The following is a 142,714-nucleotide window of genomic DNA, read 5'->3' as shown; positions in this document are numbered from 1 at the left end:
TTAATTACCTCCATTTTATACCTCGCAACCCTTGTTACCCACTGCTGTTTAAGAGCTAGTCAAATTATGTTTGCAGTAACACTGTGTATCCAAATAGCACCGTGCTCCTTCCTGACTTCCTTGTGCCCGTAACTGCTTCCATTTCATTCAATTAAACTTCTCCTGCATCACACCATTAGTTTTGAAAGAAGTGCTGGATCCTAACTAGTAGTAAGGTGAAGTGGTTAAAGAGGTGATTGCTATTGTTCTGAAGCAATCACTGTGTTCTTATTGAGTACTCGTGGCCAACAAACTTTGTGTGTATTCTGCTTCGAAGCACATTCACAAAGTGCTTTTTAGCAATAACTTTTCCAACTGGGAGCACCATTGCATCTGCATTCATTCACATGCACTGGTTTTCCAGTGTTGCAAATGGTTTGGGGACCTGCAAAAATATTTCCTGATGTACCCTGTAAGTGTTCATCGACAGCACTCGGAAACTTGTGGTTTGAGAGCTCAACCAGATAGGAAAAGGATAGTCAAAAGCATTGAACAGGCAGTATGCTCAGCTTCCTGAACAGAGAGCACCTAAACAGAAGCTGGGTGCTTGTTTTTCTTTAGGGATTTGAGCCTTAGTGCCGATTTTGAAGAGTTGTTCCAGTAAACCAGTGGCATAAGTGAAAGGAAAAGCAGGTCTACTGCAGGACTGACTTGCTGCAAGTGTTTGCTTTTTGTAGCTCCGTTGTGCAGGAACTACAAAGATAAATTGTGAAAATGAAAACAGCTTTAGAAGACAGGTGTCAAAATGGAATTTTCTGTGCTTTCCTTTACTTCTCCCTTCGGTGAAGGGTGGTGAGTTATATAGAAAACGATACTTGGAAGACTCTTTCATACACTTCTTATTTAGATACCCTAGTCTCTTGCTGTGCACTCTTTCACACGTGTAAGAGAAGCCATTAAGTTTTGCAGTCACACTTCCAGTGCTTTCATTACGTTCATTACTAATGATTGCACTTTCTGGACACACTGGTGTTTGTATCTCTATTCTTTAATGTTTTATTACTTTTGTGTTGTGCTTCCCATATGTTTCCGGGGAGAATTCCCTTCTTTCTTTTACTAGTCTTGTTTCTGCTTGCTTTCTGTGTATGCCAATTAATAATGAAGGCTATGCGTGTGCTTCCCCTCCCTATGGCACAATGTGGTTTTCTCTAGCTCTCACTTTTTGTGAAAAGTAGGCCATCTACTGTTGCTTTCTAGTATGTATTATAGATCGCCCAGTACATGTCCACATTTTGCATGCAGCTTCAAAAGTGTGCTGCACAAGTGGAAAGCATATTCTCCTGTGTATATGCAGCTATTATTTTCGTATTATTTTCCAGAAGTATTGTGATGCAAAAGTCTCCATAGCAAACTGAATTACTTATTTATCTATTTATCTATTTATTTAGTGGTAACCAATACATTTGGGTTATGTGTTCAACTGTCATAATCTTCCAGTTTTTTATTTTTGTAAAGTAGTGATTTTATTTTATTATTATTATTTTTAATCTAAGAGTTTTCCCTGAATAGATGTTTTCCAGAATCACACATTAAGCACTCTTCCCCTTTCTAACCCTCACCCCTCACTGAAGTTAAATGCCAGGAGATGACCAGCTAATTTAGACAGTATTAGTGACAGTTTTTGTCAGTTTTGCACGTTTTTGTTGTTTGGTTTTGTGTTCTTTTTTTTTTTTTTTTTTTTTTTTTTTTAGTGTGGTTCTGAACAGAAAAGTGACTTTAAAAATTGAATCTTGCTAGTACACATATCTATTCTCCATATGTCTTCTGAGTCATATCTGGATAGTATATTGACGAAAACAAGCTCTAGTGTTGTCAGCACTGTCAAGCACAAAGAGCTGTGAAGAGGGAGCTGGACCATCATCTGCCTGTTGTACCACAAGGTCAGCAGTTGGGTTCTGATTTCTCGGTTATTTTTGGAGATGCTACAGAAACTGAGCATTGAGAGTGCTTAACTTCTCGGAGGTGAACTTGCTTTGGGTGCAATTGTTTGGACTTCAGTTTGATGGGGATATGACTGCTAGATAAAGATCAGATATAGCCATATACAGCTTTTCTGGTCCATACATTTAGGTCAAAGGTGGATATTTTTTCCTTTTCTTCCTGTGAGAACTGGCTAAGGGAGTTGTCATGCAACATTATTATTGGAAAAAAATTTCCTTTACTTAGTCACCTATTAGTCTTAAGTCTGTAATAAAATATTTACTACTTTGTTCATTAAGAATAAAGCATGAGTGTACTAACTTCATTGTGCTGAGTTCATTTTTTGTTCACTTTCAATCATATATTATTTTTTAGTGTCTTGCCTGTCTGTATGTTTTCACATGGAACTCTCACTAAAATTCCAGTTTCAGGTACAATGCAGTTTTCAGGGATATTCCCCTTTTCAGTGAGAAGGACAGGATGACGGTAGTTCCTCTGCAGCGCAATTTTTTTAACACACCTACTTTACATAAGCAAACATTACAATTCCATCTTCTTGAGAATCTGATTCTTTTTAAACTGGTCACTATGAGAAGGCAGCCTTGCACTGGGTGCAATTGCTGTGGAAAATAAAAGGAGGAAGAAAGGAGGCAAAACCTTTTGTAGCTCTGACAATGCTAAAATGAGGTGGATCCTTAGTGCTTAGTGGGTAGAAATACGGCAAGTAGAGGCAACTCACTTTTCTTAAACGAGACAATTAAGGCACCAGCTAAATTGCTGGGAGGTGCATATGAATAAGTAAAGCATCCCTCCTTATTGATCTATAACTTGTCAGATGTTGCTTTAACTCAATGAAGAGCCCAATGTCTGCTTATACCCCCACACTCTGCACAAATAAAACTGGATAGTAGGATGGCTGTTAGGGTGAGGTACCAGAAATCAGCTGTGGCAACACACCAACTAAGTGCCACTATAGACCCATGACAAATGACTTCTTGAAAGGCATGTTATAACTGTATGATTATACAGGAAGAGGCAGGAATTAACCTCAGATGTCCTAAATTTCAGTGTGGTAGGCTAACATACATACACACACACATTCTCTCCTCTGGTACCAGCATCTTCCAGAGATCCAGAATGAAGCTGAAGGCATTTACCCTGGCTCAGAAGAAATGTGCCTCTGGAGGAATCTGGACAGAACCAAGAAACATTTTGAATGTAAATGATGAAGTAGTAAACAATGACAATGTTTAAATGGTCAGTCCCTAGTTTTCAGGCTTGGTCAAATAAGTGTTCTGAGCTGATTTCACTGCTTAGAGCTGCTGTAAGGATGTTTTAAACATTGGCAGAAATCTCATACCAGTTCATACTTCACAGGTTCCTTTGATTGTGCAGCTGTGAGGGATAAAAACATTCAACTGAAGTAGATACATATTACATGTATTTTTACATTTTGTACTACTAGAGGTTCCTTCTGTTGGAAAATCATGTGATTTTTTGACTTCAGATACCTTTGGGCCTTGCAATGTTGCTGTTTCTGTTTAAATGTGCAATTGCAGGCGCTCCTGATAATACCTCAGCATTTTCTGTGGAAACAGGCTGATGATTTTGCTGAGACAAATTTTCATGTGATTTTGCAGATACTGTTCACCTTTGCTCCTCATCTTAAATTCCAATCTAAATCTAAATGGTTCCGAGACAACTGGACATTGTCATAATATAGTCTGTACAACCTCTGTCTTGTACAAATAGATGGATGAACAGACAGATGAGAGTTTTTTCAAGCATCCATCACTGAGAAGGCAAGTGCTTCCCTGTGAAGTCTGTTTTATTTAGCTGACATAACAGGAGCTGATCTGTACGTAACTGTGCCAAGGAAGGATCATCTTGTCTGCACATTTCTTCCAGTCTCTGCCTTTGCTTGAGGATATTGAAGGCTGGTGATAAAGCGGTAGAAATTATATCTTGCCAAAAAAGCTTTGAAACCTTGCCCTATAAACCATGGTCATTTTTTTTTTCTTTTTTTTTCTTTTTTTTTTTTTTTATAATAGTTCCTCTGGAATTCCCCAGTAAGAAAACATACTCTTAACCTTTCCAGTGACATTTTAGTTGTACTTGGCAATCACACAGTTCATAAGTATTTTGGCTAATATTCTAGCCCAACTGGCTATTTCTCTCTCTCTAGTGCAGAATGATTGACATCCACTGTTCTGGCCTTCCTCAGACAAAGCTGGCATTATCAGAAAATCACCCTTTCTGTACCGCCTTACTCATATGTCAGAATTCAGAGAGTCTCTGGCATTTTTTTTTATGTGTTCCAGTCTACTATGGAAATAGTGGTGTTTGTTTTTTTTTTTTTTTTTTTCCCATCAGGTTCTAAAAGCCTCAGGGCCTTCCTGTCTTCTGTTCTCAGTTTCCTCTCCAGGTTTTAGGGATTACCCTTACCCTATAGAGGAATACAAATTTTCCTTGTAATTTGTGACTCACTACTGTTCAAGAAGGCATGGTATTTTGAGATTTTGTTCTCTACCTCATTGGGTTTTGGTCAGGCAAATGTAGTTTTGTTTGTTTTGACTTTCCCAAAGAACAATGGCCTGTAGATTTCCCTGACCTTGTGGTGGCCTTACTTTCTTCCACAGAATAAATATATTTAGATTTTTGTTTCTGTAACTGGGTGACATGCTGGGATATCCATTATTATGAACACTTTTTGTAGGACAATGTCATGCCTGACTTCGGAGTATATTACTCCAATAGCTTACTGGTAGAAATGTTGTGTAAGGAACTAGTAATGGAAACTTTACATGATTTCATATCAAAGAGGAAATAAAGAGGACTGTTCTACTCTTACGTGGAAAAGAGCAACACCAAGAATACTTTTTGTTTTACAGGAAATATCTTTAAGGCATTTGGTTACAGAAACACCATTCTCTCATAGGGTGTTGGAAAAGACCCATCACTCTGTGTTCCTTTTCTATTTGATATAGATGAGCTGACTGCAGAGAATGACCTCAGGGTTGCTGTAGGCAACAGTGAAACTCACAAGAGATTCATTTGTAGAATATGTGTCTTCATCTGGTCTCATTTCACAGGAGAGCAGCATGAAATGCACTAGCTACTTCCTTTTGCAGGCGGAAGATATTCTCCCCTTGCAGTTATCTCCTGCTCTCTCTGAATTAGTAATGGTGATGTAGGCCCTTGTTCAAGGAAACGCTTCTGCACTTACTAACCTTAAGGAAACACTCAAACCTTCATGACCTCCTTTAATCACGCATTTCAGATTGGTACTCAGTACAGAAGTACAGAGGGCTCAGGCCTTCCCAAATTAGCTTCTTGTGCCAAAAAGTGGGGAAATAATGCCAGTACCAAAGATTAACTTCAAAATTTAAAATATTGGCCAAATGGAGAAGTAGGACAATAATTTTGAGAATTTGCAAGCAGGAAGGCCTACCCAAGTCCACTTGTGATACCATATCTTGGGGAAACATATCTATCTGCATGATGGCTTTGGGAGGGTGGTTACCTGAATGCACTGCATTCCTTCCAGGATTTTGCCAGTTTGACTTTGGTCTACCTGTATGCTGTGTTGCTTCATCCTGCAGGAGCTGTTACTGTGACGCCGGGATCTCTGGGCTAGTTCTTCCAGACATTGTCAATAAATAATGTCTGGTGCTTTGCATTGCAGCTGCCAGAGCATTGCTACCTCTAGAGCATTTTGTCCTTGCCTCACGTTTTGAAAGACACACGTTCTTCCAACGCTCCCTTTGAACTTCTGTAGCAGTTGTGTTGTCATGACGGCGCAGCTCAACTAATTGTTACCCTGTGGCCTTCCCATATGATGGATCCTAATGAACAGGATGTGCGTTGTCCCCTCTAAAGTGCCTGTTCAAGGCTGGTTCCCCCCCTACCTATCTAGGGCAATGCTGGTGAATTTTAGCTTGGATAGTAATGAAGATCCTTGTATACTAGCTCTGGCAACAGAAACTAATTTTAACTGTTTAAAGCTCATATACTTACCATGGATTTGGAAGTCCACTTTCCAGGCTTCATCAGCTACTAACACAAGTAATAGACCCTAAGAAAAATGTTCTGCATGCTCCTCCTTAGTGCCTTTTGTTTGGCACACAACTGAAAAATGACCTTTCCTCTGGCATTTCCTACATTTTGCATTTCTAGCACATCTATGATAAAGATCAGACTTTAGGTACTACCTACTGCTTTGATTATATATGGTTGCTATGCTTTTCTGTGTCCTGTCATTTGTTGGAAATACTTTTTAAAGTCTGTATCAAATATTTTGCTAAATGCCTGACATTTCTTAGGGTCATATCAGTGGTGTTCTTTAGGATGCCAATGGTGTATGACTAGAAAGCCATCCATCAAACGTTTTCAGAAATAACAATTACCAGGTTGTCTCAACTTTAATTGTTCTTACAGAGTTACATCTTGGCAAATACTTCACAGCCTTCCTTTGGCTGCACTACCACTTTTTAGAGCTTTATTTGGACATAAAAATAAATTCAGTTCAGTACAATTCAGTTTCCTAAGGCTTTCAAGGCTTTCATCATTTTTTTTTAATTTTTTTTTTCCCTCCTTGATTAGGAAAACTGTGATCAGTAAAGCAGTGCTCTCCATTTACTACCCTGTTGCAAACTAAGGGATTTCTCCTTTACCTTTAACTGTCCTTGTGTTAAAACTTGGTAGTCACGTGAGAATTCCTTCCAGTCTTGCTATTCGGCAACTGTCAGCATTTTAGTGCTTTGAAGTGTTAACACCAGACTTAGGTTTTTGTCTTTACAGAGATAAAGTTAAAATTGTTTAGCTTGAAATCACACTGGAAAGCACATTAGTGAAAACAGTGCAAAACACAGTATGAAAGCTATTAATATTGTTCAGTGTGACTCATATTAATTTAGCTTAACTATCCATTTTGGATAGTTAAATAATGCATAAAATAATGCATATGCATAAAATGCATATGAATTGCACATGGTTTGAACTGATTTTACTACATCAGCTTAACTGAAAATGTAGTTTTAAGACTATATAACTTTTAATGTAGAGAACCCTTACTGGTGATACATAAATAATATTATTTACAATTAAAACTATATTTGAAATTTATCATTATTTACTTTTACATTCACTTCTTCATATTCTGAGCTAGTAAAAACTACAAGCCAAATTATTGGAGAAGGTGCAAGATACAGAGATAAGAAGTAGCTGACTTCAGTGTTTGTAGATCAGTTGCCTCATTTCTGTACTGAGGTTTGAGCATACAAACTGCAATTTAAAAAGCTCTCTTAAACTTTTGTGTGGCAGTTTCTGAGGTGGTGGGTGAGGATATGTAAAAAATCATGGAGAGGAGGTAAAGTTTTAAGTGGGGTAAGAAACAGGTTGTTAGAAGCGATAGAAAAATATGTGTACATATGAATATGTGTAAGTACATACATCGGTTTAGACAGACAAAATTGAGACTCAGATGTCAGCCTGAATTTAGTTCTCAGTTCTTTAACAGGCTGCCTTCATGATGTCATATGTCTGCTTCTGTTTATAGCAGAGTCAAAAGGATTTTTCTAGTAATCTAAATGAGAGAAGAACAAAGCCCAGAATATAAAGCATGAAGCTCCGTCCTACATGGGATGACCTCAGTAGCAATAGCCAGCAGCAATTTACACAGGTACAACTTCCTCAGGTGCTCAAGTGTTCTCCTGGAGTTGCTAAGATCACTTGTGGGGCTAAGAGTTTAAGTGAAGAGGATTGCATGCTGCCATGGACCCACTGCATGACGCAAAGCACATCATCTAGCTTAAGCATGTCCAGCTTTTGGACTGTTACAAGTGGTAATAACTTTTCCATTCCTTAGAGGACGTTGCAAAAGTTAGTCCAGTAATGTTCATAAGAGTCACTAAAATGATCGTGATATAAATCAAATGGAAAGTTACTGAAGCAAAAAGCTCTCTGAGAGATATCTTTCTTTTAGAACAGTTTCTCCTGCTCCACTTCCTTCTTTCCACACAGGTCAGCAGGGGCAGACACAGCTGTATTGACTCTACACATTTTATTAAATAGTAGCTAGGCAATTTTCTAAAAGGGGAGCAATATTTATGCCTTTTTTTAAAGCCTTCTACATCTTTGGCCTGAGAAAGTTCAGCTTGGGTTTTTATATCAGATATTTAGGTCTGTTTCTTCCTGGAAGACAATGCAACATGGAGGATAATGGTATCAGTGTCACCCATACAAGTGAGACCCAATTAAATAAGGTGGGACTTTTTTTTTTAATCTTAATTTTTCCAAAGTTTATTTTCCATAACACTTAATCACCACAAATGCCTAGACTATTTGTGAGAAAAACTTCCTTGTTCATTTTTAATATTCTTATCCTTCTTCTGAGGCTTGAGAGAGCTCAAAACGCAAGGAGGATTGCTAACAAGGGAAGGTCTGATCTATAAAAGCAGGAAGAAAACAAAGCAAGCAAAAATTTGCATGAAGTATATGTTCCTTTAAAACAGCAGGGAGAAACATACCATGCCATATTTTTTTATTCTTACAGAACATGTTGTACAGCAATACTCAGAGCCTTTGTTACAAATGATAATAGCAACAATATTAACATGGGTCCTTATCTGAGACCTACTGAAGTCAGTTAAGGACTTCCATTGATTGCAGTGGATACTAGATCAGGCCCTTTCAGAACACATTCTGGTCAACTCTTGTCCAACCGTTATTTCATATGAGAGAAATGGGTTTTATCTCCTTTGTGCACTCTGGGCTTCTATCAGCAGAGTGACATCCAAGCGAGCGATCCATGCCCAGGAGAAGCCCAGGCTGTTGCGCTAGTGAAGTGAGGAGGGAGTGGCAGCTTTTAGGGAGCATCAACATGACACGCGAGGGAGAAAGGGAGGGGAGACAGAAAGAGTGAGGGAAAATAAATCACAGAGGGAGACTGGAAGGTGAGGAGGTAGAGAGGTATGAAGGCAGTTCTTCAGTTTTTCTAAAACAAAAATAGTCCAGTCATGTTAAGACCTGAGCAGGTGGGAAAGTACAGCTTCACAGCTTTAACATTTTATATTGTTATTCAGCTGTAACACAAAGGAGAGTTTGAAAAAAGTGAAAAATGTTCCAGCAAGTTTCAGAACAGGAAGGAGGCCATGCCAAATTACTGCTGATGTTCAGCCTTTACAGGTGTGCTGTCTTCCTCACCTTGATGGGAAATCCCCACGTTTAATCTCATAAAAAGTGGCAGAGTGATTGCAAGCAACTTCCTACCTGGTGTCTTTTTCTGCTGCATCCCAAGCTGCAGTGAGGACACAGGAGTGAAGACCCTGCAGGTTGCAGAAGACAGATTAAGTCCTCTTGCCTCACTCAGCAACAGTGGCAGCACGTGCAAGGGGCACTGAGTGGGGCAGGGGCCAGCGTAAGCTGCTCTCTGTGGCTTGGTCTTGCCCTGAATACTTTTTCCCATTTCTCTCTTTAGCAGGGAAGTGTTGACTGTAAGAGGAATGGGCAATTGCATGGTATTATATTGGAGTGAATATGCTTCACAGGGAAAAAATACTTTAAACTCTATCCTTGCTTGTCCTTTCTCCATTATACAAGAGGAACTACATATTAGTACCTCCAATTGCGTATTTTGTTGCCCCAAAACCAAAAAGGACAAAAAAAAAGTATTGGAAAGGACAAACTAGAGCAAAATACATCACTTCCTAAGGATCATAAGATCCTAATTATTGGATTTCTTCAAAATACTAGCACATTTTTATCAGACAATACCATTCTGCTGTAAAAATACAAATATTTTAGAAAGTATTTTATTTATTTAATAGTTTGAACCTTACTGGCAGTATCAGCTTCTGTATGTTATTTCAGTTTTCTTGTGCTATTTCATTTTTACTTCACTCATTTTATATACATATATATTAAATTTGCATTAGCACTAATATGCTGTCTGTATTGTGTTTAACAATAAAAGAAAGAATAATAACACATATTGTCAAACTGACATCACATAGCAGAAACACTCTAATATTTAGAGTTTCAGTATAGTTGTTTTGGTGTTTATACAGAAACCTTTTGGAATTTGCTTTCTACAACAAACCTCAATATTTTGACTATTAGCCCCAGATCTGTAAATGCAATTTCTTTTTATCTGGCAATAAGATGCTAATCAGCACCATTTTCTTCTCAATTTTCATGGGGTGCATATGAGATCAGACATACTTCTTGTCTCATTTTCATTCCTCTTACCCACTCATTTCCATCCTAATGCTACAGCTGTAAAACCAAGACCAGCCCAAGCCTCTTCCCTGTGCAGTTGCTCAGCAGTCTGGGATGAGAGTAGAAACTCTTCTCCTTCAGTTTCTCCTTCTGTAGAAGCTTAGATGCCAGGATTCTGATAAAAAACCTAGATAGTTGAAGCAAACCAAGGCCACATCTTACTGATATAATTTGGGTGAGATGGTATCTTATTTATTTATTTTTATGACATATTAGTATGAGGGAAAGAATGGGAGATGAATAACTCGATGAGCTCTTGTAGTAATTATGCAAACATACCACAAGAAAATGTACGCTTCACAATAGTTGGTAGCAATGCACATATACATGCATGTATATTTCATTGCATATACTCCTGTATATGCAATGAAAACATACAACATGTTTCTCTAGCACTGTCACTGGAAAATGTGAGTTGTTGAAGAGCTTTTTCTAAATACAGAGAAAATTTTTAATTTATTTTTTATTATTGTTTTTCACTGGTTTTGCACAGAGTAAATAGAGTATTACAAATGAAGTGTTTGACTAAAATGAACTAAACAACAAGTTAGAACAGGCCTTGAGAAAAAAAATCTATTAATTATTTTTGAATAATTTATATCTCTTGAGATTTTTACTGTGATGAAAGATGTAATTATTTTTTCACCAAGGGTCTGATTCAAGGCTTGTGAAAGGTTATAGGTGATATCACAGTTTCATTAAAACTAATTGGCAAGACTCCTCCATCAGGAACAGATTTTGAACATGTAACTTGCTTGAGTTTTGAAAATTCAAGCCTTATATTTTGAGATTGAAATTCCTGTTCATGCAAGTACAGCTTGTAAAAAATAATGAATGGAAAGTTGGGTGGAAATCTTGTAGTGCTTGTAGTTCAATTAAATCAAACTGTTTTCAAATTAAATTTTCCTCCTGTTGGAGGAACAGCAAAATGTTGGCATCTCAGAGCCTCATGGGAGTGACATCACGAAGATGCACATTGATGTCCCACTTTCTTTAGTCATATGTCTGGCTTGCCAACAAGTTGTCTCGCTGAACCCAATCAAAATTTTACTATTGAGTGAAATAGGGGGATAGCTAGGAACTTTATTTTCTTTTACTTTTGATTAAACACAAACCTTTCTTAGCTGTTCTTTTTACCTCACCATTTCCCTTCCCTGTGCATCTCCACGGACATCTTGTGTTTTATACAGCCACGGCCTTTTCATACTCGATTGACCATGTGCCACATGGAGATCAAATTTTCTCACTCCAGGCAAAGGCCGCCTTATTGTGATGTCTTCTGGGCTGCCATCTCTCTGTGATCAAAAAACATCCCTGTTATGTGAATGTAAGCTGATTCTGACCAGCCAGGAGGAAGGACAAAAGAGGAAGGATGCTAGTGTGGTTATGGTGTTAGCCAGAGCCTCTGGGGATGAAGGTGTATTTCCTGCTTCTGCCACAAATGGCTGTAGTGGCCTCGGATAAATTATTTAATATGCTGTATAAGCCCCTAAAATGGTAATTAGGCAACAGAGAACACTTTAAAAAACAAGGCCCTGAAACCCTTGCTTTAGCTGGTTGTGGTCTGAAATTCATCAGGCCCCTAAATTTTTGTTCCTATCTGCTTGTGTAAAAAAATAGTGCAGTGTGGACATGACCGAACAGCTCAGTGCCTGGCTCATGCCTGAGCCTGCCTGGCCAAAAAAGCCTTGGCACTTCTCCACCCATCTCCCGCTGGGGACGCGGTCTGCTTGGCAGGCTCACCTGTCGCCAGCCCACCAGGCTGAGTCCCCCATGAGGAGAGCCTGCTGCAGCTCTGAAGGGCTTCAGGTGGCACCCCCACAGCTGAGGTGCTGCTCCAGCCTTTGGGAAGATGAAGTGTGAGGCCCTTTCCTGGGTGTCTCCCCCCATCACCCAGCCCCATGTCCTCTGCTCCTGTTTGTGCTGCAGAGTGTCCCAGGAGTGCACGAGCAGGGTTTTTCCTTCCAGGTGGAAGTAACCTGGGTGTGTGCAGTAGGAGCACACCTAATGCACTGCTGTGCTGAGGAGCTTTCTGTGCGTAGTGCCAGCCTACAACTGCTCTCGATTAAGTCCTCCTGAAACACTCACCGGATGGACATGGGGTCCCCACCTCCAACCATTCCATGCAGTTAATTCATTCCCGTTGAGCTGCTCTGCTTGCTAATGTCGACATAGGGTTAGGTGCTTAGATGCTCAGCTATGTCCCTTTTTTGTACCCAGCCTTAGAGTGCTCCGTATCTCAGCTCTCCATCTAGAAAAGAGGATGACTGTACATTTTTATCTTTCCGGTGTGTAATTACTGGATTTCACCAGTGTTTGCTTGAGAAAAGATTTCATGAAAATAAAAAATATTTTTTTCTCTTACAAAGATAAATGTTAGGTCAATTCTGTGCTTATTTAAATACAAAGAGCAACCAAGACCTTGGAGTTCTTTTCCTCTACTTAGACCTTTGCAAAGAGTCAGAAAACCCGTTGTTTTTTCCCTGATTTCCTTTAGTAAAAGGCAGGCAACTGTCCTGTTTTTGTTTTTTTGTTTTTTTGTTTTTTTTTTCCAAGACTATGGCTAAGGAAGGATGGGAACTCCACAATCTGTTTTCAGTGTTTTGTGGACTTTTACATTTCCCCAGTGTTTCTTAAGTGAACTATTCTCCACACCTCCTTTTTCACAGGTGTAATTAACTGATGTACATTTGACCTCCTTGCTTATCTCTCTTTGCACTTTGCCACTATCAGGTGGTTAGTCTAACTTCTCCAAAACTGTCTTTCTGTCTGTATCATTAAAATCTTTTATTTTCATATCCTGAATCTCCTAGTAATAACATAAAAAAGAAAAAAAAAAAAAAAAAGAAACAGCCTTTTTTATATTAAAAAAGGGATACATTTCAACCCATGCTAATTAATCTTTGATAAAATCTTGAGGAAGACAAGACAATTGGAGTGTTTAAGCCCTTTTAGCCAGTGAGGAAGAGCTAGGGATTTTAACAGAACTGTAAATACAAAAACAGTTTAAGATGTTTTGAGTATTTAAATCTTATGAAGTAAGTTTTTGACAGAGATTAAAGCTGAGGTAGAAGTCTGGCATCAGAACACTTGAATGACTGGTATCCAAGTGACTCTGGCTTGCTACATATTTTTAAGCTCCAGAAAGTCCAAGAAAATTCAGAAGAAAGAGATAGGTACACTTCCTAGATACCAGTCAAAATGATTACAGTAGGTTCCTTGGGCACTTGTTTACTGCCAGAGAAAGCTTAAAGATTGTACTTTCCTTGGTTTCAGGATTGTAGCATAGATCATGAATGAACTGGATTAAAAACAGAATTCACTTTTTTTGTGTGTATCTATTCCTTTTTAGAGAAGACAAGGTCTGTATATTAAGTAACTAGGCAGGTGCATAGAAAAGCAATATATAGTTTCAATATGAAAATGACCATCTCTCTGCAGCAGCACCCTGTAATATATGCTTTATATAACATGATCCGGAATATGTTGTGATTGTCACTTCCAGAGTCTTCAGAGTCATACCAGCCTACTGTGCCCTAACAGTAAATTTTGGATCAGGCCCTTGGTTTCCTTTTCTGAACTAAGAACTGTCTCACTTAAAATCCTTGAACAAGGCACTTGGGGAAATCTTTTCTAAAAAGTCCCCCACATTTTGGGTTCTTCTTTTTTTAGACAGCCCAATTTAGACACCTGCTGGTAAGTGCTTAAAGCCAGACAACCGTAAACAGAGGCATGCAAAGTCAGTGAATACTTTTGAGCCCTTTCAGCCTTATCTCTATATGGCTGATTAATTTCTGCTATGATTTGGGAGGCCCAGATGAGTTACATCAGGGCTGAATTGTAAAATACAAGTTAACAATTAAAAAAAATATATTGATTTTTTTTTTTTCCAAACTGGTCAAGATTTTTAAACTGTAAGGACTACAGGTAAATCTTCAAATCTATCTGCCTATTAAATATGGCCTGCTTGGATGGGGTTCTTTGTCTCTGTTGACCAGAGATGAACAAGACACATATATTAGCTTCCATAATTTTAGGCACATTAGTTAAAGACTGAAGTGAACCAATCACTTCTGACCGTTATTACCAACAAGAAGTCCTGAATTGCGACTTAAATTGAAATTACCAGGGATGATATAATGAGAAGAAAGCATATTTGATTGTTACTGATTTTCAGTGCTAAGCTCATCATTGTCATGTGGAATTAAAAGCATAATCAAGAAATAAAATATTGAAAACAGAAATCCACAAGAAAAAGAATCTGACTCATAAAAGGGATGCCCTTACTTTCCCTATTGGTAAAAATGAATCACCTCTATGTGTGAGCTAGGTGAAAAAAAAAAGATCAACTGTAAATATTGCTTTCTTTTTCCTCCCTTTTATCCTGTTCTTGCACATACAAGCTGTGGTTGCTATGAAAAATAAATGACATTTGCTGAAGTGACATCCACAGAGGCAGAGTCCCAGTGATACTCAGCCAGCTAACATGGAATTTAATCTACCTTCCCTTATTCTGTTCAGTCATGGGCCGGATAGCATGAGACTAATTTTTAAGATTCAGTTGATCTATATTTTAATTTAAAGACGGTACCTTGCTATTTGGGAAGGTTTGTACTTGGCTAGGATGTAGGTGTGTTTTGCCTGAGCAGGCTTTTGAGTCTTTGATGCAGAAACTTTGTGCTTACCATTTGAGTTTACTATGTTTGATCAATCTTTATGGCACCTTGGTGTCCATAAATAAGCCTAGTCTTTTTCTGTGTAATCTGTAAGAGTAAAATAAAGAGATTCAGAACTAAATGTAATTTGACTGTGAAGCTGACAAAAAACATGGGTATGATTCAGTACTTAATGGAGATCCTGCCCCTCAGCTTGACTTCAGTGGATGCTGGCCTATGATATAAAGCCTAAGAATGGGATGTGTACCAATGTTTGGTAAAAAAACAAAAACAAAACCAACTCTACTGATTAATTTTTTCTTTTCTTTTCTTTTCTTTTCTTTTCTTTTCTTTTCTTTTCTTTTCTTTTCTTTTCTTTTCTTTTCTTTTCTTTTCTTTTCTTTTCTTTTCTTTTTAATTTTACTTTTTTGACAAAAGATGACAAGATGACATATAAAATAGAAATGTATATTTCTCTCTCTCTCTCTTTTTTTTTTTTTTTTTTTTTTAGAGACAATAAAACTCAAAAATGCTCCAAATAGAATAGCACCAACAATTCTGACTAACAATACTCATGTACTACTGGCTGTCATATTAGCATTTGAACAGTTGGGGCCAGACCACAAAACAGCTTATAAATCTAGCAAACTTATTTTTTCCAGGCAGAGTTATAGACAGCTTTCACTCTCTGAGCATCTGGACTACTGTTTCTAAATTAACATTAAATGAATGGTGGAAGCGTGGTGCCATCCCCAAAAGACTATTGTCATTGAAGTAGAAACAAGTGTAATTGTCAGATTATTGTCCAACCTGCTCTTGAAATACACCCATCACTCTGGCAGTGAAGTGACTAAAGTCTTCTGCAATATGTCCAGAAGACTTTAACACCCATCTTCATACCAGCACATAATCACTTGTATTAACTGAAGTGGCCTTTAAGTCAGATCTGTAACATTTGTCAACTTCACAGTATTCCTCACGAAACCCCTCCAGCACAGGCAATATCCTTCAACCTCTTACATGTATTTAGCAGAAGAACCAGGATGGCTACCAGGATTTGCAGGAGGACTGAGACACAGAATACATCCACTATGCACTCTGGATGTGAGTAGCATACTTTTGGGAGCTCATAATACAAGCACATATAGGGCACTGTCAGAAATCTCCCTAGCAGAGAGTAAACCAAGATTTGCTTTCTGTCCTAGCCATGTGATGTTGTCTCTCCTCCAGTTTCTGGTCTGCCACACTGCCAAGATAGTTCCTCCTTTTGTGTTTGTGGTGTTTTGCTTCTGTGTAGCATTGGGCAGGTTTCTTGTTTGAATTTTGGTTCACTAAATTTTCACCATTCTTCCCATTTAAAAAGGCTAGCGTGAACTGTGATCCTACTTGTGGCTGCCCACAAGTTTCTTTAAGTTGGATTTCCCTTGTACTGTGCAAGTCATTATTGAAATATTAAATACATCTAGAGTTGGAAGAACCATGGCAGAATCCACTTGAGATACTTTCTTTTTTTGTTGGGGAATTGCTGGTAACTGGATTTGAAACTAATTTTTCAGCCAATCTTATCTACCTGATGGTCACTGTATCTAGATTCTGCTTCCATATGAAAACACCACATAGACAATGACAAAACTACTGTGGTTGAGATACAGCGTATCTTCTCCTTCTCCCCTGTATGCTAGGTCTGTTAACCTATCAAAGAAATAATTTACTTTGGTTTGAAGTGAGCTGTTCTTGACACACCCTTGTTGCCTGTTTTTATCACTTTATTATCTTCAAGGCACTTGACATGGATTGTTTAGTAATTTGTTCCAGGATTTTTATAGACTGATTAGTTCATAATGCCTGGTATCTTCACATCTTCCTTTTCCCTTCTTTAAAAGGTGTATGCCCTTTCTCATTTTCAGGAGACTCCTTTGTCCTCCCCAAGTTCTCAAAGAAAATCACTCATATCTGGGAAAGTGTCTCTGTTAGTTCCAATTTCAGCTAGCTTGGCTACTTCCAAGTTTTGCTAGTTTTCTTCTAGAGTAATTTTCATCTTGCTCTGCCAGCTAGAATGCAAGTCACTTATCTAAATCTTCCTTAGAAAGAATACACTTGCTCTTTCTGTGCTCTGCCCAGTATTTTTCTGTCCTTGTTAAAATGCATTTTCAGACAAATGTCTTGATTTGATTGCAACTTATTTCTGTGTTTGTGGTGTGAAGGCACATTTACTTTCCTCTTACATAAAGCAACGGATCTATGCATTTTTTCCCTCTTTTTCTAATACATTTGCAGCTACCTTTTTTTTTTTCTTGCCTTTTATGTTTCATGATAATTTAAATCTCTATTTCATCTGAGGTTTTCTGTTGTTTTTTTTTTTCCCCCCCCACGAATATGTTTAGTAAATATATTTGTAAAATAATATGCCTCTCAAGACTGCTTGCTGTAACTGTGGAAATCCTAACCTGAAGGCCAGGAAATACAAGTTTAAGTACTACTTACCTTGCAAAATAAAGCTTCAAAATCAATGAGAATGAAAGTGAATAAGAAACAGACTACAATCACTGTTCAAAAAAAAGTGACCTCTTCATCTGACTCGAAGCCGAAAAACAGTAACTATGTGTTATATGGCATTATGAACTAACTCAAAGATATTATATACACACACACACACACACACATATATATATATTTTTGCCTGTGTCTTCTAATATAAGGAAATTCTAAAAAAAATAGTGACTGATACTATTAGGAAGATTGTGCTAAGTGTATAGTGGGTATACATATATATATATATATATATGTATATGAGCTATTGTTTTTTCTGTAGAAGATCATATTGTAGATTTGACAGGGGAATACCATAGCTATATTATGAGATGGGTTGTACTGATCATGTAACTGACCTAAAATGTTTGGAAAATATCATATATACTTCACAAATAGCTTCTGTGAATACTTATTGTCCCTTGCATGATCATGCACCTTTCTCTCTTGTCTTTAGAAGTCTGTGTTTTTCTAAAGAGGATGTGTTTTCTTTTAAAAGCTGCTGTGATATGCCTTTGAGCATGTTTCATTTGCTGTTTTGACTGGCTTGACTTCTCACTTCAACAATGCAGCTGAACTACAAGTCTTGCATTAATTTTAATTCATCCTTTTGATAACATTAATAAAAAAGAAGTCACTCTTATCAGGGGTGAGGATCAAGGAGGATTAAGAAGCTGAAGCTTATGGAATAGAATAGTGTGTGAATCAGGTTTGCCAGATGGGAAATGAAAAGATGAAGAAAGAGGAGTAGGGGAAGGCTCATGAAATGGAGGAGGAGGAGGAAATTGGGAGTAGAGTGTTACTGTGAAACTTCAGGCTTTGTGGGAATTGACGGTTATCAGACTTGCCTTCAAATATCCCAGAATTTTCTTAGGAGCACTATGATTATAGACAGTACAGTTCTGACATTGATTGCAACAGAGGAAGGTGGCTAGCCTCATTATTGTACTGCATGAAGATGGGAGCGGGTCACATGCGGCTGCTGTGGTGAGATCATGCGATATGAGTCTGTGCAGGGGTGTGAATCGCTAAGTACTTCAGGATGCCTAGAGTAAAAGGCAGAGAAGGTTCAGATGCAGGCTGCCCAATGACCCAGCTCCAAGCCCTTTCCCACCCATTTCAGAAGGCAGTGGTGGGGCATCTGAAGGAAAAGTTGCTTTACCTCTCACCTGTCATCACATCCTCCCCCAGTATCCCTCTGCCTTGTCTCTGGAGATACATACTGAGTTTTCTTGCTCTTGGCCACACTCGGATTATTTTAAGTCACCTGAAGGAGCAAGGAAATTGACTGCAATGGATGGGTATCAAGAAAGCCAGGGAGCAGACTGGTTATGAATTAATGAACACAATTGTGGCCACATTAATTTAAAATAGAGACAGAGTTATTAGCATGTTACTATTCATAAGGGAATTTGCAAAACACTGAAGGGCAGTTTGTGCCTACTCTGCGGTGAAAGTCAATGATGGCTAGACACCTGACTCTCTTCCTTCTGAATCACTTATAAGGGCTGAGAGAAAATAAAATTAGGGAAGAGGTAGCCTAAGGAGTGTTGCAGGGGTGAGTGGAAATGAAAAGGGAAAGAAAAGGAACAACAAAACTTACCCACATTTTGGGCTTAAAGGAGTAATATCTTGACAGGGAATGGCAATTGGCAATGGGTAGTATGTGAGGCAGAAAAATACATCTGCATGCATCTGCAGAGAGAAGTATTTTTATTTTTATTTTTATTTTTATTTTTATTTTTATTTTTATTTTTATTTTTATTTTTAACAAAAGAGTATTCCATGTAATTGCAGATTTCATGTTAAAATAAGTTGATGCTTCATTAGAGCATTTGCAGTGTGGCTGGTCAATTTGTAGATATATATAGACATCCTCTGGAGTCCAAGAACCTTTTCTCTGACTTCCAGTGCTATGTTTAAAATAGCACTATGCCTGTTACTACAACACAGCGTTATCATGTGCACTATTCAAGTCTGCCAAAATAAATGGGGATGCAAAGGGAAGAGGGACAGTGGCTGACTGAGTAATGTTCAAACTGTCAAATTCCTCATGAACAAATTAGCTGATCCTAATCTAGTTGACAATGGGAAACTGTCCAGGATTTTTTTTTATTATTATTATTATTATTTTTTGATATAAGATGATGTTTTATTGGAACTGAAACAACTGCTTCATTGACTTTGATTACATCCTTCCTCATCAGAGTGCTTGGAATGGCTATCAGAGAGAAGTCTTATTCCTTGCCTTACACATCTTGCATGTACATCAGTACAACAGGTTGGGGAAGGGGAGAAGGCGAACATCTTTACTGAAGGCAGCCTGGAGAGGAAAGCCTACAGTAGTAGAAGTGAAAATGCCAAGGGGTTGCTAGAAGGCTAAGCCAGAACGGAGCCGTTCCGCCATACAATACCAAGCAAGACTTTGTCCTGGTCTTTCTCAAATGGGGCCTTTCCTTATCCATCAGCTTGGAATAGTTATGTACTCATATTTTTTTCTCCTTGAGCCTGTTGGAATCAAACCTGACAACAAATGCAAAGACATGAAAGACTTCTGTTGTTGAGTTATGTGAGTGAACTGTGCCAGTTTTCTTGGGAAATCTCTCGGTGTGCATATGATGTGCTTAAATATGGTGCTTGGGAAAGCTCTTCAGAAGTCTGTTCTTCAAGTTTTGTTCCAGTTCCAGCAGGCTGGTCCACAAGCTCAGCTTTCTGCTTGAAGAATGAACAATTTGTTACTTCAAATACCTTTGGGTTATAGATTAAAAGTGAGGTTTGGCTAAGTATCAGTGGATGTTTGCTGGATGCTGGGGAACTAAAAGGCCACAACCAGAGGGAAGAGAAGGAATCTCACGTCTTCTGTTCAGAGACAAAGACAGAGGAAAAGAAAACCCTTGAAAGGGGAAAATTAAGAGTTACAGCAACCACATATTAGAGCTAATTGCCCGGACACTTTACGAAATTTGATTTCAGTGTGGGGGGAACTTAATTTGCTCTTGGCAACAGGGTAGAATGCTTAATTCAACTTAACAAAAATACGTTTTTTGAAAGAGGAAACAAGACTGACAGAATTTTGGCATGTCAACAAAAGGCAAGAATACAAAAAGAAAAGGATTAGTGAAAATGAAGATCAAGAAAGGATCAAAAATATATTGGCTAGAGTCCAGGAAACATTTGTTACATTTTATAAGCAGCGCTATTCTTCCCAAGTGTGTAGAACAGAGGAACTAGCTGATCTTTACCTAAAGCGATATTGGCCACCCTGCGTGCTAATGAACAGATGTCCCCATAGGAATCAGAAAAGCATTGATCTCCATACTGTAACTGAAATGGAATAAACTGCCAGGTCCACATGCATTAAAAACAAATGGCAAATTCAGAAGGGACTTGCACAATTATATTGATTAATAAGTAAATATTAATGTCTAATACATTAAATATGACACAATAAACTGGTTTTACACTTCATAAAAGCTTTTCTTGACTTTTATTTCTACTTCTTACAATACGAGGACTAGAGTCACTCTGTAAAATTATCTGTAGAATTATCAGGCAACAGGTTTAAGTGAAGGAGCATATTTTTTCCAGGTGATGCCCAAGTGCCATAGGATACCAAGATGTCCAAAGTATAGATGACTTAAAAGAGATCAGATAAATCCGTATAGAATGTGTCCCTCAGGAGGTTTCAGCTTTCACCAAAACTGCTCATTGCTGATAAATACCAGCATTACTCAGTACTTGGCCTTGTTCCTTATGTTCTCTCCTTAGCATTTTTGCTGGTGGCTGACACACAGGTCCAATACGGAACTAGATCAGTCTTAGGTCTGATCCAATATGAATATTCTTACAGTCTACAGTCTAGACTTGCATTCCTATGCCCTGATCATATTTCTGCCCTATTTTTCTAACAAACAATTTAGGAAAAATTGACACCCAGCTGAGATTCCCAAGTGAGACTTGGTAACTAATACGTAAGCACTCCTTTAAGATGTTGAGTGGATTAGCTCAAATGAGGCTGAGAGTGGTTCAGTTAGCCTCTCTGAAATGGACTAGGAGTATTCACATGGTGAGAAATGATGTCTCAGTGCAGTGCTCAATGAATAACCCAAGACCAGCTTTTATTTCATGTGGTTGCAATCACTGATGTATGCCTTGGAGTAGAACGAAAATTTGGAGCAGAATTACTGGAAGAATTATCTGACTATTGATGTTTCCCATCCCAAATTTTCATATTTCTTCTGTGTAATAAGATGCAATGGAATGAATAGACTGGAGAAATTCTTCCTGTGGTCTCAGCTAGGAAGTGTGTTGTTTATTTTATTCAAATAATTTATCTGCAAAGCAGATTTAACTTGAATGACTTTCTGAAACTATTCAAAGTTATTCCAAAACTGTATAATGTCAATTTTCAAACCTCTTGCCTGCAAAATTTGTCTGGATACTGTGAGACTGCTGGGACACTTTTTACCATGCCTAAATTCCAATCAAGAGAGGAAAGAAAAGGTTTAGGACAGAATACTGTGAGGACTGTCTGAAGGACTAGTAATAATAGAGCTGAGTCTGTCACTGCTAAACCCTGTCTAAATGGACTTTGCTGACTTACTTTGATTTAGCTAGTCTCAAACAACCCACAACCGTCTTTTTCTGATATGGAAAAACTTTTTTTTTTTTTTTTTTCAGTTTATGTTATGTCATTTGGAAAGGGATTCATGCTTGACTAGAAGAAACGTTCTCATACCTGACAGAACGTCCATGGTTCTATTTTTATCTGCGCAATGATACTGGTGTAAGCAAGTGATTAAACATTCCTGCATAAGCAAGGTATGAGTCACTGGCTTAAACAGAGGCCATGTTAGCAACCAAAAGATAGAATCAGATGGCATTCCAGTGGTCTCTGACCATGAGCCCTATTCCCAGTTCCTAGGAAATGACCATGACCACCAGAAGTAAAAGTAATTTATAGTTGGAGTTGGAGCAGTCAAGTTCTAAATGTACCACACTAGAAATGGCCTTCCAAGAGACGAGGAACAAGAAATGCAAGCAATCTTAACCTAATAAAACACTAATATGCTTGTTTTGGGGCTTACAAAGAAGATGCAGGCTTGTGACATGAAAAGCTGTCCAAGCCATTTGTTTGAAAAAACGTTTTTGGAAACAACTAGAGATTGTTATCAGAGTTTTTTAAAAATGGCAATGAATCATCAGAAGTCATTTGCAATGACTCATAATGTGGTCAGAGTTTTCATATGTCAAGCAGGTATTTTTCTTAAAGAATACCTTTTGGTGTTTCTTTTTATTTTCAGTTATTCAGGATATTACTTAGTATTTAATCTTCTGCAGAAGTTCATACTATTAGGACATTTGGCTCAGACTGCCAGACTAGCTCATCGTGCAACGCTACCTTCTGTACCCCTTTCAGTTCAACTCTTACATGCTTCAATTGTCAAAACAAAGAGAGTTGAACTCACCTTTGGGTTCCATTAATTTGAGAGAGAAATCTACGGGTAGGTACTCAAGATTGCAAACTGCCACAAGATGGGTTTCATGGGCTTCTTCTCTTCCAAGGCCAGCTTTTGTGCAATTGGGGCCTAATCCAAAGCCCACTGAAAGCCCACTCATGTTTGACTTCACTGAGCTTTGAATCTGGATTCTCGCTTAGAGCTAGCAGCAATATTGTTCATCGACGTTACTGCCTGTCACATTGCCAGGACGATTTAGCTGTCTGCTGGAGCAGTGCTTAAAACTCTCAAGGCAGAGGGATGCAGTTGAGCTCCAGACTTCCTTCTTAACTTCTGTCTTGTTAAGCACCTGTGCAATAACAGTTCTTAGAGGTTCAACAGCAGCTAGGTGGGTAGGATTTCATTTTCCTGTAATGCATGATTTAGTGTGGTACCATACTACTTCCTTCAGGATACTAGCCTAAAACCACTCCACCCCAATTTCAATAACACCTGTTAATTATTTGGTAGAATTTTTTATTTTGACTGTACTCAGTCTCTGGGGAAGATTTGTGCTGATGATTTTAAAGGTAATTTTCCATTTGGCTTGTTATTTAGTCTTCTTTTCTCTATTGTAGGTGACATACATTGGAATTTTTCATCATTTTAGCAATTAGTGCAGAACTGTAGCTTATAATTATCATCTATAAATGTTATTGCTTGTACCTGCAGTCACATCAGAAAGATGTAAAAAATGTAATAAAAGTACTAGAGAGTTTCCCCACATTTATTTCTTCAGAAGTCAAAATAAAAACAAATGCACATATAAAATCTCTGTACGTATTTTTAAAGACATCTATTGTGTGTTAATTTTTAGGTAATTACTTCATTTTAGAGTGGTTTGTTGATCTGGGCAGAAATATTCTTCACCAGTAAAATATATTCTTATATATAGGGATGGATTCTTAATGCAGGTTCAAATTAAAATCAGTGAGATTAAAGCTGTAATGCAGTTTTGCCAGTAGTAGCCCCCACACTTCTCCCTCCTGGCATTCTTGGAGTGAAATCCAAGGGTTTGCTGTAGGTGGAATAAGAACATCTTGGGGAACAGTTCCTGGGACACCAATACATCTCTGCTGGGCAGAGCAGCTGGGATCATGGGATAATCTGCAGCAGTATCCAAGCTGACTCCCCACTGCTCTTGTTAATGCTAATCTCGTTTGCAGACAGTTTTGCCCTTTTGTCCGACTCACCAAGGCTTGCACTGAGTGGCACATGGATGGATTTGATGAAGAAGTCATTTTGATTCTCCTCTTCTGGCATACTCGAATAAAGCTGTGGAGGCATGTATGAAGTAGTGTGGTCTACAAATGTGTTATCTCCTTTCTGTTGTTTGACAGACTTTTGATCCCCTGCTGACTCATAAAAAGGCGAGTTGGCAGAGAAGCCACGGTGGGCCATGTGCCCCACTGGTGATAGCAATAAAAAAACAATGTCTTGGACTGGAAGTTTTTTCAGCCTTTGTTTCAGAAGATATTTTTCATTATCAGCCTTTGCTTTGAAACATATATTCTTTCAATTAATTATATTCAGTTTTGGTCTTGTAACAGTTTTGAAAGTGTTGCTTTGGCAAATAAATAAATGTATATACAGCATACGAAAATACTTTGGGATAGTTACTATTTTTTAATTTGACTTGAGATTTTTGTCACTAGTCTTTGGAGAAAATTGATAGTGTTAATCAAACTGAAATAATAATCAAATTTTCTGGGTGCCTATATTACAACAGCTGTAATTGTACATTGTATTTGTATATTCAAGTAAGCATTTGAATATATAGAACTGATGCATAAACATATAAAAATATTCCTCAGCTATTTTGTACACATATTTAATGGCATTTAAAGATGCATTTGGGGTACATCTTCATGAATATGCTTATTGAAAAGCCTACTGCATACTGAATAATTCTGGTGATTGCAAAGATTTTTTGTATGGTTAATTAATAGGTGGTTCTATCAGCAGAGGAATTGCTGGCTTTTTACAGATTTGAATCCTTTGTTCCTTAACCCTTTCCACCACAATAGTCCCTTCTCTACAATAATTCACTCAGGACCTCAAGAGGGAAAGAGATGTTGATACTGTGGTTGACTTGGAGGTAATACTTGGAGGTATTGTAGTATATCAGTGGCCAGACACTGTGAGTGAGTACATTGGCCAGTAAGGCAAATATTTTTTGTAACTGCCAAGTTCTCCTTCCCTGTGCTCTCTTGCAGTATATATGTAGAATGCTATTCCACCTAGAAGCTGAATTCCATGAAACACTGAAAATCATAATTATCATTAAGATGCTTACCACACTTATAAGTTTGTAGAAACTGGTCAACGAAATCAGAAGATATTGGGCAGGAGGCATACAAAAGAAGGGACAGAAAGACCTCTGGACAGATAGCACAGTCAAATCCTCATTACATTAGGAAACCAAGCTAAAAAAAATGAAGCCAAGCTAAATAAACTGAAAAATTAGGGCATCTGACTCATCTGAGTATTTTCCCCAACTCTTCATTAATTCTAGGAGTGAGTTTGCCACAGACAACTCTATAGTTGTCCTGAAACTAAGTTTTCACTGAAAAAGTACAAAAGCTAAAACAGCAACAACAAAGTGTTGCATGGTCTTAGTGTTGGAAGCACAGTCTTCCAAAGAAACATGAGTAAATAAAGCTTTTCCTACTTTGTTCCATAAAGTCTGGAGTCGGGAAATAGGGTAGGGAAATTGTACAACACATGAAGATAAGGGCTATGAATACAATGTTCTCGCACAGTATTTCCTCTGGTCTAGCTAGAATGACCCATAATTCTCTTGGTTTGGGTTCTTTTTATCTCAAAAACAATTGTCAAAACTTTTGGTGCTTTTGCATCCTCTTGGCCTAACTTTAGTCTTTCTTTCTTTCTTTCTTTTTTTTTCTTTTTTTTTTTTTTTTCTTGCTTCTAGTCTTCAAGGTCTCTCAGCACCTGTTGACTGTCTCATTTCCCACACTTTGTGTCATCATGTGATAACACCAGCTGAAGGGCTTCTTCTAAAACAACAACCACAGAGGCAGTCTGTGGTTTTGAGAAAGGCACATCTTGCAGAGGGTGATATCCAACACTGTTGTGATGCCACCTGCATCTATGTTTGAGGTAGTCTCAAAAGTAATGTGAATCATGTGTGACTGTATGAGTTCCAGAGGTCCAGTGTAGGACCTTGAAAATAAAATTAACTAGCTTTAGAGAAGTAACTATCTTAGCAAAAAGAAACAAATTTTAAACATTGAAGTCAATTACCTCCATTAAGGTACTTTGGGGCCCTAGCTATGTCCTCACATGCCACAACTCCTATTTCTTAGCTCTTTCCCAGAAACTATGGCCCCAGTCTCTGTACCACATTCCCATCCTACCCTGGGATCCCAATAGAAGTTGTATCCATAGAAGGTCATTTTTATTCAAACTGCCCCTGATTCAAGGGCTGTGAACATCTACTTTCCTAAGACCTCATTCCCTGCCTTCAGACATATTGAGTGAAGAAGGAAGTGACATCTCCTGCCTATCTGAAAAGAAAACTCACCACTATCATGACAGAGTTATGATTGGACAAGAACAGTCAACAACTCCCTCCTTCCTCCACAAACAGATAAAACTAGGATGGTATCAGTAGCTGTCTCTCAATGTTCAAGCACCTCAGCTTGGAGGGTTTGGCTTTCTCACGTCACTAGTTTTCACTAGAGTATATGATGCTTTCTGAAAGATAGGTACCGCCAAAAAGAATACCAAATCATGAGAAATACTGACAAAAACCAATAGGGTATATGATGACTAAATAGAAATTTCAACTACTTCACTAGCCCCCAGAATGAATGGGAACCTGAACCTGTGGAGAAAATTTAATGCTGTAAAGATTAACAGTGTACTCAAATTCATACTGAAAGATCGTCTGTGTAATAAATCTTGACTTCTCCTCTCACAGACTACAATTATGTTTGATTTTAAGACAGCCTAAGAAGACAACTGTATAGAGTTATGATTAGTTTGTTTCCTTTACCTTCACCTTTCTGTAAGTCCTCAGATTTTTCAATTATCAGTTTTTTAAAGATTTCTATGCCGTCTCATTGTTTTATTACATTCAAAATATCTTACCATTGCATACATTAAAGCTGTGACTTTTCCCTCACACACTGTTTTCGTTTGGATAAAACCAACCTAGTGTCAATCAAGATGGCTACCACCTGCCCATTTTCTCAGCAACTATGGTCAGGTTTCCATAGCTAAGGCAACTGCTTCATCCCACTGCTTTCAGCTAGCCGTTAGCCTGCTGTAGAGGATAGCTATTACATCACATTTTTATCTGAGGGAACAAACAGGAAACAAAATATGCAAGAACTGGGATGCAGGTTGAAACTGCAAGAGCACTCATCTCGGAGACCCTGAGGCCCCCAAACTATGATGGGGTGTAGCAGATAAGGTTTTTAGACACAGAAAAGTCAAGACAAATAGAAGGGAGGAGTGAAGGGATCATGACACAGAGAACTGAATAAATGACAAAGAAGTACACTGCAGATGGAGAAACCTAAGAGAAGAATGCTGCAAGCTTAGATAAAGGTCACTGAGCTTTTTTATCCTTGTAAATAAAACAGGGTTCAGGCTCATACTCATGCACCCTTCTGGAGTTGCTGATACTTTTACAGTTTTATCACACTTCCTAGCATGGCTTTAACCCTAGACAATTAGAATTACCCTGGAAAATGTGTGGGTATTACAAATTGGACAGCACGTTATATGAACGTTTCCATTTAGGACATTTGGATAAAATGGGTCTGGATTCAAGCCACATGATGTCTATGGTCTTCAGGGCAATCTGTTTTTCTTAGTTGTATTCTTAGTTGTAGCCTGTAAAACCTGTTTCAAAAATGGAGGTAGAAAAAAGTGGCCAGGAGTTTTTGATGCAGGCCTTAACTTTTTTTTTTTTTTTTTTTTTTTTTTTTTTCTGATTTTGAAGCATTTACTCATGAAATTATCATAAAATAATACAGTCTAAAAGTCATGCACCAATTCATAGAAGAACTCATTCAGATAGTTGCTGTAGGAGGTCAGATTATGTGATAACAGCAGTCTCTTCCTGATTGATAATATGTAAAATGGTCAGTATTCCCGGATAAGAGAGAAAAGAAGTTTGTCAGAAAAGAATAATAAACTTGCAGAGAAAACATGTACAGGTGAGTTTAACTAACTTGAAGATAATAGCTGCCTCAAGTTTAAAGACAGGAACTTACGTGTGGGTCGTAAAGTGTAACATGAACATAAAATATTGTCTTCTAGCTCTCACTGATGTTACCAGGAAAATCTCATGGTCTTCACCAGCTAGTGGATGAAACACAAATAAATGAAATATTTCCAGTTATATACTACTTTTATATATTATTCTTGATAGATTACTTTCTGTCTTTTGTACACAGATCAGATTTAATTGTTTTGTAAATGTTCTCTCACTTTTATGCAGATCACTGTTTCCTTTTAGGATTTTTTCAGGGGAGAGATTTTGATTTTTCAGAATCAGGTGGGTTGTGAGAGCAGAGATGGAAATAGTGAAATCATCTCATTTTTGTTTCTCAGTGGGAGGCCCACAGGGAAGAGTAAAAACTAGTTTCCTCAGCCCAGACAAGTTTAGCAAGATAATGTGTGGTGAGGGTTGAAATATATTCTCTGATCATCTGCAGGCCATGGATTTGATGAGCATAGAGCCCTTATTGTTGATGCTGTACAAATCCCCCAAGAGTTGTCACACTCAAATTGCATAACCAACCATTCAGTGTTGAGTAGAACAAATATACATTACTGAATGAGGAAACTCTTTGAGAAATATTGTTATGTGAATTCTCACGTCCATGAATCAAGCAGCTAAAAAAATGGTTCTTACGTATAGCTAATTTTTTTGATTGATGGTGGCTTAGCTGTAATTCCTTATCAGAAAGGAACGCCATAAGTCATGATTGCATGGTTAAGCCTGTGGTCTTACCCAGCTGCCTGCAGATCACTCCCAGACCCACGAAGGCTAGTGTTTGACCCTAGCTTCTTCCCCCAATCTCCTTTGACTCCCATGCCAGTGAGTCACCACCATTTTTGTTCTACTTCCAACCACCTCACCACTTGAAAAGCTCTGTGCTGGCTTCACTTCCTGGTTTTCTGTGCTAAGTTTAGTTCACGAGAAGCTGCTGAACTTCTGTACACAGGTAACATGGAGCAGGGGTTCACCACAATTGCTAAGGGTGAAGCCAAGGTCACCAAGAAACAGGAAATCACTAGCTGAAGGAGCAAACACCATTGACAGAAGAGCTATTTGTTCATCATTTAGGAATGTACCTGTAGATGTGTGTGTTCACAGAGGCTGGATCCTACTTCTCCAGCCCACACAGTGCATTCCCCAGCAGGAACCCTGCACTCCAGCCCACCTCACCACTAACCTGCACTGCCCTGGCACAGTATGAGCCTTCTTCCAGCTGAGGACATTCAATTCCTACCAGCAGAAAGTCTAATGAAGAGTAATTTGAAGCTAATACTTGCACACACTGACAATAGAGCTCTACAGTTTGAAATATGTACTCTGCACATCTGCTGAGCTGTGGTTATACAAATCACTCTGTATTTTTATTAGACATTTATTCATCTTCTAAAGTCAAGAAGGGGAAAAGCATAAAGAGTAAACAAAGACAGGCTACATATGGACTGCAGAGAACTGGTAGAAATTATTGATTTTTCAGTAATGTTTAATTGGCTGGCTTTCCAAAGGTCATTATTTAAAGATTTGGAATCACTGTTACTACAAATGTCCCTTTTCCTTGAAGATTTTGTCATGGGGAACAGGAATATAGAAGAATCCATTATTCCCTCCTTCCCTGGGGCTGCAATTATAATGTTAGGCCAGATAGTACCTATTACCTGCCTGCTTCCTGTTATTTTTGGAAGGATCTTCAACGGGGTGAAAGTGCTTATTCAGGGTGTGGGAATAGGAAGGTTTTATTTCACTTCAAATATAAACTCGGTATTGAGCCAGTATTTTACAAGACAAGCTAAGGACCAAAAAACATTGAATTTTATGTGAGTCTTACAATAATATCAAATAGATTTGGAAGACACCCTGAAATAATAAGAATGCACATCCTGTGAAGATCTGGAGACGATGTTGCATTATCATTCTCAGCAAATGCTCTACACCATGTGTCAGTGCTTGCAAACAGCATTTTTTTCACATAACCTCACAGAGTACTATTCACACAGTTAAGCGTGTTAGGTCTGTATCAGGCTTTCACTATAAATAATCACATTTGCTTATACCTTGAACAGATTGTTTGTTTGAGCATTCTCATAGGAATAAAACTTGTTACATCGAAGCAACACTTTCATCCATTCACCAGCTAAAATAGTGTAACTTTCTTCTCAACCTTGGTGATGCTAAGAGATCAATTTTAAACTATATTAAAAGTCTGTCTGTGTTTTACTTCCTGCTACTTTATAAAGTGCTACAAGAGGCAGTGTTAGCTAGCAGTCTGAGAGACAGAATAGCAGAAAGACTAGCAATTTGTTTGGGTAAAACTTACATAGACCTACTTTTACGTGTTTTGCCTTTTCTGAAGGAAATATATGCAACCATTTTGACTTTCCTCAATTTTAATTTTCCTTTCTTGATATGTACACCTTTTTGTGGCAATAATTTTGCCTTCCATTTTCATTTGTTTGAGTTATGTCCCTGGTTATCCCCCAAAGACTCCAAGATATCATTTTGTACTTTGGAATAGCTCACAATCGGTGTGACTAATTAAGGCTTTTTTAACTTTCTTTGGTGAACAACACGATTTTCTACCATTTCACACATAGCTTTGGATACTTCTTAAAATGAATGCATGATGTAGAAGACAGGAAAATCAATTTATCTGGTCCTATAACTAAACAGGATTTATTTATTTATTTATTTATTTATTTTTAAAGCATGTTTCTTGCATTCAGGTTATCAAATGGAATCCTGCAAATTTAATGTGCAAGCACGTTACAGGTGTCTGTAAATTCATTAAATGATTCTCATTTGAACAACGTTAATATATTTCAGAGACTTACATAATGCGTAGATCTCATACAAATGAAAAACTACTCTAAGATCAGAAGAGGATTCTCAATACAATCTATTGGTATTCATATTTGTTGATATCTGCATTTGAAATACCACTGTTATATCACTATTACTTTTGTGGGCCAGACTTGGAAAAGGACCACATTGTACTCAGCAGGGTGCAAATACAGAAAAAAATAATGATCCCTTTTCTAAAGTATTTATAACCCAAGACAAGCATTCTTTCTGGTTGAGAAATAGTTGCGTTTCAACGTAAGTTATTTTTAAAAACTTCAAATCAATGGATCACAAACAATCTCTTTTTCCTCTTCTGTTCGAGAAGTGATCATTTTTCATGATATGCACTCAAAGATAATGTGCCAAGTCTGCTTTAAAATACTGGAAAGTGTCATGTCTTTATTCCAAGGTGAAGGAAGTCTTGTATAAGCACACAGTACAAAAGATAAGCTCCTATATTTTTGTAAACTGGCAGGCTCCCTCAGCAGCCGGGGAAAAAAATCCGGCACCACACCCAAGCTTCTTTACGGCCCTTCCCTCAGGCACAGTTTATTATCTGAAATGCAAACTTTACCAAGCAGCACGACACAAGGTTATTTCCCCTGACTAAAACTACCCCCAAGGGCCCCTGCAACCAGGAGTCAACGGATCCAAACGAGTTTCTTGGGCCTTAGGAGGCCTCAATTGATGCCTTGCCTTGGGTCGAATAACTGCTCAGGACAGGCTGGTTCCAGTGCTCCTCTCCCACCCTTCTCTGACTCAAAGGGGCAGCCGCAGCTATTCGCCTCCTCTTTTTTTTTTTTACTCAATCTTGTGTTTTCACAGATAACATCCATTGACATTTTCTCACTGCCTGAGAACACAGATAAGAAGTTTTCTATACCTATTATTATCTTTTGTTGCTCAGCTCATGGTTCCTCTAGCAGTAATAGGGTGCCTCTCTAAAACAATTTACTCCACTGGAACTCAATGTACAATTTTGCAGTTTTGTTCTACCAAAATCATCTCCTTTATATGTTTTATTGGTCCGGTTAATGTCAAACTGATTCATGAAAGCCAATGCAATTATCTCCATTGACTTTCATGAGGTTTGGACCAGGCCCCAAATGCATTTCTATAAAAAGATGACCAGAATCTTCTAGCTGGAGAGTATTAGAATTCTGCTGTGGCATTTATTGAGAATGAAATGTGGATTTCCACATGAGCACAGCTGAATTGAAATGAAGTAGGAATATCTTTTGTTTCTTTTGATAATAATGCTTGTACTGATCCTGCTTGTAACATTTCAAATAATTCTAAACTTTCTTTTAACAAAGCTAAGTGACCAATACAGGATGCTGGCATTGCATCACAGCTGTAAATTATGATGTCAAAATTATGGCCTGTAATCCAGCAAAGCACTGATGCATCTGTCTAATGTTTCACCAGAATAAGGTTTCTGAATGGCAAGTAGATACTAAAATTTATTACTACAGGTTAAATTCATTCCTGATTAAATTTCATTGAAGTCGCTTTTACCTGCCTTGCCAAATAAATTACACTGATTTAATTCATCTACTTTTAATACTGCTGAGTATCAATTATTAAACACTGAATAGAAGTAATTTCATTATCTCCTGAATATCCTACCATCAACTTAAGTAATGTGGATAGACTGTGACTATTTATATTAAATACTTCAGACTCCAGGAACAGTTTCTGCCAAATGAGACAGGCTGTTCAGCAAACTGCGAAGTGATGAAACCCGGATTCTTCTGCACAGTAACTGTTGCACCCCAGATGCCCTTCACAAATGAAACCAGGGCTGTCTCTGCATCTCTGTGACGCTCACTGGGCCCATAAAATGGCTGACTTAAAACTTGGTACATGCAGGACATGCAATTGTTCAGTTTTGGATGTTTTTTTTTTTTTTTTTTCTGTCTGAGTGAGCACTCATTTGTGTCCTTCTCTTGTATTTACCTCACCACTGAATTTTGTGAAGGAATATATGACAACCATTTACCCATAGGGATGTCTTCTACAGAAGCTTGTGAAAACAAACAAACAAACAACAACAGAAAACAACCAATCAACCAACCAAAAAAAAAAAAAAAAAAAAAAAAACAAACCACAACCACCCAGATTACTGATGTAGAAAGAAAAAAGAACTTAATTATTGATTTCTGAGAGTGAAGATCAAAGAGAGGGATCAGCTTCAGGGACCAGCTCTGTTCATACATGATGTTGTTGTTATCAGAGCTCAGACATGTTAGCCTCTTCAAGGGTTGTCTGCAGGAATGATTTGTGCAAAGTACACTTGATTCAGCATGAAGTCTTGTGGGAAATGATTTTATCCATAAAAGAGGGATAGAAATAACTATTTCCATTGTGTACTTGCTTTTTTTTTGGGGGGGTGGGGGGGAGTGAGGGGAATGACTTTAGCTTTTAGGAGAACCTAGCTTACACTACAACATTGTGATCTTTTTCAGTAAATTTACTGCATGAATACAAATATTAAAAAGATGTGGACTTCAATGCAAAGGTGAACATTGATACCTCCAATCAGCAATAAAATAATATAAAGCATATTATAATTTTAAGTATATTAAGCAAAAATTTATGTGTCGTTAGCCTATACTCAGAAATGGCTTAGAAAGTGAGAAAACCTTTCAGAACAGGATACTTTGGAGGTAGGACAAGCTATATCAGTTAAGCTTTTGACACCATTGTTAAAACATTGATTCATAGAGCCTAAACCATGTTTGTTTTTATAAACAGTGTGAGTATGAAGACTGGGCAGATGAGTAAGGTACCTGCAGTTAAACTGCCATTGCACACAACGTAGCTGCTGCAGCACCATAAGGCCACAAGTTAAATGTTCATTTTTGTAATATACGGTGTACAGACTAGGGAACTTTGGGCTGCTACTGTTGTTTTTAATTGGTGTTTCTCCTTTACACTTTGTGGCTAATGTTTTCCTATTATCAAGGTCTTGCATATTTTCTGCACCCACCCAACTCTGTGGTATTATATGTATTTTTTAAAGGTCTGAGTGACAAGTACATTGATATAAGTGAATCATCATTTTGCAGGCATAAAATTTTATCAGATTGGTTTTCAAGTAGATTTATACATTTAAGAAAGTGCATCTGCCATACAAGATTAGCGCATGGAAGATAGGACATTTGTTCTAATAGCAAGTGATAGAATTTTATACTTTATACATGTGAAACAAATTAGATAGTAAGTTAGCAACTTGTTAAGTAGTTCCTGGTTATCAGATACATTAACCAAAGCTGAACTTAAAGGACATTACTGTGAAAGATTAGGCCAAGTTTCCATTCCTTGCTTTATGTTCCAGGACTCCATTCAACCCTAGGGCAAACAACATATCCTAGGTTGATAACCTAATGACAAAACAAGAAAAGAAAAATAAAAGAACATCTGAAGTGCAGTATTTTCTTTAATTGCATGATGAATTAGCAATACCTGCTATGGGATTCTTTAGTCTGCAGTACATGAGAATTAATCAAGGGAAAAAAAGGGACTTGTTAATTTCATGTAGAAATACCCCTTTAAAGTGAAGATTCTGGGGTAAAGAAAGTGAAGACTTTAGTCAAAGACAGACTACAATCTCAGTCAGAATGACTTACTCATGTAGTGATGCTCCCTGTCACACTTCATAATACCACGTAAAGCTTTTCATCCTGACATACCCAAATTACAAAGATTTTGCAAGGTGGACACATGCCACCATAGTGTGGAGGGCAGCAGGCCATACAAGCCCTGCCATGCTGCCAGTAAGGGGGTACTTGAAATGAGCCTAACAAACACTGTATAGCTGAGATTTTTTCTCTTTCAGGTCACCCTATGACTTGCCTAGAGCCCTAGTGTGAGTCTGCACTTCAAGTAAAACTGATACAGATTCACTAAGTTTGCCAGAGCCACTATTAATATATAACTATCAAATGACGATTCTTCTGGATGTCTTCCGGCAGTCTGAATTTATTCTTCCTCTGGGAGTCGTGATGTTTTCCATGTATTAGCCATGTATTGTTTGTTTGTTTGTTTAGGGCAATAGCCAGAAAGGGCAAAAAACAAGTCCCAGAGAGACTAGTATATGGAGTTTCCTTGACAACACATCCAGTCTGGTCTGCCCAGCTTATAGTTTATATAATGGAGTTTGCCAAAGGCTTGTCCCAAAAACTCAGAAGTGTAGGACACAGAAAACAAATTCAGAGTAATTATGAGATAATATTCTAAAGTTTAACAAGCTGCCTTCCAACAATTTAGCTATAATTATGCCTCCCTCAAGGATATGTGTGTCAGCATTTCTTTTTAATTTAAGGCCTATACGTCTATATGAAGAGATCAACAGTGGAATGTCCTGGTAAGATTTGCATGATGAATGACTGTAACCAGGGAAGTGAGGGACTTTTCAAACTATGTTAGTCCTACTTTGATTTGCACCTATGTTGCTTAAAAGATATTTTTCAGAATATAAGTTCTGTTTTTCTGTTGAGTGAATAGAATAAGATCCCAATGGTGTTACTGGAAACTTGCCTGAATCCCTATGTTTAAGAAATATATTGCACCACAGATGCATTGGTGAAGACATACAGTTTATGATAGTAGCAAGGATCCATGACAAACTTGTGACTGCTAAGTTAATGTACACAATCACATACAAGAGAATGGTGCTACACCATAAGTATATGAGTCATCATAATATGCTTTAGCACAGACACGTGCATCTTGTTTAACCCTGAATCATAATGACAGCCTCATGTTTCGTCTCTTCCTTATGTCTGTAGCTCTCAATAATTTATTCTGTCAGTTGCCTGTAACAATTAAAAGTGGACTGAATCATTTATATGAAAATTTCAATCCCTTCCAAAACTTTTATACACATTTTTAAATATTTGCTGTGAACATGTTTAAATACTCTCATCATCTACACAAGTATCTAAACTTTTTGAACCCTGCTGAGCTTTTGACCTCGATATTTCTTCTGGAAGTGAATTTTACAGTCCAATTCAGTGTTGAATGAAAATTGTTTGCTTTTATCAGTTTAAATTTGGCCTCCTTTTAGTCTTGAGTAATTCCCTCTTTTTCTACGAGTGGAAGAAACAAACAAACAAGCAAACAAAAAGAAATAAAAAGAAACAAAAAAGAAACAACCAATGGCTGTTTCTGAGCCACTCCCTAGCATATGTTTTGGTCATGTCCAATTTTCTACATCTCCTCTGTAAGACAAAGTCTTAATCGTTTCAATCTTCATGTAAGAAATTTCCCATGCCCCTGATGATTCTCATCACTTATCTCACCCTGTATCAACTGTACACTTCATAAACCAATTAGAAGTGAATGCAACTCTCCAATTGTAATCATGTCATATCTCAACTTTTCATTTGCATTCAATGGTAAAAACAATTGATCTAAGATTTTCAGTGAGTGCTTTACTGTGGCTATGTTTACTATGTTTTCAGCAACTGTACTTGAATTCAAACTCCTGCTTTTGTAGCTGTGTGGTTCAACAACAGCACCCCTCCTCACAGAGGAGCTGAGCTTCCCTTTCTGGACCATCATTTGGTTCATTCCACATGAGAATTAGACTGAGAGAGAGCTGGGAGACAGCAGGATGACAGGAAAATTTGGGCTTGAGCCCGAAGCGGTCAGGGAAATAAAGACATAGTGAAAGTCTCTCAAATCCTTACTACAACGCTAAACTTATAACTTGTGAGGAACACAAAATGCTCCACATTAAACCATCCAAACAGGCAAATTTTCCACATCAGATTGCCAATTTATTACCTATTCATCTAACTTATTTGGATCCTGTTGAAATTGCATAAGGTCTAGACTAATGTAAATCACTTTAACTCAAACACAAAACTTGCTGTTCTGCAGATAGATCCATTCTCAATGAAATAAAAAATATATTCAACAAGCTCATTCATGCTGTAGGAAATTGGAAACCCTTGCTAAGTTACCATATGTACAAAATGATCATTTATTAATACTATTTGCCTTCTGACTCTTAATCAACTTCTGATATAGACGATTTCATTTTAAACAAAAACAGACATATTTAATTGGCTGCAGTTCTTTTGATCTAGTAGGATCATTTATCAGCTGGAAGAGTACATAGTGACATTGATAATATCTATATTTTAAAACCTAACACACATAATGCATATGACATCTGGAATTATGCTGCTCTTTTCCAAACCATGTCTTGCTTAACTTTAGTTTAAAAAGAAACAGTATTGAAATAGGCTGGATATTTTTTAACTAAGAATGTTATAACTGCTAAAAAGCTGGCTAACTTCATAACTTCACATCAATAAAAAGTAACACCATTGAAAGGATTTTCTCCTTAGCTAAACAAATGATTAAATATTAAAATTACTTTATTCTGGATTATTAAATATTGTATTAGTTGTTTCTCACTGTTAGGAAAAAGAAAAAAAAACAAACAACAGTGGTGCTGGGGATAGGATTGCTCAGAGACTGATGAAAAAAACAGATTACCAGTACTGCCGCCACCTGGATTGAGTCTAGTGGTCTTGGTACACTTCCTAATGAACACGCTTTAAAATAATATATAATCTCAGTAGGCAGGAAGGAAACAAATGCTCATAGTGCTTACCAGAAGTGACCTCGTTAGTCATTCCTCAGAACTGCTGGAGGCAGACTGACACGGTTCTCTGCTGGAACTGTAATTGCTGCTGAAGGAGTAATGTGTAGTCAGACTGCTTTGCTACCTGGTGAATACCTTTCATGAACCTTGCATCCACTTACAAATAGCACTAACTGAGCTATAGCTAGGGCTTGAGAACTAAAGCTCATTATTTCCTGAACACTTCAGTACCTCGTCACCTTCCATAAAATTAGAGTGAAGGAAAGGCAAGGGATGATCACTGTGTATTTATGACTCTTTGATGATACTGCTGTACTATGAAATAAAAGGGAATTTCTGTATGAAATTCTTGTTCTTGTTTTGCTTTGCAGATCTTTATTTGCTATAAATTACTATACTTTAAATGAATAAAAAGAGCCACCTCCAAGTTTACAGTTAATGTTGTGGAAAGACTGTACAGTATGTTGCCTCCTACACTGGGCTTAGATAATCTTTGTATTTTTTAATGCTATTATATTTTTTTCTTCTTTTAAATATTAATTTTGAAATCTTGAAAACAATGTTACATTTGAATATCAAGCAAATGAAACATGGGTTGTATCTGCAGAGGTCACAGTCACTGAAAATCAAGAGCGATAACATGCTGAATGTGAACATAAAATTCAAACATGAAAAAATGATTAGTTGATAAGCAGCTGGTGATTTGTGTAAAAAGTGTGATTAGAAAGGATAAAAGAAACATCTTTGGAATATGATGGTCAGGTTTTAAATGAGAAATGTTACTACTTGAGAGAGAAAAAAAATCTAAATTTACTTGAGTAACTTTTATTGGACATTTAACATTTGAAAAATGGGATCTAAGTAATTTTGGAGGCTGAAAAAACTGCTATTTCCAAGTTAGAGCTGTTGGAGGCAGACTGGGAAGATGTTGTGAGGGTAGTAGTGCTACAAGATTTTAAGTTACCTTACTAAAGGCTCAGATAGTACATGCTGAAATCATTTTTTGAAATTGGAAGTGTGTCACTCAACAGGGGATACCACCACAACTCTGCACACTGTTACACAAACCCTTAAAGGATGTGGATCACATTTTAGAATTTTCTACAAACATTCCCGTTGCAAATTTATTTTGAATGTATCAGTCTGCTCATCTAGTTGTCGACTTCCGCTGCTATCAGCAGCAATGGGAAACAGCTATTTAGAAATTTCACACATTTCTGTTGGGAATCACTACTGTTACAAATGGTTTTGGTACATTTTTGTAAACAGCCTTAATCCTTTAATAACAGGCTTTCAAAACACTCAAGACCTTCCAAAGGATGTTTTGTACCATGTAGAACTATCATACATAAAAAGTGTAACATTAAATCATAATGTATAGTGGCAATTCTTCACTTCTGTATCTTTGACCCATATCAAGAGATTGGGACAGATAGCGATTAACACTTCTTCTGTCAAACCTCTGCCATAGAGAACATTTGTGTCTCCGAAGGTCATCAGTACACCAACTGTAATTAGAAATTTTTGTTTCCAGCTCCCCTTTAATCTTAGCACCATGTGAAAGACATTGTATAGATCATAAGTTTGTGCAGCTGCATGTGCTGTTCTGTACAAAATAATTAGAAATATGCAAATAACACAAGGAAACAATCTGCACATTTGCATACAATTTGTATATGAACACAAACTTTGGCTTATGTTTAACACACCCTGCCTCTGGCGGTGACAAGGAAGGATGTGGGGCAGATAGTGAGTTTTGGCTTGTGGGAGGGGACAAGACAGTAGCCGGTTGCCAGCTGGAAAACCAGGGCCTGTGTGCTTGTGGGGATGTGTGTCTGGAAGGTGGGATATCTGGGGACATCTGGGCCATGCAAGTGGCTGGAGGAGGCTGGATTTGTGGCGGTGTCTGAGGAAGACAAGAAAATGGTAAATAAAGTATTGGAGGTCTCAGGTGGAAGGTAGAGACATCTGACTGGAGAAATATTGGTGGGATCACCAGCCTAGCAGTGCGTGAGCACATGGATGAGTGCAGGTATCTGGGGAACAGCTGGTCGGTGGAGAGAAGCAGCAGAGGCTGTGGGGCTGGAGCTCGGCAGAGGCACACCTGTGTTAGGGGCCTGGGAGCACCCGTGGGTCTGCGACCTCCCTGTGCCACGGAAGCTGTAGGCGTGTGCTTGTGCTACCTGGCCTCAACTGGCTTTTAGGTGCTGCCTGTCACTGCATGGCAATGAAGTCAGAGCACGAACACCACGGAGCCCAGCACTGAATTTTGGGCATTTAATGCTGCCAGTAACGACGCTGAACAACGCAGCCTGCATTCACCGACAGCCGCCCACGTAAGCGGGTCAGGCACTGGGCTGCACTGGGTGCGGGTGGCCCTGTAAGCTCAGTGTAAGTGCTTAGACACGCACGGTTCCAGCAGCTCATCACCTTTGTGCTTAAAGAATAATGCCACAGACACTGAGGGTCACACCTCAAATGTCCGGACAGTGGGGTTGGACGACTGCGTGCAGGCGGGCAGCGTCTGAGGGGAGCAGCACCCACCCCTTCCCCTGCCCCTCCACCCCCGCCTGCGGCCACCCAGGCAGCGGCCGCGACAGGCGGGAGTGGAGGGGGGGTGGGAAGCACCGCGCATGCGCGAGGGCTGTCCGCGGGCGGAAGGGGCCTGGGCGCGCATGCGCAGGGTGACTCGGCCCGGCCCGGCGGAGACCAAGATGGCGGCCTAGTCCCGCCGTGCCAGCGCCAGCGCGGGCGAGCGAGGCGCCCGCCGCCATCATGTCCCGGCACCGCAACGTCCGAGGCTACAACTACGACGAAGGTAGTGGCGGGCAGCGGCCGCCGGCGGAGGCTGCGGGGGCCTCCGCCCTCCTCAGACGCCGTCCCGGCCCCGGCCCCGGCCCCGGCCCCGGCCCCGGCCCCGGCCCCGGCCCCGTGGCGCTGTGGCAGCCCCGCGGCGGGGCCGGGCCCGGTGCCGGGGGCTGCCGGGGCGGGGGGGGGGGGGGGTAAGGGCAGAGGCGGCCCCGTCCCCCCCGCGGGGGTTGGGCGAGGCCTCGGCCCCCGGCCCGGCTCCCCCCGGCCGCGGAGAGCGCGGCCCCGGCGCGCTGGGCCGAGTTGCGGCGGGCTGGGCTGGGCTGATCCGATCCGATCCGCCTGCCCCCGGCAGCGACCGCCTCCCGGAGGCGTGGGAGGGGCCTGAAAGCCGGCCCGGGGGTAACCGAGCTTGGGGTGCTGCGCCCGCGCTGGCCAAGGGGTGCCTGTATTCTGCCAGAGCACGGGGGAGTTGTCCTAAAGGTAGAGCTGAGCGTCTGGGGAAGAGCCACCTCCTCTGTGGTGTTTTACCCCACAGCTCGTTCGTTCCCTGCAAGCTGATGTCAGGGCTTGGTTCTTACCTGCAGTACGTTGACTTTCTTTGTTTCCCGTCCCATTAATTTATGCAGACTGTCAATTGTGCCCTTCACTCAAAGGTTTTGTTTGTGTTGGCCCTGGGTGTGGAAAAATGGACCTGCATTCACTTGATACTGTTTCAGATAACGCTTTTAGGAGCAGCTTTTTTGTTGCCACTCTTGTCAGATACAAAACATTGCACCTGTCCACTGAATATTTCTTGCAAAGAGCGTAGGCCAGGCTTTGTGCCGTGTTTTTGCAACTTTTAGGGCAGGTCATTTAAATCCATGTGAGCCATTACCATTGCATGGCCTGCCTTGCAGGTTATACTAGTGCAGGTATACCTAATAAATTACCAAATAATTCTGTGCCTCGTTTGGATGGATATGTTTGTAATGTCCCAGCTCAGTGGTTGTTAAGTTGATATCAGAGTACCAGAGTACAGAATTTCCTTGTAGCTGCTAGCTTTTCCCTTTCACTCCTTTTTTTTTTCTTTTTTTTTTTTTAAAAAAAACAAACTCTAATGCAATAACATCCTTTAAAAATGTTTTTCATGTATTTCATTCTTACTTAGTGAAAAGTGCAAATTTATTTTCAAGACTTACATAATATTAGAATAATTTATTTTTTATTTGGAAATAGATTACTTTCTCATTGTGATTCCTGATAAATTATTCTTGATATGATTTTTATTTCTTAATTGAGAGAGCATATGTTTGTGTGTAGGTAGTTGAATAGGATTCTTCCTCTTTGGTTGAGACAATTTTGCGTAGTCAAAGGGGATTGTGAATTGCATTTTTGCCTTATTGAACTTGAGTTGACAGGTGGTTGACCATGTGGATAGACCGGAGAAGAAAGGTGAGAAATTGATAAGTATGGAGTAGAAATACCAGTGTGAGTTACTGACGTAGGGATCTCTCCGTGGTTAGGCTACTGAGGTGTCAAGCAGAAATATCAAGAGAAGCGCCATGGATAAAAGCCTGTGGAACTGTAGAAAGTTGAGTTTGGCTTATGAGGACTGTCTTCCAAAGGAGATGATGAAGGAGGAGGTGTGAAGCATTGCAACTTTAAAAAAATTTCAGCTAAGGAATAGTGTATTAAACGATTAAATCTGTTCTCTAAAGAGAAAAACAATTCTATTGTTGCGGCATTGAATTTCTTACTTTGTCAAATTAACAGTACTTCTGAAATACTGGAGATACATAATTTCTTAATACCGTATATGAAAACGGTCATTTGAACCAATGCATTAAATATTTAGAAATTGTGCAGACTAATCTTAATGGTTTTGCTTCATAGATTTTGAAGACGATGATGTGTATGGCCAATCAGTAGAAGATGACTATTGCATTTCTCCTTCAACAGGTTAGTTCCAATAATTACATGTAAGTACTGTCTACATGTTCAATCATGCAATTTTATTATCTTGGATAATGGATGGTCAGAATATACTCGAAGATATCAAAAACCTGGTTTATGGGGATGTGTTGATGGTCTTAAAACTTATGGTGTCTTTAAAAAGTGTCAGTAGGACCTGGCTGGGCATAACAGCTGTGATTCTGCACCTGGTATTTGACATCTCATACCCAACTTTGAATAAATGTTTGGCAAGGAGTCTTATTGTGGGATGCACCACTGGTCCTCAGTTCTCATGCAAGATTGTGTGGTGTTAAAAAGCCTCTGTGCTTTGGGGACATTGCAAAACAGGAGCAAATATAGTGATGTTGTGTGCTTGGGTAAGATGTGATTGGAGTGGCTGAACCTAGCTGAATTCAACTTGACTGTAAAACCATGAGGTTGTGTTCATCACACAATTCTCTGAAAGATTGTTAGTTCAGGGTTTCCCCAGATTTGGTGGCAGTGTTTCTAGAGCTGAGTAAGCCCCAAAAATAGTATAGCTGATGTTAAGCTTGTGATACTGCAGGTAACTTGACTGGATCTAAACCCACTGCATCTGTGATGTAGTCTGTGGCCTCTGGCTGCAGGTACTTGAGTTAATTAGGTCTTTAAAAGTCTGCCCCTCTGTCATCCTGTTCTTTTTAGATAAGCTAATCAAGTTGTGTGTTCTTGTTATTTGTAGTCATGCTTCCTGATTTAAATTAAGATGGTCTCATAGTCAATTTCTAAGTTTAACTGCTAGTATTTTGCAAACATTTTCTAAGAAATAAGGTAGTTTCATATTTGGTGATGAACTCCTGTAATGTATAAACTACTAAATTGCAAAATTAATTCTGGTGTTTGTGCACAGTAATTTTCTTAAGGATTCTTTCTATTTAATTCTTTGTATAAGAAATAATCTCATATAATAGTCTTTTAATGTTAATAGTTGTTTCAGTTATGGTGATTGAATATGAAATAGTATCTGTTTGGGAAACAGTTGCTAAGGTAATACTGCTTCTGGATATTGCATGTGGTTTCAGTAAGTATTTCTGAGCTCGGTAGAATATTAAATTTACAAGGACATCAGAAATATAAGGACATCAGTTGATGTTATGCTTTGTACATTTCTGAGAGTATGTCATGAGGTCACGTTCAGCATGAGCTGTACATACATGTCTGTATATATGTTAATGTGCTGTTAAGTCAGAATGGAGTTATGCACCTGTTAAAAGTTCGGTGTGAATGTACATTTTAACTCATGACCTGTGTTTCCAGCGAAATTCCACAAAAAGAAGAATGTGCTCAACTGAGCTAAACTGTTATCAATAGTTTAGTAGTGCAATACTGTAAAAGCAGCGTTTATTTTCATGCTTTTGTTTTTTCCTGGCACTGAGTTTTTTTTAAAAAAAAAAAAAAAAAAAAAAGTGGAGTAAGGCTATGAAGATGTTAGGCCACAGGTGGTAATTCAATATGAAAAATACTTTTTCATATTGAATATATTTTTCTGGAATATATTTTTCTATTTGAGTACTGAACTATGTAGAATAATTTTGTTACATAGAGAGATACAAGGGTTTTGCCCAGCCTGTCTTTTCACTTGGTGAAGACTGGTCAGCATCTTAACCTTTTTTTGTTGTAGATAGGTTTTGGTTTTGAAGGAAGAAATAATATTTGAATTGTTTTAATACTTTGCTTTTTACCTAATATAGCCGCTCAGTTTATCTACTCAAGACGAGACAAACCAGCAACGTGTGCTGAGCCGTTAGAAGAAGAATATGGCTACGAAGGTACAGAAGATACTGCTGGTTATTTTGCATCCAATCATCAGTTGGATGATGTTGATAGAGGTAATTATAGAAAAACAATATTTCTCAGATGAATCTCTTTTATGACTTAAAGAGTAACTAAAATAATCCTAGTTTAGGGTTTATTACATGAAAAAGACTTGAATTCATTAAAATTCATTATTTTGTAATCTGGTACTAGAATAGCATTTTGTAAGCTGATATTGGAGCAGCACACTTCATGAACAGTAGCATTGGTGGTTCTTCAAATTTGTAACTACCTTTTGTGTGCCACTTGTAACTTTCTTGCATACAGTGAAATATGGTCTTAGTTTATAATTGGAAATGATGAGATTTGATATGAAATTCAAACATAAGAACAGCTGTACTGTTTCAGACATCTAGCTCAATGTTTTGACTCTAAAGATGGATGACTAGGGGAGAGTATAAGAAATAGAGTATTTATCGAATAGTCTCTTGTATTACATTCAAAATTATTGCAGTTAGGAGTATTTAAGAGGTCTTCTAAATCATGCTTTTCCTTGAAACAATGTCTGTAGATTCTTTTATCCTCTACAGTCTTCTCTAATATTGTTTTAAACCCACTAGGCTTTGGTTTTCATTCAGTCCTGCAGCTGTGAGCTCCAGGTTCCAAGCAGCGTTCCATGCTGATTGATGTGGGGAAAAAATCCTCGCTTTTGTATTTTAAACTTGCTAGCTGATAGCTTAATTAAATGTTTTGTGAAAAAGATTCACAAGTCTCTTTCCTAAGTATTAATAGCTAATTTAGTTCTTATTTTTGGGGGAATATTCAGGATTATTTTTATGATGTTAATAAGCACAAGGTAAAGTGTATCGGTGAATGAACAGACAACAAAATGTATGAATGAAATTTGTTATTTAAAACAGAACTTGCAGAAAATTTTGTAACAACAGACATTTAGATTCAATATCAAGTAAATTGGTAAAACTTACGATAATATGTAGACGTGGGTAAATCTGTTAAATTGGGGTGTAATACAGCAGCAGGAGTTAATGCTGCATAGGGTAACTTAAAAGAGGGTCAGTCAGTCTGTGGATAAAGGTAGTCTAGACAACACAGTAGACTGGGTTTTTGAGACCAGAGGAAGGGGGGAGAATCACTTTCCTCACCCTGCTGGCCACACTTCTTTTGATGTAGCCCAGGGGCTGGTTGGCTTTCTGGGCTGCAAGCGCATCTTGCTGGCTCATGTTGAGCTTCTTGTCAACCAACACCCCCAGGTCCTTCTCCTCGGAACTGCTCTCAGTCTGTTCTCTGCCCAGCTTGTATTTGTGCTTGGGATTGCCTCGACCCAGGTGCAAGACCTTGCATTTGGCCTTGTTGAACTTCATGAGGTTTACAAAGGCCCATCTCTCAAGCCTCTTCTGGTCCCTCTGGATGGCATCCCATGCCTCCAGCATGTGGCTTGGTGTCATCAGCAAACTCACTGAGGGTGCAGTCAATCCCACTATCCAGTGCTAAACAGCATTGGTCCCAGCAGTGATCCCTGAGGAACAACGCTCATTACCAATCTCCATCTGGACATTGAGCTGTTGACCGCAACTCTTTGAGTGCAACTATCCAGCTGATTCCTTACCCACCAAGTGATACATCTGTCAAATCCATGTCTCTCCAATTTAGGGATGAGGATGTCATAGGGGACAGTGTCAAGTGCATTTCACAAGTCCAGGTGGATGATGTTAGTTGCTCTTTCCTTATCCACCAGTGCTGTAACTGTGTTGTAGAAGGTCACCAAACTTATCAGGCATGATCTGCCCCTAGTGAAGCCATGTTGGCTGTCACCAGTCACCTCCTTATTTTCCACGTGCCTTACCGTACTATCCAGGAAGATCTGATCCATGATCTTACCAGGTACAAAGGTGAAACTGACTGGCCTGCAGTCCTATGGGTCTTCCTGTTTTCCCTTTTTAAAAATGGGGGTTATGTTTCCCCTCTTCCAGTCAAAGGGAACTTCACTGGACTGCCACAACTTCTCAAATATGATGGATAGTAGCTTAGGAACTATAATCAGCAAGTTCCCTCAGGACCCACAAAATGGTCAGCAAACACATTGTCCAGGGTTCTTCATGTACTTGTTTTGAAGAGCAAATGTGGGAGAGCATAGGCTTCTGTTTGCATTATGGATCAAGGCTGCTGATTTAAGTAACCTCGTGGAAGCTGGAGTTCTGTGGTGTGGAATTTGTTCAGCAGAGTTCTTTAATCCTCACCATCTTTGAGGAGGTGTTCAAATAAAGAACCTGCAGTTTTCTTCCTGTTGTTTAGTAGTCTTCCTGAAATCTGAACAACTGGCAGAAGGTATTCATGATATTCAAGATTTTCTTTGGTTGTGTTTGTATCTGATAAGAACACTACTTCCAGTGAATGGCAGCCTCATGAATTTTCAGTCTCCAGTTGTGTGGGAAGTCAAGATGTAATAAGGTTTATTTTAGTTGGCAATTTTACTGGCTACTTTAACTTAAGAAAGTTTGCTTACCAAGTTGTATACTTTCTTTCATTGTGAGCTGTGCTCAAATTCTGAACATTAAAAATAGCTTCTATATATTTTTTTCACTTTTAAGATTTGATTATTTAAGTTTTGTTTTAATTTCCCTTTACGTTCTGTGACATTTTTTCATAGGAATGGAGAAATATGTTACAGATAAAATGAGATTTTGTGATCCAAAAGATGTTTTACAGTTTTAAGAAAGCTAAGATTGCAGGTAATTTTAAAGAGCTGACATGTTGATCCAGGGATGCTAGTATTTATTTATTTTTTGTTAGGGCCCGAAGGTCCCAAAAATGCTGTTTTATTTTAGATCTAAATTATACCATCTATAAACACTTAAAATGTGCTGTTAAAATTATTCAAAGTCATTTAGTAAGTCAATGCAGAATCCCATTTAAGGTGATTATTTGTATTTCTTCTCTGCGGTCAATTGTACATTAAGATTTTTCAGTGACTTTAATGAATATATAGTAGTCAGTAATATGTTCCTTGTAGCAATATTTGAAATGAGTCAAATATTCTGCAGGGTTTAGGGGTAAAATTTATCATGGCAAAAAATCAGGTGCATGGCGTTTGTAGGCTACTTTATTAAGACTTTATTTTGTGCCAGTTTATAACAGTTGTTTGTCTTTTGTAGCCCGTCTTAATTCATGCCTTGATCAAATGAGAGAAGTTTTGGCAGAGTCTGTACCAGAACAAACAATGGTGCAAGCAGTACTGGATAGTAAATTTGATGTACAGAAGGCTTTGGATCTCGTGCTTTCCCAAGGCAGTAAGCAAAATGTGAAGACCCACAATGAGGATGCTATGATTGTAGGAAAGACGACAAAAGGTATACTGCTATTTCATTGTTTGGATTCAAGATGCTTCATTTCTATATACAATTTAATTTTGGCTTCACAAGCTGTGAAGGTGATTATTGTTGCATTAGTAATTTATTGGAAGTTTTAAAAACACCAACTTCTATTTCTGTGTTCTAAAAAGCATTTAAAGGAAGCAGTAGCTTTTCTTGGAAGTTGGAAGTCAAAACCTTAGTCTCGGCTTAAATTCAGACTGTAAGCAACCATCTGCATTTCACAGTAAATTTCTGTATTCTAATATACGACTTAATTGTGTGAATACATTTCCTAAGTTGTACTTATTGTTTGTTTGGTGAGCTGATATCTCCCATCCCAAATGCCTCTTTTTTTTTTTCTTTTTTTTTGGTAATGTTTATACAGTAACTCTAGTGTTTTTGTTTATACTTTAAATCTTCATAACCTTTGCTGGCATTTCTTTGCTGATTTGTAAAGTTTCTTAAGTATTTCAGTAGATAACCATAATTTAATTGTAGAACAGTGGATATATATGTGAGTAACACTTAGTAATTAAATGCCTTTTCATGTTTCTTCTTGATTTTTGTTGCTGCTGTCTACTTAAAAAAAAAATAATGGATGTTTCGTTGTGACTGCACTTCCATCTGAAAATTATTGGCTATTGTAAGGTAAGGAGACTTACTTTGTTGTCCAGAAATATTTATTAATAAAGACAGTTTCTCTTGTGCAGTAGAAAATGTTGCTGACAACACCAGCAAACCTGGGCTTGGAAACTTGACAGCCAAAGCTGGTTCAGCTTGTTACTCCTTAGCTGCAAATGACAAAATGCTCCTTAATGTTAAAAAATCCAGTGTACCTTCATCTGAAAAGAAAGGATTGAAATCCTCATCACTTGTTCTGTCTTCTTTCAGTGATGATTTGTGTAAAGGATCACTTTGTGAGCTTGTGAATAATCAGGCAGAGAATCAACTACCAGAATGTGCTAATGTAGTAAGTTTGATTCCTGATAGTGAAGATGTTTGCTTTAGCATAGGAAGTAACCCATCTGGAAATTCTTCCTTTAAGAAGTTCAAAAGCAAGGAGACACAGGACTTGAAATCCTTGCTGACGCAGGATGTGGCTTGTGATTCTCTGAGTATTCAAGACAGCATTCCTCTTGTTTCCTCAAACGTTTCTGATGGTAATAGTAATGCAAATTTTTATAGTCCTCCTTATATATCAAGTGCTTTAGGAAATTTGGCTCTTGCTAATGAAGTCAGTCATACTGCAGATAGAAAGAATGAACTTCTTGAAAATTTATCTTCACTTGCGCAAAGTAGAAAACAAGAAAGCCCCTCTTCACAGATGGCTGCTTTGCCGGTGTTAAGGTCTGGAAGTACATCATTGGCTGACTTACTTCAGGAGCACCAGGAAAGTAGTGCAAGCCACTGTTACTCTTTGGCTGATCTTTATACCCAGTCGACAGCAAGTCTCACAGATAGGAGTTTGGGAGCGTCGTCATTATCACAACTAGTAAGTCAACCACAAACTTCAGGTGGGATGCCAGAGTTAACAGGATCTTTGTCTTCGCTAGCCCTCTCTACGGTTTCTCCACTAAAGGAAGTTGAGAACTTATCACTCTCTGATTTAATAGCAGAGGCTATTGAAGTAGATAATGCTCAAGAAAAAAAGGACGTCTCCATGCTCAATGTAACTGAGCCCTCTAAAAGAACAAACATTGATTTAAGTGTCCTTTTAAAAAATACAGATGCATCTGAAGAACAAAATATAGTAGGACAGTCAAATATCTTAATTCCTGAAACAAAACATTTAAAAGTAAAGCAGGGAAAAAGTTCTGGTTTTGCTAAAACAAATAAAAAGATCAAAAGAGGTCTTGCTTCTAAGAGGCAGGACTTGTCTCTTTCATGGGTGAAGGCTCTGTGTGCAAGACCTTCAGCTTTTGCTTTAACCTTATGTCTTCGTTATCCTCCAAAAGGATATAAGCGACACACAACTGGTAGGCACAAAGCTTTCCTATACAGTAGACAAGTACAAGATGTAAAACCCAAGGAAGTAGCTCCTGTAACAGCCATAACACCGTTTGACTTCAAATCTGCATCTCCTGATGATATTGTGAAAGCTAAACAACAAAAAGCTTTTACAAGACAGTAGTGCAAACAAAACTGAAATAATTGATGTTTATATGTTGGTATGTTGAAAAAAAAAATAGGACCTGTTTATAATCCAGAATTGAATTTTTAAACTTTTTAATTGACATAATAGTTCTCACTACTAAATTGATAACAAATTTGTATGTGAACTTCTAAGGTGTTGCACTGAATATTTTTATTTTTGCCTAATTTTCACTGACAATTTAACATTTTTAACTTTTATGAAGTCTTGAACTTTAGTGTATAGATAATTCATGTACAAAATTCTGTAAACACGCTTAGACTTCTTGAAACACCCCTCTAGGGGTGTATGTGTATATAGTTGGGAAGAACACTGACTTATTTTTGTAAACAATTTAGTTTTGCTATGTGGTGTATAGTTTGGGAAGTGGGAACCTCAGTTTATATTACAACTGTTCTATTGAATAGTCTTAAAGCTAAATATTCTCCTAAGGTATGTTACTGAACTACCACTTGTTACTGATTTATTTCTACTCAATGTAGCTATTCTCTTCTGTCTTTATTGTACTTAAAATATTACAACAGAAATACCTTCAGTTTTTAAAAACCTCACTAACCTCAGGTTTTAATTAACGGTTGTGATAGGACATATATAGCTTTTTGATAGGACCAAATTTGTTGGGGAGCAAGTTAACAAAGTTAAAATTGTGTTCCCTACTCTTTCCACTCTCCAACCAGCTGTCAAAATGTGAGTTTTTTGTAGATACATACCTGGCATGTGTTTCATAAAAAGATTTAGTAGGATTCTACAGTTTATTCTCAAGTATTTCAGAAAAGTATTGGAATAACAATTCTCCTTTCAAATTTAGCATGAGAGTCTTTGCTTAATGGAAAAAAAAAAACATTTTGGGCGAAACATAGGTGCTGTTTGTATCTGCATCTTGCATGTTTTCAGGAAAATTCCCATATTAGTGAATGTGTGTTCTTTTCTACTGTTGGCACCCATCACTGTTATTTAAAGTTTTACACTGAAGATCAGAATCAGGACATTTTGGACTTAATTGTTTAGCTTGTTACCATATTCTGATGCCCTCGTAAGTCAAATCAGTAACTGCATGTATGTTTCAATTTTTCTATTAGTATACATTAATTCTTTTAATATACTTCCAGTGTCGGTGTTTTAGATCCTGATCAGCAATATTTACAGTAAGGGTACTGCTGCAACTAAAAAAGAAATAAAATACATTTGTATATGTACTGCCATACATTTATCCCTACTAAACTAGGCAGCTAGTATGGAACAGGAGATAAAATTTTAATCTATTTCAAATCTAGTTTTCATTCAGCATGTTGCATCAAAAAGAATGCAAAAACTTAGGCTTTTTCTTGACTTCAGGTTGCACTATAATTTTCTTTCTAAATCAAAACAAATACGTTCCAGTGCTCTCAGGTACAGATTTCACGTTCTGTATATTTTGATTGTTCATCTAGTTGATGCTAGCTGTTGTCTTTTAGGACTATGCTGACTATGTTATGTTGACTTTTAGGACAGTTTGACCTCTGACCTCTTGAATAAAATTGATATTTCTTATCCTTACTAATAAATGTTTTATCCAATAGCAGTGCTGCAGTGTTTATGTTCTAGATTACTTCTTAAATGTAGCTGTCTGTATCTGTACTTATTTCAAGTGCCTTAAAGCATTGAAGAGTAAGTAATATCATCCAGCATACATACTATGTTCTCATAACTTCATCACCAGGAACAGACTTGATACGCATTTTTTCACTTTTTTTGTTGAGGATCTAATCCAAAAACTAACATCCAAAGAGTTTCTGGAGCCTTCTTGGTTAGTGTCACGTGCCTGTTCAAGATCTGTTTCAGAGTTCTGGCTGATACAGATTGTACATACACACTATTTGCTTCATTTGTTAGTCTTAACAGCAAATTCTGATTTTTGAACAGCCCTAAATACTTTTTAGCAATCTGTTTATCTGGAGTTAGTCCAACTATTAACTTCATACTGCTATGAAGTTGAAATGTATTTTTCCCGCTTGGGCAAAATGTCTTACTTGAAGAAGTTTAATAATTAAAGTTCAAGTTTTCCAAAATGGTTCATGTTTTTCTAGTAGGGGAATTATATATTTTAGAAGTAAAATACTAGTCCAAAGCTTGATGTAGGCATGCCTGGCTATGCAGTGAGTTGTTTTTGCTTTCTTATGCTCCAAATACTATTTGGGCTCTAATTAACATTTTTGTAGGTAGAGTTTTCTAATAACATGCCTTTTTTAATTTTATTTTTTCCTTCTAAATCTTTTCTCTTGTTCTTGTTGAACCTTTCATTGTTTTTGGTCTGTTTTCTCATTCCCCAGACTGCTGTTCTTTGCCTCAGACTTCTTAGCATTTGTAATAATCTCAGAGCCAAATACTGGATATATACCAAGATGTATGTTACATGAGTTCATTTGGGTTGTTTGTACAAGTAGTAGGAAGCAATGTGTGGTACTTGGAAATCAGTTCTGGTATGGGTTTCATGTAGATTAGACTTTGAACAAGTGAGTGAAGCTAAAGGGCATCAGCATTATATGTTTATAGGAGGTCTTACTAAGGATTGATACTGTAGTAAACAATTTTGGATCTTGTTTGGTAGCTAAATTTTCATATATAAATATCTTTTCATTTGCATGTATCTCAGTGTTGTCAGTGATCTTGAAGAAGTAATACATACTGTTCAGTGTATAAGGAGGGGGGGAGGGATTTTTTCTTCAGTTTGTAATACGAAATCCTGAAATGAGCCTTGAATTAGTACAAACCTGCAGGCTGAACGCTGCAAAGCTATGTGATGGATAAACCTGAATTCCAATGAATTTTCAGCAGAGATTTATTTTGATGCTTGCAAAATTTTATTTTTTTTATTTTTATTTTTTTTAACTAAAGGTAATATGTTACTATATATGTTGTTCAAATGAAAAAGGTTTAATAATTTCCTTAGTTATTCCTTAATTTTCTTGATATTTTTCTTAATGAGAACCAGGTTTGTTTGATCGGTGACAGTTTAAATTGTCCTAGAATCACAATGCTGCATGATATTATTGTGTATGGTATTTTTGCATAGGAGCTCTGTTCTGTCTTTGCACTGAACTGTGTCTGCTTAATGAACATTAGATTTAGTTATCAGTCTGTTTTATGCTTAAAACAATAAGCTTATTTTATTGATTTGTGTATATATACATTTTTTCCCCCATTGTGCATCTAGTATGTGTTTGTGTCTAATATGAGTTAGCTGTGTTATTTGTTTTGGAATTCACATATTTACATTGTAAAATATTTGTGTCTATGTTGACAAATACAGACATGCAAAAGTTAATATTTAAGCTACATAGACCTACTCCTGCTGGTATTGGACTGTATACTCTTAAGGTATTGTGTACATTAAATTTATTTTGTACATATTTTTTAATTAAGTGGTTGCTGAATATTTTTTTAATATAAAATTGCCTTTTGGATATTGCTTTATGTGCTTAAATAAAATGTATATTCTGAAATATTGACTTAATTACAATTTCTTATTCCTTTACCTACTAGAAATGGAGTTGTAATTTAATGTTCTGTGATGAATTTTTCTGTTGTGGAAACAGACTGTAATTCTTATCTAGGTTTGCACAGCATTATTCTTCTTGTGGAGGATTCTTCTGCAGAAAGTAAGGCAAAAACTGGTATATGCTAGTGCATCTTCAGATGGGATACTGAGACTCCAATTGGCTTTTGGTTACAAATGGGTTTTTGAAGTTATTTAGATGCTCTTAATAGCTTTTTCAAACCTTATCAGGGTCATAGAAAGGAAAGGATATCAGTGAAAAAAAATAAAAACGCTCTAAAAAAAACTCTAATACTGGTTGTCTAGCTCTTTGTTAAAGTAGAAAGTCAAGCTACTACAGCTGAATAAAACTTTCTAAATACATCTTTGATTTTTCTAAGTTTCCTTTTCTAGCTGAACTTGTTTTGGAAAGTTAGGAAAGTTAGGGTAAATTGATTTTGATTTCTATCTGAACTTGTTTTGGAAAATCTGGGCAAATTGAAAGTCAAAATACGAGAAGAGTAGGAAAATAACAGCGCTTGCTGGGATATCAGAAACGATTGCTGCATTGTACACTCTGGAATGTGATTTTAATGTAGTTATATTTAGATTATTTTTAATCACAACAGAAAATGATATATTTTTTTCAAAGAACAGGATGTTCGAAGCATAAAATTCAGATTTTAAAACCATGACGTTAAAACTTCACATATCTAGCTTTTATTTGTTATTCAGAAATAGCTATATGAGTAATTTCTCATTGAATTGTTCAGACAATTCTAAGGATCTTAAGCTTCAGAAGCAGCCAGGTACTTGAATTTCTGGAACTATTGTGCAATAATATTTCGAAGAGACTAGGTGGTACAGAGAGTTAGTCTTTGTAATTTTGTGTTCTGACTTTTTTACTCTAATCATATAATTCAAATACACTTTTCAGTAATCAACAATTTCTGAAACTTAAAACGTAAGCAAAAAGTTTCTGAGCAAGTACTACTACTGCAAAAATGAATAGCTATGCAAAATTGTTGTATGAAGACAGGGTATGATTTTCTTATGGAGTATAGGTAGTTAATTACAGTACCTTTTAGAAGGGCACTGGTCAAATACAGTCTTCTGTGTCTCTGAAATCTTAAGTGTTCAGTTTTGCAAAGTTCTTGTTTAAATATTTTTTATATTAAATGTTGATTATGAGTTGGGGTTAGGAAGGGAAAAAAGCAAAATTTCATCACATTATAATTCACTAACTATTGAAAGTGGTTGCTTATCTGGTTTTGTTTCTTTGAGAATTAAGGTAATTTTTAATTGATAATGTCCTTTTTTTCTGAAATATAGACAGTTGATAAATTCTTAAGTGGATTTTATGTTCAATTCACAATGTTTGATCTTCTGTTTAGATGATGAGGAAATGTCATTACTCCAAATGATCTATACTTCTATGTGCTAATGGTTTTGATGTTACAGGATTTTTTCCATGGCGATGTAAGAGATTTCTTTTTCTGAAATTGTTGTTTATTGTCTAGTAGAAGATATGGATGAAACAACAATCAAAGCCACTAGCAGTTTATTTACTTCTCAGCAGCTCTCTTGCGCTTCCTAAATCACTGGATATAAAGGGACGGTTTAATGAGAATGGGTCTGAATTTTAGTAATGCTGTACTCTGCAGCACTTGAGTAATTGCTCCTTTACATAGGCTTGTCTTTTGAAGTACTTTTTTTTTTTTTTTTTAATAACCAACAGTTAAAGCTAATTACAATTTGTGAATTAAGGTGATTTTGGGAAACGATTCTTATGAAATGGTTCATAAGCTTCTGGTGTCTGTGTGGTTACAGAAGTATGTTATCTGGTTTGTGAAAACATTATGTTGCATACTTAAAAATGGCCTGTTAGAAACAACAGTCTCTGACTTCAGAGGCATGTCTGTGGTTTGATCAGTTAATAGATTTGGATATTTAGTGTTGGTAAGATTCCTTTAGGAAGCGACTCATTGCCCTTCTCTACAATGTTCTGTTAATAAAATGAATGCGAGATGACCTTGTAAGAACTTGTAAAAAGTTGTTGTGAGCTTCAGAGATTACAATGGTAGATTTAAAAGAGAGTTCATGCTTCATGAAAAATTTGATAAAAATTGCAGATTTATGAACACACAGTGCAAATTGTGTATAATGAGAATATGGGTGCTCTAGAGAAGTTTTTTGTTGTTTTTTTTTTTTTTTTTTTATTGTGAGGTGTTCATTTATTACGTCAATAGCAGATTAAGATTGACCTTATCTTCATATTTCAATTGGCTATCTTGAGTCTCTTTGCATTTATAAAATCAGAGTGAAATCTTTGTGTTGTTTTTTTTGTTTTTTTTTTTTTTAGGTGATGATGTTCTTCACATATATAGCATTGCTCAGGTGTCTGCTTTCTTCTGAGCAGTGACTACTCTGTGATATTTAGAGATTCCAACTTGAAGTGTGCTGTTGCAGTGTGTTTGCTCACTGTAGTCAGAGAAGCTGTAAAGTTGAAATTTCTCAAAAATGTTTACATAAAAATGGTACCTTCTTAGTCAAAAGGATCTGCATTCTGTGCATATTCGTTTAATTTCTGTTTGCTTTTTCTGGCTAAACTACATTTTCATTTCTTTTTACCCTTGTTAGTATTTCAGAACAAATACAGATACTGGTGAGTGAGCTAGATTCTATTCCATTTCAGGCACTGTTAACGGAATTGTTAACCACTTTATGACACTAAGATTTTTGGTTTTAGTGATGCATGAGCAAGAAGGAGGTCAGATCTCTGTAAATGTGCCATCCTTGCAGGAAATAAAAAAATACTGTGAACTGAGTATGGTTAGTTTGATTGGTGGTAGGTAGCAAGGGATATAATTTTATGTTTTATTTTTTTAATGAAGCCATTGTCATAGTTGAACTCTTTGGGGGCACCAGCTATTTTGTATTATGGTTGCTTCTCAAGACTAGCAGGGACCTTTACAGGGCTATATATATTTAAATACCTGATGAGAAACAAGCTTTGCAGTAAAGAGGCAAAATTGAAAGTAAGGCACCGGAAGGTGAAAAGCCTTACTCATGGTGTGCCAGATAATCTAGGAATAGAATGCAGGTCTCAAGCTCAAGTCTACTTTTCTAAATATTGGACTGTACTGCTTTGTGGCTGTTAACAGAGAAATGTGTATTTCTTCAATGGTGTTTATCGATGATTTATGATTTTTATTAATAGTCCAGGTATTCAGATTATTGACGTAGTTATGAAGACAGTCTAGGCAGTTTCAAGAATACAGCCCACAAGCAAAACAACTAGATGCTTAGCTTGCATTTTCTTAACGTTGTTTATCTTTCAATTTTCTAGAATTCTTTCTTTGCCTCTATAAATATCTTCCTTCACTTTTGCTTTACACAAAAAAAAAAAAAAAAAGAAAAAGAAAAAAAAAAGATGCTACCACAGTGTGACTTAATGTAATTAGCTTTTTCTTTTCAGTCAGTTGAATGCAGCAAGGTTTGTTTTTGATCCACAATGATGGGAGTTTCTCAGTCCAAGGACTGTCCAAGTTTTGTCTTCTGGCATTATAGCCAGAATATCAGCCGGACATTGATATTAACAGGTAGCTTTGGTGACTTTTATGGGCAGGTGAAGTTGGGGATCTTACTGAAAAAAATCATGAACTGATATTTTTCGATTTTATTTTTAGGGACAATTCCAAAGAAAGCTTGGAGGAAAAAAACATTCTGAAGTTTAATGGTGATGTCCAATATATTTTCACTAGCCAAGAAGAAACCCTGAGGTTTTACTTCCACTTATGATGTTATCATGCATGAAAATCAGTTGGCTATGCCCATATGGCTCAGAAGAATTTTTTCCCCCAACTTCTATTGACTTTGCTAATTATTCAGTAACAGCAGTTCTCAAATGCCTGCTAAGCCTATTGTACTTAGTGATACTCAGGTACTGCACGTATTCAGTCTGAGACAAGGAGAGTATGTTCTTTACTGAGTGGAAATGTATGAAATCTGACATGACTGATGATAGATCTTAAATCATGGAAAGTAATGAGAATTTAAGACTTCCGTGTTTTGGGTAAGAAAAATGTATACACAGACTTTAAGAGAAGTTACTGAATCTTGACATAAGGTACTGTGTGGGTTTTAGAAAGGAAGTGGCTTATTTCAGGGAAAAATGTGTCATCAGCAGTGAAAAGCTTTTTAAAATCCTTTGAGATACCTCTTTGAGCTTCTCCTTATATATATTGCACACCTACACTGGAAAAAGTGACACTCCAGGCCTTTTCTGAGTTTTCTTTTACAGTCCTTTAACACTAGCATGGTTTACCTTTTTCAGACAAAGTATACATCAATGTAGAGTTGATCATTTTCACTGTTGACTACATCATGTATAAAAGTTGGATGTTTTGGTTGGAAACTTAGAGTGCTTAGACTAAAAATGGTTGCATCCTTTTTAGAAATTCAGGATTCCAGAAGGACCAGATATATTGGGGGAACAGTAGCTCTACTTGCTCTTATAGTGGCCTTCTATGTCAGACCTTTCAGATTATGGTAAAGATCAACTACCATTTGCTTTTTCTGTGTCTGTAGAAGGTAAAGTGAAAAATGTACAAAAATCTCAGATGTGATTGCTGGAGAGCAAGGACGGTATGGTTGGAGTCACAGTTTTTAAAAATCTTGCTAATTGGAAGTCTGCAAGGTAATATACTCTTCACTTCCTATTTTGGTAAAACATATGTTTTTCTGTCATGTTTATGACAAATTCTTGTGTATGTGAATTTTCTCCGTTAACATGTGAGAACTATATATCTGTAGATTCATTGATACTGTTGAAGGGCAGTTTTCTTCCCTTAAGAAGATCATTGGAAAGTCAATAGAGCAGTGGGTGCAGGAAGTTGAAGTTCCTTCTTTCCTTGTGTTTCTTTTTAGTCTGGGTGGACCGTTTCTAAAGTTGTTTCGTAAACACTTTTAGATAGTATTAAATGTCCATTATCAATATGTCAAGGTTTTAAATACTTGGTTTATATCGCATCGCACTGTCATATTTGGATAAATATGGTGCTGCGAGTGACAGTCAGTCTAATGCTGCTTCAACTTCAACATGAGCATTCTGAATAATCAAAATCATTAAAATAGGAAGCAGGCTAGTAGGAGGAATTCACACTATAATGGTTAAAAGATGTAAGAAGTTAGAAAAGAAATAAAAAGTTATTTTCGTCATAGGATTCCGAAGTTCTGAAAAATGGTTGTAGAATTATGTACAACTCATGAAAACTATATGGTAAATAAAGAACCTCGTCTTGGAAAACATAACTTAAGGAAGTAGTCTTTCTGAAATTAAGACTACAGAGATGTCTCATACAAGGACTAGTTTATTATTTTATACATTTTTATCAGGTCATTGATCGGATTTTTGTATTGTCTGTGAGAAAAGTTTTTTGTTTTTTTTTTTTTTTTCCTAATTTATTGGATTGACAGTTGGAGTTCTTCAATAACAGTGAGTGTTCAGCTTTACCATTCCCAACCAACACTTACCCCACAGCAGGAAACAGAATTCAGGGACATTTGCTTTAATGAGATATTAATTTGAAGGCAGTTTAATTAGATTACTTATATTTTATTCCTCTGTTTTCTGAGGTAGAATACTGTTCTTTCCAGAGACAATCCACTCTTTGCACATTGTACCACTTAGCAATTCTATGGATAAATGACTGCTGCTGTAGTGCTGTTATATTATTGATTTGGAAGTTGTAGCTTGCCTGAAGTTTACATTTGAATACACAAAACAAGGCTGTTGACAAGATTTAGACAGTGGTATTTCACAGGTGTACATCAAGACATTTCAGCTCTAGAAAGTGGTTAACCTAAACATTAGAAGTATTGGTGTATCGAATTCAAAATTGAGGAAACAAATGAAGCAGTTTAAAATATAATCAGTTACCAAGAAAAAGGAGCTTGAATCCTAATAGGAAGCACATTTAAAAATTCAGAAATGAAATTAAAAGTCAAAAAAAAAAACCCTCAAAGATGTTAAAATACAACATTGCATTACAATGTATGTTTTACACTAGATATCTTTCCCTGCAAAAGCTATTGTTCCCTGTAAAATTTACATTATCAGTAGCTGCTATATCTCTCTACTGTCTTCTGGATGTGTTTCTGCAGTATCATAGATTTGCTTATTCTGTGTATTGTTACAAAACTTTTTAGTCAAACTCTACTGTATTATGGCATCAACAGAAATTCTGCCCACTCACTACTTGTGTGCCTCTGTTTTTACCCAAAGTGTTTTGGCCTTGGGTGTTAAAATATTACCCCTTTTTAATCATCTTTCTTGTGTATACTTTCATGATATTATGATTCTTTTATGATGTCTGGCACATTTCAGAGTTCAGAGTAGACACTTACAAGTGCTTTCAGTCTCAGGTTCTTCTCTCCCTACCCGTGACATTTAAAATTTGCAGTCAGAATCTCTGGTAGAAATTTATGCTTAAAAAGCCATAAGCTTGGAAAAGTAGGGTTGTTGGTAACTTTAATATGAAAGATACCTGTGTTTGCAGAACATGTGATGCCCAGTTGACAGAGACTGGGAAGAGCTGTGACTTGTTGCTTCAGTTCTTCCATATTTTTACTGCATTTAAAAACTCATATTAAATGGAAATTTTATATCTAATAAATTCCAGAATATGAGTTGAAGTTGTTTTGGGTACTCCTTGTTTGAGTCCCTTTTTGTGGTTTTAGAATCACATTTTCCTATTTTTCAAGTTTTCCTTTTCCTTATTGCTGACCTACGTAAACAGGAAAATGACTAACTTTGCTTGTCAACTAGGCAAGATGGTGAAACTGAGTATACGCGAAGCGCTACTGCATATGTAAGTTTAAAAAAAAAAAAAAAAAAAAAAGGAAGAGTATTGCCACTTTTTAAGTAAACCTTATTCAAGACAAAAACATGATTTTAATTGTATGATTTAAATGCAATTTTTCTGGCAATATACATATGTTAAGAAATACTGTGAGGTGGTGGTGGCTATCTGTATGCATGCAGTTACTACTACAAGCGTGAAGTGTTTTAACTCCACTTTCACTGCAACATGGAAGAAGAAGAAAACATTGAAAAAATGAACTTCAGTCCACACAGGTTCCTCTCGGAAGTCCAGGTAAAGTGAAACGCACTTCTTCAGACTGGCAAGTGAACTCTCCTCTTCCCGATATTCATCTGCATCTGATAAAGTTTACAGAATTTATTTGAAACTCTATATTGTGTCCTACTATATTCAGGTTTTATACTAGACTTGGATACACAGCTTTTTTATAAATCATCTCGCGTCTCTGAATGGTTTTAGCAATGAAGAATGGAGCCCCCAGTGCTGTTTCATGTCACTTTTTTATTCAGGGTGTCTTTTCCACATAACGGGTCTCCCTTATTCAGAGTATGGTAACATTCAGTCTCTAGTCTCTTTCTAGTCTTAATTAATCAATTCATCTTTGATAACTCTGGAATCCTGATCTTTGACTTGGGGCAGAGGAGTTCATTGGAAACTGTGGAATAGTTAGAAGGAGTTATCAGAGGAATAATGTATGTAAATTAATGCAAATGTAATATAAATAGGTAATGTAGATAATGTAAAACGGGCTTCAGTTATAAAGGGAAAAGTTTATGTAAATGAATTAATTATGCCAAAGAGTAGGGCAAATTTTATAAACTTTTCCTAAATTTTAACGCAAAACATTTTTTTTAAATGTATCTTTTGCTTCTTAAATGTATGCTACTATGTATATATATACATATATATATATATATATATAAATTAATAAATTTATATATATATATATATACATAAATAAATATATTATATATATTAAAAAAAAAAAAGTAGGCTACATTTTGCCTTGCTTACTTCTACCTTCTTACCTTAGCATGACCAGGGTCTTCTCGCAACAGTTTCCCTGATAAATACAATTACTGCCGAATACTAGGATATTGTATCAGTTAGTGAAAGCCCTACCGTCAACTTAATCAACTAATTTATGTTAGGTTCACTAAATTCCTAATAATATCCACTGTTACTGGCAGCATACATAATGTGTTCCCTATGGAATAATGTCTTGTGTATAATCTGTTTTTGCAACATGTTTGCACAAACGACATGGTGAGTAGTGGTGGTGCAGGAAAACTGCCTTTTTAGCTTTCCGGATAGCTTAAGATTTGTCTCTAAAGTTGTACTAATAGATGTTTATATAATAATTGACTGCAGATGAATTCAGTATGCTTGATCAGCCTACTGCACTGATAGAGCTTGTGTTTGTTTTGCAAGTTAGATTCAGAGATCTTTAGCAGTTTCACACCTAGGTTTCAAAGATCCTTTGTCTGTAAATGTGTTGCCACTAACACATTTAAATAACAAAGAACAGTAAAGCTTTTATTTTTCAATATGCTTTGTATTTTGAATAGCCATTGCTTCCTCTGCAATTTTCCTTTTTCCCTTCCTAAGGTTAGACCAGATGATCTTAGATGTCTTTTCCAACCTAAATGATTCTATGATTCCAACCTAAATGATTCTATGATTTAAATGCAGTCATGAACAGGGCAACATAGCAAAGTGGCAAACCAATTGTGTTTATTTTGGAAGTGAGCAGGGTGTCTTAAATTAGAATTAAAGGAAATGGCAAAAGCAGATGCTGAAGCCCGTTGATCTGACAGATGAGACAACAGAAAAAATAACAGTAACTGGAAGAAAATAACTTGGCAGTAAAGTATGCCTCAGTAGTTTCAGACTGCTTTATCTAATCATTTCCTTCTCAATCCATGCGTGGAGAATGTGGTTGTTCTTCCCTAGGAATGTGTTTAGTAATGTCTGCATTTCTATGTTAGACAGTTGATGTTGATCTATTGAACTTTAATCTGTGTAGCACTGAGGACAAAATTGAGATTTTACTTTTTTGTTTTCAAATGACAGAAGTTGCTAGGGTTTAGGAGGTACATAAGTTTTTAAAAAAAAAAAAAAAAAAAAAAGTCCTTTACAGCACAGGAGTATCTGGAAAATGTACCACCAGAGAGCTCCTAGAGGTGATGTAACTACTTATATCAGAAGAGTTGTGTCAAGAGCTTTGAACTGTAGTAGTAAGATATAATTATACTAGCAAATCGGCATTTTTATTCTGACCAGTTAAAGGCTTGTCCAGTGGAGAGTTGTGAACATACGGAATAATATCCCCCACTGATTTGGATGTCCTATTGAAAACTGGTAGATTGGTTTGAAAAGACCCTTAAAGGTTTAATTGATGTTGAATGTTTTTGAGTTTTAAAACTGCCCATCTAAATAGAAAACATTTTAAAATCTTATTTCTTTTTAATTATTCTATGTCAGATTGTATATAAGAAAATCTGTTAAAAATTAAGTATTGTTAATGAAATTTCTATAGAAGAAATTTGATGCTGCAGTATTTTTTTTTTTAAAGCTACTTAAATTAATATCTTAGTTGAGGAATAATGTCATAACCCTCCCTCCCCCTGTAATCTAAAATCATCATATAGTAAAGGAGTGGAAGAGCAGGTATTTGATCAATATCAGCCTCTTACTGGGATTGAAAAAGAAAAAGCAACACCTTGTTAATTACTTCACTTGGTTTTGATAAGCGTGTGTTTTGCTTCATTAGTTTACATTTAGTCCTAGTAAAACAAGTACTATAAAAGGTGTATGTTCACTCAGCAAATTTCATTTGAACAGATTTTGTGTGAAATGTTTAACTTTACCTAATTTGCATGTGCAAAGGAGAACAATGCATTTTTAATGTCTTTTGTTTCCCACTTGTCCTTTCTTAACAGTTATTCTTTCTGTTACATTAAGAACGATTAAAAAAAAAAAATTGAACCTGCTTAACATTATACTCTTCAAAGTAATTGCTTTATTTATAAATTGACTTTTAAATGTGTGTATTAAACAGACACACAGCTTTTTGAGGTCATTCAATATATCATTTACCACAAGGTTATACATTTCCAGTATCTTCTTAGGTTTTGGATATTAAGAGAGTGGTTGGAATTGCAAAAGAGGCGGGATTTTCAAGTTACAGTTCCACCTTTGAGCTATGGTGTTTTACAAAACCCTGTAAAATATGTCTGAAGTACCTCTACACTGTCCTTGTTCTTCCATAATTGGGAGCTTATCAATTGTGGACTGGGAGTTATTTCCTGGTTTGTGATCATCAGCCGTGAGGAACCTTTCCATCAGCTGTATGATTAAGGGATGACCTTTTTAGTCCCATTTCTGTTGGCAAATACCATTGTTACCGTCTCTAGCTTTACCTTTAATGAAATTGTAATGAATATTGTCATTTCCTTTCATCCTCTTTATAGGTAAAACTTTCAAAATTGTAGTCAGTTGCTGACTTTTTGTAGAATGGGTAAGTAGAGAACATCCATCTTTTGCCATTTAAAAGAAAAAACAAACCAGAAGGGGGCGTTCCTGAGGATTTACTATTGAATTAGCATAACATTGCAAGCAGAAATGCAGAATTTCAGTTAGTGAGTTTGTCTCCCTTGTACTCATGCAATTCCTACTAGTGTGATTAAATACATTTGTTTCAATTTGCTGTAAGCTGTGTGTATATTTGTGTGTATATATAGTTTTCAGTAATTGATGTACTGCTTGACCATATCTTTATTTTTTTTAATTGTACTTAATCTGTTGAACATTTTTTTAATAATGTCTTATGTTGCTAAACTGCTTTTTTCAGTAGCTGATGAATTCTTGACTATATGATTAAGTTATTATTTTGGTCCCTTGAAGCCACACATCTTTCACTCTGAAAAAAGGTTAATGTGCCCTGTGCTATGACATTGCAATCTCTACTGTGATCCCTTAAACCACAGAGTGGCACCAGTAAACGTATTTTTTCTTATACAGGGCTGACTTTGCAGAGAAATAGAAAAGTGAATGTGTAGTTTTATTTATTTAATATACATATATATACACACACACACATATATGTGTATAAAAGTAAATTTGCCTGACTTTTAAGAAAGCATTGATTAATTTTCACATACAGGTTATCTGTCTGACCCAGACAGGGTCTAGTGTGGTTGTAATGTTACCAGCAGAGTGGGAGAGTTGCAGATTCAGAGAACCTAAATTAAATAAGGTTTTAGCTAATCTTACCTTGGAAGTTCTCACTGCACTGATAGTTGACAGTCTGGAACTCAAGCAGAAAATACTTGCAGTTTCAACATGCTGAATTGTGCAGAATTACTAAATACATTTTTTTTTTTCTTCTGCAACTTTAAAAGGATACATCATTAAGTTTCTGGAAAAAGTATGGAACAGTTGTGGAAGAGCTGAACATATATAACATGATGCCACTTTCTGTGTGCTATCGGTTTGCCAGTATAGTTTTCTTGTATATTATTTTCCATATTTTTAACTTCTTGCTGAGGATTTTAATTTCTTGCTGAGGATATTTTGGTGCATAAATAATAGTTGCAGGTTGGGAAAGCTTCCTCTTGTAAGATGACTTGCATTCCTGTAATACAATCAGTGGGAATGTACTTGTGTAGATCTAGTCTGTGTGTGTGTAAAAGGTGTGATGTGTCTGAATTACCTTGAGGATGTGCAGGCAAATAGCACCATCCTCTGGCATTATAATATTGGTTAAGAATTAAACTTGAAATTACTGTCTGTTACTTTTGGAAATTGAATTCTAATTGTAATAGAATGTACATATTGTACTTTCAGTTTTACATACTCATTTTGGGTCAAGCTTTTAACAGAAATTCTGTTAATTTGCATGGGCTGTGTGTATTCTGTCGAATTAAGTGAGCAGCAATGGATGTATCTTTTCAGGGTTATCCTGCACATTGTGCTGAGTCTGCTCTTTGTATGACCATTTATGGTAGGAAGTTGCACTTCAGAAATACTGGACTGAGCCTTTTCTAAATCTGTGAGAGACAAATCACAGTCATTTAAGAAAAATTCGTTGAATTAGAGAACACCACCAACGACTCAATGTTGTGTCTGTGTGGGAGAGTAAACATGCGTGGTACAGAACAACTGTAAATGTCTAACACACAATATTTTTACAGCGAATTGTAACTTTGATTGCAGATTGAGAAGGAACATTATTGGCATTGCTAGAGAGTAGAGCAAAGAAATACACCTCCCACAAATAAGGTTTCGGTAGTTACAGGATGAGTTGTACTGTGTTACGATTACATGAAGGATTGGATTTTAGTCCATTTAACTATAAGCAATAGGCATGAGAAATACCTCAGGGACATTCTCATCAAGAACTTGACGGATGAGAAAGTCGCTGTTTTGACAGTTGTGGATTTGTATTGGACCTTTAAATGTTTATGTGTCAGAAACATCAAAAGGAGACAGCTGATACTTGTGTAATCTCTAGAAGATGACTGGCACTCCCCCCCAGCCCCTCCAGGTCTGCCTTTTTGTACCGTAGACCTCTGTTCCTTTTACGCTGGAGGTGTGATGGCTTAACGAAACTGGAAATCTTGAAATGAGAGTTTTACTCCAGCAATAGTGCCTTTCTTTCCTCATTAGTAGATAAACTGTGAATGTAAACCTGACTAATTGTCCGTGTCTGTGGAAAGACCATACCAATTACCTGTATATAGAGCTGAACTATGGGTTCTGTTGTTGAAGTAAATGACTTGAAACATCACTTCTTTGAGGTGGGTGCTGGTTAGAATGCCATATTAAGCATCTAGAAACTGGGAGAGGACGGTTTAATTTACTAAGATACTGAATGTTTACAGTTGTGAGAAATTTTATATGTAAAATATACTACACCATTCTCAGAGACATCGTTTTTTTCTGGGACATCAGGAATTCCAAATTACTTTCTCATGTTGGGTAAAGACAGTGTGATTAAAAAAATGTACTAAAGTGGTGAAAATAAGTTTTCTTGAGGAGCTTGCAGGTACAGTAACAATGAAAAAAAAAAAAAAAACACGTGAGAGGAACATGGAAAAATGAACAATTTGGCATTTTAGAGGGCAGATTGGAAAAGAAAATATTCCCGACTCATTAAATGAAGTCAAAGGACTCATTGCAATAAAGGATCAGAGAAAAAAATAGCTTTAATTGGTAATATTAATTTTGTAATATTTAAATATTCAAATACATACAATTAGAAGCCCTGATTGGTAAGAAGTTCCATCAGAAGGTATTTATTTCTAGTAAGAAGAACTAGAGTATGTATCAGTAACTGACTGCTATTTCTGCATCATTTGTATTCAGTTGGAGATTAAGTGTCAGTGGCAATGGACTGGTGGGACTACAGCAATTTTGACTAAGTTCCAGACAGGGAAGAAAATGTATTGTTGCCTAAGTATAACACAGTCCACCCCATCCACTTCAACTTGATCTACTTTCAGTGCATGCATCTTTCTCACTTTCTCATTCTCAGATTTATTTAGTCATGGTCAAAGTTTTTCATTTGACTCCTATTTCTGCCTTAAACATTCATGTCACTCTGAGTTTTTTATTGCATTTCCATTTTTTTACACTTCATTTTTCCAGTCTCTGTAGCTAGCCATCCCCACTCTCCCTATCTATTTTCCAGTCATTGACCTTGATTTTTTTCCTCACATTCACTTTTTTTTTCTGCCCATTGCTTGTATTGCTTTTCAGTGTTGATCCTCTTCTCATTTGTTCATGCTTAGCTTCTGTATGTGATTTGTCCCTGAGTATGTGTCCTCTTGCTTTTTCCTTAAACACGTTTTTTCCACGGGTTAAGTCATTAACATTGTCAATTTTTATTTTTTTTTTTTCAGCTCTCACCTGCTTTGTGTTATTGATTTCTTGTAATTGTTGATAATATGCTTGCCTTTCTACTTTCCAGTGATCACTTTGCCATTGGCTTCTTCTCTTACCCTCCAGTTGGGTTTAATTTTTAATGATTACCCCAGGCAGGTTCACGCCTTTGGTTTACTGGTGTGGTAGGAAACCCCAGGGAACACAGGAGAGGTTGGATTTGCTCTCAGGTGTCAGGACTTAGTCCAGCCTGGCCAAAAATAGCCAGAGCAGTTATATATTTAATGTTGAAGTATTTGGCTGATTTAGTTGTTAAAATTTAGGCCATGTGAGCATGTGCAAACTGTTTTCTAAGGCCAAGAAAAAAAAGAAGACATCAGCCTTAGGCAGGCACTTCACTTGAGCAGATGACTTTTTTGGACAAAAGAGTTCAACTAGCCAAAAGTTGTAAGCATTGACAGCAAAGCCTGAACAGTGACAAGTGCCCACTAACTCTTAACAGGTGAAGCTGGCAGCCTTTCTGCCTGTGCCTGCTGGGCATCCAGTTGTTGTAGTAAAGCAAGATATTCCTGCATCTTGGGTCACGGGGTAGTAAATTGTGGCGGTTGCATGTTGTGGGGACTGCAGAGAATTGGCCGATGTTGGAGACACAGCAGGCTATTTTATGATACTCCTGAGCATCATCTCTTCCCCCCTGCTGTATCAAACCTTAAAACCAAAACAAAAAATTCATGTAGTCAGGTGTAAGTAAGGATTTTTATTTTCATAATTTTTCAGTGAAAATACCTGCTCCTAGTTTCATGAAAAAAGTTGTATTCACCTTCTGAAACTTTGCAGAGAAGGTAATAGTTAGAACAACAAGCCAAAGTTACCTGGAAAACCCCTGACTGTGGTTTCTATTAGGAAATAACCTTTCTTTTAAAAAGAAAAAAATAAATGTTCTTGTTTGGGGAATTGTTTTCAAGTAAGATCTTTAGAATGGCTGTGAATCAGTACTGGGGGGATGACTTAGCATATTGCCTTTTATTTTTATAGACTTTTATTACTTTTGTAAGTGATGGATGCATCACTTACTACATCAACAGTAGCATCTGTTGTACATTGCAGTTTATAATAGTACAATCCCATATCTTTTCATAAAATCAGTACTTTGAGCTGATGTAGTTTAAATACAGGAGAGTAACATTTTATTTTGAATTTTCACAAGTGACATATTTATTAGAGTTAGTTGGTATTTCTTTTTTATGCAGGTATTTCTGTGGGTGCTGAAGAGTAGGAGAGACTTTCCTAAATGATCTTTATTTCCTTTCTGTATTATCCTTTATTGCTTATATATTTGCAAAAGAAAGGATTTCTGCATGTCGAACTTTAGCCACCAAACTGTTGCATGAGAAGGAACTTAAATATTGGACTATAGGGATGAGCACATGGCAAATTCTATGTATGTAGGCAGATGTCCTGGTTTCAGTTAGCACAGAATTAATTTTCTTCCTAGTAGCTGGTGGAATGCTGTGTTTTGGCTTAGAATGAGAAGAGTGCTGATAACACCCCGATGCTTTAATTGTTGCAGAGCAGTGCTTATACTAAGCCAAGGACATCTCAGCCTTTGCTCTGTCCTGCCAACGGGCAGGCTGGGGGGTGCAGTAAGAGCTGGGAGGGGACAGACCCAGGACAGGTGACCCAAACTAGCCAAAGGGGTATTCCATACCATCTGACGTCATGCTAAACAATATATAGGGGTGGCTAGCCGGGGGGAGGGGGCCGGACTGCTCGGGGTTAGGCTGGGCATCGGTCAGCGGGTGGTGAGCAATTGCATTGTGCATCACTTGTTTGTACATACTATTATTACTTTCGTATTATCCCCATTGTATCATCATTATTATTATTGTTATTATTATTTTTGTTATTTTTTTTTTTTTCCTGTCTTATTAAACTGTCTTTATCTCAACTCACGGGCTTCACTTTCCATTTCTCTCCCCCGTCCCAGAGAGGGAGGGGGGAGGGTGAGCGAACGGCTGCGTGGTGTTTAGCTGCCGGTCGGGTTAAACCACGACAGTCTTTTTGGCGCCCAACGTGGGGCCCGAAAGGTTGAGATAACGGCAGATCTGATCAGAGTGTGTTAAACTAAAATTGGTGTAAGGATTAGACCTGCTTAATAGTCACTTGTCATGATGCTGATTGCTTTAATCACAACTCTGCTGCGCCTGTTTTCCAAATTGAGTATTATAGTACATTATTTTCCGTATTTGCTCTCTGTAGTGTTGTTTCTCCTCTCCGGGCCCTGGTTTCAGACCATTATGGTACTAAGTGTTATAGCAATGGCTTATGAGACGATAAGATATCTGGTCATGACTCTAACTTGGTATTTATACTCAGTAACATCGTGGACTCTGTACTTTGGAAACAGCATCTTGGGAACTATTAGCAATTATACCTATTGTTTTTCTCCATTAGAGAGTCAATCTGTGAAGGGGAAAGGGGAGGATATTTTTCCTTACTTGCTTACTCTCCCTTTCTCCTTCACCACCCCTGTATCCTCCTGGGTCACTCTGCCTTCCTCCTTCACCACCCTCTTATCCCCTGAGCTTGTTACAATAGCTCTCCAAGATATTGAATATTTCTGGAATACTCAGAATACCATAGTCTTGTTGTTCTGCCTCATGAATGCACTTCAGATTCTGCTTAAAGTTAAACAACTACTTATGAAGCTCATCCGGAGATCTGCCCGGAGGCAGTATAGTTGTGGGTGGCAGGGAGTATGGGTGGATATGGGCAGGCATCTAGAGCAGTTGGCACCCCCAGTGTGTTGGAAATTCACCCCTGAACAATGGCAAAATCCTCAAAAACTGGCAGAATGCTTGAAAAAAAGGTGTAATGATTCTGGCAGTTCCAAAGTAACACAAATCATTGTAACGTGCTGGGGCCTGGCTCATGCCTATCGAGCTGCCATTGATACTGCTGTCAACTTAGTGACAGACCCTGCGGCCACTCCAAACCCTGTGACAGATCCAACGGCCACTGTGACCCCTACGGTGGATTCTGCAGCCGCTCCAGTCCCAGCTCCTGCAGCCGCTCCAGTCCCAGCTCCTGCAGCCGCTCCAGTCCCAGCTCCTGCAGCCGCTCCAGTCCCAGCTCCTGCAGCCGCTCCAGTCCCAGCTCCTGCAGCCGCTCCAGTCCCAGCTCCTGCAGCCGCTCCAGTCCCAGCTCCTGCAGCTGCTCCAGTCCCAGTTCCTGCAGTCGCTCCAGTTCCAGCTCCGGCCGCTACTCCAGTCCCAGTTCCTGCAACTGCTCCAGCTCCAGCTCCTGAAGCCGCTCCAGCTCCAGCTCCTGCAGCTGCTCCAGTCCCAGTTCCTGCAGTCGCTCCAGTTCCAGCTCCGGCCGCTACTCCAGTCCCAGTTCCTGCAACTGCTCCAGTCCCAGCTTCTGAAGCCGCTCCAGCTCCAGCTCCTGAAGCCGCTCCAGCTCCAGCTCCTACTGCTGCTCCAGTCCCAGCTCCTGCAACTGCTCCAGCTCCAGCTCCAGCTCCTGTAGCCGCTACAGCTCCGGTTCCTGCAACTGCTCCAGCTCCTGTAGCCGCTCCAGCTCCTGTGGCCGTGTCAGAGAAACGAGCTGTAGCAGTGCAAGTTGACCCTGCAGAGGGCATTCCAACCCCTGTGGCAGACCCTGTAACAAAGTCAGAGAAACGAGCAGTAGCAGTGCAAGCTGCCCCTGTAGAGAAGGTGAAAATATGGTACAGAAATTCAAGTCGTTTAGAACGCAGAGAGTCTTCTGCCAATCCAGGTAAGGCTTCTGCCAAAACTAAGTATAGAGATGACGAAGATGATGACGACGCTGGGCCGTCAAGGATTCAGGAGGAGGAAGATGAGGATGCCGAAAGAGCAACAGTAACTACCCGAAGCCTAAACGAGCGCGAGCTACGAGATGTGCGAAAAGATTTTGGTCGCTGTATAGGTGAGCAGCTTGTCACCTGGCTGCTCCGGTGCTGGGACTCTGGAGCCAATTGTGTGGAATTAGACGGCAGGGAAGCCAAGCGGCTGGGATCCCTTGCTCGAGACGCCGGCATTGACAAAGCAATTGCAGATGGAGCACGACCCACCAGCCTCTGGAGGCGTCTCCTCTCAGCTGTGAGGGAAAGGTATCCCTTCAAGGAAGATATTTTATGTCTACCAGGCAAGTGGACCACTATGGAGAAGGGAATCCAGTACCTGAGGGAATTAGCCGTACGGGAAGTGATTTATGAGGATCCAGACCTCAATCAAACATCCACAGATCCAGATGAAGTCAAGTGTACACGACCCATGTGGCGGAAGTTTGTACGGAGTGCACCATCATCATATGCCAGCTCATTGGCAATAATGGCCTGGAAAGAGGATGAGGAACCCACAGTGGGTGAAGCGGCTAAACAACTCCGGCAGTACGAAGAAAGTCTCTCCTCTTCCTTACAGGCCTGCGTCTCAGCTGTGGAGAAACTTTCTGAAAAGGTTCACCAACTTGAAGAGAATCTATTGTCCTCCCCACCTGAACCAACCAGTGCCCACCGACCAAAGGAGAACACTTGGGAGAAACTTTCTGAAAAGGTTCACCAACTTGAAGAGAGATTATTCTCCTTCGCACCTGTACAAAGCAGTGTCTCAGCTGTCAGGGGTAGGCGTTCACCCACACAAGGAAGACGATATGGTGGGTACTCACCCCGTGCCACCCTGTGGTTTTACTTACGAGACCATGGAGAGGACATGAGAAAGTGGGATGGAAAATCTACCGCGACCCTAGAGGCACGGGTACGTGAGTTGCAAAAGAAAACAATCAGGAAAAAGGGATTCTCCGAAAAGTTTGCTGCTCCAACTTCCAGCAGACAGTCCTTCAAACACAGAAACGAGGAAGATTCTGACCAGGATTAGGGGGGCCCTGCCTCCAGCCAGGGGGAGGAAAGGGACAATCGAGTTTATTGGACTGTGTGGATTCGATGGCCTGGCACATCACGCGCACAGAAGTATAAGGCTTTAGTAGACACCGGTGCACAATGTACTATAATGCCATCGAGCTATAAAGGACCAGAGCCCATCTATATTTGTGGAGTGACAGGGGGATCTCAGCAGTTGACTGTATTGGAGGCTGAAGTGAGTCTGACTGGGAATGAGTGGGAAAAGCACCGCATTGTGACTGGTCCGGATGCTCCATGTATCCTTGGCATAGACTATCTTAGAAGAGGATACTGCAAGGACCCAAAAGGGTTCCGGTGGGCTTTTGGTATTGCTGCCTTAGAGACAGAGGGCATTAAACAATTATCTACCTTGCCTGGTCTCTCAGAGGACCCCTCTGTTGTGGGGTTGCTGAGGGTCGAAGAACAGCAAGTGCCAATTGCTACCACAACTGTGCACCGGCGGCAATATCGCACCAACCGAGACTCCCTGATTCCCATCCATAAGCTAATTCGTCAATTGGAGAGCCAAGGAGTGATCAGCAAGACTCATTCACCTTTCAATAGTCCCATATGGCCAGTGCGAAAGTCTAATGGCGAGTGGAGACTAACAGTGGACTATCGCGGCTTGAACGAAGTCACGCCACCACTGAGTGCTGCAGTGCCGGACATGCTGGAACTTCAGTATGAACTTGAATCGAAGGCAGCCAAGTGGTACGCCACAATTGATATCGCTAATGCATTTTTCTCCATCCCTCTAGCAGCAGAGTGCAGGCCACAATTTGCCTTCACTTGGAGGGGAGTCCAATATACTTGGAATAGGCTGCCCCAGGGGTGGAAACACAGCCCTACCATTTGCCATGGGCTGATCCAGTCTGCACTAGAGCAGGGGGAAGCTCCTGAACACCTGCAGTACATCGATGACATTATTGTGTGGGGTGACACAGCAGAGGAAGTTTTCGAGAAAGGGAAGAAAATAGTCCAAATCCTTCTGAAAGCCGGTTTTGCCATAAAACAAAATAAAGTCAAAGGACCTGCACGGGAGATCCAGTTTTTAGGAATAAAATGGCAAGATGGACGTCGTCAAATCCCAATGGATGTGATCAACAAAATAACAGCTATGTCTCCACCAACTAACAAAAAAGAAACACAGACTTTCCTAGGTGTTGTGGGGTTTTGGAGAATGCACATCCCAAATTACAGTCTGATTGTAAACCCACTCTACCAAGTAACTCGCAAGAAGAATGAGTTTGAATGGGGCCCTGAACAACGACAAGCCTTTGAACAAATCAAGCAGGAAATAGTCCATGCAGTAGCCCTTGGGCCAGTTCGAACAGGACCAGATGTAAAGAATGTGCTCTACACTGCAGCCGGGGAGAACGGCCCCACCTGGAGCCTCTGGCAGAAAGAACCTGGGGAAACTCGAGGTCGGCCTCTGGGGTTTTGGAGTCGGGGATACAGAGGATCTGAGGCCCGCTATACTCCAACTGAAAAGGAGATATTGGCAGCATATGAAGGAGTTCGATCTGCTTCGGAGGTGGTCGGTACTGAAGCGCAGCTCCTCCTAGCACCCCGATTACCGGTACTAGGCTGGATGTTCAAGGGAAGGGTCCCCTCTACGCATCATGCAACTGATGCTACATGGAGCAAGTGGGTTGCACTGATTACTCAGCGGGCTCGAATAGGAAACCCCAGTCGCCCAGGAATATTGGAAGTGATCATGGACTGGCCAGAAGGCAAATACTTTGGGATATCATCAGAGGAGGAGGTGGGTCGTGCTGAAGAAGCCCCACTGTACAACCAGTTGCCAGAGAATGAAAAGAAATATGCCCTGTTCACTGATGGGTCCTGTCGTATTGTGGGGAAGCATCGGAGATGGAAGGCTGCTGTATGGAGTCCTACGCGACGAGTTGCAGAAGCTGCTGAGGGAGAAGGTGAATCGAGTCAGTTTGCAGAAGTGAAAGCCATTCAGCTGGCTTTAGACATTGCTGAACGAGAAAAATGGCCAGTTCTCTATCTCTACACCGATTCATGGATGGTAGCAAATGCCCTGTGGGGATGGTTACAGCAATGGAAGCAAAACAACTGGCAGCGTAGGGGCAAACCTATCTGGGCTGCTGCATTGTGGCAAGATATTGCTGCTCGGGTAGAGAACCTGGCTGTGAAAGTACGCCACGTAGATGCTCATGTGCCCAAGAATCGGGCTACTGAAGAACATCAAAACAACCAGCAGGTGGATCAGGCTGCTAAGATTGAAGTAGCTCAGGTGGACCTGGATTGGCAGCATAAAGGTGAATTATTTATAGCCCGATGGGCCCATGACACCTCAGGCCATCAAGGTAGAGATGCAACATACAGATGGGCTCGTGATCGAGGGGTGGACTTGACCATGGACGCTATAGCACAGGTTATTCATGACTGTGAAACATGTGCTGCAATCAAGCAAGCCAAACGGTCAAAGCCTCTTTGGTATGGAGGACGATGGCTGAAATATAAATATGGAGAGGCCTGGCAGATTGATTACATCACACTCCCTCAAACTCGCAATGGCAAGCGCCACGTACTTACAATGGTGGAAGCAACCACCGGATGGCTGGAAACATATCCTGTGCCTCATGCTACCGCCCGGAACACCATCCTGGGCCTTGAAAAGCAAGTCCTATGGCGACATGGCACCCCAGAAAGAATAGAATCAGATAATGGGACTCACTTCCGAAACAACCTTATAGACACTTGGGCCAAAGAACATGGTATTGAATGGGTGTATCACATCCCCTATCATGCACCAGCCTCCGGGAAAGTTGAACGATACAATGGCCTGTTAAAGACTACCTTGAAAGCAATGGGCGCTGGGACGTTCAAAAACTGGGATACGCATTTGGCAAAGGCCACCTGGTTAGTCAATACTAGGGGATCTACCAACCGAGCTGGACCTGCCCAATCAAACCTGTTACGTACTGTAGATGGGGATAAAGTTCCTGTAGTGCATGTAAAAAATATGCTGGGTAAAACAGTCTGGGCTACTCCTGCCTCAGGAAAAGGCAAACCTATTCGTGGAATTGTTTTCGCTCAGGGACCTGGATATACTTGGTGGGTGATGCAAAAGAACGGAGAGGTCCGGTGTGTACCTCAAGGAGATTTAATACTGGGTGAGAATAGCCCATGAACTGAATTGCACCATGTTAAATAGTATATTATACTGTATGTTATCACTACCATGATTACTATAGGTGACTAATTAGAATGTATGGAAAAGAGTGTAACCTGAGCATGACATAAATGGTATGGAATAAGGGGTGGATAGATGTCCTGGTTTCAGTTAGCACAGAATTAATTTTCTTCCTAGTAGCTGGTGGAATGCTGTGTTTTGGCTTAGAATGAGAAGAGTGCTGATAACACCCCGATGCTTTAATTGTTGCAGAGCAGTGCTTATACTAAGCCAAGGACATCTCAGCCTTTGCTCTGTCCTGCCAACGGGCAGGCTGGGGGGTGCAGTAAGAGCTGGGAGGGGACAGACCCAGGACAGGTGACCCAAACTAGCCAAAGGGGTATTCCATACCATCTGACGTCATGCTAAACAATATATAGGGGTGGCTAGCCGGGGGGAGGGGGCCGGACTGCTCGGGGTTAGGCTGGGCATCGGTCAGCGGGTGGTGAGCAATTGCATTGTGCATCACTTGTTTGTACATACTATTATTACTTTCGTATTATCCCCATTGTATCATCATTATTATTATTGTTATTATTATTTTTGTTATTTTTTTTTTTTTCCTGTCTTATTAAACTGTCTTTATCTCAACTCACGGGCTTCACTTTCCATTTCTCTCCCCCGTCCCAGAGAGGGAGGGGGGAGGGTGAGCGAACGGCTGCGTGGTGTTTAGCTGCCGGTCGGGTTAAACCACGACAGCAGAATGATAGCAAACTGTGAATTTGGGAAATCTGGGGTGTTTTAAGTTTGGTGGTTGTGTTATGTGGCAGTGTAGGACATGGCTGGGAGTCCTGGGTTTCTGGTGCTATTCTCAGTGCTGTGATGTGTTGATAATATTAAAACTGTGCACCACCACCACTGATGATCCAGTGTGCTCTGGGGCAAACTTAACTGTGCCCATAGATGCCCCTGTGTTCTAGGGCATTTAATGGAATTTTTGATATTTTTAAATAATTCAGTTGGATTATACAAAGAAACACTTTCACTACTGTGCATGTCTCTAACTTGACAGGTTTTTTATATTTCCTCATATTACTGTTTTCACTGCATGCTGTGAAATTTGAAGGGAGAAAAATAAAACTATACTGTTTTTTAGTAAAATTAAAGGATAAGATCTGTTGAGTTTTATGGTGTATATGGATAGAAACATTATGAAGCATGTTAACTGGGCTATGTTATGGTCAGTATTTTGAAAAAAGATGACTACAATGATGGATGTGTGTGTTAAATGTTAATATAAGCCCACGTACATGTGGGCAAATAGGTGATAGATGCTTCTGAGCATGAGATTATATGAGATGAGTCTGGCATCTCTTCATCTATTGTCTCATAATCCATATTTTGAATATTTTTTGCAATTTTAGGACCTTGAAGTTAGTTTTAAATTGTAACATAGCATATAGGAAGGAAATTATTGGGATATAGGCCTCAGTTACTAAATCTGTTTTTCAGACAGGACTGTGTCTTGTCTGTACTTTTATTGCTAATATACTCACCAGTTGTACTGCCAGTAAGATGTGCAAAAAAAAAATGTTTTTTAATCAGTGAGTCATGAAACACTTGGAACAAGCTCATGACATGGTAGCATAGAGCGCAAAACCAGTGCCTTGCCTTTTCGCTTTTATGCAGTTGGTGGATGTTGCTGTATAATCAGTTGACAAAGGTTTAAGTGACTTGGTTGTGGTTATATAGAAAGTCTGTAGCAGAGCATGGGATGCAAACCATATCTTGTAGATCAGAAGGCATGGTTGTGTGTATATTTTTCCATGGTACTGCTGATTTACACAGTACCTAACCCCTTCCCACCCCTTTATTAGTGCCTTTTTTTTTTTTTTTTTTTTTTTTTTCGCTTGTATTACTTTGTGTGGTTTATCTAGAGTGGAAACACAGTTTAATGCAATTTACTGGGAAGTTTTGTAAAGCATAATTTCTAGTTTGAGGATGAACACTAGAGTTGAATGCACATTTTGCTATATATAATGCTAGAAAAAATGTTTAAAAGTAACTTCATACTGAAAAATCATTTTCTGATTCTAGCAATGGGTTGGTGCTGCACAGAAGGATGAAGATTGGATTATCTGTAGTATTACAATACAAATTTCTTTGTTGCAAAAATGAATATAAATTTATCGGGATTCTTAGGAACATGCAGTGTTCAGCTCAGGGGGCACTTAGCTTTCAGCACAGAGGTGTCTATCAGAAATAGTAGTTCCAGTAATTTCATTGGGGGGAAAAAAAAAAAACAAAACATACAAAAGCATACAAAAACCTGAGTGGACATTCTTGTTTGAAACCTTGTTACTTGAGATTAAAAAACTCAGGCTGTGAGTAAAAGGTAAAGATTGCATGGATGCTGCATTTATTATGTGAATAAACAAATTTCATTTTCAGAATGACCTGCATATAAATGTAACATTTTTGAGCACCATTTAAAAATAAAGTAGATGACTGAGGGAGGGCCTGCTTAAGGTAATGAATTCTGTCTGTTGTCAATAGCATCTAGGCTCCCAGCCACATTCAGAATAGGAATTGTATGCAACTTCTTTCTTTAAATGCTCACACCACCTTTGAAAGCAGAAGGATTAATATGCACCAAGTAAAAAATACCTGAAGTATGTAAATGGCTTAAAGCTTTAAAGAAAAACTGTGATCTGGCCACAATTAGTTAATACATAACTCCTTTGATGGTGCTCTCCTTTGCCAGTGCTGCCTTTAGTTGCTTGGTACATGGACTTTCTTTTGGTGGACTGTCTTTTTTCCCTGGTAAAGCTAGGTTTAGAGGTTCCTGTCCCTTGGTGCTTTAGTACTCTTCCAGTTGTAATAATGCAGCTGTTATGAAAGATACTGAAACAGAATTGCTGGAATAAAGTTTTAAAAACCCATAAACAACGAACCAAAGCAAAATTAAAAGCGCAAAGTATTAACTGCAGATGGGTGAGCAGACCTGTATTCATTTAAAGGAATTGCCATCTGAGAAGGCATAGGCTTCAGGCATGCCTAACACTATGATATTTTATTCATTTTGTGTGTGTGTGTGTGTTTTTGGTTGTTTTGTTTTATTCAGACAATGAAAATTCTAGTTTATTTTATCTTAAGAAGGATTCTCTGTGTAATGATGAAGTTGAGTTTAGAGTTTCAGTGCCATTGAAAATTGTATAATTTTCAATTTTTGTATACAAAAATTACATTGTATACAAAAATAACAATTTTTGTTTTACAAAAATTGTATAAATTTTATAATTTAATGAAGGGGAGCCAAGTTGTGAGGACCAGTCCCTGTGCTTAGGAATTGAAAATGATGACATTGTTTCATTGTCATCTGAACTAAGACAGTGTGGTTTTAGACACCCAATACTAGTGTTCATTTCTCCAAATTTACCAGTATAAACACTTTTTGCTCCCCACTTCACTTGGCATCAACAATTCTTAGGTGAGATGGCAGCTGTTTAGCAAACTTGTGGTGTTTTTCTGCACCTCTAATTTACCTGGGAACAGAGTAGACCAATAATCGACTGTTTTAAGTAGTGAAAAGTAACTCCTCCATACCTCCAGCAGAGTTAAAGACCAGTTCTTACCTTCCTGTTACTTTCAATGTAAGTAAACAAACAAAAACTGAAAAAAGCTCAAGCCTCAAACTTTATATGCGATAAAGAAGCTGAAGTAATCTGTTGGCTTGTTTTTTACAGGTAATCTTTACAAACATTTTTTACAAAGGAAGCCCAGAATTTGGGGAGTTGCTTATGGTAAAGGAAGATGGTTGACTTTATCCATGTGCTTTTGCTTTTCTACCATGAACACACAGAGGTGTTCTGATGTTTCACTTGGTTCCTGTGTATATGTATCTGCCTCCTGTTTTTCAGACTGAAAATACTTTACGTTGCCATCAGGTTTTAGGGTTGTACTTTTAATTGCAGTCACAATAGTTGTCACTTTTAGTTTGAAGTTGCAGAAGGTGCCACTAGTAATATTTTTTGAGCAAATCAAAAGGATCATCAGTTGGAAGACCACAGAGCAGTCACAGGGAAGGGAGAAGCAAAGAGAAGAAAGAGAAAAGATATTTGGTTGTTAAGTTGTCACACACTGCCATAGTGAGACTGGAGTAACTTCAGTGCAGGCCTTTCTGTTACGTTTTGTATTAAGCTCATCCTCATTTGACAGTGAGGCAAAGTGCATCAATGCATATTCTGCTTTGTGTTACTGTTTTGACTTGTAGCTACAGTATACAGGTGCAGTGATGTCAATGTAGTCTTCAACAGCAAGTATCTGTCTGAAAACTACTTTGCTTAAAATATTAAAATACACTGGAAGTTTATTTTTTTAATCATTTTGAGTTGTGGTAACTATCATGCTGACAAGCCTTTGTATTTTTATAATTTATGAATGATTCACTCTAATTTTTGCTTTTTGTAAAGCTAAAGTGAAGCGTAGCAAGGAGAAATTGGGGATTCTTTAGTAGTTGATTAAATATGCAAAAGTCAGTATCTCTCCATTTCTTATGCACTCTTGGTGTAGGAAATATTGCCATTTAGTTGCTTACATTTGCACTTAAGAAGGTCCAAATTGCACAGTGCATGAAGAATGTTTATCAAGACTTTCTAGGCAAGTTTATATCCTTTCCCCTCAGAGGCTGATTTCCTTGCAGCTGCTCTTTTCCTAATCAGATTGGGATTACCACTCCTATGCTTTTTTCAGGGTTTTAGCAGACCTCAATTGCTATAGGATACTCTGCCTGCTTATTCATAAGTGTTTCTCTTAAGAATTGTATCAGCATTGTGCATTGACTTCCTTTTAGTTCCAAGGTGCAATGTAAGGATTTGCTTTTGATCTGTTAAGTGTTGAATAGTTTTTGCTTTGTCTGCTAAAGCAGATAAGCATTTATCGTGCAGTTTTCTCCAATGCCCTATAGATTAGATAGTAAAGTATACTCCTTTCCTGGGCTTCTGTCCTTCGTACTGAAGCTCGTAATTATTAATCTTTAATGGCACCTGCAGTACAAAAACGAAGGTTGGTCCTTATCTCAAATGAACTGTTTGATTTTATTGTACTTGGTTATAAAAACACTGGAGTTGATGCTTCTGTCAGTAGTATTACTAATGATTCTTGTTTGCAACATGGCTGTTGCATCTGTTTGAGTGCAGCCTTTCCACAGTTATCTTCTGTGGGTTGGTTTGCCCTTATATACGATCCTGGTTTTCTTCTTCAATCCACCTATACTGATCTAAGTGGTGTTTTTTTGTTTTTTTCATCTTTAGACAGCAACAAACTGTTTTGTGCTGCGAGTGGACAATTATTTTACTTTCTCTTGTTCTTTGTACTTTTATTTTTTAAATGTTTTTTCACCTTTTTAGTGTTTCCTATTTTTTTTCCTCTGGTTTTATTCCTTTTTCTCTAGTTTTAGATTTCTGTGATTTCATTTGTCACGTCATGTGTTTTAGTCTTCAGTTGTTTCTGCTCAAACCTGTTTTCCTAGCCATGTTAAGTGTTTTGCATATGGAACCTTCTCTCCTAACAGCATCGCTTCATTGATACGACAAAATATTTCCTGAGGGTTCATAATTTAAAATGCTCACTGCAAACTGAAGAATTACATTGTCTTATGACAGAATTATGCTGTCTCAGTGATGCAGTTTTAATGAGTCGTCTGGTCTTCTAGATTTTATCTAGAGAGTGAATAGCGTAGTACTTCTGAAATGGAAGTCAAATTCTAGATTCATTAAATGTATTTCATCTCCTTGTACATTTAGTTTGGATCAGTCTCAAACACCCCAACAGTCGTACAGATCAGAGTTTAATTTCTGTATTTACAAGATAATATGTATTTTTTTTATATTCAGTGACTTTTGATTTTGGATCAAATGTAGCAAGTTTTGCAAATAAATTGCAAGTTATATGCAGGGTACATTATAACAATTGTTATCTTGTTTTCTTTCAACTAATCTAAGTTCATGTTCACTACATGTTTGTTTTTTATTTGCAATTTTGAATTCCTAGCAGCCAGACTTCAGATGTGGTATTTTCTGAGAATTGACTGTCATTCAGCTTTCAAATGACTTGTAAAACATTCATGTTTAACTGGTAGTTGAGGGTGATGTCTGCTTGGAAATTGTTAGAATTGAAGTAAGAAGAAAACATACCAAGTTGGCAACAAAAGTAATGCCTTTTTTTTCTGTAACTCATGTGAGTAACTTCTCATTCAAAAATAGGTAAAGGTGACCTGTGTAGAAGCTTGAATGTAAAACAATCTTAGTTTAACTGGTAGTCCTCGTCCTTTAATGTGAGAATTTTTTATCCTGAATCCTTATGATTTGTTTGGCAGTTTTATCATATGTAATTGTTGTTAACCATCATTTGTGGTATTGCCTTTATTTCCTTGTTACTGTTTTTTCTTTATTTAGTATAATTGGTATGTAACTATTAATAATATGCATACAAAGTACTTCTTCCAGAGATCTCTAGGCATTTTATAACTAAAATAAGTATCAACAGATAAGATAAATGAAGGAGGTGATGACCAAAGTAAATAAACTAAAAAAAAGTTGCACAACAGAACAGCTTTTTTGGTGTGCTATATGTTGTAGACATGTCTCTGGTATGTTTCTGTACCTGAAACATACCTTCAACAGGCTTGACCACAACTTATATATAACTTGCAAAGCACTACAAGCGTGAGGTTTTAAAGGTGTAGTTGTCATGATTTAGAGTGCAATAAAGAGTTCATCTGTATGAGTAAGACCAAATGACTCCAACAGTTCATCTTACAGTAGGAATCTAAAATAATTTAAATTAAATAAATAAAAATTAACTTGTTCTTCAAAATAAGTCCTCACTTGTTTGTGAGTATTCAGAATCAGGGTATTGCTTGAAGAGTATCAGCATATTTTCAGATGCATCAGTAGGTAAAGATTATTTCAAACTTTCAGTTTAATTCTGAATTCAGGTTATTGTTTTTGCTTTTCTGTGTATATGATGTCCTTCAGAACACAAGATACAGTCGTTGTCACTCATACTGTATAAAGTTGGAAGTATTTTCCCATAGAGAAGGGGAGAAGGGAATTATTTAACATATTAAAGAGGGGGTCATGGAAAGAAAAGAGCTAGTTTACTATTTTTATTTATACTACTCTTCCCCATAGTAAATACATAGCTAGTTTGGGTATTTCTTGGCTTCTTTGATGTAACTAGGTAGGAGACAACTCTGGTCACAGGTCTCAGGAAAGGCCTGGTAGCTTGTGCTGCTGTTAGCAGTACCTCAGGTAGACTAGTGTTGTGTTTTTGTTTGTTTGTTTGTTTGTTTGTTTGTTTTTTATTGGTTTAAACTTGTACCCTTGAGGCTTGCCAATGTTAAGGCAAAAGAAAACCTGTAAATAAGAATTAGCTTAATCAGCTAGTGAGCAGCTGCAAAGTGTTTCTTCATCCTTGTATAAAATGCTTCTGGCATTCTGCAGAACTGCTATCAAAATAGCAAAGCTCTTAAATGGTGTGGGTGTCAAGCTGATCCTTGGAGATACTGATAAGATTTTCACAATAAATACAAATGTTTGTGGATTAATTTGAATAAATATGTAACAGATAAAAGTAAAAGACTGAAGTGTGAGACTTCATCATTATCACAGACTGCTATCTTTGGGTTGATGAAAAGGAATGTAACTTGTTAAGCTTTATATTTAACACCTGTTAGTCACAACATTAAGTTCAAACTTATTTTTGTCTATTACTAGGAAAATCAAGGGATTCCCAGTCAGCCAGAATGGAATCTGAAATTGTGCCAAAAGTTACCAAAATGACAGTGTCTGGAAAGAAACAGTCTATGGGATTTGAAGTTCCATGGTAAGCCAAAGCCCTCATACATCAAGGTACATCAGCAGCCCTTCTTTCAGACTGATGCACCTGTAGCAAGCTTTCTTCTTCTTTTTTTCTATTTTTACAGCAGTTTTAGTGTCACTCTCCAGAACTAACCATCTCAGCTTCTTGTTTGACTCACAATTACTTTCAGAAGATGGTACCTCACGTTTTGAGTTTAACAAATCCTTTCACTATGAATAGTGCAGAGAGATATCAGCTAGTCAGATTATTTAAACATCCGCTTCATAGAATACTGAACTTTCTTGGGGTTCGTTTATTTTAAATTTAGTTCTCTAAGTGGAATTATGAAATCAATAAATCTTAACTGCAAATGCTTGTTCTTCAAAGGAAGTAATACATTTAAGAATAATTTATGGGGAAAATAATCACTTATAGCTAAACTTTGCCTTCCTCTGCAGCTTTTATTAACTTTAACAGGTGTTCGAGGTACAACTGTTATAGAGAAGAATAGCGTAGTTGAGTAGTAGTTCTAATTTTACCCTAACTTGGAACTGTTGGGGGGATGCTCTTGTAAGAGCATGAAAACAGACATGCTGGATCAGAGTCCATCTATATCAGTAGATGCAATGGTTCAATAAATGTATAAGGACATGTTAAGCATGTTGGGAATACATTCTATGAAACGTCACTGCATGAAGCATTCTGTGCCCCACCGCTTCTTTTGCATTGTTCTGGTTTCAGCTAACAGTGGCTAATGGATTTTTCTTGTTTGGATGTGCTTATTCTGGTTTTGGGTACAATCTTGCTACTCTGTGGCAAGAAATTCCATAGTTATGCTTAGGAAAAAAAAAAAAATTGCAAGCATGAGCATTGCCATCATCTTTGCCTCAGCCTGCACTGCTTGCAGTTCTGATCTGGAAAGCATTTTTGGGAGCAAGAGGGATAGCATGGTCTTTACTTTACAGTATCTTGTGCATGTTTGGTGAAACTATGTGGAAAGCATTATGATGCATCTACATAGTCTCTTCTGTGCATTTAATACAAGGATGTAAGACCGATGTCATTATTTTCTTAAAACTTCTAAATGCAATTGATGAATGACAGTGATGTTTCTTAGCTACTTAGATGCAATAAACTAAATGAAGAATTACTGGGATTTTCATAATTCTTTCTGTGCTATTTGAGATCTGAAATGCAGAGAGAGAACACAATGTTTTGTTTTGTTTTGTTTTCTTTTCTTTTCTTTTTTTTTCTTTTCTTTTTTTCCCCCTCCTCATCTCTGCTAATTAGTGACTCTGGGTGTGACAACTGGACTTGATCATTAAATTCCTGTGAACTTAATGTAATCTTCATCTTTTGTGTTCCTGTTACACCTCTTACAAAATGGAGTTTGTTTGTTTTTTTTTTTATGGTGACTTGTGTGGATTACAATGATTTACATGAAATTTTATAAAAAGAAAGGAGTCATGAAGGAGTCATGAGTGAAAAGGATCTGCCAATTAGTCCTTCATAAGATCACTATTGATTACATTTTTTTTTTTAGCTGTAATAATAACTATTTAAGATATTTATATAGAAGTCCAAAATTTTGTATCTCTGTTATTGATTAGTGACTGCCACACCTTGTGTGTGTGTGCTCCATAGGGAAGGATGAAATGAGAAGAATGCTTTTTCCTTTGCAGACTGGAATAATTCCTGGATATGCTAATGGTGACTCAGTCTTTGAGGGAAAGTAGTTGTTTCTAACATGGCTCTCAACCACTCTACTTCTCTTCATGGACCTAGAAACAGTTTGTATCATGCTTGCTTCTATTGTCGTGACACGGTCTTTTTTGTGACAAAAAGTGTTTAATTCTCCTCGCTTGTTTCAGCAGTATTGCTAAGTAAGAAGAAACCTCTCTTCTTGTAGAAATTGTATCGACATTAGGCATTTATTTTTAAGCTAGAACAAATAGGAATGGAGTGGTTTGGAAGATAAGAGAATAAGATTTGGAGTATAACCAGTGACTAGGAAAGAAAGCCCAGCTGAAATTGTGAAGTTACCTGCATGCGTAAAGACCCATGCTTCAAGGAAACGGTTATGGCCTCCTTTCTTTGACTGATTATAGGCCTCCTGAGGCACTATCAAGTCACTAGGACTTTGACATGAAGAACTGGGGAAGGAGGCCTTGACCATACTTGTATCTTATTTTTCCTTCTCTGCTCCAGGACAGTCTAATTTGCTCTGTCTCATTCCTTTCCTAACAGATGAAATTTGACTAGCTCCTGTCTAGTGTATGCGCAAAGTCTGTGCTAAATATTATATTGAAGTTACATGAAGCGCTAGCATTGTCTTGCAAGCTTCTAATGGCTTTATAGCTTTTATTCATCCACTTATAAACTAATAAAACAAGGAAACAAATGGGGGGGGGGGGGGGGGAGACACGACATGGGGGACAATACACACACACGATATTTCTCCCTGTCCCAATTCCATGAGTGTCAGTGTTGTTTTTTTCTTCTGCATTTATCTTGTGGGTTATTGACGGTTTACATGAGGATGAGTTGTCAGGGAACACAGTGAATTTGTTTATTAATGCCTAAGAGACTCTCTTTCTTTTAATTCTTTTCAAACTCTCTTCATGTTACTTATGCATTGATAAGTGTACCGTGAAGGGTTTGTAATAATACAGATTTCTAAGTACATAGTTTTGTTTCACTCACCAAAAGCACAGTGCTCATAGCAGTTTTGATAAAATCCGAATTCTAAAACACCTGTAATTTATTAGCCTTTTCAGTTTATGCCCCCTGCTCACATTCCTGAATGTTCGTGTGATGTTGGTGCAGACACCATTGAAGGTGATTGTACAGCATGTATGAATTAATTTTTGTTATCACCTCTTATGGGATCATAAACACGATTCTTGGACAATGTTTTTAAAACCACTGGCCTAGCATTAGCAGAAGTAAACATTCTTTGACTAGCTACTCAGTCTTCATGGTTAAATCTTGTTATGAGGCATGATCTCATTTTAATGAAGATTCAGTTATTATTACGTAAATGGATTATTAGAAGTCATGAATTGCTTTGAGCATTGATTGCCTTTGCCATGTGTTCTTAATAGAATTGTCTCTGGAAAATGGAGTTTGCTTGTTTCTGACAAGCTGCCTTTCTGGTGCTCTAGCAAAACTAATTACCAAGCTTTTTCTTCTTGTTAAATCACGAAGGAAACAAGAAAAGGTTGTGAGCAAAAAGGGGTGATTATTTTAACCAGCCTGACCAATATTGTGTAATTAATAATTTTGAAAGGGGAAATAAATGTAGACATTCCTGTAATGACTATAAGTACTCCGAAAGAGTCGGTTGCATAAAAATAATTCACTAAGCATCCAGACTAGAAGATTGAAAATAATGTTTAAAACGTAAATTATGCAGAGTTAATCTTTAGAAGATAAACTTTCAGGTTCTTCTTTGAATGCCTGGTTGTGTGAACCTCAGTAAACACAGTTGTATGAGGATTAGTCTTTTAATATGTCTTTTAACAGCGTATGTTGTATTTCAGTGTTTCTTACTGTTCCCAGAAAACAATGTAACCATAATATTTTACTCAGTTTACTCTTACTGTCTGTCTTGGCAAGACAACATAGGATGTTTCTAGCCTGGCAATTCTAGTTTCAACTAAATAGTAATCCTTGCCAGGCTTCTGTATGTCTTCTGATTTGCTAACAAAAAGCTTCAGTAAGTGCTTTTGACATTTGTGACTGAATTGCTGGTGGTCAAGCCTACTGTAATACATGAGCTCAGTGTAAGTAGAGGTGCTTAATTGTTCTGTTAGTTCAAAGAAGTACAGAGTTAATCAGTTTAATGGCTCCACATTAGTGAGCTAGTAGTGATGTGGCAGAAAGGCACGGATGTTGGCAAACCAAATCTGCTCTTGGCAGTTTGAACAAGTTTGTATACAAAGATGCAAGCAATTGGCTAGGAATTGTTCCTCCTCCAAGTAGAAATTTATCCTGGTATGGTGGTTCAACATAATTCAGACCACATTGGAACTTGGCTACCAGAGATGTTTGCTAATACATTTGACCCTTATTTTATACCCTCAACTGCCTGCAGTAGCAACGTATCACATACTAGAGTGCTCTCTTATATGCTCTGTCTTTTGACAAATTTTCAATTAACTAATTTTAACAAATCTCAATGGGAAAGACTGAAAAGAATTTTCAATGTCATTCATTCTTTAGACTGTTAGAAGCAAAGCTTCTTAGCAATTTTCTGAACTTCTGTTAGTTGTTATCAAGCTTTCAATAAATTACTTATCTAGTTGCCATATCAAAGTCTTTTTTCCTCCATCTAACTGCATGTGCTTCTGTGAGATGTGAATTGTATGTTTCACCTGTGCATCTTCCTGTTCAGGTATCTGGTAATAAACACCCTCTCCTTTTCCCCAACACAGCTCAGCAAAAAGCTGAGATGGTGTAGAAGTACATCATACACTCTCTGCATTCTGATGTTTCTCTTCAGAAACAATGAGTCTTGCATTAGCATGGAACAGTTTTTTTCATGTTTCTAGAACATGGTGATATCTGAAACCTGTAGAAGTCTAAATGGAGCGGTCTACTAACATTTTCAAATATTATACCATTGAAATAGTAGCAAGGCCTAATGTCATGACAGCTAGAGTCATGTTTCACTCATTATTTTACTCGTATGTCTAGCACTTTCTCTGAAGCACCCAAATGCAAACTATTTGACAGTATTTAGCAGTGGTAATCACACCAGAAGGTACTTGTTAGTAAGAGAATAGTTGTTTCATCAGGCCTTGTTTCTTTGAGGTCTTTAGTTTGAATGTTGCCATTCAGTGTCCATTGTGTTTTTTTGGAATCCTTCCTGACCTAGGCTTACAGGATCTTAGCATCTGAGACTAGAAAAAAATATTAGTTAAATAAATATAATTTAGAAGCTTACTGACTACCTGTCTTTCAAAATACATTTTCATCTTTTATGAGGCTTAATGTGACTGTCTTTAATGTATTTTGAAAGGTATAGGGAAAACATAGTTTTGGGTTACATTATTTGCAGTTTCATCTAAATGTCTTCCTTTTAATTTTTTTCATTTTTGAAAATTTGGTTTTAGAAGTAATGCAGACATTGAAAAGGATTGAAGGGACTGACAAATGCAATGGCTGTTTTGATATTGCTTCTTATACAGATGCTTCTCTCTAGAACTTAAAATGTTGGAATTGCAAGGAAAAATAACTGATATTGATATAAAATATCATATTTGTATTACAGTATGACTTTTGCATATAACAGTAGTGTTTCAGTGTGAAAGTGTGTTTCAGTGTGAAAGTGATAGATGTTATGCTGACAGTGAACTGAAGGGTGTCTGGGGGAAAAAAAAATGAGTCTTGATGTAAAACTTCGATCACAACTGGGAAGACTTCTAACACAACTGAATTTTAACTATATTAGGTTCTCTTAATACATGGTTCAGGACAAACTGGTCTGGTGTGCTCTATATAATGTAGGTACTTTTAAATATGTTGCTAGAATATGTAGAAAGCTCTGTCACTGCAATTCTATGCATATTGCTTTCTATCAACTTGATTGTTTTCAGTCAGTTTTTATGAAGTAAAATGTCTGTGAAGAAACATTGGATAATAATGCCATTCCACAGTAGATTTTTAGCTTGAACTTAATGGAATTTAAAAAAGAGACTTCTGTTCAGACTGATAGAAATGCACTTTTCTTTTACCAGTAAAAGAATGCATGAGCAACTAGTGACTATTTTCCTTGGAAAAATTTTCCTTGTAATTGCCTCTTTCCCATAACTGCATGTAAGACAATGATGAGTCACTGATTTGGGAAGTTTAGGAATTTAAGTATATCCTCTTATAAAGTGCATTCAGCTTGTCAATGTGCAATATTATATATGGGAGCTTGTCAAAGGCTATGCTTGATGGCACAGTACAACTGGTTTCTGAGTGTCGAATCAAAAGTGTCATGACTGTGTGACCGAAGGTGTAGATTGATATTGACTTGTTTTCCCTTAAAAGGCTTAGAAAATGTTGATAGGGTAACTTTATGTAAATAAACATTATACAGAATTGTACATCCACTATGCAGCAGCACAGGTACTAACCTTCCCCTGCAACCATCATGGCTGGCACTAATTAAGTTTGATGTGTAGCTAATTTAAGAAAATTGTGGTTGTGTGTCCACCCTTGATGCAAGATTTCAACCTTGGATTGTGGAACTGTAGCCAAGAAACATTTCTGCTTTGGGGTCTCACAATCTAGAGCAAAGACTTGGGTTTGGGCCTTACAAAAAAGATGTCAAAATTAATCATTCTGCCTCAGTACCAGATACTTAGGTAGGTTCTGAAACTGAGTTAAAAAAGGGAGACCTTATAAAATGACCAGCATTGGTTCCTGGTAGTAGAGAGGCTAAATTTGCATTCGATCTGAATATTTCCTAGGTTTAATGTTTTAGATTGTAACTCATGAACTGCTTTGTTCAGTAGGCTGACATGGTTGGACTTCTTTGTTTCCTGAGATTCAGGAAATGGAAAGGGACTAATACAATGCAAATATAACTATGAAGGCCGATACAATGCAACATTACTATTCACTTTCTGTCTGTATTATCAAATGAAGATTCTATGAGATGGGATTCTGATGTACCAAAATAAGTAGTTTTGGTTATAAAAATTGAAAAGAGGAAAACTGTGAAGTTAACTGTGGTATGTAAATGGAAAGCGGAGAGTGAAAAATTCACTCTGGACATGATGACAGTTCTGTTTCCTTTTGGTAGCTCTCTGAAAGACTGCTTGAATAAGTTCCATAGAAAGTAGCCTGCACCACAGTGGTACTGCATTGAAAAGGGTTCCAGTTTTCCAGAGGAGGAAGTTGTTTTTTTTTTTGTATGAGGCTTCTTGTAGAAGAATTTTTAGAAAAACTTTCAAAATACTGGAATGGCCAGTGGTTTGTGTGTTAAAGCTTGCCATAACATGTTCTGATGCCTGTAGTAGCTGCTTCTGTTTCTGTCTTGCTGTACACATTAATGACTCACCGTGGAGCTCTGTCAGCCAGCAAGAAAGCTTTTGCTGTCTTGAGGATGTTATTTAGGTTTTGCTTTTAGTGGTCATCTTTGCCATAACATGTTAAAAAAATCATATATCCTCAGAACATGTACGTGAATTTTGAAAATAACCTTATTTATAAATGGGAGAGAAAGAGTGTGAGAATAATAGGAGAATAATGCATTCAAGATATTTAGTATTAGCGTTAGTATAGTAATTTGTGGTAGAACAGGGTGGAAGAGAAGGTGAGTTGGGAAATCCAAATATCTGTAGTTCTAGATGCCTTGTTTTGTACGTAAAATAGGTTTTCTCAGTGTTGATATGTGGCATATCTGTTATGGCTGTGTGCCAACACTGCTCCTTAAGTTTCAGCTCTTAGTATCTAAGTATATACTTATGCTTAGTATGTACTCATTGTATTGCTGGTATTGTCTCAGTAGAATATCACTGCATTTAGCTGTAGTACTTTTAATTTAAGTGAAAGCTGTTTTAGGATGCTTCAAAGCTGACTTCGGCTCTTACTTCAGAGACGACCATGTCTATGGCAGTTCATCATTTCTCTCCCTGTCAAAAGAAGTGGCTGTGAGAAGCTTTTGTTTATGAGTTTCATGAATTTAACAAGATTATTTCTTATCTTGTTTGTGTACACAGTACGTCTCTTGCAAGATGTTCAGAGCTGGTATCTGTGTAGTTTGCATCCAGTTGCTTATCACTTCCACCTTAATGGGCTTGTTTCTACTTATCAGATAATATTTGTCTGGGCCTTTTGTGATAGTGTAAGGAGAACTCCATTTTTCTCCTGTATTTCTGCAGCTTCTTTAACATTTGCATTCACTGTTCCTTTGTTTTATTTTCCCAGCATGATTGCTGAAGAAAATGGCCATGCTAACACACCTCAAAAAGGACTGCTAAATGAAGATGCTAGCATAACTTCTGGGGTAATTGAGGCAGTCTCAAAATCTGCTCTTTCACCCCAAGTAGCGCAGGTTTCAGAAGAGCAGAATGCCGTGCCTACTCCAGTAAAAAAGACGAGCAAGACAAAACCACAAATAGATGTGAAAGCAGAGTTGGAGAAGAGACAAGGAGGAAAGCAACTACTAAATTTGGTGGTAATAGGTAATACAGTTAATTACATTTTAGGCATAGAGATTTAAAAACTCCATTGATTGAATCTGGAAGTGATAAAGAAACAAAAATATCCTCTCTTTAGGAAAGAGAAATCTTATACTGTTTTCAATTCCATCTGTTTGACCGTTGTTATGTGGACATTCAGACTTGGCTAGACTGTGAGGTTGACATAGCTTGGTTTTGACAGACTAGTAGTTGGGTTTGATTTCATTCCTACAACTCTTTTTAGTATGGATTTGAATGTGGTACATGGCTATTGCGCTAATTACCTGTTTCAGGAAACTGTCAGTGAGTCAAAATCTTATGGATTACATGAGCATTATTGGTGTATGTGATTTGCATATGTTTTTATTTACTTATTTATTTATTTTCATGTTGTACATTTATAATTTGTAAATTAGTTAAATTGAAATAAATTTTATTTTCCTCCATAGGACATGTTGATGCAGGTAAAAGTACTTTAATGGGTCATCTACTCTACCTTTTGGGAAATGTGAACAAAAGAACTATGCACAAATACGAACAGGAATCTAAGAAGGCTGGCAAAGCTTCGTTTGCTTATGCATGGGTCCTGGATGAAACTGGGGAAGAAAGAGAAAGGTAGAAATATATTTAATGGGAATTATCATCGCTCTTCTGAAAGAAAAGCATATCTACTAATAATGCTGTGGTAGAAATATCCAAAATGCATAAAGATATTTACTTAACACTTACTAGCAAATATTTTGCTTTGTCTAAGTATGCATTATCAAAAGAAAAATAATATCCTGGTTTGGTACACAAATAAGTACAAGAAATTGAGTATTTCTTCACATATTTCTGTGCTGGGAAGTGCAGAGAATAACTACAACGTACAAATGCTTGAAGTAGCCACATTCATTTAGAGCTGTTTAGACCAGTTCATTTAGACCAGTTTATTTCTGCCAACTTTTTCTCATCTTGGTTATTGCTGTATGCCGTATGTATTAAAATGTTTGTATAAAAGGGCGTCAGAAGTGTAAATTAAGCACTGAAATTTTGGTTCACACGTGACTTGGATTATATTGAATATCAAATTTATCCTAATATATTATGAATTATTTTATTTATTTGAAGATCCAGAGGCAACTAAACATAATCTTTAGAAGTAGCATGATATCAGTTAAGGCGTGTAATTAATTTTTGGTATTTTATTAACTATGGGTGGTGGTATTTGTGGAAATACTGTGATGAGCCTTAACACTTGCATCCAGTTATCTATGATTTTTTTTAGTATCTGTCAATTATGCATTTAAGATCCAGACTTCACTGCAGAAGATAAATTGTCATTTTTATGGGAAAAAGTCTCTGAGTTGGTATTTTTGCTTGACTTTTTTGTTTCTTTGTGACTAGAGTTACTCAAAACAGCTCTAAAGGTCTTTTCCAGGAAGCAAGTTTCTTTCAACATTTTTGGTGCAGGCTGAATCAAATGAAAGCTGTAACATGTAAAATTTCATTATTGTTTTTATCATAACTTAATTTATATCTCTGAAGCTTTTAAAAACATTACTAATGGTGTTATGTGTATGCTTTGTTTAAGGGGAGTAACAATGGATGTGGGCATGACCAAATTTGAGACAAAGACTAAAGTAATTACATTGATGGATGCTCCAGGCCACAAAGACTTCATTCCAAATATGATCACAGGAGCTGCCCAGGTAGAGCGAGTCTAAAACTGCCTTTCCAAAAAGTTACATTTTTTTTTCTTAAATTGGCTTTCTTCTTCTTTTAAATTCTAAGATAAAATGGAATTATTGATGATGCTAAAATACCTTACAGGTTTTTATGAGCTTACTAAACTTGAGAATTAATACATTTGTTTAACTTTAAAAGTAGTTCTTTTTGGTAAGCTACCTATTTGGAGGAGAGTTATTAGGGAAGTAGTTTGAACACTAAGTTGCAGTTTGATTAAATCAGTTGAGCTTTTAAAGCTATTCAAATCAAATGTGTCATATGCCTACTCAAGAATTTCTTTGAACTTGGTTTTGCAGGTAAAGATTTTTAGTGGTTTTGAGCTTAAAGGAAAAAAAAAGATTTATTAGGTTTAAACAAGACATTATTCTATTTAATATATTTATAAGGGATAACTAAACATAATGCAGACAACAGAGTTCACACACAATGCATCTGTATTCTTCAATAGGACCGCATGCCACCATTGTTTTGGGAATGGGAGGTAAAATAAAAAGCATTGGGCACTATACATTGAATTTAGTATGGCACCTATATTCTCATATAGGTCAATTATTTAATTTATGGTAATAATAAATGAAGGAGGATAGCACATTGTTAAATGACACAGTATGTGGTTTTTTATTTCCATTTAATAAGGCATCGTTTTTTAAAATGGTAGAATGAATTCTCTGAAGTTGAAAAGTTGGTGTGTTGTGACAGATTTTCTAAGTTACCATGTGGAGGCTTTTGTGCATGCTGTTATTGCAATCTAAAAATTGAGAGTGTTATCTTAAAATCTCAGAATAGATACTATTACTGTAGTTTTACAGAGAGGGACTATGCTGTAGGAAGATTGGTTTGCCCCAAACCATGTGCTAGCTCTGTAGCAGAGCCTGGGTAAGATAAGAGTTCAGATGTTGTAACTCAAGGTTAGGCCACAGGGTGGTCAGAAGTTCTCAAATTATGGTGTAGGGTATGTGTAGTAAACTATATTGTGGAGCATACATTGCAGGGAGATCAGGATTTTTACAATTAGAATAGACTTTTTAGTTTCATAAGCAGAAGATGGTGACTCAGCCTCATTATTTTCTTTACAATTATTTAAGTTGGTTTGTCTTTTTTTGAAAAAAAAGTAGTACAGCCAGCAAGTGTTATGATGCAAATTCCAGATCTACCAGCAGTTGTATCAATTCAGCAGAAGATGAGGCTGGCCAACTAAGACTTGATGTATCTCTGTTCCCTCAGCTCTCAGAATTGTGAAGGGCCAGTCTAGTCTGAAGCCTATCGAGGAAATCACAGAAACAGCACATTTCTGGTGCCAATTAGAGTAGCCTCAGCACTAAAGAAATGGGTGGAAAGAAGCAAATATGGAAATGTCCCTGTGCCTTTGTATCATGGGGAATTCTCTTACACTGTGAATCCCCAACTGCTGTTAAACTAAATGCAAATCAGCCTTATCAGGGCCAGGCTCTGGCTTTTGATGCATACGGTTAATTCACTTAGGTCACTAGGTATGGGATTTTTTTATTTTTTTTTTTTATGATTCAGAAAATACAGGATGCCTTTTTCTTGTGGGAGAAGTTTACCACAATGCAATTCTGAGGTTCAGAGCTGTGGGAAAATCATCCCTTGCTGTTTCACCGTTTTCACACATGCATAGCCTCTCTGTGTAATATGAGGTGTGGGGAATTTGCATTTAGGTCAGTGGGAGGAGGACTCAGGACTAGGACAACATGCTATCTTTGTTCCTTCTGCCCTGAAGCTTATCTATGTAAGGAAAGAGAGAAAGCATGGCTTTTTCTCTTCTCTTTTCATTATGTCCAATTCAACTATCCTGTGAAATTGACTGTCATACAGCTGTTTTGACAGCAATACCTTTAATATTCACATCTATTGCTGTTGCTTGGTTTATGGTGATGGTTTAACTGGCTGTTACTTACTAAAGCATGAAAAGTGTTTTGTTGTTGTTGTTGTTGTTTTTGTTGTTGTTTGTTTGTTTGTGGTGTTGTTTTGTGTTTTTTTTTTTTTAGCAAACATATACATATTACATAGCAGCATTTAAACTGACAGCAAAATCCCCTTCTTTTTTTTCACCTGTGCTTACATGCTGACTTTTCTATAGCACCATAGATTGTATGGTACCTATTTGCTTTTAATGTCCTGACAGAGATGATAAAACTTGTAAAAAGCTACTTAGTCTTTTCTACCTTATGAGTTTGGCATGTTCCAGTGTGTTGAGTAGATTGTGAAATATCAACATCTAACATGCAGCAGACTGCTTGTCCCAATTGTCTACTGAGGTGATTTATCTGTTACTTCTGCAGCTTCTCAGTATGAGTGTGTCCAGACTCAGAGTTTTGGGCTTACCCAGCAATGAGAACTGGTCATTGTGCTCCTACCTGTTCTTAAACCTCTGGAGTATCGTCAGCTTTTTTTTAAGCAGAGGTCTGTGCAGCACAGAAGGTACTCTGAAGAAGACAGGTTCCCCACACCAAGTATTGGCTTATGTTTAATATAAAGTAGTGGTGTATGACATTAGATGACATAGTGCCATAATACCTCACCAAAGTAGGCATGAGATGGATAGAACTAAACAATTCCAGTTGCATATGAAGCACAGCAGTATTGCTTCCATGTAAAGTGCACTCTGTGTGGAGTATTGCTGATTGACATATTTACTTGAATTATTACCACCTGTTACACAGTTTTAATTGTATGTTTTTATTATTATTATATATATATATTTAATCTAGGCTGATGTAGCTATTTTGGTTGTGGATGCCAGCAGAGGAGAGTTTGAAGCTGGGTTTGAGACAGGTGGACAAACTCGAGAACATGGATTATTAGTGCGTTCTCTTGGAGTGACACAGCTGGCTGTTGCAGTCAATAAAATGGACCAGGTACTTATCTAATTTTTTAATTTAATTGCAGGACTTTCACCTAGGCTCGTGTACCATAAGTGTAAGGATCAGTATTGTGAAACTAGTAATATTTTGTTTTTCTTTCTTTGATTCTCAGCTCTTAGTCTCTTCTGTACAGATTTTTCTACACTTTTCTTCCTGTTCATGATTATATTTTCAAAGCATGCAAGAAGGGTAGTGTAGGTGCTAAAATGAGTAGGGAGATTGCCTCTCATAGGTATGAAAATTTGGTATAAGCTACTAAGCCACTGACATCTGCAAGGGCATTGTGTGGAGGTCATTCAGGTCAAATCCAAGAACTTTATTTAAACCTGTGAAGTGTGTTAAGTATTACTTGTTGCATTTTAGATTGTTACTCTGTCCTATATGATATTGTCAAATCTGAATGTTCTGTTTTGTGTAAATACTAAAACAAAACAAACAAAAAAAAGCTCTTTAAGGACAAACCAAACTTAAGGAGCTTGCAAGTTAGTTAGTGTGTTGATTGCTGTCATTAATTGTTAATGCATATGCTTTTACCTATTCAGCTGTCAACCCACCTGGAAATCTCATATTTACAACATCACTGGGTCCTGTGTGTGAGAACACCTACTGGTACTACAGACTTGATGACATGCAGCTGTTGTTTGTTGTCATTAAAAATCTAGTTTTATTGTCATAAACTGTTTCCTATTTTAGGTCAATTGGCAGCAAGAAAGATTTCAGGAAATTACCAGTAAGCTTGGCCAATTTCTTAAACAAGCTGGCTTTAAGGTAATGTAAATTTGAGGTCTTTGAGTAGAATGAGCTGTTGTTATGGTTGGGTTATTTTGGATCACTTTCCTGCTGTTACCATGTGCATGTAGTATAACAGATTCCTTTTCTTACTGGTAGGGTGCTTGCTGAGCCTTGGATAAGGTTAGTCAATTCTTTACTGCTTATTCTGTCATTGTTTTTGTTAGGCCTGTTGAATCTTTGGGATAATTCACATCATTCTTAGTCTATTGGGATTATTTTCTACAAAGCAGGACAGACCAAGGATTGTTTAATCCAATGTTCAGGATTACATGAATGGCAGTAGATGGTTTTATATTGGAGCAGGTCTTGGTGTGGATTAAGAACTAACAAGACCTTTGTCCATTTGCCATTCTTAATTCTACTTCTCATGTTTCCTTAGTTCAAACCATTTGGATTTATGACAGCCTACCTGAAATCATTGTGCGTAAAATAGCAATTCAAACTGAAGCATGCTTGTCAGATACAGAGTTGGAGTTTGTTACCCAAACCTCAGTTTCTAGTTGTTAATGTTGCTGTCATCGTGTTTAAAATATCTCTTAACTCCTTGCTGGAGCATTGTGATGAGGAATGAGATGAACAGAGAGGAAATGTATTCACCAAGTAATCTGCCTTCTCCAGGGGAAGTGGAAAATATGCCAACTGTTCTTTTAGTATCTTAGATATGTAATACTGAAAAATGCATCCCTTGGTTTTTCTAGAAGATGCTGTTAACAATGTGTAAATAAATTGTTTTATTTTCATAATTAGGAATCTGATGTGGCTTATATTCCAACGAGTGGTCTTGGTGGTGAAAATCTAGTGACAAGAAGTCAGTCAAGTGACCTTACGAAATGGTATACAGGAAAGTGTTTGTTAGAGCAAATTGGTGAGTACAATTTAAAAACAAATACATCTTAGTCTTGTGTGTACCAAAATATATGTATCTTTTGGGGAAGATGTGGGGAAAAGTTTTTGGAACACAATATGATTGATTTATCCTTAAGTGATATGTTTATGAGATAGTGCTTTAAATACAGAAATTCTAAAAGGTCTTATCAATTTCTTTGCAGATTCTTTCAAGCCACCACAAAGATCAGTAGAGAAACCATTTAGGTTGTGTGTTGCTGACGTTTTTAAAGGTTGGTTGTTTTTCTAATGTTTTCAGCATGTTATTGTTATTTAACACACGAAAGTTGAAAAATGATATAAAAATAGGGCTTAAATAGGAGCTTTACAGCTATCAGTAGACTTGAACAGGAATAGTAATTTCTTAAGCACTGTTCTTTTTGGAATTTTAGGTGGTAACACTGTAGGAGAAACACATTTGTGTGTTTAAAAACAAAAACAAAAAAACTTCCTAATTGGATATGTAGTAAGTTGGTGATTCTGTGTACCAGATTCTGAAGTTCTTTCTCAAACTCTTTCTTTTTAACTAGACTAATGTTTCTCTGATTTTTTGCAGGTGCAACTTTGAGGTATTTTATCCTCTAGTCTTAGATTATTTAAAAAAAAAAAAAAAAGTTGACTTTTAGGTTCATTTTTATAGCTGCTAATAAGACTTTATACCCAGCCAAGGAAAAAATGGAAGGCTGTTAGCTATTCTCTAGCACTGATATAAATATGGACAACTAGTAACTAACTATAACTTATTTTTGTGTCCGTTGTCTGGAGAAAATAGAATGCCGTAACCAATTAAGGTTTTTCATAGTAGACTTGATATTTTCTGAGTTAAATGCACTGATTTTGTTAGAAGCTTTCTGCAGGTACCTTGAGAAATGTTGCAAACCAAATGACAGATAGGCATGATATGAAATTTTGTAAATACATTTAATCAAATAATATTATAGAAATCAGTATTTTAAAAGAAATTTGACTTTATATATAAGGTGTTTATAGGGGAAGTACAAACAAACCAGATCAAAATACTGATTGTAATTGGAAAAATCATTTCCATGATGTTCTATTGGGGTGTTTGAGAAAATACTACATGTTATGCATGCCCTGGGATAGCTTACTTAGCATACTGAACCCATAATGGTAAATAGTGAAACATTATATGCATTATATGAGAATGTACCCTATTGTGTTACGCTAATTTTGTCATTAAAGCTGTCACTGTATTTGTGAGCTGTGGGAAAGTGTGTTGGGATTGTTGATTGAGATCTTTCAAAATAATATCACAACTCTTTTGTTGCAATAATCATTTCTGTGTTAAGTTTCACAAAATGAGCAATTTTGATTAAATCTGCTCTCTGGAAAAATCTTTTTTTTTTTTTTTTTGCTAAGTAAGCAAGCAAATACTGGCTTTGGAAAGAAACTCAATTTACAGATAAAGGGTTCATCACTAAATGTGGCCTTTTAGGTACTTTTTTTTTTTTCTTAGCATGTGATCTCAAAACTTAATTAACTTGGATGCTACCAGAGGAAGTAGCTACTACATGGAAGCTACTACCAGTGGAAGGTGCCACTACATGAAGCAACAGTTGTTCTCAGCTCTATTCCAGTGTGCATTCATAGTCAGGAGAAGTGGTCCATAGAAGTGTGTAAAAAAAGAGAGTGCTGAGTTTGCTTTATAGTTTGGAAAGCTCTTTTCTTTATTAAGGGTAGCACGGGCACAATTCATCTAACTTGGCCTGGTTTTGGCTGCTGTCCTCCATAGCTCTCCTAATATTATCTCCAGGCAAGTTATCTCTTGACCCAAGAAGTATCTGTAAATTCATTTGCCTTGAATCCCCACTTAGGTCATTATATAGTGCTGTCTAGGATGTGACTTGACATGACTTTAGAAAGCATTGCCAAGTATTCTGGACAATAAATATATCCTGGCAGAACCCAAATACTATGGTGTGTAGAAATCAGGCCTTTTTTAGGCCCTGACTGTGTCGGCCATTATGCATTTTGTACTCGCATTGATCTCCTGGGGAGGGGAGGGAAGCTGGCACTCTGCAAGAAGCAATCAGCTTGTGCAAGGGCAAGGCTTCGAACAACACATTAGTTTACCAAGCCTGAGCTGGTGATGGTGTGACAGAGAAATTGGCTCTTGATTGTGTCTAGGGATGGTTGGGAACCAGGAACCATGATTCTGGTTGCCTGCATATGCTTGCAGAGCCAGCTTCAGGTTCTTTTTTATACCGTATCGAGGTGGCATGTGTACCATGATCTGTGGATTCTTTTTTATCTACTTCTCCAATTTTCTATTCTTTTGACATCCTATGTCATCTGCTAATTGACTGCATTCATCTTGTTTGCTGGAATGAATAGAGGAGATTAGCTCACAGGCAAACTGGTAATATTTTTACAGCTAGATAGATGGAAATGTTAATCAGTAATAGTGGTAAATGGAAAAGAAAGAGCTGGTGGTATGAGACTCAAGATTAATAGGACACACTAAAAAACTAAGACGCTTGCTGATCACTGGTTTCTAATAATTGACAAAAGGTGTATTTGCTTTTTGCATTGATACTGAAAATGTCTGCAGAATCACTGCGGAGGATTCTTTTTAAACACACCCACAAACATGCTACACGGATGGGGAATTTCTTAAGGTTTGTATGCATAAATGTGGGTGTGTGGGACATCTCTTAAAAATAACTGATTAATTGCTGATCAATGAACATATTGGTAAGGTATGTGGACATTCGAGAAGAAAAATAAATCGCAGATCTTTTACTTAGAAGTGCTTAAGTTATCCACAGATACAACTACTGTTAAATAGGACAGGATTATTATTATTATTTATTTTATAGGAGTAAAAGAAACATGCAGACAAAGCATGTAGGATTCTGACTCAGTTAAAGAGTAAATGACATAGGAAGTTGCACCTGTATGCATGGGAATTTTAATGACTGTGGTGTATTTTTTTTAATTTGGAATTATAGTGAGGAAATCCTGAATTAAACAAAATCCCTAGAAATTAAGGGGCTTAATCTAATATTGAAAAACTAAAAAATATTTCTTCATGTTCCTACATCTGTGTAACGAAGGATATTTCTCCCTTAGTTCTCAAAAACATAAGATCTAGAGGTTTTGAATTTAATGTTTCATTTTCACTATGATGCACAGCTGGCTAACTTGCAAGTACTGAACTCTACAGTGGAAAAAAAAAACTTCGTTATATTAAAAACTTATCTATGCATTTCTCAAGGGCTAGCTTGTGATGGGAAATTGACTTTATGAAGTTGTTTCAAATTATTACTGTGTTTATTGCAGACCAAGGATCAGGATTTTGTGTGACTGGAAAAATAGAAGCAGGCTATATTCAAGTTGGAGAACGACTTCTGGCAATGCCTCCTAATGAAACTTGCACTGCAAAAGGTACAGTCTTCAGAAGCATGTTTACTTTCAGGTCATACTGGGCTAGAAGCAGTTACTGAAATGGTAACAGACTGTCAAACTGATACTAACTGTCAAACATAAAATGTGAAAGCATAAAACGAATTTCTTTAGATGTGACTGTGTCTGTATAAATATGTCTATGAAAAGTATGCAAAATCTTGCATGTTTTTTTTTTACTTTTTTTTTGCCATAACAGATATTCCAGATGTTATGGCCTTATAATTTTGACATTGTTTTATGAGAAAACTTTAAAAACTTATGAATTACAGCAATATCTGTAATAAATAAATAAATGCAGTACAGGAATCATTAATATTCAGCTTTGCTGTGCAGTGTTACTGCTGCTAGGAGGTGTGAAGATGCTGAACAACCTTTAGAAATGAATCTTATGAATTAGATGTGAAAAAGCATGAGAATTAATTTTATGCTGTTTGTTCTATGAGGTTTGTCACTAATCCTTTCATTAATATACAAACTTTCAGGATATAATTGTCTTGAACAACAAAAGAGAAGGAAATTGGATTTAAATTTTAATACAATTGATTTCTGAAAAGAGAAATAGCTAAGTCAAGATACTGAGTATTCACCTGTTTTAGCTTTCTGTCTTTGTGCTGCAAAGCTGGTTTTGTTCCATATGCAAACAGAAGGATAAAATTACGATTTTTCTACATGGATCAATGAGTAAAAAATGAAGCCCTTATAATAAATGAATAGGTAACTATATGCCTGAATTCAGCAGTGTGCTGTTGTCACTATTCTGCTCTGTTCCAGAACCAGCTTGCTCAGTGTTAATCTGAGCAGCTCTTCAGTGTGCCTGTTTATACTGTTGTATGCTTGTTGTTTGCAATGCACAGGAAGGTTACCATAGTGTGTGTAAGAATAGGTGTTGCACTGCTATAGTCAACCAACAGTTTTGGGAATGGGGGAAGTGGCATGGAAAAAATTTTGGGGGGGATCATATTTGGTTTGAGAATCCCCAATGGTACAAGTCTATGGTTTTCTTGTGTTCTGCCCTCTCATATGGCTAACATATGGGTGAAGATAAGGAGTGTTAGTTCATTAAGCACGTATTATTTGTATTTATTGTAAAGAAGAATTTAATTTATTGTAATATATTAATGTAGTGTGCACATTAGAATCTCAGTTTTTCATTTTCAAGAAACTGTACTTCGTTTATCATTCTGTGAGAATGACACATACGTGTGAAATAATTATCAACGCTGTTTAAAAAGCAGTACTTAACATGCTTGTAGTTGAATGATGCTTTCTGGCACGGCTTTGACAAGTGTTTTTGGAAACATTTGCAAATAAATAAATACAGCCTGTAGTGAAATAGAACTAGAGTCTATAAAATGTATGCAGTAATTATGAAGTGTTTTTTGCTGAGAAATATCAATCTTCGTGTCTACCAAAAACCTCAGAATGTTTAATCGGGAATAATTAGTTTTATCCTCACCTACCAGCCAGGGTATCTTTTAAAATGTTTAAAATACATAGAAGTCAGAATAAAATGACTTTCAATGATGCTTTCTAATAGATGCGATGTTGTGAACGAAAGGCATCTGTTACGCTTTTTTTATGAAAGAGTCAGCAAACCCACTTAAGGTAAATGAAAGTTGACATAGTACCATTAAAGTATATGAAAGATGCGGTCTAGGGTGTGCATGTGCCTCAAAGGAAGGGTGGGGCAGGCACGGAGATATTAGTACTACGGCATTTTCAGGACTGCGTCATCTGCGCTCTGTGACAAGTGCCAGGTCCCCTCTTCTGGCTTAAATAAAGCCATGTTATTGTGCAGGGTGGGGTGAGAGAATAGTGAGTCCTCACCAAGGAAGAAAAAATGCTTCCTCAGTGTTCTCAGTTAATAAGCTTTTACTCTCAACCCATTCATACTGAAAATTGATGAGTAATGGTTGATGAAGCACAAATGGCCCAAACAGAGCTGTTTGTTTGTAGCCCAGAACCTAGGTACTTCACTGTGAGGTTCTGTTCTTACTCATTTCCAGGAATCACACTGCATGATGAACCAGTTGATTGGGCTGCAGCAGGAGATCACGTTAGTCTCACTTTGACCGGCATGGATATCATCAAAATCAAGTGAGCAAAACGGAGTTTCAGTCTAAGTAACGGTTTGTTTTTAATGAAAAGCTTTATAACTATTACACTTAACAATCAGCGGTTTACTTGAAGAATGATGTGGCTACCAGGATATTTAAAACCGAAGTGATACATATCACCTGGCTTGCATGTACAAACGTTGGAAACATCTGCTATATGTACAACGGCAACCTCAGAAGAATACTGTTAGCTGTCGTATGTCGTGCTGACACTGGCAGCCTTCAGAGCCTTTTTCCTTAAGCTGTCTCCTTGGGTATCTGAAGTGCTGAACTAAATAAATCCTTATTACTAAATGAAAGAAAAGATTTTTGAAGAGCTTATGAAATCATAAATCATTCTAAAAAACACATCCAAACAATTGCCATTGCATACCAATAGGCAAAACTGCACAAGCCAAGTTGGTGCTAAACTTTGTTCAACACATTGAGATGCTTTTTCTTTTAGTTGACTTTTTTTTTTGTTTGTTTTCCCTGACATATTTAATGAGACACAGCAAATAATTTTGTGTCTATTTCAGTCTGTAGGTTTTGTGCTAAGCCTTAAACTTTTAGGTAAGTGACAATTGTTATTCAGGCTAGATAATTGGATCCATAACTTGTACAGTTTTTTTACATTCCTGTTGGGCTTCAAACATGAAACTTTAAAGCTTCTGTTTGGAAAACACCTTGTCTTGATAGTTTGCAAATTTGTACTCTGTTTTTAAAGAAAATAAGTTGGGCTTTTCTGTATTTCTATTTCACAATGGTGAGTGATTCTCTTCGGTAAATGGAGAAAAAGGCTTGATTCAATTCTTTGATGTCATTTCTCTTCTGGAGATGTAATAGATTTGTCAAGAAGAGGTACAAGTTTTAAGTCCTCTTGATTTTGATGCAAATAGATTACATCTGATATGTAGGTTTAATCATGCAGCTCACTATCTGTGTGGGATTAATTTTTTCTTTCATTTTAGATGGTTAAAATTTGCTGCTCTTGAAAAGCTGTGTCTAGTCTATCTTAATGAGCCTTCCTGTGCTTGAAGGCATCAGCCTTCTTGTGACTCAATTTATTAGAAGTAAAGCTCTTTGGAAGTGAGTGCTGCTGAGAGAGCTTAAATTTTGAGAGTCCTGATCATGATGTTCATTTATCCACAAAATAGTTAAATTACAGGCAGCAGCACTGCAGTTTTAAGCACCTGGAGGTATTTCATGCTGTTGATCTGGAACAATTAGTCTCTGAATGAAAGTCTAATTCTTCAAAGTACCTACACACAGGAAACGGTGACATTTTTAGAAACTGATTAGCAATGGATGTAATTGTTCATTGAACTAGACAGACCTCTTCATGCATGCCCACAAAACAGCATAGACATTGTATAGAAATTAATTAGGTGACAGTTTTTAATACAGTGTTCCTGATTATTTTTTTCAAGCTACCGTTAAAATGTTGTCTTTGCTTTGTTTTTCTTTCCAGTGAAGCAATTAATATTTCTAAATCAAGATGTCAAATTTTGTTCTCATTTCTCGTAGCGTTGGCTGTGTATTTTGTGATCCCAAGGAGCCCATTAAAGTTTGCACTCGATTCAGAGCTCGGATTCTCATTTTTAATATTGAGGTTCCAATCACTAAAGGATTCCCTGTAAGTCTCTTTGAAAATTCTTACTTTCATTGCAGGTTGCTCAGGGCTTTTCCTCTCTGCATTCTTTCCCACACCCCCCTAATACAGAGTCATTTATTGTCCAGATGTACTTCCCTCCCTCAAGCAGAATCTCATTTTTCCTGCAATTTGAAGAGGATGTAAGGTGCTTTAGGGTTGCTTATGCACATTCTTACTGACTTCTGATACCTACCTAAGCATTTCAGAGAACATGTTGTTCTACCACAGTCAGGCTAGGCTGTTCTTTTGAAAGCACGTACCCTATAGGACTATAATGATGCATTTGATTATAAGATACCTTGGGGGTAAGGGGATGGGGAATCAGTTCATGCTACACAACTGCAATGACATGACACAAGCAAAACACTGAAGAATGAAAAATGTAGTTATGATGAACTAATACATGACCTTTTTGTCATATTGGCAGAGAACACAAAGTGTAGTAAATTACTTTTGTAAGTTCCTGAATACAGTAACTCTTCCTGTGAGAGGATTTCTATAAGAATTTGTTTTAAAGATCACTCTTAAAGAAACTTGATATTTTCAAGTATTAACACCTAGGATTTCTGATTATTTTATAATACTTAATAATTGAAAAAATATTTTTAGGTGCTTTTACACTATCAAACCGTAAGTGAACCCGCTACTATTAGAAGATTATTGAGTGTCCTGCACAAAAGCACTGGTGAAGTGACAAAGAAAAAGCCTAAGTAAGTGTTTTAAATAGTTAATGATTACACAAGAAATGGGCTGATTTTTAGTTAAAATATTGGTAGCAAGAAGGTTCTATTAAGAAGCAATAATATGTTTATAAGGACATAAAAATATACTTTCATTGTTATAGTTGGTTCATGTTTAGATTTCAGAGTGCTTTTCAAAGTGAAAAACTTTATTCCCACTTAATGAGTGCTGAGCACCTGAGAAATAAAATGACATAAAATTATCTCTTTTCTTCCTGAAACAGTGTGGGAACCTTGTTGCAATTCTGGATATGGGTTACTTTCTAAAGTAAATTCTTCTACACAGTCAATCAGAGAAAAACAGAGAATCTTCCCATACAAGTTAAACTATGGGAACGTTGCTCTTGTTGTTTAAAGCTGTATTTGGATAGAGGTGTTATTTGATATATGCAACATTATCAGAATAATCATTTTCCAGAAATAGCATGGCTCAGACTGTTACTGAAAAGTAATGGGAAGAAAAGTCATGACTTCCACAGAATAATGAATTGGATCTTCAGTGTTAGGATTTGGGTTTAAAACAAGACTGATTTCTCCTAGATGTAAAAAACAGGTGCTAATGGGATAATTACATCCTAAATAATTTTCTAAATGTTACAGTGGATGACCTTCTCTGGAAGCTTTAAAATTAAAATCAGATACCTTTTTAATAGGTGTGCTCCCGGTGAATGAGTTTTCAATCTGGTTCCGTGGATTACGCTTGAAATCAAGTTCGATCATTATACTTTTGGCATTACAAGTTTATTTTTTTTTTCCATTTACTCACTATTCTTGTTTTCATTTATACATGCATATATTTTTAATAGTTGTCTCCATATTTACCTTCAGGTTCCTGACCAAAGGCCAGAATGCTTTAATAGAACTACAGACTCAAAGGCCTGTTGCTCTAGAGTTGTATAAAGATTTTAAAGAGCTTGGGAGGTTTATGTTACGCTACAGTGGTTCAACTATTGCTGCAGGAGTTGTCACAGAGGTATGTCATTGTTATAGTGGAATTTCTGTACTCTAAAGGAATAGTGTTGACTTCATTTAGCGTTTATTTTTTATGACTACGACAAAGTTGATTTTACACCCTTTAACTTTTAAAAAGTGAATTTATTTTGCTGAAAAAGAGGCCAGGCTTCAGAAAGGTATAAGGAAAACTTGCCATAGTTATGTTCGATTTATTAATAAAAAAATTTATCTATTTCTAACTTTTGAATCTTGTACGTTTTTTCCCCTCTCAGTAGTTAAAAATAGCTCTTCACAGTTTTAGTATACATTAGTCTTTTTCCAATCGTGTAAGTGGGAGGAAGCTGTGGGGCTAAATAAATATACTTTACCTTGTATTAGGAGCAAAAAATAAAAATGTCCCTTTATCTGTCATGTGAAAAAAATATTGCTATGATCTTAAAATTATGATTTAAGTTCTAATTCTAGACCTGAGGGAGAGAAATTTAGTCACATTAACCAAGTTCTGGTACTGACACTTAAAGCTAAGTCACTTAATGTCAAAATGTGCAATTAGAGCTTGAAAATTTTGGGCTTCTCTCTGGTCTACCAGAGGCTCTCTGCTTTATGATGCTTTAATGGTATCTGGTTTTAAGTAGGATCCAGAATGAGGGCTTGGATCTTGCACTTCTTTCTCTCTCTCACGCTCTCCCCCCCCCCTTACTAATTTGAACTTGTAATTATTACTAACTTGTATTTTGAAGTGAGTAGGGTGATATTTAGATCTATGATGTCTGGTATTTGTGGAACTGGGGACTAAACTGTTGTTTAGATGTTAACTGTTTTAGTCCTTGTAAACTTGTTCCAGAGAATTTCAGAGGAAAAGGAGTTATTTTTCCCATGTTTAACAGTACCATGTTAAAAAGAGGTGATCATTTTACAATTAGTACTTCATTTTTCACCAGTTTTTCTTTCATTTGCTTTTATTTTTAGATTAAAGAATGACAGTGGTGCCAGGACTTCCATAATCCAACCAAAATGCAATCAGATAACCAAACATCTGTTTAAGAATCCAGTTACTTCAGCTGAAGGAACAAGTGCAATTAATTTGGGGATAGAAGATGGTGACAAAAGTTACTTTGTGTTAGACTTCTGGGGAGCCCTTCATCAGTCTCTCCCATTACAGAACAAGACGCCAACTGACAAGAAGTTGCTAATGTTGCACTTAGTGATCACAAGAGTCCATGTATTACTCCATGTGGAATTTACCCCTTAAAGAGCTTGATGGAAAAATGTTAGAAAGTTGAATTAGAGAAAAAAAGTGGTGAATCATCACAAAACAAACTTCTTACTTCCAGACATAAACTGTTTACATATTTTCTTTGATTTGCTTTTTTTGCTGCACATTAATTCAGTAAAGTAACTTTATTGGTCTAATATATTTTGAGGTTTGAATTGAATGCATATTCAGGGAAAAAAGAACTATCTACTCTGGTTCCAAGAGACTGGCATGTAGTGTTGTCCCAGGATTGTTTTTCCTGTCCCAAAACTTATTTAAAAAAAATAAAAAAAAAGTTTCTTTTGCTGTGTAGTGGAAGCTGTGCCAACATTGGCTAATTTTATTTTTTAAAATGTAAAATTAATAAAATAACTTAGAGCATAATTTTAACTCTTTGTTTTTTTTTTTCCTTATTGAAGCACTTCTAAATTCTTTTACATCTTTCTTTGCTTTCCCTAATTCATAAATTTCAATGTAAACTTTCAAACTAAAATGCAAAATTGGCAAGTGGCTTGTCTTTCTCTGGAAATAATTTCAGCTTTTCTCCCGCTGCTTCTTAGTGCAGCTGCTGTGTGTATACGTCCTTTTCACGCAGATGTAGTACTCTTTTGAACAAAAGCTGGGAGTTTAATCTTGAGATATATGCTGAAGCCAGCTTGTTCTGGTTACTGAAGCCTGTAACTCCTTCCCACTTTTCAGGCAGAGGGCAGGTGAAGCCACGCAACTGATGAGAGTTCTGTAGAGTTCTTCTGCCATCTCCAGAATAAACTCGGGTCAACTCCCCTTTACCACAGTTTGGAAGGTGTGTGGGTTTTTTTCTGAGAGGTCCTCAGGAACTCCTGGAAATGTACACAGCTGCAGCATGGAAAGGACTCTGGTTAGATCACAGTGTGGGGGAAAGAACTAGAGTACTCAACTGAATGCATCAGTCACTTGGTTTAACTGAAGCCTGTAAAGCTGTGTTCTGCATAGTAAACACAAGAAAGCTATGATTGTTATTTTGTTCAAAATCATGCATTTGTGCTGGTTCATACCTACTCTTCACACAAGTGAAAGGCAACCTGTTTTGTAACTGCATGCTTTAGCCCCAGTTCAGTAGGTATTCGATACACTTGACCACATATATAAATTTTATTCCTTGCTGCATGCATGTCTGTAGAAGTATCAAGAGATTCTTTATGTGCAAATGAATAATGCCAAATCAAATGAATACCTGAAAACTGTTATTGCCAAAATTGAAGCTTATGATATATCACTACTTAGTACGTCTTCTCATAGTCCAGAAATTGCGTTTAAATATGCAGCAGTTTCAACATGTCAATCATGAATGTTTCAGTGCATTTGTAAGATTCTAGAAGTGCATACTGCCAAGCTCCTGTTTTGAACCTGTTCCACTTGAACTTGTGTTCAGTCCTAGAAAATGTTAAGGTTGATTTTATGTCAGTTTATTTCTCAGTTTATTTCTGAGGTACTGCAAGCAGAAGAATATGTCTTCCGTTTTAAGACTTTGGTATGTTCCTTGCTGCTTGTAGACAAGGAAGTGTGATATGGAATGAACCTCTGATAACCCTTCTCACACATAGTTGCCATAAATTTTGCTACTCTGTATTCTGTGACTGCAGAAAAGCTTTCCCCCTGCATAGCTTAGGAGAGCCAGAGATATTACCTAATCCAGTTTCAACATGACTGCGCTACCTTTCGACACTGATTTGAACCCTTCCCCAGAGGCTCCAATTGGTTGACGAATAGAAGATCTGTTGTTGAGCAACAGAGCCATATCACCTTTATTCAATCAAGATTTGTGTTGATCCACAAGAAATTTTATGGCTTGGCAGTGGTCTAGGTTTCAACACCTTGCTAGGCTGCTGACTGAGATGTCCACAATCTCCTGGTGATCATAGAATGGCTTGGGTTGGAAGAGACCTTAAAGATCGCTTAGTTCCAACCCCCCTGCCACAGGGGGCATCCACAGCTTCTCTGGGCAAGCTGTTCCAGTGCCTCTCCTCTGAGAGAAACTTCCTCTTAACCTCTAATCTAAATCTCCTGTCTTTTAGTTGAAAACCAGTCTCACTTGTCCTGTCATTGTCTGCCCAAGCCAAAAGCTGCTCTCCATCTTTTTTTATAAGCCCCCTTTAAGTATTGAAAAGCTGCAGTAAGGTCGTCCCAGAGCCTTCCCTCTCCAGGCTGAACATCTCCACCTCTCTGAGCCTTTCTTCATAGAAGAAATAGGCATTCTGCTCTTCAGTATGGATGTAGCATTTTGATTAAGTGTGGAGTGCAAAGAGATAACATGCAATATTAGAGCCATTTGATAGTCTTAAGCGTTCTTTCTTGGAGTAAAATATATTTGAGACAGCTGTTACTGGAAAGTTGAGGTTCTTGGGAAGTTGAAGCAAAACTTAATTATGTATAACAGGCTTCTCTATAGTCCCTGGCTAAGTATTTGAATCTTGATTTTATTTATTTATATATATATATATTTTGTATAGCTGTTGCAGAAGGACTTTCTGCAGACTGTAGCTTGAAAAAGTCAGGGAGAAATTTTCCTGTGAGACAACTGTTTTTCTCCCTTTCTTCAGTGCTTTTTTTTTTTTTTTCTCACAAAGAGAGAGGAACTCTCTTCATAGATCTTAATCTGATCCTGCCTCCCTGCTTCAGCTCCTGGGGTGGGGGAAGTCACAGAAATAATAATTTTCCCCCTTTACTCTTTGTTTCTGTTGTTGCCAGAGTTTCATCTGACTTATGAATGAGCAATGCAGGGAAGACGGAGAGAGAGGGGAGGAGTTCAAACTTGCTGTGCAAATACTTACAGAACTACAAATCTAAATTGACACCTCTTAGGAAAAAATCGCTGATGAAGCAAGCAGCTAACAATGGCTCACTCAAAGGCTCTCTTAGTGCTGGAAAACTTTATAGCTGGCAAATTTGTTCCCTGTTCCTCCTACATAGACTCCTATAATCCATCCACGGGAGATGTCTATTGCAGTGTGCCAGACAGTGGCAAGGAAGAGGTGAGTACTATCCAAGGGCACAGAGAGGTAGAAATGTTAAATGCGTATCGTGAGTGGGAGAAGTTGGAAGGTGAGAGATCAAAAAAATAAATGCTGAAGACTTCAACGTTTAAAAGAGTAAGTTGTTGATTGTGTTGTAACAGTGAACAGTGTAATTTATTGCTGCGGCAGCAAATACTGTTTTGTTTTTTTTTTTTTTTTTTTTTTTTTAATTTTGCTATTCAAAAGTTACAGGCTAGAACCTAAGCCAATGTAAACAAACTTAGAGGCACTGTATACAGTGTTCTACGTTTGTGTCTTGATCATTTGCAAAGGATTTTGGCATTCTGGCTCTTCCCCTGAAGTGTCATAAAAGAAGAAAAAAAAAGCTGCAGAGAGTGTACATTTCCTCATGAAGCAGTCTGTCCTCTGCAACAACGTAATGCTTCCTAGACCTGTGCTCTCTGATGGGATGAATATCTCCTGGTACCCTGAATGTATTCTAGTGTGGAAGGGTAACATAACGTTTATTGGGTGATCTGCAGTTTCATTGCTACTGCTTTATAAGGGACCTAGAAGTGTCTACCATATTGCTTCAGGTTTGGCATGGAAAGAAACAGCTGGAAAAGATAACATAATGCAAAAGGCTCAAAGACTTGGAAAACAGTCACTAGTAGTGACTAGTACCATTTTCATTTTCAAAACATTTATTTTTTTAAAAAAACAAACTTCTACTATGTGTACCTGTTTCCTCCACTTGCATTTCATCCCTGTTGACATCTAGCTTCTTTCAGCAGAAACCTTTGCACTGTAATTTCAATTGAGTAAATATTTGCTAGATGCTGATGACCAAGGGTTAAAGTGTAACAGGTTGGGTTTGCTAGAATTCATCTGTGTAAGTTCACTCTAACCTTTAACTATGCCTGAAAAGACTTCTCTTTGATGTGCAGGTGCAAATCTTCCTGTTTGCAGAATCATAAAAACAAGAGAGATGTGAGAATGCCAGAACAACTTAACAAAACTAGGCTACTGGCCATGCTGGAGCTGTAGTTCAAATGTATGTGAAGAACGATGGCGTTTCTCTTTCAGCTTGGGGATTGTGCATAGTGTTTGGGTCCTGTAAAGTCAGCAAGTGCTATACTCCTGCCTTCAGACAGCTATATAAAAAGATTGGGCTTTGCAGAGCTGGCATCCACTGGTGACTAGTGGAATGTGCTGGAGGAGAAAGTGCAATCTCAGACTGCTTAGAGGATATCCAGAGATTTCAAAATAAGCATCTAAGTCCAGGTTCAATGAAGAATTCATGTTTTTCTCATAAGGCTCAACATCCTGTTTGAGATTTTGTGGTTGGTTTTTGTGGAAAGTTAGGACACAGAATGGAGACAGAGGGGAAACCCATTGCTGGCCATGGTATTCAACACCAGGTCAGCTGCAGGGGCCAAGTGAGCTGGTTTCTGCCAAAACCACGATGCAGGCTGCACAAGCGCCCTGTATCTCCAAAAGACAGGCTGATGATTGCTAATTAGGCCTGGCAAAAATCTCTTTTAAAAAAAATTCTTTAAAGAATCTTGCTCCTATGCATCATACCTTGGGGAATGCATATATAATGTCCTCCTCAGGGCAGTTTTGGGTATTTTGATGTGAACCTTTTATGATAGCTTTAAAGTGTGTTCTTTCTGCCTCTTTCTTGTGCAGGAGAGGAAAGCAGAAGGAAGTGTTTCAGACACAAGTTCATAGCTGAATTCTTATGCATGTCTTCTTTATGGCTTGACTTTCTTCACTTCTTTTTGCGAGTCAAACTAGGTGGCTGCTCCCTCTTACTACTTCTGTATGAGCCTTTTTTTTTTTTTTTTAGACTAGTCTACTGTCACTTCATATTCCTTCCTTTGCTAATTTTATCTTCTGCTGTCCATGAAAATGTGACTTCTTCCTTTTAAACTTGCTGGAGGGTTTAAAAATGCAGATAGCCTTACTTTCACATCGGCCTCTCTTGGAGCATTGCAGCACCAGGTGGAAAAGACAGCAGAGGAGAGGACAGATGAGAAGCAGCACCACAATGGCACCTAATGACGGGAGGGTGGAAGAACAAGTTAATTAGTGAAGGTGGTATCGTTTCACAGAGGATGAACCTTTTCAGGGTAGCCTGCCTTCCACACCTGACTCACTCCAGAAGCTGCAGTTCCCCTTTCCCAGGCCTGCTTTGGCCCTACTCCAGCAGCTTGGTGGTTGAACTACAATCAAAAGGGTAGAGTCTGGGTTTGTGGGCTTGGCCAATGATCTGTATGACCTTGCCTGAGCTGGTTTATCTCCCAGCCTGGCCTCCAGACCACTAACATCCTGTCCCTCAAACTCTGTCTCTTATTTTGAGGAAAACTATAAATTCTCCTGTGCATTTCCAATGCTGTGACATTAGTGGGGGCCAGAATCATATAATTTATATTACACGGACATCCTCCTGGTTAATGACTTGGTTAGGTTACACAAAGCTGAAGAAATTTTTGAGCAAAAATGATGGGAAACCAACTAAGCTTTGGCTAAAAGCCCACCTTGATACATACATTAGGCAGTAGAAGCAATTTAGTGATATATAATCAAAAGTTGGTTAAATAGTGCATTTAATTAAAATATGTAAGGGTGTTGGTAGCCATTTTAGCAATCTGGGAGACTGGTAAACAGCATCCAGAAGGACCCACTTATAAATCAATAGACCCAGGTAACTACTTTAAGTGCCCAGAGAAAAAGACTGATGAGGGAGAGTGCTTTCAGTTGAATTTTAATTGTTTTAAGCCTATTCTGCTTTAGAAAAGTGCTGGTATTCTGCCAGTATTCAGAAAAGTCAGGCTGAAGGACCATGCAGAAACTATGTATATCTCAGGCAAAACACACCAGCAAAACAGCCACTATTGTTTTATATTTAAATATAAATATATTTTATACAATAATATATATAAATTATTCTACTATAATTATAAAATATTATGTGTTTATAGTAAAATGATATATTTATATTTATGAAGTGCTTATGACCATATTGATGAACACTGGAACCACGAGTAGGCCTGTTAGCGCCTCAGCATTTCTGCTTTCAACCGATTTAAACAACAATGACAAAAAAAGCCACAAGACTTTGCTGCCAGCCTGGTGGGCTGATGTTTAGTACTGCTGCTCCATCAGGGGTGGAGGGAGACCTATTATGAATGTGTTTGTGCTGTGCCTCCTCCAGCTGTGCTGCAGAGCAGAGTCGCAGAAGGGCAGTGGGACGTGAAGGCTTAGGCCTGCTGCCAGCCAAAACACCTCAGCAGCAGTTCTCTCCTAGGAGAGAGCAAACTAACCATGTGCACAAAGCTCTTGCTCCCCATGCTTAAGGCAGTGAAGCTTCTGAACTCTTCCCAAGTTTCAGAGGATCGGCAGACAGAAATACATGTCAGTTATAAATGTATTATGTCAGTTGGGGGAGGAAATTTAGAATGGGTAAAGGGAAGAGAGAAAGGAAGAAGACATTTCACATTTCCAGTACTGCAAACCGCAGTTTTGACCTCACACAGTAAGTCACTGGTCCTTTTCAGTAGTCTTATCTAGCTAATGTCTAGCATCAATATAAATGCATATAAAGATATTTTTTTTTTTTAATTTTTTATTTTTTTTTACATCTGTAGACTTCACTAGGTATTTAATGAGAGAAATAACTAAAACCCAAGAGTTAAAAATAAATAAATAGTGCTCCTTTCTAATGTGGGGACAGTATTGAGTTTCCAGCTGTGATCAGGTAAGTTTTTTTCTCTGAGTGGCTCTTCCATAGGCATGCTCTCAGTTCTTGATTGATCCAACTGGGCAAAGGGGAAAGGGAATCAGAGGTTAGCAGGGTATGCAATCTTTTCCTTCCACAACCCCTTACTTTCATCACTTATATCCTGTGTTGCAAGGCCAAACTGTGGACATTCAAACTGAGGCTCCATTTGCTCCAGGAAACTCTTGTACCTTCCCCCATGAGAAACCAGATTCTGCATGGGTTGGACCAGTGGTGCTTGCTGGTGCCAGGTGACTGGCCTGACACTTTCTCCAGTCCTGGAGGGTTGCCTGCAAGTTTAGAGAAAAGCCAGAGTGAGAGTGAAATGCAGTATCAAGAAAAGAAATGTTCAAAAGCATTTTTCAGTTATGGGATAGTGTCTTGAGAAAATGAAAATGGAGAATCTATCAATAGTCACAACTCTGAAGAGATACAGTGTTCCCAGCAATGTGATTTGGATTATTAATCCAAATATGAGCAGGCTGGATTGATTGATATTCTCTCTAAGGCCTTTCATTAATATTCAGCACTGCTCTTTTGCTTTTTTTTTAGGTGGAAGCTGCTGTCAGAGCTGCCAAAGATGCCTTCCCAGCTTGGTCCTCAAAAAGTCCATTGGAAAGATCTCGGATCATGAACAAATTGGCAGACCTTATTGAACATGACCTGGAAGAATTTGCCCAAGCAGAGTCAAAGGATCAGGGTAAAAATGTGAACTGTTCATCTCAAATACATTGTCTTGATGAGCACTGGAACAGAGGACATGGTCCAGACTTTTAGCTGTGAGCTGTTGGTTCAAACTGTTGTAGACGTGCATGAATTTTGTAGAAGTCCCTGATCTGGGATTCCTGTGGCATCTGAAGTCTTGCTTCTCTGACTTGCAAAGTGTTGACTTGAGCTGTTACATATTTGTGATGCAATATTACAGGGGAGCTGTTATTGATGGTGATTATGCTGTGCTGGGGATTACTTGGGTGCAGGACAAAAGACATTTCTCCCCAAGACATGAAAAAACATGCTTTGTTAGCAGTGGTGTTTAGAGGAGCTATTTACTGCCTGTAATAACAAAGCACTGTGCTTGGTTTTGTTTCAGGAAAAACTATTACGTTTGCTAGAACAGTGGACATCCCCCGGGCCGTGCACAACCTCCGGTTCTTTGCCTCATCTATCCTCCATCACACCACAGAGTGCACCGAGATGGCAAGCATGGGCTGCGTGCACTACACCTCACGGGAGCCTGTGGGAGTTGGTATGATGCTCCTGAAACCCTGAAAACTGGGCAGTGCCTGCCTCAGACAACTGGGAGATGTCTTTTTTTCCTAAAGCTAGTATTTATTGTTTCCTGGCCGCGTGCTAAACATGACTTGGCTGCTAGATCCGGAGCCACCCCATGTAAATTCAGTTATGATACTTTGTCGTTGAAGTGCAGCAGCTGCTCGCAACGCCACGTCTCAGCCGGGGCACGGGGGGCTTCGAGCCGGGGAGATGCTCTGCTCGGCCACTAGATGCTGCTCTTGCTTCACAAAGTGCTTGGGCCCACTTTACGAGCGATTCAGTGGCGAGGACTCCGTTATTAGTTTTATATGATTAGGTATAAATGTTCCAAATTCACGTTTCAATTGCTTAAAAGCTAGAGGACCCTTTATAAAGTTTTATGAGCAATGGAGAACAAGAAATCTGGTGAAATTGCTCATAAAATTCACTCTTTCTGAAGCCCCATTCCTACATCTGCTCAGTCAAGCAGTGAGGAATCCTGCTGTGGCTTTTATGAGCAGTCACACCGAACACTTACAGATATTTTTTTCCTTCCATTTTCTATTATTATGTAAAGTAGAAGTATTCCCAAAGGCGGTTACTGAAAAGGAAAAAAAAATCTGGTAATTCAGCAATTTGTGGAAACAGCAGTTAGCACATTGATAAACTTTGGCACTCATAAGTTAGATCAATATTTATCAGGAAAAAAAAAAAAAAAAAAAAAGAGTCTCCAAGTCTCCAAAGAGTAGCATAAAGCAAGAGTGATCTAGGCTAACACAGAATGTTACCACAGACCAGTTGACATAAATAGTTTTTATGGCTTTGCCATAATGTTCCTAGAAAACCCTGAAAAGCAGTTGTGAATATGATTCTGTCCCAAATAAACAGCAAAACTCAGAGTATGGCTGATCACTTTTAGGATCATTTGCACAGATCTTTTAAAATTATCTGCCTGTGAGAACTGGTTCTAGCTGCAGCTTTATTGTGCAATTGTCTGGAAATGCAAGTCATATCTAAATTTCCTTCATAAATCTGAACTGGTTTATAACTGCTTGAGGTTACAGGATCAAGTTTTGTATCCCATTAGACTGAATTCCTGTTTTTATTTCTATTTATTTATATATATTTTTTCCTTGTAGCTGGTTTGATCAGTCCTTGGAATTTGCCACTGTATTTGTTGACCTGGAAAATAGCTCCTGCCATTGCGTGTGGAAATACTGTAGTTGCCAAACCAAGTGAGATGACATCTGTTACAGCTTGGATGATGTGCAAACTCTTGGAGAAAGCAGGTACATCCCTTAATGTGTTAGGCTGGATGAATTGTGTGGACCTGCTGCACCATTTCTGTTGCAGAAATCGGAGTGCTAAAAAAAATTGGGAAAGATGGTCTACTGCAACTGATTATTGCACTGGAGAGTGAAAAGCTCTTCCTGTGATCACACTACTCCAACTGTCCACCCCAGCTATTTCCCTATTTTTTTCCACTATCTTCTCATGAAAAAGTCTTCCCATGTCTCCCTCCCCACTCCTGCTCTCCCCTTGAGAATTTCCTATGTCCATTATGCCAGCAGAGGAACTGCAAGAGCGGGAGATGGTGAGAATCAGCCCTTGGTGATTCTCATGGTTGCATTTGGTGTGCTTTTTAGGAAAAAATGGGAGGAAAACTGCTTTTTCCCTATTACAGAATAAATGAAAATTGAGTTACTGATGATGAACGTCAGGCAAACTGATGAGTGGAATGGTTTTATTGTTTAACTCATGACTATGCATGTCAGCCACAGCCTAAGTTGAGGGTCAGTCTTTGTCTCTAGTAATTTTCGAACTCCAAGGACAAAACAGAAAAAAGAAACCTACAAAGCAAGGGAAAGGGTGTGATCACTTTGTGCCTCTCTTCCCATGAGGGATGCCCCACGGGGTAGTGAACGTGGTGTTTGGAACGGGTGCCAAGGCGGGAGAAGCCCTCGTCTGCCATCCCGACGTGCCCCTCATCTCCTTCACGGGAAGCACGCTCACAGCCCAGCGGATCACGGAGAAGAGTGCCCCACACTGCAAAAAGCTTTCTCTGGAGCTGGGAGGCAAAAACCCCGCAATCGTCTTTGATGACGCTGACTTGAGCCAATGCATCCCCACGACCCTGCGGTCCAGCTTCGCCAACCAGGTGCCTCTCACCTTTGTACTCTGCATTTGCAGCAGGAGGTTTATGTGTGTTTGAGAGTGAGCACATGTGTCTGTACTTTTGAATCCAAATCCTAAATAGTCAAGGACTGTTTCCAGATTCTTTGTTATGAGCCAAGTGGAAAAATATGAAAATATTTGCATTATTCCACAAACAGAGAAACAAAATCATAAGGTGCTCTTCCTAGGGCTCTCCGTAAGAGGTAACAAAGTAGCCTTATCTCTCTCAAAATAGATATATTGTTTATCCCCCCAGGAAGCAGTTGCTTTAAATCCCTTCCTGCAAGTTAAGTGGAAAACTTTTGTTGGAATTTAATTAGGAGACTTCCCCCAGATTCTACCAGTGTTCCCATTTCTTCTTCACCATCCTCAGGAGAGAGCACCAAAGCCAAGAAATCACATCAGGGCTAGCATTCAGAAAAAAAATAGTCTGGCATCAGGAAGGAAGGGAAGGAAGAGAAAGATCGTTCAGAAATGGAAATCACATTTTCTATGAAAAATGTTGGGGAAGATGGCATGTAATCAATGAAAAAATCAGATCTGCTTGGGTTAGTAAGTGACTGAATAATCCTGTTATTACTGTACTTCTTATTTTTTATTTTATTTTTTTTGATCTGGGAAAAATCCTGCTTTGCAGTGTTGGTGATTGTAGCTTGCACTCCTGAGGCTGCAGGGACCCAAGTCTTATTGTGGGAAGTAACTTCTAAAACCTGTGAGTTGTACAATGTAATATGAACTGATTTTGTTTGCTTCTTTTGATAGGGTGAAATCTGTCTCTGCACCTCCAGGATCTTTGTTCAGAGGGGTATATACAGTGAGTTTGTGAAGAGGTTTGTAGCAGAGGCCAAGAAGTGGAAGGTTGGGAACCCCTCAGATCCTACAGTCAACATGGGAGCACTAATAAGTAAAGAGCATCTAGAAAAGGTAATGTTACATGGAGTTTACTTGATCTTATCTCATCTTCTAGTGCATTACAAAAGGTGTTTTTAGAGGTATATGCCATGTTCTCTCCAAGATTAGATGTGAGGGATTAGGATTCAAAGCCAATATAAGGTATTTGTTTAGTAAAGTTTCTGTTGGCTGTGCCCTGGGATAACGTGATTATTCTGGAAAAATCAACTGCATGGGGAAAATAATTTAAAATAAAAGATTTCCCATTTGAAGTGAAATAAGTCAAAACGGGTATGCCCAAGTCATGAATTTATACTGACCAATGTTACAGCTCAGCAACATTTTCATGTATTTTAATGTTGCATTTGCTGAGATCACTTATTTGCCTCATCAGTTAATGGCTGAGGTAAAAGTCTTATTTTTATAACACTCTGCACATTCTGGTGGGTACAAGTGCAGTTGCCTAGGAATGTCAGCAGGAATTTGGAATTGCATGGGTGTAGAGAGCTGAGAGTGCACAATTAAATGCTGTCTGCTTCAGTGGCTTACATGAAATGATTTTTTGTGGTCTTAGACAGAGTTCAGGACAGCAGATACTCATGTCCCCAAACTATCTGACACGATCAGTATAAACAAGAAGCTTCCTGAAAACCGCAGACTGAGAGAGAAAGACAAACCTCTTCCTGAGGCCTTGGCACATTCACCAGCCTATTGTGAAGTAGAGTGGTAGGAATGCCCACTGCTTGAATGCCCTCTGTCTGTGGTACCACAGAGGACTTCCGAGTCTAACCTACAAAGGTGCTTAAGAAAAGAAAAAGAGAAAGAAGCACAGTGGTATCTCTGTGGTTTTCTATAGGGAGATAAATGAGGAAATGATTTTGGACCAGAAGATGTTCAATAGCATAACCAATGATAACAACATAACCATAACGATAACAACAGTCATGGAAATAACTTTATTAATGAGATTTTCTGTAGACTTCATCATGGCTTCATCATTCTATTGGTATGTAAACTTTTAATAAGCCTGCCAGTAAAGTCGAAAAATATTACAGATCACTCAAAGTAAGTGAGTGAACCATGGCACAAGAGATATGGCAAATTGCCCAAGCTCCTGGAAAAAGGGAGGGATGTTCTGGGACCACTTGTATTTTCACCATGGGTCCTACCCTTTTGAGAATACTTACTGAAGGGCTGAAAGTGATGCCTGCTAGGTTTTTACAGGAACGTAACAACAAAAGTTGGGGAATAACCAACCCTCTGTCATTAGAAAGGAAGTAATGGCAGTGTGATGCCATTAGAGATATTCCTGGACTCTGGTTGGTTTGTCCAGACTGGAGAGATGAACTCTGAGAATGTTGTATCCTTTAGGAATGATGTTTTCCTGCTGTTTCCTCAGGTAAGGAGCTATGTGAAGAGAGCCCAGGCCGAAGGGGCTAGAATCCTCTGCGGAGAGGGAGTGGATTCCTTGGATCTCCCAGCTGGCAACCACAAAGGCTATTTCATGTTGCCCACCATTATTACAGAAGTCAGGGATGAATCTTGTTGCATGCAAGAAGAGATCTTTGGTCCTGTGACATGTGTGGTAGCATTTGATACAGAAGAGGAAGTGGTTGAAAGAGCCAATGGTGTGAAATACGGCCTTGCAGCCACTGTGTGGTCCAGCAATGTAGGACGCGTTCATCGGGTGGCACGAAGGCTACAGGCCGGATTGGTGTGGACCAACTGCTGGCTTGTTAGAGATCTGAACTTGCCGTTTGGTGGGATGAAAGCCTCAGGTGTAGGAAGGGAGGGAGCAAAGGATTCCTATGAGTTCTTCACTGAGGTCAAAACCATCACAATAAAGCACTAATGTAAGTCAATGGAAGAATTTTAAGGTAAAATACATGACAGTAATTAGTGTTACCTTAAATGGTTTTCTGGAATACAGACTGCTGTTGTGGCAATCTTTTTCTTGAAATTTGTTCAGGAAACATCAATGACAGCTGAAAATAACCACCCCAAATGATAATGTTGAATGTGGTCTTTCATGCTAGATGAGATGATTGGTGTGGACTCCACAACCAACCCATCCTAAACCAGATTGCTTGGTTATCTTACTGAACTTAAAGTAAGATTTTTTTTTAGAGTAACCATGTCTCAGAAATCTTTCCCTCTAAGGCAGAAGAAAAAATGATGCATAACTGTACCTGTGTCTGGTGAATTACATTGAGGGACAAAGAGACAAGTACATTGTGATGTTGATATTGTAATGAGAATGAGCCCATTTCCACTATAAATAGTACATTCCATGTACCAATCCATTTTACACTTCACTGATGTCAGACAAAGATTAATGCTATAGCACACTGAATGCCTGAGGCAGTACCTTTAATCTATTAAGTGGTATGAAATCATGGGGTCATGATATTCTCATGATATACAGAGGCAATAAACTTTTTAATTATAACTTGTTTTACATTACATTGTTAAAGCATCCTAACACTTGTTCTCTAACTGTTCTGAAATTACAGCTTTTTGTCAGTTCTCAGTCTCAGTGGTGATGTTTTTCACATCCCTGTACACTGATTTGTCTAGAACGGACAGCATAATTCTTCATTAGTAGAGGCTGGAAGTGACTTCTGTGAACCAGCTGTTGGAAATACTTGTCACAAATACATAAAACCACTGGAAAAATTCCCCATTCATTTACAGAGCTTTTTAAAATTAAGTATCTCATAAACTTGTTCACATTCCATAAAAAAGAAAAATAAATTGAGATGTATGTTTTTCTCTGCTGAGATGACTATGTTGCTATTGAATTTTCTACAGCAGCCTTTTGTGATTTGTTTTCCAAGTTTTGAGCTGAGTTTCACAGCACACAATACTGCATGGGGTTTCATAAACTCCTGTATTCTGAGAAGAGATAACTATGCATTGCAATATTTTTCCAGAACTGTTGGGAAAGAAATGCTCCTCTAAAATATAAAAGAAATGATGAAAATTACTACTAATGAGACATGGGAGAATGGAGTAGCAAATTACTCTGCTGTTCATCTGCACCTCAAAGAGAAAATAAAGGAAGAGGTTTGGGGTTCATAGGACATGCAATTTTATTATAAAGTCTATAATATTTTTAGAGTTATGAAGTTATGATATGCAGGGCAGTAATGGCTTGTAAAGGTGGTTTCAGTCAGTCTAGAGTACTACCTAGACCTTTGATGCTAATCCATTCCTTTATGTTTCTTCATAAAACTTTTTCTTCATAGCATACCTTTCAAAAGCATATTTTCTAGAGAGGATGTATTTTTCTTTCAAGAGTTTGGCCAAGCTAAAGCAAAGATTTGCACTTTCCTTAGTAACAATCAAAATGCCAATAAGGTGTTTTAAATTACCTTTTTCCTATGTGCTTACTTCTTGCTCTCTGTAAGTGCCTGATGGTGAGAAGAGTCACTGGCATAACAGCCATGCCATTGTCCTGTCCTTGTGTAAGCCATGCCAGGGACTGTTCGCAAGGTCTTGGAGTGGCAGTGGGTCTCACCTGCTCTTTCAGGTTTCACTCCAGAGTAAGTCATTGGATATGTGGTCCCTGAGATGTCTGAAAAGCTAGTTTTCTCTCTCAAGAGGCTTTTTGAAAATAATGGGTACCTTAGGACTGACACCCATGTGCATAATGAACCTTGAAATCTCTGCGTCCAGCTCAGCCCTAGCGCAGACCTACCAGGCAGGCTGGGAACTTAATCATATCATGGGCTTGATACAAGTACCCTCAGCTGGAGATGAGTTAAAGAAGCACATAAAAATGATAAGCTTAATGAATCAATGTATTCTGAAGAAGCATAAACATTTCTATTTTAAAGCTACTGTTTTACATGCCTACATGTATCCATGACCGTATGGTGGCAGCAGAACCCCTGTTTTACTGTTTTAATCCCTCAGTTACTCATTTTGCTAGGAGGTGAATGAACAATTATATAAGTGCATGTTTTACTCCATTTTTAAAAATATATATAATTCTATTTACAAATCCTGTTTGAAAGAACAAAAGAAACTGTGAAACACTTCATTAATTTGGGGGAGTTTTCAGCAAGAGCAAAAGGATATTACACAATCTGTAGGATTAAAAGAATTCCTTCACCCACCTGGGTCTGGTCTGGGTTCACTTTTAATGAGCTGTTTTTTCTTTCAGGTGATAATTTTGGCTTAGTGTTAGATGAAATAGGAGATTTCCAGATATGTTTTGTGTATAGGAGACAAAGGCCTGTGTATCATCCGTGTTTCTGGCCCAAGATGACAAGGTATTTCACAGTGAGGTGGAGAAGTAGGTGGGGAGGTGACAGAACTCTGCAGGACCCCCAGGTGAGGTGTATGGAGGTGGTGGCTCTGTGCCCAACATGGCTCTGCAGGTTTCCCTGAGGTGAACTCCTGGAGTGCCCAGTTTTGCCATCCCTATATCCAGCACCACAGAGAGGTAAGGGAGGTCTGCTGATGCTAACGGTGATACTTACATTTGGGCAGGAGGAGAACCCATGTGAGGATACAAGGTTTTCTCTCTCTATATATATTTTCCACCTGCAATGGACTCCTTTTTACTCCAGTTAAGGTGCAGTTTAAGAGCTTTGCTAATTCTCCTACTTGCCTCTTTAGGTGAGTAGAGTTTTGCACAGGTATATACACATGTGTATTACCTGGCGGGGAGATTTCCTGTTTGTATTAATGGGTAATTCTTGCATTTCAGATAGCCACCTCCAGCCTCAGGGCCCTTGCCCACAAGAGCGCTGTTGGTGCTTGTGGCTGGGAACATGGGTGACACAAGAGTGGTTGCTTGCTTGTACCAGGCAGCTCTCTGTGGGGATGCTGATTTCTCCCTACATACGAAAATTTATGAACTTTCCTATATTTTCTTTATTCAGACTGACTTCCAGCATAACAAGGTGTGAAGGTGCGTGGATAACTTTCCATCCTACAGATGAAGTAGTCAAATAATTTTTTCCCGATGAAGGCAACTAGAGCTGCCCTCAGTCCCAGTGTGCAGCGAGAAGGATATCCTGAAGGATGAGCCAGGTTGATCCAAGGCTCATGGAGCTGTCTGGGCTGGAATTTTCCAACCCAGCAGCAAAGCTTTGACTACCCTGGCTTGTGTGTGAAATCATGTGGCCATTGTGAGGATTTGTTTAATTACTGTTATGTAAAGCCTGAAGAGTTGCTCCATCTGTTAATTGTTACAGACCGAGACAGTACAGTTCTTTTTAGCACCAGAACTGTTATCTCACGGGTGTGAGATGACTGCTTTACATGGGTAGGTAGTAATATATTTCCTGAAATGTACATCTCTCAATTAGCATAGTGATTTTTGTTGTTGCTGTCTCTTTCTTAGCATGTTTATATCTGTATCCAGCTATTGTGTAATGCTTGAAAACAGCTTTGCTTAGGGAGACTATTGGCGTACTCTGGAGAGGAGACAGATCAGTTTTAATGTTTATATTCAAATCAAATTATGTCCCTGTTCCCACAGTGTTTGTAACTTTTACAAATACTTCTTGTTTTGCCTAACTCCTAGTGATGAAAATGGAATTCAGACTCTTGCCTTATTGGGTCAAACACAGTTTAATGTCTAACTTAACTCAAACATACAGAACTCAAATATAAGCTAGACTATTTTTAAAACTTTAGCTTTGAATTTCAATGCTTTAAAAACTTTATCTTAAGATTCAGATTCATGGGTAGAGACAGATCTCTTGTCTCTTCCAACTAGAAGGAAAAAAAAATAAAAAAAAAAAAAGGGAAAAAAAAAAAAGAAAGGAAAAGAAAAAAAGAAAGGGATGGTGTGTTCCTGAGGGAGTTATGAGGACCTTTTCATCAGGCTATCCACTTAGCTGAGGTATAATTTTTTGCCCAGACTGACAGGATGTTTGCTCAACACCTGCCTCAGCTATAGAGGGATGTAATCTGAAGTGTCTGAGTACTTTATTTCAAGTTTATCATTAAGCCTGTGGACTTTCTGTGTGGTGAGAGAGTGAAAAAACCAAAACTGAATGCAAATTTCCTGAGCTGGGGGAAGACCTGGGTCCCACTTTCCACCTCAGTTAGTAGTTAAGTATGCTATAAAAAGCTGAATGTAATGACCAAGGGAGGCTCAGAACAGTCCCAGGAAAGGTGGCTGGGGGATTTTCTTGGTTGAATTATTTTTCCCTTCTTTTCAAGCATTTGCTTTTGCAAGCTGAGGGTGCAGCTTGTGCTTAGAGGCCATGATGCACTAGTTTTGTTGATCTAGAATATACAAAATCCCCACTGGTAACACCTGAGAACTAAGTGGAGAGTGTTGAGTAATGAGAAAAGAGGGAAGTCCTGATGGATAACTGGTTCAACTGGCTGTATTTTATTGCAGCTGAATTTTAATTTATGCATCCAGAAACTATGTGTACAGCACTGCCTCCTGAAAAGGACTAGTTAAAAAGGATTTGGAGGTCATGAGGGAAAGCACAATCAGTATGAGAATACCAGCCCAGGTGAATCAAAAAAGGAGAACCCAACGTGAGCTCTGCTACAACAGTGCAGCTAATGGGGGAGACAGCATGGTCCTGGAAAAGATAAACAGAGTGTGCTGAAACAGCAAATAATCTTTTATTTTGTATGTATTATTGTCATGTCATACTTCTATTTCTGATATCTTTTAAAGTGTGGGGAAGAAGGTAAACAATTTCCAGGTTTGAAAAAAAAAATACTTCTTCTGTGGGATTGAGACCTTGGACCATGTGTTGTGACATCCTTCGGCTGTAAAAGTATCTGCTTTACTAAGACTGGTGGGATCAGATGAAGGGAAGCAATTACAGGGATCTGTGATGAGTCCAGAGGGGAGGATGCACACTGCTGGACTCATATTTGGAAGACCAAGTTTTGTCTTCTAGAACAGGGGAGGTGGTGGAGCATATCTGGCAGACTTCCTCTCTCTTGAGCAAGTGAGTTAACCAGAGCAGATCCTGGCCTAACAGTGCCTCTCTCTGGCACAAGGTGTCCTTAATTGTCTCCTAGAAAACATAATGCTCCCATGGAAAGGAGCACGAGGGTGTCTCAGCTTCAAATGCTCTATGGTCTGTTGTTAGAAGTGTTCTGCTTAGGGAAAGTGAGAGATGTGGAGCTGTGACCTATCAGGTAGATCTGGCCAAGGTTTCTCACCTGGCTACGGCTACTCTGTCTCTGTGCTGGGCCTTGGGAAGATGTGATGGACTTTGCAGCCCTACTCATGTGAGGGTAGGGTTGCCTGGTCTGAGGAGCCTGCTGGGATGTGGGTAGGTGTGGGATAGATGCTAAACTGCAGCTGAGACTGAGACACAAGTATTTGTGCAACTTCACTGCAGATGGGTAGGCATGTGGAGCTCTGCACAGTTAGGTGTAAGATGAAATAAGAATGTTTCCCTGTGTATGAGAGGTGCTCATTTACTATAACGATGAGGCATATATAAGTCCCCACAAGAGCAAAATGTTTCTTTCAGGGTAAGGCTAATAAGAACTATCTCCCAGTTTCAGAAAAATGGAGGTAATTATAAACCATTTATTATGGAGAAGTAAGGACACATTCATTCACAGAGTGCTAAACTTGTCCAATTAACTCTAGGTTCCTGAAATAATAACATAAAAATTATGCTGCCGTTCTAGTAATTGAATTTTCTCCTCCTTTGGGAACAGTGCATATTAAAATGATGGTTTACTCTCTGTTACAGAGAGATTTCTTGGTTTTCTTCAATTTTGGCTCCCTCAACACAAAAGTCAGGCAAAAGTTGCATTTTCTGCAGCTGTAAAATAGCATTACAAGGGTTTATTAAAAAAAAAAAAAAAAAAAAAGGAAATAAAAGAAACATTTTCTAATCTTGTCTTCAATTTTTAAAATGGCCTTGTTTACACTGGCTTGACTTGAGTGAATTACTGTGTTTACCTGCTGAAAATGCAAACTTTTGTCCTCAGGAGGAATGCCAAAATATTTGTTGGTGGAGATGGCTGGATGTAAACCTGATATTCTGCTTGGGATTCTTGTGCTAAAATATCCATGTTTTCACATGAGTACTTGCTAGCTGCAAATAGACAATTTCAGTTGTGCTTAATGGTTGTATTTCAGTCACCCTTTTCCAAGAAAGTACTGGAGCCAGTTTGCCATGTAGAGGACATTGAGTAGCTATGATAAGATAGTAATGGAAATTTGATTAGGAATTTATCTCCTTCCTGTGCTGTTTTGCTCCCAGAACTCCAATAAACTGTCTGAGAATGGAAAGAATAGTTCTGGAGCTCATAATTACATTTCTATGTTTAATCATATTTTTTTTTTCAGAGCTGTCAGCTCTGACTCTTCAAATGCACAGTGTGGATTTCTTTGTGTATCAGGTACATCTTTGGACTTTTTTTTTTTTTTTTTTTTTTTTTTTTTTTTTTTGTGGCTTTGAATCATATGGCACGGTTGAAAAAACAATATCCTGCAACAGCCATGTGCACAAAAGTCAGTCAACTGTTCCAATAGGAATTTGCTCTTAGAGTACTCTGAGATTCTTCTAAATCAGTACTCTGAGATTCTTCTAAATCAGTAAACTCCTGTGAGAAGCTTCAGGCTGCTTCTTTTCTTGGTGAAATATTTTGAAACCTATGTTTTGCTTTTGTACAATAAATACGTGTATGTGCATAAGCATTCAAGTATGTCATGTTCTTAGAGTGGTGCTCCAGTAAGGAGTGTAAGTGGAAGTATTGAGTCATGTGCTACTAAAAAGAATCTGTCTCTGGTCTGAGACCTTGTCTGCCTATTCAGTTTCTTTCCATGAACAGCCTAAAAGAAAAATAGTTTTGATTCCTGAGCTCTTTAGAGTACAACCTGATGTTTATTTGTAGTGCTTAGTCCCGTAGGCTCATCTAAATAATAAAATTCCTTTATTTTAAGAACAAGGGTTAAGAGGAGGTCACATTCCTCTCAGCTGAGATACACTGATGTCCACTTTTTATCAGCTGATGGTCCTGTGGTTTAGTGGAGGACTTGTTAGTGTTAGGTCAGAGGTTGGACTCGATGATCTTGAGGTCTCTTTCAACCTAGAAATTCTGTGATTCTGTGATTCTGTGTTGCTGTCTTCCTTCCTAAGACTCTATTTTCTTTTCCTCCCAGGGTCTAATCAATATCACCAACCCTTGTGAGATTAGAACCAAGTCAGTAGGAATGTGAAGTAGTGAAGGTAGGCACATGCTTTGCTAACCAATGTGCCCTGCACTTTGCCTGAGAAACATGGCTTTTTACCCCGGGTAGAAATGTACATCTCCAGTTACTCTTTCTGAGGTTTGGCAAGGTTACTGCAGCTTTTTGGACAGGAAGGCGAGAATGTTCTATCCAAGAAAAAAAAAATCAATGAGAGGTTGTATCTCTGATTTTTACCTATGCCTAATCATTATTTCCCTCTTAATTGATATTTGGAAATGAGCTTTCATGCACTCAGATTCACTTGTTTTGCTTCTAGATACCAGTTCTCACTAGTGTTAGTCAGTGATATAAATTATTTAATGGGCACACTGTGCTTCAGAAAGAGCTTTTTATCTGGGCTGCTATGTACTTGGACAGGCACAAAAAAGATCACTTTTGGGAGAAGCTGTCTAAAATATCCTGTATTTAAACATCAAAATTGTTAGCTCTGAATGTTGAAGAAAATGTCACAGTGTTCTAGCAATATTTACTCTAATGTCCCACTTGAATTGCCTGTCAAAGATATGCAGTGAACTCACATTTCCAACTGAGATACAGCTTGGAAATACGAGTTTCTAAAGAATCCCTGAGGCTTCAAGCAAAACTTTGATGAATAATCCTATGATTGGACAATTTTTCTGGCATATATTTTCTCTACAATATCTATCTGCTTTTTATATTTTTCTACCAGAAAAGATGGATACCGGCTATCTGTTTTTAGAACTTCACTTGGAGGTCTTCTCAACTTCAAAGCTTTAATATCAAATTTAGCTAATTAAGCCTCCTTGCACATCTTACATCTAGAAGTGTGAAACATATTTCACTTTGCTGCTGAGGCAATTTGTGTGAAGAATATAATCTAATACCTGCAAGATATTTTCTTCAAAGACTGTCAAGGGTGTTTTTTTTTAATCTTGTGCAGTCATGACCTGAAAGGTTTGGATAGCCTTGCCAAAGAAGAAAGTCTCTTTGGAAAGGGGAGGCAGAATGGTAAAATGGTCCTGTCTGGAATTGTCTTGTTTATTCCTTCCTTTGATTGTAATGTGGTATACGAGTTCTCCAAGCACCCTGGAAAATGCTCACTGCTGAAACAGAGGGAAAAAGACATTGGCTGTTGTGTATCCTGGCTGCTGTGCATCTGCTGGGGATGAATTGGAGCATAGATGATATGGGAAAAGAAGGAAAGCATTCAGTATATATTACTCAGAGGACCGACTGCTTTAATTCAGGCTATGCCTGGGTAGTATTTATTTCACTGTGGGTGGCTCTTGTAGATCCATTTATATACTTTGAAACCATAAAGAAACCATAAAGTACTAGTAGATGGTATTTACACCACAAGAGAGTTCATAGATGTAAAGATGCCAGAATTTAAGTGAGAGAGACTCCAGTGAAGGTCAGAAAAAAGAAAAAAAAAAAAAGTGTTGGTACTCAAATCATGCAATACAGTATTACCTGAACACAGAGAAAAAGTGACAGCTGGCTCACATGCATGCACAAGACAGGAAAATCTCTCAAATTCTACAGCAATATTCTGAGCTGTATTGAATTTTCATTTGGGTTTCACTGCCATTAGTTGTGTAAGAATTCAGTTTATTTCGGATTAAGCAAGCAGACACTAAGGGCTGGACTTGAACTTTGTGGGTGTCATTGGAACTGTCAGATTTTGACAGCTTTTGAAAAAGCTCTGTTCCCTGAAACTAAGTCAGATAATTTTGGAGATTAATTCACAGCATTATGCTACTTAGCTATTCTCCTGGATAAATTTAAGAAATGAGATTGTCTTCAAAGCAGTGACTGTACATAGACTAAGCCTTGCCTGGCCAGAGCAGCAGGAGCATTAGGCAGGCCAAATCAGGATTGTGCTGCCTTATCTAACCTGGAAGTTGTTCAGGTTTTCACAAACCTTGTCTAAAATCTTTTGGTATGCATCCCTGAACAGTTTGCTGTGCTTTGAACATCTACAGGCCTCATTTTTGAGCCTGCATGCTTCTGTCTGAAACAGCAGGAATGGGAGTAACTCTTATTTCTCTGTAGGGGAAACTGGTCCATATTTGCATGTTGTTAATGGGAAAGTGTAAATGAGGAAAGTGCTCTCCAGTCCTAGAGAGGCCTTTGAATGCAACATTTTATTTTTCCAACATAAATGGATATATCTCTACTGCCGAGGGCAGCTTTGCTCTGCTCAGGGGAACACAGTTCTGGAGCTCAGACCAGCCCTGCAGAGCTGGGGACACTCGGCCCGTTCCCATTACTTAGCCTTGGCTCATCACAAGAGGAATTTGGCTGAGCACTTGTTAAATCTGCAGGCCTCTTAGCTTTCCACTCAGAGGCACAGTTCTCCACTGCAGACAGCCATGAGATGGTGTGCCCAAACTATCATTTAAAGGTGACTCTATATCCTGGATCAGCATCTGTCTCATTTTCCCCCTTTGCCTCCACAAGCTCCTAGAAGGTTAATACAGTTCATGTTTTCAGACAGCGTGCAGAAAGCGCAGCACTGCACCCTTTCCTCAGGATGTATCCAGTGCAGGGTAATCTTTATAAAGACTATGTCCTGAACTGGGAGGTGAGGGTCATGTTGCCACACATGGAAATGAGAAATTTTTCCCCGCACTTCTTGTAAACGTCAAAACTAAGTGATGAGCTCTGTGAGAGGTGAGGGGAATCTCCCCACCCCATCCACGGACCTTTTGGCACCACATTGTGCAGTGTGAAGTCCACTCCACCTCGTATGATAAAAGGAGTGCTTCTATTTCTGCCTCTTGGCACTGCTGTCCCCCTGCCACAGGTTTGCAGTGATAAAAGAGCTGTCAGGTCCTTAGGCTGTGTGGTTGTGGCCAAGGCTGCACTTTGTCCCATTGTTGTAATGCAAAGCTCGCAGTCCGGGAATGAGGAGTGGCTCTGCTTGGTAGCAACCTATTCGTGATACGTTCCCATCTGTTCTCGAGAAGAAATACGGGCAGGGTCATACACTCCTTCCTCAACAACACCCTTGTTACTTTGAAATTACAATTTCCAAAGGGGCATTACTCTTGCTTTGTGTAATTTAAAAATTATGGCTCCACACTCTTTTTAGGGTGGTACTTTTTTCTACTGTAAAATGTTTGCGTGCAGGCTTGCTTCCTCCACCCATAATTCTGAGAAAAATATGGTGAAATTATGAATAAAAGCAATCAGATTTAACATCCCAAGGGGACCTAAATGTGTTCTTCTGCAAATTGAGGAAGATCAGACAATAACTTCAGCAGTAGAGCCTCCTCTCTGCCCTGCTGAGGCTAAAGAGAAGAAACTCATTCTCAGCATGGACAGAAACTGCCAGGAAAAGTGCCAGCAGTCAATGTTGTTGCCAAGAATCAGATCTAACTCATCCACTTTGTGCCGCTCAGCAAAAAAGCATCGGGCAGCACCAGCTTTTGGGCTACGACCCTGCTGTGATCCACGGCTGAACCATGAGCCTGGCCTACTGAAGGCCCTGCAGCATGTGGCTGGCTCCGAGATATTTGGGGAGAGGCAGCAAACTTGTTTTTGTCACGGTGACAGGAAGGCGTGCACACACAGGTACACACAGAAACAATTGTTCTATACAGTGAAATTGCACCAGGATCTTTGTAGTCTCCCTTCTGACAAGGAATCTGCTTTAGCACCTGAAGTGTCAACATATCTTTTGCCAGGGCCTGATGTGGTGGTTAGCCACTGAGGTATGTATATAAACACATGTAGTCTTCCTCAAATCCCATTATCTTACAATTTTCCAGAGTAGCCTAGACCTAGTTTCATGCTGCTTTATCTCCTATCAGAGTTCAGAGAGAGCAGCTGAGCATGAAAATAAGATCCCTGATTTTTTTCAACACTACTGATGAGCTCCCTGGGAGCACAAAACTGCCATGCAAGCATATTTTTCCTGTAATCAATCTTGAAAACAGTAAATATGATGGTTGAGTTGCTATTAGCCCATCATATTTTTTCTTATTCTGTCCCTGTCTACCTCCAGTCGTGTTTGGGATGTTTGAGTTTGATCTGTAGCTAGTACCCATGCAGGAGTTTTGGCAGTTTCCTTGGTTTATACTGATTGGCAGTTTGTCCTTGTTCATTGGGGTAGCTCAGAAGGGACACTAAAAGGACACAAATACTCTGGAGTGTCTTTTAAAACGAGTCCTTACTCAGTCTTTTGTGCCTGCCAGGACTTGTGAAGCTGCATGGGCTTATAGGGCCAGATTCACCAAAGGCTTTAGGTGGACAAGGCAAGACCTCAGTGCTATTTAGACAGTGACTTTTCATGTCACCATTTCTCAAGCCCTTGCTTAGAGACCATGTAAAATTGCAGTCTCCAAAGGTCTGTTGTCCTTTCTGCATTTAACATCAAAATTTAATTTACAAACCTTCCTTAGAGGTAGCTTATGACAGAGCAGGACTGCTGGGTACACAAAACTTTCATTTTCTTGCCTCCTGTCCAATTTATCTAATGAAACTTAATGCAATTTTTAATAGAAATATCTGTGAAGATATTCAGCATGGGAACACAGACTATCTTTTTCTCTGTGCTGAATGTTTCTGTTCACTTTCTCTGGGCTCTTTATGCATGCCCAGGACCACGGATTTTACTTAGGGAACAGGCATGTAAAAGTTTGGTGTTACTATGTGTAAATTGCACAGGGCTGTTGGTCTTTGCGTGACTTCTTGAATGTTTTTGAAAGGTTAAAGCTGAAAGGAGAAAATGGTGTCATTATCGAGGGAAAGGAAGATCACACTTTTCCTATCACTGTGTATCTGATTGCCTGCTCTCTCCTTCCTCTGCCCAGCCCAGGCTATGAATAGGGAGTTCGGAGGTGTTTCCTGCAGGCCAGCTGCAGCATTGCTGCTGGAGAGCCTCAGCCGCAAGTGAGGAACAACAGGCCAGATTGAAAGCGACGTTTTACTGATGACTGATCTCAGCTGATGGGGGAAAAAATGACTCCTTGGTGAACTGGGCTAGCTCCCAGAAAAAGAATCCATCGCTTTGGAAAAGAGATTAATGAAGGACATTCAGCTGCTCTGCTGGCCAGTGGACAGCAGCTTGCACTGCAGCCACCGGATTAGGCGTTTCGTTGTGTCACTGTGTGATTGTTTATATCTTCCGTTGACTAGCACATTCACTTCCCTAAAGCAGAGTGGGTGTATAATTTGCTATTTTTTATTCTTTATTAAGTTCTAAATATAAATCAACCCTGAAGGGCATGCAGAGCTGACTGATTTGTATGGGATGGGAGGAGGCTGGGGAACTCCCCCAGCCCACAGAGGTCTCCTCTCCATCTCAACTTTCACAGACTTCTGAGCCTAGCTAAGAATTTTCCTTTCTGCCTAGTTGCTGCTTATTCAATGAACAGTTTCCCTTAGTCTGCAGAATTAAGACAATTTGATATCTCTTCTCTCAAATGCCACAGAGAATTTTACCCATAAAATCATTTGCAGTGTTGAATGTGTTCCTGATTTTTGCTTGTGCAAGCATATGTTCTGATATTTATAAGCCTCTTTGTCAGTAAGTGGCTGAGAAAGCTAAGATTATAGGGTATTTTAGTAGTGTTGAACTGCAAAGTGAAACCTTCTTGAACAAAAGTTGTTGATAAATGTAATGCTTTTATATATACACATATATTTTATATAATGTTTATATATGTATATAAAGAGAATGGATGGAGCAGTTCTGCTACTTCTGCAAAACATTTTGAATAATGTCAAAACAAAAGGGAATATGAAGTTCTCATAGTGGTAACATATACCCACGTATAGCATGCAAGGTGTGTGGCTGGAAGGCCCCATTAATTTTAAGCAGGAGATCTAGTGTCTGTGAAGAATGAACTCCTGAGGCTTTCCTGTGCCACTATCAAAGATGTTTTCCCACCAGGGAATTGTTTAACTTACCTCTGGACAAGGAAGAGATACTGGTTTTCATCTTATAGCCATTGATCTTTATCAGACCACTGGGGTACATATCCATTGTTAAAGACAGTGAAATACAACATTTTAAATTCATAAATAAGAATTTAAAATAAGTAGTTGCCTAAAGCTCACCAATTTCTTGAAACAGAATTTGATTCAGATAGTTTCCTCTAGTCTAATTTTCACCTCTAGTGACAAATTATAATTTTATTATGGGATTTTTTTTTTCAGCCTCCTTTAGCTAGGATGAGACTTAAGCTAGTGTCTTTAAGTGGGAGGGTGTCGTGGTTTAACCCTGCCGGCAGCTAAACACTGCACAACTGTTCACTCACCCTCCCCTCTCCCTCTCTGGGATGGGCAAGAGAAACGGGAAAGTGAAGCCCGTGAGTTGAGATGAAGACAGTTTATTAAGACAGGAAAAGAATAATAACAATAATAATATTAACAATAATAATAACAACAACAATGACGACAATACTACTACTACTACTACTGTGTACAAACAAGTGATGCACAATGCAATTGCTCACCACCCGCTGACCGATGCCCAGCCTAACCCCGAGCAGTCCCGGCCCCCTCCCCTGGCTAGCCACCCCTAGATGTTGTTTAGCATGATGTCAGATGGTATGGAATAGTGCTTTGGCTAGTTTGGGTCACCTGTCCTGGGTCTGTCCCCTCCCAGCTCTTGCTGCTCCCCCAGCCTGCCCATTGGCAGGACAGAGCCAGAAGCTGAGACGTCCTTGGCGTAGGATTACTAGCGCAACAACACATCATCAGTAGGGTAAAACTAACCTGTCTCATGACGGTCTAAACCAACTCATGTTCCCTATTAGTGGTGTAAGCGTGTAAGCACTGCTCTGCAACAATTAAAACATCGGGGTGTTATCAGCACTCTTCTCATCCTAAGCCAAAACATAGCATTCTACCAGCTACTGGGAAGACAATTAACTCTGTCCTAACTGAAACCAGGACACCCTGAAAGACTGGCTGACAGCAAACTGTGTTCAAATGTGCAGTAAGCTCTGATATCCTGAACGAACACAATACTCAGGAGATGCTCTCTGTGGCTTCCCCTCCTTTGCAATGGAGGGCTCTGTCTGGGCAGCAGGAGGGAGATGTGATTTATGAAACCACGGCAGGTTTATTTTCAAGTTGATGTCCTTTGTTGTCTCCAGTGGCTGGGGGTCACACTTTCCATCAGGATATCTCTGAAGTGCCCCGATGGCCCCACAAGGATGGTACTTTGTGCCTGAGAGTGCAGGTACCAAGCATGAGCCAGGCAAGCTGGTGCTCTATACATACAGCCACCGCAGGAGCTTGCAGCGACATGAGGACTGAGCTGCAAGGAAGCAAGCGTGCCTTGTAAGCAAGCTCCTTTCGTTGGAGGAATGAGCAGTGCTGCTGCTCGTCTGACAGCAGCAGTCCCAGCAGCACGGTGGGACAGAAAGAAATTCAGTCTAAGCACTGTAGAGCCTCTGTCAGAGTGTTTTGTGGTCAAAGACGGAACAAATTGCTGAAAGAGGGAGCAAAGTGGTTTCCAGAGCCACGCCTGCAGACTCTGCTCTCAGATTAGGATACTTAATCTCCTTTGAAATTCTCTTGGTGCCAGCAGCTGAAGAAGCAGAGGCTGGTGCACTTGCTCTTTGTGCAAAAGGCAGAGCCCCCCGAGGTTTCCCCAAGAAGGGCAGGAAAAAGCAGATGATGAGGTTGTGAATCCGAAGCTTTATTTGAGCAAGGTTTGAGAGACGTGGGGTGGGGTGGGGTGGTGCGGAGGCGTGCTGAGCTCTCTTGGTCCATAGCTGCGGGGCCCGTTGCTGTGCTTGTAGGCCCATTGCCGGGTAGGGACAGGATCCTTGTGTGCTTCTTGCTCCTTTGGTGGCTGCGGTTGTAGAACGCTGCACCAGCCTTCAGGTCAGCAGCCGTGGAGGAAGAGGACAGTGGCAGACGTTGTTGTGCTCAGGGCTCTGTGATGGGGTGCAAAAGGAAAATGATCCAAAAGAGCAGCCCCAGCCTGTTGCCAGGGTCAGCCCCTGTATCCCCGGGAGAGGCTCTGTGAGCCTGACAGCAAGGCTGTCCATCCCGGGTCTCCCTCATGGCCAAGAGTCAGCCGTGTTGGGCCAGGCCTTCCCGCAGGCAGTGAGACTGTGGTGGGGAAAGGGTTGGGGCGATCTTACCTGTCCTGGAGAGCGTTGGCAGCTCTTCCTTCCAGCTGAGTGGTTGAGGGCAGTGAGGCCAGGTTGTGCTGTGTTCTGGTCCCATCGCTGTGTGTGTTTCCAGCTCAAAGAGAGAAAGCCAAAGGGCAGCAGCCTTCCTCTGTGGCCAGGAGCAGCCCCTGCCTCCCAGCCTAAGGCTCTCCCAGCCTCACAACAGTGCGGTCCATCCAGCTGCTCTGTGTTGGCCAAGAATTACCCACTTTTTACCAACTCCACAGGCGCTGAGACCATGGTGGGGAATAGGCTGGGGGTAGCTTATCTGTCCTGTAGAGCGTTGACACATTTTTCAGCTGAGGTCTCAAGGGGAGAGAGAGGCCAGGAGTGTGCCGTGGTCTGATCCCATCGCTGTATGTGTCTGGCTGAAAGAGGAGAAGCAACAAAGGGAGCAGCATCCCCTTGTGACCACGGGCAGCCCCTGCCTCTGTGCCCGAGGGTCTCTAGTGACTCACCAAGGCTCTTCGTGTCCCGTCGTCCTGATGGAGTGGTCACTGCCGTCCTGGCCTGAGCGTGTCACTGTCCTGCTTACTATGAGACCGTGGTGGGGTGTGGGTTGGCGCAATCTTACCTGTCCTGGAGAATGTTGGCACATTTCTAGATGACTTCTCAAAAGGAGAGACCAGGAGTGTACCATGGCTTCATTCCCTCGCTGTCAGTGTGTCCAGCTGTAATAGAGGAGGCAACAAACCAAGGAGCCACTCCCTGTCAGCATCAGAAGCCATCCCTTCTTCCCTGTGTGAGTCTCTCCCAGCCTCCAAATAGTGCCATCCATCTCACATCTTCCTGATGTCCAGGAGATGTTTGTTGTAGCTTCAATGTGTCCCATTCTCACTTAGTGTGGTGAGACCGTGGTGGGGAATGTGTTGGGGGTAGCTTATCTGTCCTGTAGAGTGTTGGCATTCTTTCTGTACAGGTTCTCAAGGAGAGAGCGGCCAGGAGTCTGCTGTGGTGTGGTCTCATCCCTGTGTGTTTCTAGCTGAAAGAGAAACACCAAAGGGAGCAGCATCCCCCTGTGACCACAGGCAGCCCCTGCCTGTGTGCCCGAGGGTCTCCAGCTACTCACTGAGGCTGTCTGTGTCCTGTCGTCCTGATGGAGAGGTCACTTCTGTCCTGGCCCAATTCTGTCACGTTCCTGCTTGCTGTGGACCATGTTGGGTGTGGGTTGGGGTGATCTTACCTGTCCTGGAGAGTGTTGGCAGCTCTTCCTTTCAGCTGAGTGGTTGAGGGCAGTGAGGCCAGGTTGTGCCGTAGTCTGGTCCCATCCCCAGACACACATCTTAGAGCGCGTGTGTTTCCAGCTCAAAGAGAGAAAGCCAAAGGGCAGCAGCCTTCCCCTGTGGCCAGGAGCAGCCCCTGCCTCCCAGCCTAAGGCTCTCCCAGCCTCACAACAGTGTGGTCCATCCAGCTGCTCTGTGTTGGCCAAGAATTACCCACGTTTTACCAACTCCACAGGCGCTGAGACCATGGTGGGGAATAGGCTGGGGGTAGCTTATCTGTCCTGTAGAGCGTTGACACATTTTCCAGCTGAGGTGTCAAGGGGAGAGAGGCCAGGAGTGTGCCACGGTCTGGTCCCATCGCTGTCTGTTTCTGGCTTTAAGAAGAGAAGGAACAACAGAGCAGCATCCCCGTGTGACCACGGGCAGCCCCTGCCTCTGTGCCCGAGGGTTTTGAGCATCTCACCACGTCCGTCTGTCTCCTGTCATCCTGATGGAGCGGTCCCTGGTGTCCCCGCCGGATCGTGTCACCTTCTGGCTTGCTGTTAGAGCCTGGTGGGTGTGGGTTGGGGCGATCTTACCTGTCCTGTCGAGCGTTGGCAGCTCTCCCTTCCAGCTGAGTTCTTAAGGAGAGAGAGACCAGGACTGTGTTGTAGTCTGGTTACATCGCCGTGTGATTCCAGCTGAAAGAGAAGAAGCACCAAAGGGAGCAGCATCCCCCTGTGACCACGGGCAGCCCCTGCCTCTGTGCCCAAGAGTCTCTAGCAACTCACCAAGGCTGTCCGTGCCCCATCATCCTGATGCAACGGTTGACTCCTGTCCTGGCCCGATTCTGTCACCTTCCTGCTTGCTGTTGGAGCCTGGTGGGTGTGGGTTGGGCCGATCTTACCTGTCCTGTAGGGCGTGGAGAATTGTCTGGCCCGGTGCTGGCAAGGAGCGGCCAGGAGCATGCCATGGTTTAGTTGGGTCCGTGTGCTGTAGGGAGCTGAGAGCCATTTGAGGTGAGGGCCTGAAGAGAGAGGAGAGAGGAGCTGAGTTCCTCTGGTGGAGTTTGTGTCCAGAGCTGAGGCTGAAGCAGGAGCAGGCAGCTGAGCAGCCTCCCCATCAGCACGGGCAGCAATGGCAGGGCTGTGTGGCCGTTGGGGCCAGTGTTCTGGGGCCAAGGCTGTCCCCGCCCCTTTGTGACATGGGGCACCCCCTGCCTGCTGTGACATGGGCGCTGCATCCCCATCCCCATCCCCGGGGGGTGGCAGCAGGTGATGCGGAGCCCAGGCCCAGGCCGGGCGGTGGAAAAGGTGCCCAGGTGTTTGGGCAGGGCTGCGGGGCCGTGCCAGGCAGCTGTGCGAGCGTGCTGGGGTCTGGCTGGGGCTGTGCTGCCTGCCCTCTGAGGAACCTGCTTTGGCAGCTGGGTTGGACCCGATGATCTTTCCAGGTCCCTTCCAACCCCTACAGTTCTGGGATTGATTCTGTGATCCCCACAAGCAGGGCAGGGAGGCACTTTGCACCTAGAAAGAAAATGTGTGGAGCCCTTTAGGAGAGCTGGGAGCAATTTGTAAAGAGGGCAAATGTTAACCTTACTCTTTTGTATTGGGAATGTTGTGCTCTCAAGAGCTGCTTTCATTCTGCACCTGTACAGTAAGAACCCAACAGGTTGGGGCCCCAGCCTGGGCCAGGTTGCCTCAATATCCCTGGTGAAGAGCAATCAGAAGATCATCTCTCTTTCAAGTGAAAAGGCCATAAAATATTCTTGCTGAGCAATTCTTACTGTCACAAAGACTTACAGTTTATGTGTTTTTTTAACCCTGTGTCGTGGTTTAAGTCAGCCGGCAGCTAAACACCACGCAGCCGTTCGCTCACCCTCCCCCCTCCGTCTCTGGGATGGGCGAGAGAAACGGGAAAGTGAAGCCTGTGAGTTGAGATGAAGACAGTTTATTAAGACAGGAAAAGAATAATAACAATAATAATATTAACAATAATAATAACAACAACAATGACGACAATACTACTACTACTACTACTGTGTACAAACAAGTGATGCGCAATGCAATTGCTCACCACCCGCTGACCGATGCCCAGCCTAACCCCGAGCAGTCCCGGCCCCCTCCCCCGGCTAGCCACCCCTAGATGTTGTTTAGCATGATGTCAGATGGTATGGAATAGTGCTTTGGCTAGTTTGGGTCACCTGTCCTGGGTCTGTCCCCTCCCAGCTCTTGCTGCACCCCCAGCCTGCCCATTGGCAGGACAGAGCCAGAAGCTGAGACGTCCTTGGCTTGCTGCAAGCACTGCTCTGCAACAATTAAACCATCGGGGTGTTATCAGCACTCTTCTCATCCTAAGCCAAAACATAGCATTCTACCAGCTACTAGGAAGACAATTAACTCTGTCCTAACTGAAACCAGGACATCTGTGCATACCTTATTCCATACTATTTATTTCATGCTCAGGTTACACTCTTTCCCATACATTCTAATTAATCACCATTTCATCTAGGGTATGTAGTAGTAATGGTAGTGATGACATACAGTATTATATAGTAATTAACATGATACAATTCAATTCATGGGCTATTCTCACCCAGTATTAAATCACCTTGAGGTACACACCGGACCTCTCCGTTCTTTTGCATTACCCACCAAGTGTATCCAGGTCCCTGAACAAAAGCAATTCCACGAATGGGTTTGCGTTTTCCTGAGGCAGGAGTAGCCCAGACTGTTTTACCCAGCATATTTTTTACGTGTACTACAGGAACTTTATCCCCTTCTACAGTACATAACAGGTTTGATTGGGCAGGTCTAGCTCGGTTGGCAGATCCCCTAGTATTGTCTAACCAGGTGGCCTTTGCCAAATGCATATCCCAATTTTTGAATGTTCCAGTGCCCATTGCTTTCAATGTAGTCTTTAACAGTCCATTGTATCGTTCAACTTTCCCAGAGGCTGGTGCATGATAGGGGATGTGATACACCCACTCAATACCATGCTCTTTGGCCTAAGTGTCTATAAGGAAATGAGTCCCATTGTCTGACTCTATTCTTTCTGGGGTGCCATGTCGCCATAGGACTTGCTTTTCAAGGCCCAGGATAGTGTTCCAGGTGGTGGCATGAGGCACAGGATATGTTTCCAGCCATCTGGTGGTTGCTTCCGCCATTGTAAGTACATGGCGCTTGCCGTTGCGAGTTTGAGGGAGTGTGATATAATCGATCTGCCAGGCCTCTCCATATCTGTATTTCAGCCATCGTCCTCCATACCAAAGAGGCTTTGACCATTTGGCTTGCTTGATTGCAGCACATGTTTCACAGTCATGAATAACCTGTGCTATAGCGTCCATGGTCAAGTCCACCCCTCGATCACAAGCCCATCTGTATGTTGCATCTCTACCTTGATGGCCTGAGGTGTCATGGGCCTATGGGGCTATAAAGAATTCACCTTTATGCTGCCAATCCAGGTCCACCTGAGCTACTTCAATCTTAGCAGCCTGATCCACCTGCTGATTGTTTTGATGTTCTGCAGTAGCCTGATTCTTGGGCACATGAGCATCTACGTGGCGTACCTTTACAACCAGGTTCTCTACCCGAGCAGCAATATTTTGCCACAATGCAGCAGCCCAGATGGGTTTGCCCCTGTGATGACAGTTGTTTTGCTTCCATTGCTGTAACCATCCCCACAGGGCGTTTGCTACCATCCATGAATCAGTGTAGAGATAGAGAACTGGCCATTTTTCTCATTCAGCTATGTCTAAAGCCAGATGAATGGCCTTCACTTCTGCAAACTGACTCGATTCACCTTCTCCCTCAGCAGCTTCTGCAACTCGTCATGTAGGACTCCATACAGCAGCCTTCCATCTCTGATGCTTCCCCACAATACGACAGAACCCATCAGTGAACTGGGCATATTTCTTCTCATTCTCTGGTAACGGGTTGTACAGTGGGGCTTCTTCAGCACGACCCACCTCCTCCTCTGATGAGATCCCAAAGTATTTGCCTTTGGCAAGTCCATAATCACTTCCAAGATTCCTGGGCGACTGGGGTTTCCTATTCAAGCCCGCTGAGTAATCAGTGCAATCCACTTGCTCCATGTAGCATCAATTGCATGATGTGTAGAGGGGACCCTTCCTTGGAACATCCAGCCTAGTACTGGCAGTCGGGGTGCTAGGAGGAGCTGCGCTTCAGTACCGACCATCTCCGAAGCAGATCGAACTCCTTTATACACTGCCAATATCTCCTTTTCAGTTGGAGTGTAGCGGGCCTCAGATCCTCTGTAACTGAAACCAGGACAGAGGGTATCTGATATTCAGAGTTATGTAAGACCTGACTAATATTGCAAATTAGACTATGGCCAGTTACAGTGAATGAAGAAACACAGCAGTATTAAAGATGTAAGTGGAGAAAATTAATAAACATTTTATCTGATGAAAACAGGGAAAGTCTAGGGTATACAACTGATTTAATGAGATGTTCCTGACAAGACCAAAAATAGGTAGCAAAACCAAAAGAATTTTCCATGTATGTGGTCCCACTTCATTTTGAAGTAGCACTTATTAATATGGTTCAGTCTTTTTACTTAATTTCTTGCATTAGCAAGTTACTTTTATTTTACATGAAAATTGCCCAAATAAATACCGATTAATTTTGAAATATACTGTGGAAAGTACCTACCGTGGTTTTTGTTGCTGTTGTTGTTGTTGCTGTTGTAGGTGTTTTGGTTTTTGTTTTGTTTTGTTTTGTTTTCCAACTATACTCTTGGACACTTAGTGTAGGCCTCTTGCTGTCCGAGGTGTATTTGAATTGGATTTCAGGGATGTTGTTGGTACTGTACTTTTAAAAGGTCATCAGAGACACACTCAGGACCTCACTGCTTCTGTTGATGTCTTTCGTAGCTATCTGCATTCAGTTACAAATCCTGTATGCTTTTGTGGTAAGTGATATCAACACCCTGAGTAGGAATTATCCTAAACTGATGTCAAGGAAAGAGATCTGACATTTTTCTACTGGGCATGGTCACTGAACAGATGGGATAACTGTAAGCTGCAAAAGCTCAACTACGCTTCAGCTCAGTAATGGGGACACTCTACTGGGGAACCAAGTTTTCCCTCACGAATTCCAAAAAATATAGTCCAGGACCAGCCTTCAGAGTGTCTCCTAAAGCAGGCAATTTAGGGGGTCTGAGGTTTCTCAACACAGCAAATTAATTTCAAAAATTTGTATAAACTTACATGTGACCTTCAAGCCAGACAATAATTTCTCTATTCTGTCCTCATCAATACTTTTTTTATTTATTATTTCCCACATATCTATTTTTGATTCTGGCTAGTTGTTGGTATTTCTCTGCTTACACTGAACAAGATGATGCTGTATTTGTTCTTTGCTCTACAGGGCTCTGATTGAAACTGAACTCATATTTTGCACACAGTAAACTATGGGCTTATGATGATGAATTGGATATCCCCTTTTATACCTCCTTCCGTCATGATTAGCATTTGCATAATGTAGTCTATTAGGTGTTAAATTTTGAGGAGGATGAATTTTCCTTACCAAGGTAAAGATGGTTGCCTTGTAGATTAAGTATCTGTTCTACAGTGTCATCTTTGGTCAGGG

At 38.8% G+C, this 142,714-nt stretch overlaps 2 protein-coding genes across 5 annotated transcripts; both read left to right on the top strand.

Annotated features, from left to right (window-relative positions):
* Positions 1–40,321: 40,321 nt before the first annotated feature.
* On the top strand, positions 40,322–107,883 carry HBS1L (HBS1 like translational GTPase). 2 transcript variants are annotated; one of them, XM_084283858.1, is made up of 18 exons: positions 40,322–40,450; positions 42,316–42,381; positions 44,106–44,243; positions 47,343–47,537; positions 82,820–82,928; positions 90,828–91,084; positions 91,531–91,696; positions 92,655–92,772; positions 95,542–95,688; positions 96,388–96,462; positions 97,234–97,351; positions 97,536–97,604; positions 100,675–100,779; positions 102,807–102,897; positions 104,424–104,532; positions 105,160–105,260; positions 106,119–106,263; positions 107,214–107,883. In XM_084283858.1, the coding sequence occupies exons 1-18, from the start codon at positions 40,408–40,410 to the stop codon at positions 107,223–107,225; spliced, it is 2,064 nt and encodes a 687-aa protein (XP_084139984.1). In that variant the 5' UTR covers positions 40,322–40,407; the 3' UTR covers positions 107,226–107,883. The 2 variants fall into 2 exon arrangements, with proteins under 2 accessions (XP_084139984.1, XP_084139985.1); XM_084283859.1 differs by lacking the exons at positions 82,820–82,928; positions 90,828–91,084; positions 91,531–91,696; ... (9 more) ...; positions 106,119–106,263; positions 107,214–107,883 and adding an exon at positions 48,194–49,774.
* A 2,489-nt stretch (positions 107,884–110,372) lies between these two features.
* Positions 110,373–120,445, top strand: ALDH8A1 (aldehyde dehydrogenase 8 family member A1; the record flags this gene model as incomplete). 3 transcript variants are annotated; one of them, XM_084283776.1, is made up of 7 exons in its annotated part: positions 110,373–110,510; positions 114,829–114,976; positions 115,367–115,522; positions 116,667–116,816; positions 117,429–117,685; positions 118,465–118,626; positions 119,993–120,445. In XM_084283776.1, the coding sequence occupies 7 exons, from the start codon at positions 110,373–110,375 to the stop codon at positions 120,443–120,445; spliced, it is 1,464 nt and encodes a 487-aa protein (XP_084139902.1). The 3 variants fall into 3 exon arrangements, with proteins under 3 accessions (XP_084139902.1, XP_084139903.1, XP_084139904.1); XM_084283777.1 differs by lacking the exon at positions 116,667–116,816; XM_084283778.1 differs by lacking the exon at positions 118,465–118,626.
* Between the last annotated feature and the right edge of the window lie 22,269 nt (positions 120,446–142,714).

The sequence above is a fragment of the Netta rufina genome (assembly GCF_964035555.1).
Source record: "Netta rufina genome assembly, chromosome: 3".
In the NCBI taxonomy this organism is placed as follows: Eukaryota; Metazoa; Chordata; class Aves; order Anseriformes; family Anatidae; genus Netta; species Netta rufina.
The sequence above is the reverse complement of the archived record's forward strand: the minus strand, read 5'-3'. Positions and strand labels throughout refer to the sequence as shown.

Coding starts and splice junctions, on each gene's coding strand:
- HBS1L (XM_084283858.1), top strand. CDS start 40,408: ATGTCCCGGCACCGCAACGTCCGAGGCTACAACTACGACGAAG. Junction 40,451..42,315: donor AGGCTACAACTACGACGAAG/GTAGTGGCGGGC, acceptor TTTGCTTCATAG/ATTTTGAAGACGATGATGTG. Junction 42,382..44,105: donor TTGCATTTCTCCTTCAACAG/GTTAGTTCCAAT, acceptor TACCTAATATAG/CCGCTCAGTTTATCTACTCA.